The sequence below is a fragment of the Myripristis murdjan genome, chromosome 13, assembly GCF_902150065.1.
Source record: "Myripristis murdjan chromosome 13, fMyrMur1.1, whole genome shotgun sequence".
NCBI lineage: Eukaryota > Metazoa > Chordata > Actinopteri > Holocentriformes > Holocentridae > Myripristis > Myripristis murdjan.
Genome location: NC_043992.1, coordinates 23,792,964 through 23,937,142, shown reverse-complemented (window position 1 = coordinate 23,937,142; position 144,179 = coordinate 23,792,964). Strand labels below are relative to the sequence as shown.

General features: G+C 40.6%; 7 protein-coding genes and 2 non-coding genes across 12 annotated transcripts in view; 5 read left to right on the top strand and 4 right to left on the bottom strand.

The window, feature by feature from the left end:
* Nucleotides 1-28,626, bottom strand: part of cwf19l2 (CWF19 like cell cycle control factor 2) — a 37,154-nt gene extending 8,528 nt beyond the window's left edge. Inside the window, exons 1-12 of the mRNA XM_030067681.1 lie at nucleotides 28,491-28,626; nucleotides 26,031-26,141; nucleotides 25,347-25,475; nucleotides 24,164-24,283; nucleotides 22,461-22,580; nucleotides 21,968-22,061; nucleotides 16,968-17,083; nucleotides 14,466-15,045; nucleotides 13,784-14,027; nucleotides 11,323-11,449; nucleotides 7,613-7,714; nucleotides 580-708 (exon numbers count right to left, since the gene is read on the bottom strand). Coding sequence (XP_029923541.1) covers nucleotides 580-708; nucleotides 7,613-7,714; nucleotides 11,323-11,449; nucleotides 13,784-14,027; nucleotides 14,466-15,045; nucleotides 16,968-17,083; nucleotides 21,968-22,061; nucleotides 22,461-22,580; nucleotides 24,164-24,283; nucleotides 25,347-25,475; nucleotides 26,031-26,141; nucleotides 28,491-28,583 — 1,965 coding nt within the window. The 5' untranslated portion in view covers nucleotides 28,584-28,626. The remainder of the gene's footprint in view (nucleotides 1-579; nucleotides 709-7,612; nucleotides 7,715-11,322; nucleotides 11,450-13,783; nucleotides 14,028-14,465; nucleotides 15,046-16,967; nucleotides 17,084-21,967; nucleotides 22,062-22,460; nucleotides 22,581-24,163; nucleotides 24,284-25,346; nucleotides 25,476-26,030; nucleotides 26,142-28,490) is intronic.
* A 2,129-nt stretch (nucleotides 28,627-30,755) lies between these two features.
* alkbh8 (alkB homolog 8, tRNA methyltransferase) lies at nucleotides 30,756-46,936 on the bottom strand. Its single transcript, XM_030067784.1, has 12 exons — nucleotides 46,796-46,936; nucleotides 46,122-46,255; nucleotides 45,770-45,870; nucleotides 45,247-45,378; nucleotides 44,763-44,858; nucleotides 44,221-44,325; nucleotides 43,356-43,426; nucleotides 39,529-39,635; nucleotides 39,036-39,196; nucleotides 37,839-38,119; nucleotides 33,524-33,673; nucleotides 30,756-33,337 (listed from the first exon to the last, which is right to left on the bottom strand). Exons 1-12 carry the CDS (start codon nucleotides 46,928-46,930, stop codon nucleotides 32,528-32,530), a joined length of 2,283 nt encoding a protein of 760 aa, XP_029923644.1. The 5' UTR covers nucleotides 46,931-46,936; the 3' UTR covers nucleotides 30,756-32,527.
* A 293-nt stretch (nucleotides 46,937-47,229) lies between these two features.
* On the bottom strand, nucleotides 47,230-47,302 carry trnaa-agc (transfer RNA alanine (anticodon AGC)). Its single transcript has one exon. It is a non-coding gene; the product is annotated as a tRNA-Ala (tRNA).
* An 8,743-nt stretch (nucleotides 47,303-56,045) lies between these two features.
* On the top strand, nucleotides 56,046-57,643 carry sln (sarcolipin). The gene is made up of 2 exons (XM_030066681.1): nucleotides 56,046-56,228; nucleotides 56,749-57,643. Exon 2 carries the CDS (start codon nucleotides 56,920-56,922, stop codon nucleotides 57,013-57,015), a length of 96 nt encoding a protein of 31 aa, XP_029922541.1. The 5' UTR covers nucleotides 56,046-56,228; nucleotides 56,749-56,919; the 3' UTR covers nucleotides 57,016-57,643.
* kbtbd3 (kelch repeat and BTB (POZ) domain containing 3) lies at nucleotides 57,592-65,910 on the bottom strand. The gene is made up of 10 exons (XM_030066678.1): nucleotides 65,855-65,910; nucleotides 65,168-65,459; nucleotides 64,732-64,897; nucleotides 63,619-63,801; nucleotides 62,482-62,655; nucleotides 62,031-62,321; nucleotides 61,554-61,796; nucleotides 60,210-60,500; nucleotides 59,738-59,887; nucleotides 57,592-59,197 (listed from the first exon to the last, which is right to left on the bottom strand). Exons 2-10 carry the CDS (start codon nucleotides 65,446-65,448, stop codon nucleotides 59,066-59,068), a joined length of 1,911 nt encoding a protein of 636 aa, XP_029922538.1. The 5' UTR covers nucleotides 65,449-65,459; nucleotides 65,855-65,910; the 3' UTR covers nucleotides 57,592-59,065.
* Nucleotides 65,911-70,132: 4,222 nt separating this feature from the next.
* fam168a (family with sequence similarity 168 member A) lies at nucleotides 70,133-109,509 on the top strand. 2 transcript variants are annotated; one of them, XM_030066679.1, is made up of 8 exons: nucleotides 70,133-70,272; nucleotides 89,774-89,881; nucleotides 91,716-91,807; nucleotides 97,506-97,586; nucleotides 100,786-100,931; nucleotides 102,088-102,274; nucleotides 103,292-103,418; nucleotides 103,678-109,509. In XM_030066679.1, exons 2-7 carry the CDS (start codon nucleotides 89,820-89,822, stop codon nucleotides 103,402-103,404), a joined length of 681 nt encoding a protein of 226 aa, XP_029922539.1. In that variant the 5' UTR covers nucleotides 70,133-70,272; nucleotides 89,774-89,819; the 3' UTR covers nucleotides 103,405-103,418; nucleotides 103,678-109,509. The 2 variants fall into 2 exon arrangements, with proteins under 2 accessions (XP_029922539.1, XP_029922540.1); XM_030066680.1 differs by lacking the exon at nucleotides 89,774-89,881.
* Nucleotides 109,510-123,127: 13,618 nt separating this feature from the next.
* p2ry6 (pyrimidinergic receptor P2Y6) lies at nucleotides 123,128-137,609 on the top strand. 3 transcript variants are annotated; one of them, XM_030067927.1, is made up of 3 exons: nucleotides 123,128-123,200; nucleotides 134,421-134,881; nucleotides 135,692-137,609. In XM_030067927.1, the coding sequence occupies exons 2-3, from the start codon at nucleotides 134,439-134,441 to the stop codon at nucleotides 136,362-136,364; spliced, it is 1,116 nt and encodes a 371-aa protein (XP_029923787.1). In that variant the 5' UTR covers nucleotides 123,128-123,200; nucleotides 134,421-134,438; the 3' UTR covers nucleotides 136,365-137,609. The 3 variants fall into 3 exon arrangements, with proteins under 3 accessions (XP_029923787.1, XP_029923789.1, XP_029923788.1); XM_030067929.1 differs by lacking the exon at nucleotides 123,128-123,200 and adding an exon at nucleotides 123,935-124,002; XM_030067928.1 differs by lacking the exon at nucleotides 123,128-123,200 and adding an exon at nucleotides 125,956-125,970.
* On the top strand, nucleotides 128,667-128,739 carry trnaa-agc (transfer RNA alanine (anticodon AGC)). Its single transcript has one exon. It is a non-coding gene; the product is annotated as a tRNA-Ala (tRNA).
* A 4,744-nt stretch (nucleotides 137,610-142,353) lies between the features above and the next one.
* The window catches only part of arhgef17 (Rho guanine nucleotide exchange factor (GEF) 17), a 94,760-nt gene continuing 92,934 nt past the window's right edge, over nucleotides 142,354-144,179 (top strand). Inside the window, exon 1 of the mRNA XM_030066279.1 lies at nucleotides 142,354-144,179. This exon is cut by the window's right edge and continues 3,556 nt beyond it. Coding sequence (XP_029922139.1) covers nucleotides 142,354-144,179 — 1,826 coding nt within the window.

Below are 144,179 nucleotides of genomic sequence, written 5' to 3'. Positions count from 1 at the left end.
ATAGGAAAATATTCACTGGAAACATATGGTTGCTGTTTGTCAAAAAAGGGGGACAATGATAGCAAGAGAGACAGCAACAGGTCAACAGAGTCCAAAAGAGACAGATAAACAAGACAGATATTGAAATGGACATGAGAGAAAGAGGGAGACAGCATCTTGGAGTCAAAAAAATGAGGAGGGACATATTTTTAAAAATGTAAAATACACTGTGCTGCACCATAAATTCATTGGAACCATAAACAGAGAATGTTCTGGAGAGCTTTGTTTATGTTACACACGTTTATAAGTCAGGTGGAGCCCCTGCTTTCATTTCACACACTGACAAACACCACATATCTAGGAACCAAAAGCATAAAATAAATCTCTCTTTTGCTCCCTCTCTCTTCTCTAAACTATTATAGGAGGGATAGTCGGACAGCAGTAATCTACATTAGAAATGGATGGGAGCTGAGCCTCCAAAAATCCTAGAATGCTGTGGGGATTATAAATAAATAAATAAATAAACACATAAATAACACTAAAAAAAAAAATCTGCTTCCCTCTCTCCTCATCTCTCCCACCCCTCTTCACTTTCTGTACCGCTTTCTTTTTCCGTCGTCCTCCGCGGGGCTCCTGAGGTCCAGAGGGGGCGTTGACTGGCCAGGCACGACCTGATTGGTCTGTTCTGAACAGCAGGACTTCCTGGTCCTCAGCGGAGGGTCTTGAGTCCTGACACCAAAACAAAGACAAAGTGTTTTTCCAGGTTGCACTTGTCTTCAGGAGGTATTTCACAGTATGTTAATAAACACAAACAAATCCTCACTTGACTAATTCCATTCCCAAGGAGCTGAAACAGATTATTTTTAAATCACTGAAATATTGACATTGTTGGCATTTAACTTAGCCTCAAAGCAACGTAAAATGAGTGAGCTCAAAATATGTCTGTAGCACTGACATTTCAGACTCTCTGACCTCTAGACCACCATGCTGCACAAATATCTCTAAAATCTTATAATGAAAATATGAAACATCTCCATAGGTTAACATGAATAAAGAGCAATCAGTAAAAGCTGCCCTGAGGCTTGTCATCATAACACGTTACTTTGCCCCACTTTGCACTTTACAAATCTGGTGTCGAGGTCAGGCCACATGCACTAATACAATTGCAGCTTGACATTTGTGAAGGGCTCATCTCCCAGAGGGACAAAGCAAGTTAGATTATTTAGCCACGTGACAATCAGTAGGTAGCCAGCAGTAGAGACAACATAGAGAGCAGAATCTAGACAGGGCAAAGAGATTAGTGACATGTTTAACTGTTTTCAAGGGGAGCAGTGTTTTGCAGAGAATGTAACTGGCAGGGGGCAATGTAACTGTCTGTTTAAATTATTTGAAAGAACACATTAGCCTATTGTTGATGGCTATTTTTTAAATTCACCATTTTAATTCTAGTTCATTGTCCACCTATTTTTAGTGTTTTTACTCAAATCACTTTAACCTGCTTGCCTTGTTTTCTCTTCACACACACACACACACACACACACACACACACACACACACACACACACACACACACACACACACACACACACACACACACACACACACACACACACACACACACACAAACTACACTTCTCAGTCTCACTGTACATACAACGGCTGTCCGCTCTGACAATTTCTTTGTCAGCAGTGTGTTTCATAAACTCGCCTGTTTAGGATTTTTTCACCCGTGATTCAAGTTTCACAAGAGCAGGTGAGCCACGTGTTGATGTGGCTTATTATTAATGCTGTATCAAAACAATCAAAACCAACACGGTATCAAATGACACTTGCTTTGTTGAACACAGTGGTACTGAGGGTTTTAAAAGTATCAAATTTTGATACCCACCTCTACTAATATCATTTAGACTGTGTGTGTGTGTGTGTGTGTGTGTGTGAGAGAGAGAGAGAGAGAGAGAGAGAGAGAGAGAGAGAGAGAGAGAGAGAGAGAGAGAGAGCGTTTCAGCAAAATAAAGTGAATAAAGTGCTGGTTATATAGAGACGGTGACCATGAAGGGGGGAGGAGGGTGATCTGAAGCTGTGGCGCTAATGGGAAACCCTGAATTAGTTGAATTAAACTTGGTTGGCTGGCAATATACCTGGAAATAGTGCCCAAGTATAACACATTTGTGGGAAAGACTGGGCACACATCCACTGTGACGTTTTAAACTCAACAGAATTCCATTTCCAGGACTGAAAAACAGACAGATTTTCCTAATCGCCAAGATGCAGGTTCAGATGCAAGTGCTCCTCGGGCCATTTTAGGTGAGCATCTATGCAGAAAGCTAGCTGGGATGACAGAAGGATTGATAAAGATGGGATTTTGTCACTGTGGGAATCAAGGACAATTGCGGCAAATCCACCCCTGTACATCCACTTTCAAAACATACTCATCCAGTCTTTGTAGACTTATGCTTATACCTAGTTTACCATATCGCATCAAATAATTTTTAGCATTGCCTATAGCATTAGCAAGCAGTGGATTAAAGATTTGCACATGATCGCCAACCCTCCTGTCTTGATACGGCCCCCTCTGCAGCTGAGAAAGCAAACTGTACCGACTATCAAAGGCTCACCTGACAACTGATCCTGCTGCTCTTGTAATCGCCCCGTCTAGACTACATGGATGTAATGCAATGTTGACCGCGACGAGTTCTGTCTAGTTGATGTCTATCCATGCTAAGTAAAGGTTCATATAGGCTCTATGCCAAGCTGACTTTCATGAGGTTGAATCAAGTTTTAGGGGGGAAAACACCAGCTGAGCTGAAGTGGGACAAAAATTGCGTAACAACGACTTGTTCATTCGTTCATTTTATTTTGCAGCTTTGATGCTGGATTATCAAAGCAGAGGTGGTCCAACAAAAATCTGCTGATCCCAGGTCCCGGTTATTTGACCTTATAAAAAACATACCAGTATGTAAGAATTTAAGAATGTTCCCAGTCATGTTGCAGCAGATGAAGTGAGTCGCAGATCCTCTTAATGCGAGTAAAACAAACAGCTAAACCTTATGAATAATGAGCCACTGAGCATGGCTGAAGAGTACAAATATCTTACTTGCCATACTTGACAGTAAGCCAAACTCTGATTTCAATTTTGACAGTACACTTTGCAAAAGCGATCTGTGAATCTTCTTTCAACGGAAAGGTTGTAGTTTTACGATGGACAATGTTCTCATTATAACTTTTTATTGCTCTTTTATTGAATTTGTTTCACCATTATCTTTGATATGTTGGTTTGTCCATTTGAGTCTGATGAAGAGCAACAAATTGAACAATACTGTAAATTGTAGATGTGTTATAAATTAAGAGGCTCTGACTCAAACATCCTCTGCTGCCTGTACCAAGCAAAAATCCAACAAAAAGGTCCAAGCTATTCAGTCAGATTCTCATCCTCCACTACAAATTGATTTTTTCCCATCTCCTATCTAAACATAACTTTAGGATGCCCATGTGCAGAACTAACAGGTCAAGAAACTCTTCCAATTATTCCAACTGTTGACTACTGATGTTTTCTTCTTCATTTTTAAGTTGCTAACTGTTCCATCTTGATCCTGGTGTATCTGGTGTATTTTTAGATTAACTCGCTGCAAAACAAATTGCCCTTTGGGCAAGATAAAGCTTTATTCTATTAATCCATACATCTTTGTAAATACACAAAACATACAAAACTAGGACTGTGATCCCACTGAGCAAACAAACATCTTATGCACACACACAGACTTAGCAAATATTCACACATAGACACAGCAGCTTTCTCATGGGTGAGTGGGCTTATTGAATACTGTCAATGAAGTTATTCAAGTTCTATAAAAACGCTATGCAACATCTACGATACTGTAAAACTTCTACCAAATGCCTCAAGTAGCACACTATTTCTAACAAATTCCAGGTGAAAAACGATATATTTGCTTATCATATTCACAACTTGGGCAACTGTTCAAAAACCCTTCCATCAGAAAAATGAATCTATCAGAGATAACATGCTTATTCTATAAATCATGCACCCAGTGCGTTCTGCCTTTCTGACGAAAGCATAAACTAACATGATGTGTCATGGGGCATCGTGCAACATTCACATGAAATGCTGGGTAAATGCTGGGTGCTTATTCTTATTCTTACAAGAAAACACACTAGATGTTTTACATAATGGATGTTTTACTATAAATCAACGTAGGAAGGTGTAAGCCAAACGAAACATGCCCTTCGACATTCAGTTGTCATATGGTTAATGCTTTATCTAAAGTGCCTCTGAAGTGATTATAATAGGACTCTCTTTCACTTAATTTCCCATCATGGTTGCACTGCCTGCGACCATGCTGTACAGTTTGTGTGGATAAGGTTTTGAGGGAGATGGGGTATAAAGGCTTTTGAAGATGGAATGAAGGTAGGGGTCGTGTGTTGTTTTTTGTGAACTCCAGGTTTTATGTGAGGTGAGGTTTAACAGGAGGCAGGGTAAACAAACAGGCACAAGTATTTGTTGTTTATCATAATTTATGCTGTGAAAATAATGAATGTTACCTAACTGTATATCTGAAAATGTGTATCCATTCATATATACACTATATGGACGAATGTATTTCCAAAAAGGACTAGAAGTATTTCCTCCTCCTGGGGACGAGGAAACAGCTTGTCAAATATGTTACAGTAAACAAAGATGACTTTAACAACAGTAATTTGGCAGTATTTTGGATTCATTAAAACTGATGTGTGGGTATTCAGAGGCAGAGGGAGGACAGAGGAGACAAATTTTTGTTGGGGCTTTGAATTTCCCTTAGTTTTCTGGTTGTTAAACAGACTACAAGAGGACTTAAGTCCACCCTGAGATGGGAGAAACAGACAGATAAAAACAACATAAAAGTGAGAGAGATGTGTGATAGAAAGAAACAGGAATAAGAGAGATTACCATGAAAAAAGAGAAGAGTGGTATCTTGTCCCTATTGCACCTTCCAGGGTTTGGCTGTACATGCACAGTTAGTTAAACTCTGACCGGTGAAGACCAGCCAAAGGTCTGTTTCCAAACCAAGACAGACTGGAAGCATCTTATGAGTGAGAACACTGTGTATCAACAGCACTACAACGCTAAGAGGGGTGAAGCACCTCTCAGCTGATAAGGACACTACAGCGTGACCTACAAATTATGACTTATTCTGCAAAAATTTCTTATGAGGTTTTTAGCTTTGTCTTTTTTTCCGCAGGAACAGTGTTGCTGGGCATAAATCTGGCCAACGCCATTTTGCACTGGTGACCATGACTTTCTAAAGTTTTCTGCACTCTGCTCATGTCGGAAATGAGCCGCCGTATATGAGCATGTGTGAAGCCATTAAAGGCATTAGCTGTAATACACGAGTGCTGAGGTGTCAGGGCACAGATATAAGTCTAACTGGCTGTACTACCGAGTCACACAGCATGGAAAACACCATCTCTCTCCATGTTGCTCTTTTCTGCAACACCCCCAACCAACACACACACATACACACACATACACACACACTGAATGTCAACACACTACAAGACATTTGTTTCCCATTAGGGTCGGCTGAAATGCTGAACGGGAGTGGTTTGTCGTACAGACAGATGTAAGACCGAAGTGGAAGAAAGCAGACTTCAAGCAAACAAATTCCCTTTAAAAGCAGCGAGACATAACAGCAGCAGGTTATTTAGTTTCATTTGAAGATGAGTGTGTGCCAGAGACTTTTCTTGCCTGCATGGTGAGAGAGATGGATGCTGCAGTAACCTGCTGTGTGCGTCTGTGTAAAGTAAAGGAGAGATATAGCTGTGGATGTTTGGATTAGGATTCAGACTACAGGGAAGAAAAAAGCAGCAGCCAAGAGATAAATCTGACAAAGATTTAGAAAGAAGAGTATGTGTGTGTGTGTGTGTGTGTGTGTGTGTGTGTTGGGTTGGGAGTGTGTAACTACATGTATCAGGTTGGGGAACATTTATTTATGAATCTCTGCATCTATCTATTATTTGTGAGTGTGTGTGATTTGAGAGTGTAGGTATTTAGGAAGGGTCAGTTTCTGTGATAAAATGTATAGTGTGTATCAGTGAGGTATGTGTCGGTCTGTGTGTGTTGGACATAAATCTGTGGTAAAAAGGACACGGTCTCCTGTGGTTATCAATGCAGGGGGGCATAACTCAGGACAGACAGCAAGAATGTAGAGAGGGAGAGAGACAGAAGTGAAGGAGAGAAAAAAAACACTCTTCTGGGACACAAACATCCCCTCCATCCTTCCATCTAATCCATTAACATGTAAATCATTTTACTGGAACTAAGACTTTGTCTTTATTCAATGTTGGTTTGCTTGTCCGTCCATTTCACTCTAAAATTCACGTCTTTTCAGATTTTCACACAACTCACCACAGCATCAGTGCATTTTTAGCACTGCCTGGCCAAAGGAGGACGTGGGAGTGGTGGGTTACGTTAAAACCACGTGACATGTGACCAACAGGCACATTACTCTTATGGAATGACATAATTATTGCTTCCTTGTAATCTACATCAAATAATTGCATAGATGAAATAATGCACACTTTTGAACTCCATCCATCCAAGCCTCCATCCAGCTACCTAAATAGCGATGTGTCCTTTCTTTGTCCTCATTCTGTTAATGGCCAGTTTATTGGGTTAATTTGTAGCAAATTCTTCTTGGCTGCCTAATCAGTCTTAACGCTTTGAGCTATGAACTCTCCAAGGTTGGAAACGGTCGGCTGGTATGGTGGTTCACGCAGACGCCCATTATGTCTATGTTTGCTTTGTCCATAGGATCACTGACTCAATGTTTTGTTTCATTACAATGTTCAGACAAACTGCCACGCGTCATGCCATTTCTGAGATACGAGAAGCATTTCAACAGGCGCCAATTATCATATTGGCTCAAGGTCTGGTTAATATAGCAAACCATGTTTAAGAAGGAAAAAAACAGGGAGTGCTGCACTGGGTTAAGAATAACGGTGTAAGTAAGTAGTCAAGTATGAATACAAAAACAATGACTGTCCAGCTTACTTGTAAAAGAAGCCCATGTTATTGGTTGGCTGTTTAAAGAGAATTTTAACGTTTAACGTCAACAAACACAGTGTTTAAACACTGCTGAATGTCTGTTGTGTGGATTTTCTATCAAGTATGATTCAAAGTTAGCTGTTTGTTTAAAAAAAAATAAAAATAGAAATTAAGAAAAAAAGGGTTGCTGCGGAGGAAATATGACGAAAAAATTTGGAACAATGAATTTAATACAATGGATCCCTCCCCCAGTGAGCATACTCACTTTCTGTAATTATTTACTGTTTTACATGCAGACAATTAAGTTGCTCATTAAAGAAAGGATACAACAATTTTTGTGCACACTGTTAACTGAAAATGTCTCTCTTTAACTACACTGTCCTGTGTTGCAGGGGAAATTTCCCCTATAGGGAGATCAGTAAAGGTACATCTTATCTTAATTATAAAAAAACAAACAAACAAAAAAGAATCAGCTGGGATCTGTAACTGCAGGTCAGGCTTAAAGAAAAATCAGCAATCAAAATAAGCCAAGGAAAATGCAACCAGTGCATCCCTAATAAGTATAACAGATATTCTCATATAGCATCCACCTACCTGGTTTGATTTCGCAGTTTCCCTCTGCCTCTGTCGGGCGTCATGGTTTTTCTTGGCTTCACGAGCTGCCTGTAGCTGGGATTTCAGCTTCTCAACAAGGGCCTGATAATCACACACACAAACACATTCAAAATGCAAAAATATGAATAAATAAATAAATAGATAGACAGATAACACTTAGGCATACTTCTGCAGCTCTTTCAGCAGTCAACAGCACATCAGTATGAAGCCGACCGCACTATTACACAGGTTCTTTTGCATTGCACAAGATCAATGAAGACATTAACAGACAAATTATAAGCTGTATGGTGCATAGTAGAATCGCTGTCCTGCCACTGATCACACAGCAGAGCTACAGTGGTTTATACTTGGATCCGTGCCCGTCCAAATCACTTCAGTACTAGTGGCACCAGAGTCTGGCACCAGTGGCTGTCTCTGTGATGGATTGACTTTTCCTTCTTTTTACGCTACACCAGGAGAGGGGAAAAGGTGCAAGCACTCACTGTGTAGTTACCCCTCTCCTGGTTGTGGGACAAAATGCCGTCATGACAGTGTGGGTAGCTATCCTTCTTAGTTATTACTGTTGCTTTAATTGGGCATGATCAGCTAACCTCTTCCCATTAGGAAAGCTCAGGTTGTGTTGCATTCAGAGACCCTTGGATAGTTTTGTTTTGCTGTATTGTTTTACGGTACTGTCGATTCTCCAGCACCTACTGTGCCCCTAGTCCCCGCAACCATATTTAAAATTCATTTTCTCACCATGCTTCGGCCCAGTGGGGGGCTAAGTTAGGCCCGGCAGCCTGTTGGGCTTATAATATACACTGGGGGAAACCCTGACTGGAAACAGGTGGGATTATCTCATCTTACTGGCAGATTTTGTCACTTATTTCAAGAAAAACAAGATTTTCACACGGGAAATGAGATGAAATAATCAGTCAAAACGACCCGAGCGTCCGCGAGTCAGTTTTCCGGGGTCCTGCATTGCATTTGGGGGCGACCGCCGCCACAGAGCCAAGGGTGAGGCATGGGCGCGCCGCGGGACCCTGGAAAACGGACTCGCAGACGCTCGGGTCATTTTGACCCCTAAAGGCTGCACAAGGGTTAAGATGAACATTTTTTGCAACACAGAATGAAGATTGGATGCAAAAATAAGTAAATCAATAAATCGTTCAATGATTTTTAGTGGCCAATTTTCTTTCCTGTGTCAAAAATTAGATTAGGGCTGCGAAGCGATGAGTGCTGGTCAGTATAGAGCCTGCTTCTGTGTGTGTGTGTGTGTGTGTGTGTGTGTGTGTGTGTGATATCTACCAGACAACTGTCAGCTAAAAGGCTCTGAGACTGGAAACTGTCAAGGAAGAGACTATAAAAGACTGAGAGAAAAGCATCTATCACACATGCACGCACTATATGTGTGCACATATACACACACACACACACACACAAGCTCTTGAGCCCGTCTGCAGTGACAGATGTTGATGTCTTTACTCTATAGATCATAAAATCCAAGTGCACCTCTGTTAAAGGCACTTAAATATCAAACACAGACACACACACACACACACACACACAGATAGAGGATGAGAGAAAATCAGATTTATTGCTTTGTTATATAGTAGATGCTGGATGTCAGGTGTGTGTGTATGTGTGTGTGTGTTGTAACAGATAGCCCTTTAATGCTCTCTATAAAAGATCTCAATAGCACTCTTGGCATTAATACATAAGACAGACAGCTAGCGGGGGAGTGGAGCGGGCAGATCAGTGGACACTATAAAATGAATGAACCCCTTGATGTGTTTTTGATCAAAGCATTAAAAAAAATTTAAGGGTACATGCAAGACCACCAAGATATCCCCATGAAGGTGAGACTGGTGAATAGTTTCAAAGATGGGCTCAATATTTTTCAACCCACACTGTATTAAAATGTTGATACCAGTCATTTATCACGGTACATAGCACGACCTCACCGGTTTAGTGATGAGAAACTCACGGACATGCTGCAGCTTCTCGTTAGCCTTCAACACAGACACAAAAACCATTAAGTGTCCTTTTTAAAAACAGGAAACATACAGCAGACTCAAAAACGTCTTAAAGATGTCTCCCTAAAAATGGCTGCAAAATGTGATTTATATTTATTTGTTTGTTTGACATTTATGAAAACATATTACTTTCTATACATCCACACCATTCTGCTGCAATCTCTGCTAATGTTGCACTCATTTGGTGTGGATGCAAACAAGACAACGTATTATCATATAAATGCTAAATAGAACATGTTAAAAACACCATTTGCAACCATTTTTTTGGTGGACAATAAGACTGAACGATATGTTAGAAAAAAATTATATTGCAATTCATTGAACTGATATTGCAATTGCAGTATGATTCATGAGTTTAATGAGAACGATCATTTCTGCAGTAGAATTTACATTTACATTTACATTGAAATGATCATGGTGTCTGCTCTCAACAAACATGTTTTCTTACAATTGAAAAATACAATTTGTAGGCCAAGGCTTCTCTGTGGCACATAATACTTTATTTGCAGCGATGTTTTGTCACATATTTTACCTTTATCATAAAATTTCAGCTCCTGCTATTTGGATAGTGCACTTGGCCAATATTGCCATTTCGATAATATTTTGATTAATTGTTCAGCCCTAATGGACAACGTCAAAACTTATTTGACTGTGCTGCGAGTTTCCCATTTTCAAAGAGAACATTTATAACGGCTTGCCCTGGTGTGCTGTGGTGAAAGCTGGCAAGAAGCGGCAGCAGAGAGACACATTTCTCCTCACTCATGCTAGCAGTGAAGTTGTGCAACACAGTTAAACAATCAGCATCACAATTTTAATACAGACTGAGTTGAAAAATACGGAGCCTCTCCTGTAAACCAAGAGAATCAGTTTAAGTGATGATTATCTGTAATATCAAAACTTTAAGCTTATCTGGATGTAAAAGCTAACCAGAAAATTCTTGGTTCTGGTTCTTTGGTGCCTACAGGGTTTTTCCCCTCAAATAACTTGTATCACAAGAGAACAACATGAGTATGTCTGTTATTCTTTTACGGGCATTGCAGGCATGTATTTAACAGATCATCACAAATCTTCCCAGTGTGTTGGAGGGTTACTATTACACACAACATGATAGTAAATTGACAGTAAATTCTAAACCTTACTGGACCAAAAACACTTGGCCATCTTTTGGGCTGTGTGAGGTCTGAAAGGTGATATGGATATTATAACAAACCCAGTGAATCGAGACAGGGCACCTCAGTGTTAGCAGTATGTAATTATTTCCTACAATCTACGTTAGGGCTGAAGAATATTGTATTGAAACAAAATCATATTGCAATTATTTTGACAGATATTGCAATTGTGATATAATACACTGTTTTAGTGGGAATTTTTTTTTTTTTTTTTTTACATTATCATTTTCATTTTCTGAAAAAACTATTAAAATAATAAGTGATGTGATTTCTGCTGGGGTCTGTGCCAAACAAACATTTTTTTCTTATGCCTGGAAAGTATGTGTTGTACGTCAGTGCGTCTCTGTAGCACCACTGTACCTAATTTTGCATAATTTTTTTGTTAAACAGTTTTGCTTGATCAAAAAATTGCAGCCACTGTGATTTGGGTATTGCACTCACTGCCATGTTGCGATTTTGGTAAAGTCATGTTTAACTGTCCATGCTGTACTGATGAACAACTCACCGTGTTCCCCATGATCTCTGCCTTCACCAGCTTGGCTCCCAGTTTGTTCATCTCCTCCTCTGTCAGAAGGGGAACCTCTTCTTCCTCCTCCTCCTCCTCCTCATCTTCCTCACTACCACTCTCACTCCTAGGTATGGATGAGGAGACAGATAGGGGAGAAATATGAGGGAAAGCAGGAACCAAGAGACAGAGAGGAAGTGAAGTGTTTCCCGTTGCATGCATGATATCGAACAATAATCGACTTATAATGTTAACAGGAAAACATTCAAAGTGAAATGCATCTTTCCAATTAGTTCACGATGTTTCTCAACCAACAAGTACATTAACACATCAGCCAACAGTGACTTCTTGTTCAGTGTTTTGTCTCTTTTTTTCCCCATGGGGCCACCCTGACTCATCTTCTTAGAAGCGGGATTTAATAACAATGGTTTAATTACTCCACCCCGATAACAGCAGGGAAGAATTTAATGGCAATCTTAAGTGTAAAACTAATACCTTAAATTTAACCATTTGGCCGTTCCATTCTGAGTTCTCACGCTGTTTATCTGTTATGATTCATTTGACTCAAATTCACAGAGTCACTGTGTCCTCAAGAGATCACTGAAAGCTCGCCTGAGAGGGCCTGAACGCATCGTTCTAGGCTATTACACCTCTCAGAGCCTCATTTCCTTTTGCTATGAGACAGCAGACTCATTTCATGCTGCTGGGGTTTTAGATGCTGGTTTACCTAAACAACTTAGCCTAATGAGGCGAATAGCAGAACAACTAAAAAGGCTGTACCGAACATTAGTACTCTGACATCTGGACGGCTGCACTGCTATATGGTGGAGAATGAAGCAAGACAAAGGAAATGCCCAACCAACTGACAGTTTTAATGATATCTATCCTCCAATATCCCTAAAAAACAGGTGGATGGTTATCGGGCAATGAGATTTTGTGTGTTTTTTTATGTTTTACTGATTTAGTTATTTTAGGTCCAGGGACCAGAAATCGGGTGATAATGACAGTGAAGTTGAAGTTGTGTTCAGTTCTGTGTACTGCTATCTGGTCCAATATTTATGAGAGAATTTATGGAAGAGGATTTTTTTTTCTTTCTGTTCAGTACAACGTTATCATGCCACCAACTGAGAGAAAAAAGGTGCACTGTAGTCCCTCTCCATCAATGTGTACAATATTCAGATATACATTTTTAACTATTTATTTAGTTAATTTATTAATTTAATTTATTTTTATTGTTGTATATATTAAAATATATTTAAATTAATGATCATTTAAATAGGTACTATTTTTTGGATAAAATCAGAATATGTCAGTGGAAGCAAAATGGAGGCTTTTGGCCACTTTTCCAGGCTATCACACTTCTGATCATTTTCCTTCTCAGTGAAACAAAATCTCAAATAAACTCAAGCACCCTGTGCTTGCACTGTTAGTGAAAATTTATGCAAAACACTTGTCTCTCATTTTCTAAGAGGCAGCAGTCTCATTTAGGTCTGATGGTACTTACGCTGAGCTTTGAGGTGCCAATATAGATTAAGGACGCAGTGTAATGACAAGAGCAGTGATGGAGAGGTTTAACATGAAGGAAAAGGAGAAAAAGAGAGATACAAAGACGAGAGCAATCACAAGAACGAAGAGGAGGGAGAGGCTTTGAGTGAGCAGTGAAACAAGGTATGCTGAACAGTGTGTGAATGACTGAGTGAGTTAGAAAACTGATCTCTAGTTGAAACAAAAGAAAAAAAAAAAAACACTGTCCACCAACTGATGGATGAGTTTAAAAAATAATTCAGCACTCTGAAAGGACAATGAGACAAGTGAGGCTGAGAGATTTGCCCTGAGGGAGTCATTAAAAATTTTGGATGGGAAACCTCCTGACAAAAGGACAAGGTCATGAGCTTGAGTGTATCTATTTCTAGCGCTAAACATAGCTTTTCAGACAGAAATAGTCCAGAGAACAAATGAGTTAAAGGCTCGGGGTTCAGATGCTGAGGGAGTTTTGTTGGGAACATTAAGACTCTGGCTTTAAGTGCAGATAAGCACTTTGAGAGTTCCTGCTGATTCCCTGAGACAAACCGAGTACATATTTGGAGTTAAGTCCATGTTTTATGGAGCATGGGAGAAAATCTCTGCTCAAGGTTGTAATGTGACTGAATGCCTGAAATGTGAATATCTTAACATGACATAAGATACATGGTGCATCACTGATATGGCTAAATATAGTTATTTTCTCAAATTGGGATCGGGAACAACAAAGGTCAGGATCAGGATATCCCTAGTTGTCACCCTGAGAGTGATGCTGACTTGCAAGTGCATCTAACTTAATGTAATAACTCTCACTGAGTAAAATTACAGGGCATATCATTTTTGAATACTCAGTCAGCGCTGCAGGCACCACCAGTCTACTCTGTCTTAATGTAACAAAGCTTTATTTTCAAGGCAACATAACAAAAGACGAACTCCTGACCTTGTTGATGTCGCTGTTGCTTTGTCTCCATGTGGACCGTCTTGTACAACAGCGTCTCCACTCTTATCCTTGTTTTTCTCCTGCTCAGGGTTTCCCAGAACACTGCATTTCTGAGCTGGAGCACTGCTCTTCCTCCAGGCTGGAACGCTGGTACTCCGAGGATCCGAGTCCTCATCATCAGAGCTGGGCTTCAGGAATCCCTTAGATGGCCGAGCTGAAGTTGGAGCTGTGAGAGACTCTTGGCCTGAACAGGAGAAAATGAATGAGGAATCAATCCAAATGTCTAAAGGAGTTAGGTCAAATTGAAATTCTGTTGTCCACACATTTAAACTGTTTTGTGTCCCAGCCTGAAATGTTAAGACTTTGAGCATCTTGGCAAATTTGAGTTAGAAAAGACAGGATATAGCTTTTAATATTTGGTGCAATATGTTTTATGAATAGAAATCAGTTTTGTCCATTTCATTTATGGTGGCTATTGACTGTTCAAGTAAGTAGAATGGGGATCAACAGTGCTGTTGCTCTTTTTCAAACAAAGAAGCAGCACAAAAACAAAGCAGAGCCCACATGAACTGAATTTGTCACCTAGTGTGGCTACTGCCTGTCATGCAAGCCCACTAAATCTGTTTACTTGTGCAAAATGTGACTCAGCCGTCGACATGGAAGAATCTTGACATCAACCCACCTCCACTACTGTCATCATCTTCTGAAGGCTTGAGGAAGCGGCCTTTCAGCGATCCAAGAGAGAGAGGGGGGTGGCTCCGATTTTGTTCAGATGAGGAGCTTTCTCTGTGGGCACGGCTATCCTCTCGCTGGGACCTGTCTCTGTCCCTTATCCTGTCTCTCTCTCTGTCTCTTTCTTTATTTCTCTCTCTGTCTCCATCTCTGTCTCTGTCCCTGTTTCTCCATCCCTCAGTGTCTCTATCATTGTTTCTGTCTCTGTCACTGCCTCTGTCCCTCTCTCTGTACCTGTCTCCATCTCTGCCTCTTTCCCGCTCTCGTTCTCGATGCCCCCCCTTCTCCCTCTCCTCCTGTCCTGCAACACGGTACCTCTCTCTGTCTCTGGGTGGTGAGTCTCTCTCTCTATCACTTCTCCATCTCTCTCTCGCTTCCCTGTCTCCCTCTCTTCTCCTCCATCCCTCCCTGGCCTCTTCCTCTCTTTTCCTCCATCCAACACCCGGCATACTGTCCCCTTCTCTTCCTCTGCTCGGTCCATATGCAGCTTTCTCAGCATCTGCGAGTCGCTTCTGAAATTCCTCCATGGACTACAAAGGAGAAATAAATGACATATTAGCATTAGGGCTGTGAAAGTTAACAAATTAACACACGTGATTAATTACAGGACATTAATGCGCTGTTAGAAACTTAACGCAAATTAACAGTGTTGAACTTTGACCCACTTCTGACCATTAACGTCAAACGATACCACACTTGACAGAGTAGATGCTGCCAGCACAGAGCTACTGAATACTGATAACAAACCAAATGAATAACAAGAAAACCTGTGGCCCGCTGGAAGTTTCCATGCAAGAAGCTTCCTGATGGAACTCTGGACAGACATAAAATCATGTGGACACATTGCCACACTGAAATGTTGTTCTGTTGGAGCACAGCAAGGTTATTATATCAGCTACATGACAAATATGTTTTTGCTAACTTAGTGCTTCCAAGTGTCATAGTAGTGAGTTACTACGAGCAGCAGTACAAATCTGTAAACACAACAAAACTCAGCGGTGTAGTCACCATATGGATTTTCATGTAACTTTGGCCCGTCAGCGTTGTTGAAAACAATGGGCTGAAAAACATACGTTGGGGAATCCATCATATAAACCTCCTTAAAGAGCAACAGCTGCTTCCAAAATACACTATGCAACAGTGGACGGCTAAGCAAGCAAGCTGTTGTATACATTGTAAATATGTGATTAATCATCATTAATCCATTACTGCCTTGTGATTAACTAAAAAAATGAAGCACTTGACAGGTGCAATTAGCATACATGAATACAAGAGAGGTTTGCTGAGGACAGCTGCATCACAAATCTCCTAGCAACCACATCTGGAGGCCCACTGGGGAGCGGACCATTTGCGAAATATTGAATGCCAGCGAGCCACCACTCCGTACTTAGCCTCTGTCTCCAAGTTGAATTTCCTCCCAATGCTGTGACACCACACAGAGCTCTGCAGCACAGCTTTTGGTGCTACAGTTTTCCTTTTGATGGGGAATCTTGTTTTTCTTAAAACAAGTAAAACAATCTGCCAGTGGAATGAGAAAATTCCACTTATTTCTAAAAGTTTCGTGGACCGAGTGTCATTTTCTTCAGACTAGTGGGCTAAAACAAGGTTTCAAGTTTGTCAGACACAGCTACAGTAACTAAAGGGGACAGGAGTTAACACAAATGTTGCAAGAGGTCAATTAGTTGTGTGCAACCAGGTTTTTGGCTTTGTTAGCTGGTTAAGTAGCCAGCAAGCTAATTTGGCCCTTTCCTCATATACAAATCCAGACAATCTCTGGGATTTACAAACACACACACACATTCAAACAGATACAGACACACAAATGCAAAATGGCTCCAATTTTACAGAAATACACACTAACACAGTAATATACATCCATGAGTACACACACAAGCACACACGATTGATGTGGTGCAGACAGTCTGAGAGCAGATTCAGTTTTATCACAAAAGATGCGTGGATCTGTGTGGAAAGCTGGCTGAGTACTGATAGAGGAAACACACACACACACACAAACTTTGGTTGACAGTGACAGCTTCTCAACTGGAGACACAAATGCTGACAGTGCAGCGAGGGAACAAAGGACACTGGGTACCGTGTGGGTATGGGGGTGTGTGTGTGTGGCTGTGATGACAGACACCAAGGAGAGACGGATGAAGAGTGAAACAAGGTTTCTAGACAGATTCTTCCCACAGTCAGTGAGTGTGTATGTGTTTCATCTACAGATCTCTAAGAATATCTGAGATGTCAACAAGTCAGTGGTGTGTGTGTGTGTGTGTGTGTGTGTGTGTGTGTGTGTGTGTGTGTGTGTGTGTGTGTGTGTAAATTTAGTTAAAATGTCATTTGACATATGCCATATTTGGACCCTTAAAATACACATAATATTACACAATATGTGTATGTGTGTGTCTTCCTGTACGTCTGCACGCTGTATGCCGGTGTGCCATCTCACCCCATATCTCTCTGCCACCACGTCGTTGAGGCTGCGCTGCTCCCTCTCTGCCTGCTCCTTCATCCTCTGGTAGCTCTTCCTCAGCCAGCTCAGACCACCATCCTCTACCACTGAACCTACATGAGGGAGGAGAAGATGGACAGTGAGCGAAAACATACACCTCAATTTTGCATTTTTGTGAGTCTGCCATAATGCCAGCCACAGCAGCAAGTGCATACAGTATTTGTCTGTCAAAAATGACACAAATTCAAGTGATAACTAACTTTGCTAGCTGCACATGACAAGTACCTGGTCCTGGTCAGGACAGAGATGACAACATGAAGAAGAAAGAAAAAGTGGGACAAGAAGAAAATAATTGCGACAAAGAGGGATATTGACAACAGGAGTCAGCGCCGCTGGTCCTGAGAACCTAAAAAATTTGTTTGACTCTTATGCTTCAAGTGTGTGTGTGGTCAAGTACAAGGTACTTGTGGTGGGGTATTTAGGGATGCATGAGACATAAGTGAGTGGAGAGACTGAGAGCAAGATGACTTGTTTTTTTGTTTTGTTTTTTTAGGGAGTTGTTCCTCATCCAATGTGAGGGTCTAAGGACAGAGGATGTTGTATTTTTCTGTAAAGCCCTTTGGCAAATTTGTAATTTGTGATTCTGGGCTATACAAATAAATAAAATTGAATTGAATTAAAATTGAATGTACAGCAGGTGACAGAAAAGACAGCAAGAAACAGAACAGGAAGAGGAAGAAAGGAAATATAGAGGTGAGGAAAAGGGAGGTGAGGAATGGAGCTTTTAATTAAATCAGCGTTTTGTTTTGTTTTTTTTGTTACAGAGAATAGTTTATACAACCTCATTCCATACATACAGACATGCCCAAGACAAAGGCTGTTGGTTGGTGAAGGTCACTGCTACTGAGTATGTGATTGAGCTGACTGAAACCTCAATAATGGCCTGGTACAGTAAAATGAATTTCACAATCATTAAGCAGGCTCGTTACTTTCAATTTCTTAGCAGCAAACTAGAAACCTTTACTTTGTAGTGCCAGGGGAAAAATAATGAGTCTGTATTAGAGCAAAAATACACTGAGGACCATTGAGGGTTTTGTTGGGGTTTCGATTGAGGCCACAACCGACAATTTGTGCAACAACCATAGTAGTAACAAAAAATGGTCCCCATTTCTTTGAGACTCAATGTGGTTGAGTCGACACAGTTTGTAGACAAATGTGGATCGTGATGACTCAGCCATTTTGTGACTGCTGTGAGGTTGCACAAATCACTGCTTGGGGCTTTAAGATATGGCAGAAAATGTAAATTTTAAGTATGATGAGTAGGCTAAGGAGTAGGAGGCAGGCATTTTTCAACAAATCAAGCAATGGGCTTGTCTGCTGCTGAGGTTGTGTCCCAACTTGCACACATTGCTTTGAAGTTGGACAAAAAAATAAATAAAGTCAAGCACAAGTCTGAATCTTATGATATTCTATATAGTTGGCAAATACTCAAGCACACATTTTTATGTTTGCCAGAAGTGCAAGCAGCTATATGGGGTGATGCTGCTCAGAGGCTGTGAGGTTTTCATTAGGTTCTAGTTGAAATGTGCACATCTGACATGCAATGCAGTAGAGTAACCTTTAAAAGCCAGCTGATAGCTCTTTTAGTAAGAGCAGCGTCAATGGAAGACTGCTTTTTCAAATTTCACACTTCTACTCTATTCAAATTGTAACTAGCTCATAGAAGAAGAGCTAGTAGAGGACTCAATTCAAGCTCCCCGGTGTCCTGGAAAGTGGTTTCATTTTACAAAATAGCACAAAATGCAATTCGCTAAGACACTCACAGCGAGCAAAGAAGCTAGTTTTCACTTGTTCTAAGAACTACTTTAGCCCTGTGTTGCCCCCTCTTTTTAACACCACTCTCGCTTGTAATATCTGTACAGTCACACACTCCAGCAGTGACTTTTCTGTTAAAGTGTGTTAGTACTGTTGCACTTGATTACTGAGCTTTTCCTCCAAAATCCCTTCTTAAAAATGTGTCGGTCCATTAACAAAGATGTAAAGCACTGAAAAGTGCAAGATCAAACAATGTTCGAAATGCATGCATACACACAACACACACGCGCACACACACACACACACACACACACACACACACACACAAACAACTCTACTTAAGTTCCCAGACCCCATAATTCTAACCCAAGATGAGGTAAACAACATTCCCACAGTTTGAAGGGCACAAGCAAGTATGTACATGTTGTTGTGTGTGTGTGTGTGTGTGTGTGTGTGTGTGTGTGTGTGTGTGTGTGTGTATTACTCTGATGTGCTTCTGCCAGCTTATTCTGCCTTGCTGTTAAAACGAGGCTTACTACAGAGATGCCATACCAACTCCAGAGGAAAGTGTACTTACTGTGTAGAGATAAGACACACACACACACAAACACACACACACCTGCATTTGCTTGTCAGCTTAACAGAGCTTACTGTCTCTCTCCCGCCATCTCTCTCTCGCTCTCTGTCCATCTCTCTCTCCCTCCCTAAATCCCTGACTCAGAATCTCTCTCACTCTCCTCTTTGTCAATGCTCTATGTTCACTCTACTGCATGCTGAATTATATTTACTATATATTTCTCGCTTCAAAATTCAATTCCCTCTTCCCTGCACTTTTTGTGTGAGTGCACTTGCACATTACATTCATGGATTTATGCACGTATACTCTTAGCCTGCTTTTTAGACGATTCTACCCCTAAAACAAAATTCATTTGTACGCAAAAGTCTTAAGATGATTCATAACTTTAATAGCCTATAATGTGCTTTACTTTCATACCCTGCAACCATTTTTTCTTTAAGTGGATATCTCAGCTTGGAGTTACGTTCTCGAGCCAGTGCCTGCTATTGAAACAGGCAAAGCTGCACAATCCTGCCCCGGCTCCTGACAGACGTGAGTCTCATTTTGAGCAGAACTGTGACTCCGAGAGATAACCGCACAAGTCCTGAGGTGGACTGTTTTCAGAGAGGTTCAGAAACATGACTGTGGGGTCACTTGAGGTCACCGGAGGAGATCTCTAATACCCTGAATCCTCTGGTGGTGCCTCGGAGGTGGAGTGATATCAGAGGAAAGAGGGATTACGCCTGACAATCTATATATTAAAAAAAAATAGTTTTATCAGTGTAAACCAATAAGCCCTGCTGCATGCTTTGGGTAGTGCCTCTCAGCAGGAGAAGGTCAAAAGTTCATAAAGTGATACACACTCACAGATCACTGGCAAACACAAAAACAGAGGGAATGAGACAAAGAGGGAGGAAGAGAGACAGAGAGAGGGAGAAAAAGAGGGAGATGGGGGAGGAATGATGAGGAGTTGATGGGGTTGATGTGGAGTGTTACAAAAACCTCTGTGGATTCAAAAGACAGTGGTAGACGCACTGTTTGTATAATGTGATATTCGTAAATATTAACAAACTGTTACATTTATGCGGTCTAAACTGCAAATGCACAACTTTCCAGAATATTACAGATATACAATGTCCAACCCTCATGCTTCATCTGCAGAATCACAATCAATCACCCATTCCAATCTGTAGATATCAAATTCAGTTCATTAATACGTTTTAAACTGGTTGGTGTTTGTACACTGCCATAAATAATAATAATAAAAAAATTTGTTGCCAGTTGGAGAGACTCTGGTACTGGATGAGGGACGAAGTGGGGGAAAGGGCAGGAAAGAAGTTAGGAGGAAAAGGAGAGATGAGGAGAAAAGGAGGGAGAGTGAGAGATAGAGTGCAGGAGTCTGTAAGAGAATGAGGGAGTGTATCATAACGTGTGGGAACTTGGGAGAGCGGGCTGACCTATCTGACATGAGGATTTTCTTTCCCGGAGGGGAACGGTCAGTTACAAGAGAACAGTTACCTAACAAGTACAGAAACTGAGTCTGATAGTTAGGGCAACATTTTGAAACAACAGAACAAAATTAGAGCAGAGTTCAGTTTAAAGACCCTGTCCGGTTAGAATCAAGTTTTTAATCTTGTTAACATGTCCATGTGGTGTTTTTCATGTGCGACAAGACTTACCAAGACTTATCAAGAGCAAAATAAGCACCCGGTGCCATGGCTCAGTTTTTGTTTTGAAACTACATTTTGAAAAGGACAGTTTCAAAAAGACAAATTCAGATAGGCAAGGTTTATTACGTCAGAAAACTAAAGAAAACCAATCCCACCAACAGTCAGGGCCCCACTGGTCACTTGCGTGTTTTATTTAAAAAAAAAAAAAAAAAAAAAAAAAAACTCAAAAAACTCAAACTCAAAAACTCAAAATGGCTGCTTCACATGACGTCCACATTGCCCAGCCCTAGTTGAAAACTTTTCTTCTGTCAATTTGTATTGTAGCGGTGCAGGAAATTTCAGTATCATCTATCATTACATTAACTATTAGATAAGCACTCAGTGCACTAGGTTAAACAGTAGACTACGCTTAGCCAGTTATCCGTGAGAAGAATAAAAATATCCTTGCAAACATCAAAATGTGCCAAGAAACGCAAGGTACATTGCCAATAGATGATTTTTAAATGTTTACATGTTTTAGAGTGGAATTTTCAATTATGCTTTAAAAATACAGTGGGGGATATCTGCCGAACAATAAGTAAATAAACACTGTTTTGTGACTGATTGATTGATTGATTGATTGATTGATTGATTGATTGAGCATTTTTATTTCGAATATGAAATAACATATGAATGTGTTGTGCAAATGGTTTAAAGTTAGAAATTCATCTCAGCAAACTAAGACCTATGAGGGAATTGGGGTCTTGCACAAGGACACTTCAGCAGGGTAGGTGTTCACTAACTAATGGGTTGTCATTGGTGCCTCCATTATAACTCATCCACACTGTGAGTCTCCTCCACCAAGTCAATGAGAATATCCCCCATCAGTGCACTGAGGCAGTGTGAAGTGTACCTGTCAAGTGAGCATTCAGCCTGATAAGACCAGGAAAGCCTGTCCTGTTGAGCTCTACAATCACCTTTCTTTACTGCAGTACCAGCCTGCTCCTCTGGGGGCAGACCACTCCCTCCATCCTTCCAGTACGGGTTCAGCTCCAGCTTGTGCAGACCAGCCTGCGGGAACCACGGGAACCACACACAAACACACACAAAAAAAACACACACAAACACACATACACACACACACGCACACACAAATCATGATACTGTCTGTGTCTCGGTCCATTTCTTCTCGGTGGGATATCCTCTGTTGCCTTGGTAACCATGCAGTTGGTAAAACGGAAAAATTGACTTCCACAACCTTTTCATAAAGTGTACAGTATGTGTAGACACACATAATCACCCTGTTTTTTCTTTCTCCCTCTCTCTCTCACACACACAGAAACACACATCATTTCATATTAGCACCACAATCACAGAAACATAAATTTAAGGATGTAAGAGATGACAGTGACTCAGATGCTCTGTCATACACACACACACACACACACACACACACACACACACACACACCTGTTCAATGGCCTGTGCCTTGGCTCTCTCCTCCTCTTTCTGCCGCTCCTTCTCAGCCCTCTTCTCTGCTGTGGACGTGGTTCTCATTGTCAAGAAGTCAAAGGTCATCCACTCGTCTCTCTAAAGGATGGAGAGAGCAGAGGGGAGGAGGAGATGGATGATGGATGACAGACAAAGAGAACGATTGTATAGATTGAGGGGAAAAAAGGTCAATGAACACTTGAGATATAATTACCTCTTAGCGCACACACAGGCATATGAAGAGTGTGTACGCAAAGAGAATGGCAGCACCTTTCAAACATTTTAATTAGAGCTCTCCCGAGTCAGAGGAGAGAAACCTGGAGAAATGCTTAGGGATTTGATTCTCTGAATTTATCTATGGTTTCAAGTATCCTAGACAAATGAGAAACACCATACCCATTCCCCATTGCTCTAGGAAAGCTCAGTCATTTGTGGCCCCTTCAATAACTGGGCTATAAATACATACATACATGGTTTTGAGGATTCAAAGACGCCGGATTAGTAAAGGCCAATTTTGTGCATCTGGGCATGACTGGATGATTGAAGTCACAATGAGATGAGAAGTATAATCCTAGACTATATTTCCCAAAAATGGACAAACTTGAAGAGAGAGTACAGTAATAAGTGCAATAATAAATAAGGGCTGACAGGTTTGTTGATTAATACTACTGACTCAACAACTTCACTAGGGGCTTACATTTCTGGGAAACAAAATTCTCCAGCCTGAACTCTATTTTGCAAGAAAAACTTTCTACTTTCTTCTGTTGGAATTTCAGGACACTGCCAACCTCCCGCCCCAACAACTCGCATTTCACTACTCAGTAATGGAGGACCGTGCAACATGGAGCAACTGTTATCATGTTGTTCTCCAACCCAAAAATGCAACTGATAAAGCACGCTTATCATCAAAGTGCTCTGATATGATTTTTGTTCTAATTAGCTAGGTTACTAAAGAAAATGCAGCTTTATTATTTGTGTGAATCACAGGCCACCGTAAACTGTGCCACAGATCCCTTTGGCATGCTGTCAAAAGCTGAAAAATGTCATAGATCACTCACTGTGCATTGAATATCACGCATATCCCAACAGATATTGATCGAGTGTCAAGCAACAGTATTGTTAAATGAATTAAGTCAAGTTGCCAAAAGTGCTCTGCTGTTCTACAGATGTACGTGTAAATTCTCATGTTGCCAGCTGGCTTTGGTGTGTTCTGTGGGTCAGTGCACATCTGAGAAATCTCCCTACAAGGTAAACTTCTCAGTCTTACTATCTCTGGTAGAACACTGTACAATGTTGAAGGAACAAACAGTGTGAGGAAAGGGAGGGGAATAGTTTACTAAAAAATGAAGTTTGAAACGCTATAACAAATGCGTTTGAGTCACCGCACCTGAAATAATAAATACTGAAAATGACAAGCAGAAAAATGTGTATCTGGTATCTCATATAAGTCTATCAAACATCAAAATGGGCATGTACTCCCCTTCAGTTTGACAGGACACATCACTGGTGCAGGTATTCATGTATACAAACTTGATAATAAAGAATAAGTATAAAGACACACTTGTTTTTAATTGTTATTACAATTCACCATTATCACATTCAAATAAGCTTTTGTTGTGGGAATAAGGGTGAAAATAGAGTAAAAGTTATTTTTTAGGATGGAGGGAGACAGAGGGAGATACCTGCACATTCTGGACCGGGCTGGGGTCGCTCTCCGCAGGTTCAGCCTCAGCAGGAATCTGCCAGGCTTTGCCAGACTTTGTCAAAGGCTGGGCCTCAACCCACTCGTCTTCGGATGAGTCCTGAAAGAAAGAAAGAAAGAAAGAAAGAAAGAAAGAAAGAAAGAAAGAAAGGCGGTAAGTCAGATGGAGCAAATAAGAGGAAGAAAAAAAGAAAGAGTGTTTAATATCAAAAAGGAGGGATACAAGAAAAGATAAATGAAAAGGTCCAAAGCTTCAATAAACTGTTTTACACTTCAGGTCAAAATAAATAACTCTCTGCAAACCAGTAATTGTTCATTGAATTTTCATTAAAAATGCTACTCATTTTTTCTCTGTCCAAAAGAAAAAATGTAGGCTGTAGTTACAAATAAAATAATGATGACTTTTTCTGTTATATTCCAAAACTGGCATCCCTGAACACTAAATATTCCAACTGCCTTGAAACCTTGTAAGCATGTGTCCCATATGAAGCTTTTGGCTCACCTGCTAAGGCCTGGCAAACTAAACTTATTTACCTGCAAAGGAAACTTTCTACACACCAAATAATGAATATAATATCTAAATTTTTCTTAGAAATAAGGCATCCTATCCACTTTCATTACTATTTTGTGCAAGAAATCAAGTATTGTGTGCTAATTTAAAACTTTCTCATTCACCGTGCATCAAGTTTGTAATTCATCATGACATGCAGACTTGAGTATTAATTTACAAGAAAGTACACTTGTGAAGTTTAATTTCAAGGTTTGAGGACCAAAGACATAAGGTAAAGGTAAGGCAGGGTAAGATAAGGTAAACACTGGTGTTACGAATATCATTAATGATGATTAATTTATTAATTTCCATTTAGGTCAAACACAGACAGGGTCCTACTATTATTCATACTGGCTGACTGGAAAGGGTCTGCTGCACTTAAATGGAACAAAACCATACCTAATATCATTAGTAACACCAGTGTTTAGCCTGCTTTTTCATGTCAAAATGGCTGCTCAGAAAAAAGTTTATTATCCCAAAGTCATCAGCCCTTGTGGCAGGTGACCCCTACTGTTTTATCCACCAAAGACATGTTTTTGTTTGGGTTTTAAGTTCAGCCCCTGTTTGTGAGGCTTCCTAGGACCTGCAGTGGAAAAGGGGCTGATGTTCCTACCTCGGAGCTGTCACTGGGCCCATCTTTTGCCTCTGATTTCTTCTTCTCCTTCTTGGCCTTCTTCTTCTTCTCCTTCTTACTCTTTTTAGACTTCTTTTCTTTTTTCCTCTTGGTCTTGTCAGAGGTCTCCTGTAGGGGATTGAGAGTTAAACCTGTTCCCTGCCCCGGTCTTGTTGTTTGATGTTAAGCTGAACTAAATTCAAAGAGTCAGACCAGATTTATAACAATGTATCCACTAGTACATATTTCGTTGCAATTTTTTACTCGTGTGCATCTCCAGAACAGCCCAATGGCCCTACTACATTACACTATATTTACATGCACTCAAGAAACCAGAGTACTGTGAGTGACCAGGTTAAGACAGGAAATTACATGGATTACACGTTTATATGTGTTGCTTTACTCAAAATACCCAGTTTACATGCTCTAGGAGAGGAATCTGGCTTTTTCAACAGCGATATAGAACAGACAGTGAAGATTTATTGTAATTGCGTCCAGTAAGCAGGTTTATCCAGCAGAAATTAAACCTGTTTCAATCTGTTTTGTCTTGTTCCTTAATTTGATTATGGAAACCTGGTGTTTTGTTTACATGGCCTTTAAAAAATTACATAACTTTCATAGGTGGAGTATAACCCAAGTAATAAAGTGCAATGACTGTGTGTGTGAAGCAATTCTAGCCCTTACCTGCTCTATCTGCTCCAGCCGCTGGTTCACCTCAGGGAGCATCCACATGTCCTCTCCTCTCTGCCTCTTGAGCTCCTTCCTCCTCTCCTCCCTCTCATACTGCTGCTTGGCCTGGGCATGGCAGAGGAATAAGACAGAGTGAGCAAGGGGACGGGAAAGAAGGAGCTAATTGGACAAGATGAGAAAGCAAGAGAGTTCAAATGCTAATTTTTTAAGTTGCAGGTGCGCATTTTCTCCAAACTGATATAATGCAATTCTTACATAATACAAAATTTGAAAAAAAAAACAAAACAAAACAAAAAACATTACATTACATTACATGCCCCTTTTCCGAGCAGGGACTCCGAGCCCCTGCTCGGAGTCGGTGCTTGCCTAGCACCAGTTTGGAACCAGTTTGGCACCAGTTTGGCCCCTGCTTCGGCGGTGGAAAACCAAAAAACTGGTGCTAAGTCAGGCACCGGCTCCGAACCAGCCCTAGTGGAAAAGGGGTAATTGATACTATAAAAACTAGATAAAGACATCACTCCATTTTAACCAATTTAGTTTTTCAGACATGACTGTTGACGCATTTTGGTATTCTACCTTCAGATCATCAAGATGAACTCAAATAAAGGTAAGGTAAAGCCAAACCATTTCAGCAAGAACCACACCTGTATATGCTCGTGTTTCTCAATCTGTTTATGAATCTGTTTGCTCAATCTGTGACATTCTAATATATTCTCATATGGATGCAAAAGTTAAATTATTCCACAATGAGTGCACGAATGCAGCCAATTTGCTCCTGTGACCGGATAAACACTATTTCTGAAGAGGTTCAGGTTCACAAATAACTAATATTGTGTAGCATAGTATCATACAGTGTAATAGCGTATGACAAATTAAAGGAAAACCCAACATAAAGTGTCTCAGTAAGATGTCGGGCCACCACTAACCCCCAGAACAGCTTCAATGCACTTTGACTTCAAAGTCTCTGAACTCAACTGGAGGGATGAAGCTCCATTCTTCCAAGATATATTCCCTCATTTGGTGTTTTGATGATGGCGGTGGAGAACTCTGTCAAAAACACTGGTCTAAAATCTCCCATAGGTGTTTAAATGGGTTTAGATGCGGTGAGTGCAAACGCCATAGTATGTGATTTAGATCATTTTCATCCTCGTAAAACCATTCAGTGAGGCCTCGTGCCCTGTGGATGAGGAAGAGATCAGTCCCATCAGGAAAGAAATGTTTCATCACAGGATAAAGGTGATTACTCAGAATAACTTTGTATTGATTTGCAGTGAGCCTTCCCTCTAAGAGGAAGAGTGGACCAGAACCAAGCCAGGAAAATGCCCCCCATGTCATAACAGAGCCAGCAGAGCCCCTCACTGTCGGGGTCCAATATTCAGGCCTGTAGCTTTCTCTTGGTTAACGCCACACATGCACTCAGCCACTAGTCCAGAATATGAAGAAGCATCTGACCAAATCACCTTTTCCACATCTCTGCAGATGTGGTCTGTGGTGTCAAATGTGCATTTCTCTTTGTAATGAGTGTTTTATGCACTACACCTCTTTCTATGTACAGTATCTTTTGGAAGAACAGAGCTCCATCCCTCCAGTGGAGTTCAGAGACTTTCAGAGTCTAGGCCGAGGAGCACTGAAGCTGTCCTGGTGGCCCCACACCTTACTGAGACACTTTATGTTGGTTTTTCCTTCCTTTTGTCACCCATCAGTCTATGAGTTCTTGATTCCTTATTCCTTTCCTCTTCAAACTAAGCAGAGTAACCCGGGCTGGGGATGTATGTCAGCTATCACCAAGGTAACAAACACTGGCTCGGTAGAAACTGTGTTCACATCCTTCCCCCTCGGCGCTTCGTATGTCTCTTCTCATCTCCAGCACACACACAACACAGGAAGCATCCTCTCCACAGGTTCAAATGCCCTGCGTGTGTGTGTGTGTGTAGACAGTGTAAACACAGCTGCCCAGCAAAGAGATAACACATAACTAAGGCAGTAATGTGCACATGTGATGACAATAATGGGGCTGACCTAATGTTTTAGGTGGACACTGTGCACACACACTATGGAGGTGACCATTAAATCAAACCGCAGACAAAAGAGAAAACAGATTGCGGCTCTTATCGCCTGCAGCAGTGTTTGCTCTGCACTGTCCTGCACCAACCTAAACATGCACATCATCTGATCAACCTGAAGACACAAGAGGCAAAGTGGCGATTTTAACACACAGTCAGACCGACAAACACAGTTGAACTTGAGACGATTTAGTTACAGCCCGTGTAACTGTGTCGTGATGCAGCACAGTTCGCTAAAACAGCGCAAAACAGGCTGGATAGACAGGCATCCCACTGTTAGCTTCATTAGCTTGTTAGCATGTTTAGGTGACATTTACGCTACAACGGACACCGACACCGAACACCAGAGTTCATGTACTGAGTCTCTGTATACAACATCAATGTCCACCACCTTCTCTAGCGCCTCTTGACGTGCTTGTCGTTTATTTTCTCTTCTTTCATCGATGCTGTTTGCACTTTCAAAGCTGCCTCCGTACGCCGCCATGACGCTGTCGTATGTATGTTGTTGTTAAAGGTCGTAAAGTAAAGCGTTTACGTCAACTGAAGGACTTCTGGGTATTGTAGTATAAAGGCTGAACTACGCATGAGCAGCCTCGTCTGAATACATATGAATACATACATGTATACATATACAAATGACGTTGTAGCATGTAAATCTATCTCTACACTCTTACGAATAGTTAAAGCAGAAAAGCGATTAAAAGCTAAATAATAATAATAAAAAAAGGATTAAACTGAGAGATAATTGTCTTTTGGGGGTTAAATTGAGGAACAGCGCCAATATAAAATTAAGGATGCATAACTAGCTTTTGGTTTTCAAAAGAATGGTTCATAAAGCTATTTTTGAGGGTTTTAAGTGTGATTTTTTAACACATCATTTGTAGGTAGATAGATTGACCTACATAAAATGATAGAAAGATAAAACTAAATAATGGGATGAATGAACTGAACTGGCATTTATTTTTGTGCACTGGTGGTGCACGATACTGAATAAATGCCATAATTTCATTGTTGGGTGGCCACGTAGGATCAAAGCAATATCATGTCTTACAATGTGGAAATGGCATGTGGGTAACCTACTGTCACATTCAAGTGTAGGGAAATGATCCAGATAGTAAACACACACACACACACACACACACACACACACACACACACACACACACACACACCTTAACAAGATCCCAGGGTAATGGTGTGTTGACGGCGGCAGAGAGGAGCCTGGTTACTCGCTGTGGCCCTCTGTGGCAGGAAGCTAATTGGCCAGATCTCCTGGTAAATTACCCCGGTGGTTCCTCAGCACCTCAACCCAGAGGGGCCCACGGACACTGGCAGTCGTCTAGTGGTTTTATCGCCGGTGGTTTATTGATTGTGGTGAAGCAGACCACTGCTGGTGTGTATGCGTCAGAGACAAGGGGAAATCTGTGTGTGCTTGTGTTATTGTTGTGTCTGGCAGCCGATGGCCACTTGACATTTGGAGAGATAATTACAGATTTCAAGATGCGTTTCCCCCAGGCCAAGCCTATTGATCCGTCTGGCTGCTGATGCATTTAAAGTCTCGGCTCACAGCAGTCAAGGGACCTTTTTATTGAAATAGCTTTAATATTTATCAGCGTTCTCCTGGATGGATTAACCAACCAGGCTAAAAATGATCTAATTATAATCAAATTGTGTTTGACTTGAAATATAACCAAAACAAATCCCACCAGACAGTCTTGATGCAGTAAAGTGAACCGAGTGTGTGAATTTCTCCTGTAAATTGAGTTAGGCCTAAAAGTCATTTGACCCAGCAAGGCAGTGGCACAACACAAGAATGAAATATTTTGATTTACAAATCACGCGTAATCCCTATCAGACCATGTGTATCCAAAATGGGTCAACATACTGTGCTGTTTATTCCCTGAAAACTATGAAAGACGACCCAGCATGATTTAGGTGTTGCCTGTAGGTCCTCACAAGATACAAAAACACTCAAGAGGCCATTGATACTGAGTCAGAATAAGAGTACTTAATCACAGGATTTACCCATTACTGAAGTCCTTAACCACGAGCCTTGTGTAACTGCACTTAATGCCGCTTTCACACACTTGTGTTAGGTCTGTATACTGTGAATGGATTCCACCCACACTCAGTGGACTGGGCTGCTAGCCTGGACGATGCTCACTTATATTTAAAATACAGCGGTCACATCACCCTGAAAATGTCGTGCACTGGTCCATCTTTAAAATGTGCTGATAATGTGTTAGTTTGGTATAAAGTAGTGGAAAATTCAATACTGACTGGAAAAAAAAAAACAATCACATAGACCTTTATGATTCTAATCAAATAGTCTGTTTTGTCCAGAGTGCAAAACTTTTGTCTCTCTCTTGGTTTTCAACTTGGAAACACTCCAAGTGACATATGATTATTACTGGATGACACTTAAATAACTTCAAGAGTGCATTCATCGTTTCCTAGACATGATAAATGAGGTGCTCCTTCTTCGCCTCAGACCACCTTCTGTCCGAGGCTGCAGGGACTTGTTACATCTCAGGTTTTCATTTTGCAAATGGGAGTAAAATGTTGTGAAAATGAAGGTGATTCTAAAGGTGAGACTCGTAGTCTATGATTAAATATCCATTACTGTTTGTGTAACATTTTCCAAACAATATCATACTTAAGAGAAGCAAGTGCTTTTAATAGTGCAGTAAGTGTATGAAGTATGCTTTTTGTAATTACTTTATCTGTAGACAGTAGAAAACACCAGGGAGCTGAAAAAATAAATCAAAATAATCACAATAATAATGATAAAGAGAGAAGAAAACACAGGCAGCTGCCCAGCTGGACAAAAATGGGCCACAGGAGATCATTTTTAAAACCATAGTGGTTCTGATTTCAGTGGGATTACATTATCGAAACTCATGCCAAGTATATTCATGAGGGCTTACTAAGATGGAAAATGACTTTGTGCATTTAAATTGTTAATTAGTATCCAGATACATGTCCTTGATCATGCTGCACCAACATGAGGTGCTATCAGTCAGATTACAGAGTACCGTAGTATCCTCCTTGTTAAAAGAAAGAGTGCAGTGTATTTTTGTTAACCATGTTTTTAACAAAAAATACATTAATCCAGCTACTCCCTTTGCTGCAAATTAGCAAATCCCCCACAGGCCGAGAGCCGTGTTACATCGTTGCCCTTTGAGCTGTAAAGGTTGGACAGCCATGCTCTGCAGCCGGCTTAGACAGCGCTCACTGAATTTAGAGCAGACACTGGGAGAATGATAAAGCGAATGGAAGCAGTGAGATACAGATTCATGCAGGTGAATCTTGGAAACACAGAAAAATCCTGGTTTCCACCACTGGGTTGGACGAGGACAGTCAGAGCAAAGCTTATTACCTATGCTTCTCAATTCCTATCTAAACAGTATCTCTGGCTCTCTTCCTGCAGTTTGACGATTAAATCAATTATCAGCTTGCTGGATTTTTGTTTCAAATGAACTAACAATGTTTTCCGTCAGACCTGGATCAAACAGAATTTGGAAATGACATTTGTTTTTACCTGCTGCAGCATCAGACTGGTGGCATAACTGTACAAGGGCAGGTGCGAGGCTGAAAACAAGACAGTGTCAGGAAAGGCTGTGCCAGAAAAATCGACTGCATTCATTCTGAAACATCTCCTGTGATTGCCTAAGCTTTCTGTGGCTCATGCAATGCTACACATCAATCAAGTTAGTTCAAACAAATGCTATGACTTATCTTAAATTTGTATATATCCTGAGCCTGTTTTTCACCCTTGCCCTGCTGAATCCCACTTTGGACTGAGTGACTAATAAGAAGTTAAAAGAGCACAACACCACCTAGGACTTGGGAATATTTTAACATTTATTTTGAAGAGCACTTGTGTTTTTTCAGTTGTCTCTTTTTATTTATATTGATAAAAGATACTTTAAGAAATCAAAATTAGCTTGAATTGTTTGTAGTTAGCCAAATTATCTGCTTTGTTTGCATTTGTTAAATTATCTTTGTAAATCATTTTGACAAAAACAAATCTGTCACCACTGCAACTCCAGAAATGCTGTTTTGTCATCTGTGAAGTTCCTATATCAGACTTAAAGATGATGTGTCAAGGAGGACTGACAAGGTACTTGACTTTTTTAACACATATTGAAAAAAAAAAGAAAAAAAAGAAAAAAAAATCTTGCCGCATTTGAAAATGCATGTTTGATGCTTCCAGTGAGTTTCTGGTTTTAGCCTTCACTGCATTTTTACTGCTCCCTTTAGCAAAAAACTGTTGGTGACACAGACGTTTTTAATATTGCACAGACTGAAATGTAGAACTTCTTACTTTTACTGATGTTCCCTGACTGCAGACAGCCAGAAAAGGAAAACCAGTGACTTTTCCAGCATGACAGACCAGTTTCCTTGATGGTGTCTGTCTTGTCTTTTTCAGTCTTTCTCCAACATGACACACCAGTTGCCCTGGTCGTGGTAGCTGCTCTGCACTTTAACCCCAGACACCTGACCACACAGCTGCTCCAGCTCCCCCTGCTGGAACACGTGGTAGTAGCGGTGGAAAACTGCGGCTGGACTGGACTCAGGCTCTGACTGTGGCCCGGAGCTGAAGTCCTGAACAGTGTCAGGGGCCAGACAGGCTGTTGACCTGGAATCTGATCTGGGAGCAGTATCACTAACATCAAGATTCGAACCAGAAGCTGGCTCAGAGTCCAAACCTGGACTGGATTTAGGTTCAGAGTCCAAGTTGGAAACGGGGTCTGGGTCGGAGGCTGTGGCTCGGTCAGAATCTAACCCTGCAGTGAATTTAGCGCAGGAGTTAGGATTGGAGCTGGAGAAGTTATCTGAAGTCTTTTTGGACCTCCCTTTCCTTTTACTCTTCTTTCCGTCCTCTCCTGCCTCTTTCTCCCCTTTTTTTCCTTTTCCCTCTTTCAGATGCCAGGGCACCAAAAGATCCTGAGCATTGAAGGCTGTGCGATTAATATGCACACTCAACTTCCCATCAGGCACCTGGTTTCCCTCTGATACATGGCCTAAGCAGCTGTGGTTCCCTGCCTCTTTGATGTCTTCTAATGCGCTGTCTGTTGGGATGTGGTGGTTCTCAGCATGCTCTTTGTCATAGTCTTTGAGGTACTTGGACTTCTGCTGGTTGTATTCTTGTTCAAGGGCCCAGACGTAAATGAGAGCTCGACCTCCAGGCTTGAGCAACCGCACCAGCTCCCTCACTGCAGCCAGCCGGCGCACCTACAACACAAACACACACACACACACACACACACACACACACACACACAGACCCTTTTACAATGCAAGCTATTTTCTTGATGAGCAATTACGTGATACATTATGTCTTGATATCAGATAACCTCTGTGAGTAACTGTGTGTGTGTGTGTGTGTGTGTGTGTGTGTGTGTGTGTGTGTGTGTATACCTGTGTGGAAAAGTGGTGTATAACAGCTATAGATATACAAGCGTCGCAGGTGGCTGTTCGTAGAGGGACACTGAGCGCATCTGACACAAACGCCTGGTAACCCCTCTCTGCACAGATCTGGACCAAGGCACTGCTGCGGTCACAGCCCACCTGAGGGACAGAGTTTTATGTGTCAAACTGTTGTGCTGCGCATGGATTGAGATTTAAACTGGCACTGGGCAAGATTTTTTTTTTTTTTTTTTTTTTTACATAAAAACACCTGCTTTATTTGACTTAATGACAAACTCAAGCTGCAACAAAGAATCACATCTCACTGGAAGACAGATGCAGCCATTGCCATCAACAGCCAATCCAATTTCTATTTCTCCTTGTTCCCCTCTACACTGATGTGAATTTTGGTCTATTAAAAATAGTGCTGCCTCGTAAATACAAAATAGACAAGCTTATTATAGCTATTCAGATCATCCAATTTGTCTACAACTTATGTTTGGAAGACTACAGGAATAAACAACTCAAAAACAGAACATCCTTTGCTTTTCAATTAATTAGTTCTAGCCAGCAAGCTATGTTCACTCATTAAAGATATGTAACGAAATCAAAGCAGCAAAAAAGAATTTCATCTTTTTAATTATGTGATTCAGAAATAAATAGCAGTCAAGGGTCCTTTTAGCCAGTCAGTAGAGGGGTATATGCAGTGAAGAGGAGAGGAAAAGAGTAGATAAGAAATGAACGAAGGGGAGAGGAAAGGAGCAGAGAGACAGGAGGGAGGGAGAAAGATAAACGGGGAGGGAGGGAATGTGGTACGGCAGGGGAGAGAGAGTACCGTAAGAAGCATTTAAGGGGTAAAAAGAGGAAGAGAAAAAGAAGATGGAGAGTGGGAGCTGGGAGATAAAAAGGAGCAAAACAGACTTGGGAAATTGGAAATAAAGGTAAACTGGAACAGAGAGAGAGAAAGAAAGAGAGAGAGAGAGAGAGAGAGAGAGAGAGAGAGAGAGAGAGACAGACAGAAATAGATGCTAGTGGTAATAATTTCAATACATTTTGTCTCAGGGAGAAATTTAATTAAGCTTCATGAGTCATACAGTTTTTTCCCCAAAGAGATGGGGTGAAGGCATGCACACACACACACACACACACACACACACACACACACACACACACTCCCTCACATACACACAATGTCTGTCTCAATCTCTTGAACATGTTATATTTGCAAAAACACACAAATGTCAAGCATTTTCATTTCAATTAAAAGTTGTGGGGGTTAACAGTGTTAATCTGAAAAGGCAGAGGGTGAGAAAAGAGGGAGAGAGAGAGAGGGAACACAGGGAACAACAGAGGGGAAAAGATAAAGAGATGGGGTGAGGGAGAGTGACGGAGAAAATATGTGTTTAAGAGGAGAGAGAGAGAGGTCTGGCTAATTCAAGTCAGAAAATCACTGAGTGACTTGCATGCACACAGTATTCTGAAAAACGATTTATCATGGTTTAAAGTCTAAGTCAGGATAAGCTGCTTACATACATCTCCAAATCCAAATTATGAGTATCCTGGTATGCATACATAAACAGAACATTATCACGGTAACTGAGCTAATGTAAACAATGACAGCCAACAGAAACTGGGATAAGAGGAACACATGCCTCGGTATCCGGGATGTTATCAGAACATCCCAGGTGTATTACTTTGGTTTCTCATATCAGCAGCAGGGTTTACTCAGGCTGACAAAGCAATCTGCTTACATAGGTCAATTCAAAAACACACCAGGTAATAACTGATTATGAATACCTGTAAACACACATATTATTACTGCTGTGGAACCAAGGTATTACCACCTCAACTCCAGCCTGACTCACAGCAGTAAGTAAGTAATCAAATGAACAGCAGCCTCTTGTTCAAGGCAAGTGTAATGATGCAAGCCACTGTCTTTGTCTTCTTCCTCACTTCATTAAGACCCCAGACAAATGAGGTGAGGGGAAAAAACAAAGTCTGGTCAAGCGGATCAATACTGATGTATGCACTGTGGCAAACATAAGTCTAGCACATCAAGTGCAGGGCCATGGAGCTCTGGATTAGACAACAGCCACAACTGGACATAGGGGAACTCTGCTGCCTTTAATAGTGCGAGAAAACTGAGGCCTTCAGCTTTTCACATACTTACAGTCAGGTCCATAAATATTTGGACACTGACACATTCTTCAGTATTTTGGCTCTAAGGCATGAACCAATTAAGATGTGTTTTAAGTGCACACTTTCAGCTTGAATCTGAAGGTATTTACATCCAAATCAAGTGAATGGTGTAGGAATTACACACATTTTATATGTGCCCTCCATGTTTTTAAGGGACCAAAAGTAATTGGACAATTAGCTGCTCAGCTGTTCCATGGCCAGGTGTGTGTTGTTCCCTCATAATTTCATTAACAAAGAGCAGATAAAAGGTCTAGAGTTCATTTCAAGCGTGGTATTTGCATTTGGAATCTGGTGAGGTCAACTCTCAAAATGAAGTCCAAAGACCTGTCACTATCAGTGAAACAAGCCATCATTAGGCTGAAAAGTCCATCACAGAGATAGCAAAAACATTAGGTGTGGCCAAATCAACTGTTTGGTACATTTTTAAAAAGAAAGAATGCACTGGTGAGCTCAGCAACACCAAAAGACCTGGACGACCATGGAAAACAAGTGTGGTAGATGACAGAAAAATCCTTTCCCTGGTCAAGAAAAACCCCTTCACAATAGTTGGCCAGATCAAGAACACTCTCCAGGGGGTTGGCGTATCTGTGTCAAAGTCAAGAATTAAGAGAAGACTTCACCAGAGTGCAAACAGAGGGTTCACCACAAGGTGTAAACCATTAGTGAGCCTCAAAAACAGGAAGGCCAGATTAGTGTTTGCCAAAAAAAAAAAAAAAAAAAAAAAAAACATCTAAAACAGCCTGTGCAGTTCTGGAACAACATCCTATGGACAGATGAGACGCAGATCAACCTGTACCAGAATGATGGGAAGAGAAGAGTATGGAGAAGGGAAGGAACTGCTCAAGATCCAAAGCATACCACCTCATCAGTGAAGCATGCTGGTGGTAGTGTAATGGCGTGGGCATGTATGGCTGCCAATGGAACTGGTTCTCTTATATTTATTGATGATGTGACTGCTGACAACAGCAGCAGGATGAATTCTGAAGTGTTCCAGACAATATTATCTGCTCATATTCAGCCAAATGCTTCAGAAGTCATTGGATGGCGCTTCATGGTGCAAATGGACAATGACCCGAAGCATACTGCGAAAGCAACCAAAGAGTTTTTTAAGGCAAAAAAGTGGAATGTTCTGCAATGACCTAGTCAATCACCTGGCCTGAATCCAATTGAGCATGCATTTCACTTGCTGAAGGCAAAACTTAAGGGAGAATGCCCCAAGAACAAGCAGGGACTGAAGACTGCTGCAGTAGAGGCCTGACAGAGCATCACCAAGGACAAAACCCAGAGTCTGGTGATGTCTATGGGTTCGAGACTACAGGCTGTTATTGACTGCAAAGGATTTGCGACCAAATATTCAAAGCAACAATTTGATTTATGATTATGTTAGTTTGTCCAATAACTTTTGGTACCTTAAAAAGGTGGAGGGCACATATAAAATGTGTTGTAATTCCTACACTGTTCACCTGATTTGGACATAAATACCCTCAAATTAAAGCTGAAAGTCTGCATTTAAAGCACATCTTGATTGTTTCATTCCTAATCCATTGTGGTGGCGTGTGATATGACAGTTTAATCTTTTTCTGGCACTGAACTCTGTCATTCGAAGCAAGAACATCAGCTAAATGCCTGTACATCAATCAACGGTCAGCTAAATTAACACTCTTCATAAAAACTAGCACTAAATAATACACAATTCAAATATTCTGCTCAAACATTTATTCCTATAATAACCCTAAGGCACCCCTAAAAACATATGTACCTTGGCTGACAAAAGCAGGTTTGGTAACCATGTCAGAGTCAGGAAAAGTTATCAGGGTCATGATCAGGGTTACAACCGTGACTGAAACTCATCCTCCTTCAGTCTCCCTGATATTTACAGCGGATCGGTCTGATCTGTTATTTGAGCCCCTGCATTCAGACTGTTGTGTCAGACTTGGAGCTTGGAGGAAGATCCTGGGTCTCTGTTTTCTCAGGTGCTACTCATTTGTGGAATCTGCACAAGAACTAACCTTTAACTGTGATATTGGTAAAATAATGTCAGTGTGTCCCTGAACAAGACACTGATTCTCTACAGACTCCAAGAGTGCTGCTGTAGCTGATTTACATTCTAATAAATCGTGACACTCACTGCGATCACTTTCGGGTTGATGCCCAGGTATTTTCCGTTCCCACAGCCAACATCGGCCAGCACACTTCCTGGTGGCAGCGAGGACAGGAAGTGGCATACGCGGGGCCAGGGGGAGTGGCGGGTGCTGCTGAAATGGGAAGCGATGGCGTCATACACCCGGTGCACGTACTCTTCCTCCAGGCGGGCTGCATCGGCATGGCAACGGGGCAGTGAAGGCGGGGATGGAGGAGAGGGCAAAGGGGCTGAGGGAGCTCCCTGGCTGTCGCAGGCCGAGGGGAAGGCTGATGAGGAGGATGAAAGGTGGAAACACATCACACATGTACATGAAAATATTCCCACACCAACACTTACATGCAGACCACGCATGGCCATTTCAGTGCATTTCAGTATTTTAGGCATTTTCTGAGCTCAAGAAGCAAAGCAAATCTGTTTAACAGTTGCTGTCAACATATTTTTTACTTCAGCTGATTTAAAAATGTTATTGTGATCAAATGTACAAATCTTCAATCAAAGATTATCTGTCTGGAAATGTAAACTGGAAATGATGCTTTTATTCTGAATACCAAACCAGCTACGTGGCTGCAGATATGTTGTGACAGGATAGGTCAGGTATGGTAGCCAGATAAATGGTGTTAAAAAACAAAACAACAACAACAACAACAACAAAAAAAAAAGTAATCTTGACCAAAACATGTTACTCTCTTCCATGTTCTATTAAAAGATGAAATGCAGCAGGAAACAATGTTAGCCAGAATGTAATTACTTCTTACACTGTGACCATCATTCTTATTTGCATAATACAAAAAATTTTTGTATTTTGTACAACTTTTGCTTATCGCATCATGGGCTTGGTGTGTGTCACCAGCCTTCCCATCAAACCATGCACATGTAATTGCTCGTTTCACACAGAAAATGAATGGAGGAAAACTGTTTACCTCCTGATATGTTTGGCACGAGACCAACTTACAGGATTATAAATTCACACAGTGAGCCTGTGTAATTCTTTGAGTGGAGCACGACAGAAACAGCGCCAGAGTCAGATTTTTAATTCCCAGTGGAACAACCAATATTAAAAATGTACTTAGTCATGATACTGTGATGGATAAATGTGGCCAACAAAGCTGCATGTATTGTGCGTAGCCTTTTCTCTCCCACATCCGATCTTGTATTTCTGGTGAATATGTGCAAGAATCTCACCACAGCAACAAGGCGCATGTCTGATCTTCCGGAAGGTGAGAGAAGTGCGGGTGCCCCTCTTGTTCAAGGTGAGGCTGCTATTGTAACTGAGGTCAGAAGTTATGACAGCCGGGGATTGTGGGTCGCACGCTGGCACCATGTCAAACTTCCTAGGAGTGATCCTGGAAAGACACAAGCATTTGTGTTGCAGTAGCTGTCAATTATTAAATACAAGCTGACAGCAATTAAACTGTCAAGTGGGTACACTTCATGTGGGCACCAGAAGATTAAGCTCTGAATGGAACATGGCTATACTCTGGGTAAGAAAAGCCCAGTGACTGCACAACATATAATGCCCTGAGAAAGGTGAGCACATCCTGTATTCCTGCACTTGACTAAATACTGGAGGGAAAGAAAGAAAATTCCTTTAGACTGGAACCACTTATCAGATTTGTAGAAGTTGGGATAGATGCCGAAAGGGAAAAACCACATCCAAACCAACAATCCCACCCACCCATGGCTCCAGAGGTATCTGCTCTCGCCCTTCATCACCAGGAGGCTCCGTTCTGGCAACACCACAGGAACCACACGCCCATCAGGGTGACGAAACTCCATCACGGCCTGCAACACCCACGCACAAGCATACACATTCACAATATGTATGTCATGGTCCTTTGTTTCAGGCCGCAGCAGCACAACCAGACGGCACTGAAAACAGGCACAGACCTTATCATTCTGCAGCTGTTGCAGCCACAAATCTACTATGACTGCATCTATTATGATTATTAGGTGTTTTTAATGTTCATTAGACAGCTGTGAAACACACATTGTTACCGTTTGGGCAGAAGTCTGAATATGATGAATTAGCTGTTGAGCAATCTTACCATGCACTTCAGCTATTTCATCAGTGAATCATAAATAATTTAACAACCATCTCAACCTCATTACAGAGCGTTATAGGTCCATTTTGAGATGAATGGTGGGAATAATGATGAGCTGCTAAATATAAATACTGCTGTAAATATTGCTTTTCTTTTTGCCTTCTCAAATGTTTTTGAACTATGCAGAGATTTCATAGATGTCTTACACTATTCACTCATGTGAATACTGTTATTTTGCCCTCCCCCCTTACCATGGATTATATGGGAGTATTGTGATGTTGTCATGTCATACTTCTGTCAGCATTTCTGTAAAACAGAAAGCAAGCCTCGGTGCCAAAACTTAATTGGGGTCATGGTAATTCGTCTTCTACCGAGCACATGAGGCTTATTTGTTTGAGCAACATATCTGAAATATGTCTGATATCAACAACTTGGCAGCATGGTTAACTTTTTTTTGTCATTTCTGCTTTATTTGATAGTGACAGTAAAGAGAGACAGGAAAGGCAGGGGAGAGAGAGGGGGATGACATGCAGCAAGAGGCTCAGGCCAGAATTGAACTTGGCCACTGTGGTACGGACTTAGCCTTGATACGTGGTTCATGCTCTACCAGGTGAACCTTTGAAAAAATATTTAACGTCTTCTGGGCAAGTTTTGACGACAAGGGCCTATGGTGTTTGATCAGTCGAGTTAGTTAAACTGTCTTCTGTGTCATTATGAAAGAGATGTAATTTCTTGTCATAATAACAATGCACGGTATGCATATAACATTTTAGCTTACTGAATTTATATTACGTGACAGACTTATACCCACAGTGTGAATAGATTACATTAACTTCGTACATGAGGTCCTGCTCAAAATGTTTGAGTTGCATCACCCAGAGACAAAACTTCATGTGCTTGCAGTCCCACCAACAGCCAGCAGAGGCGTATGCGTTGCAGTATTCGTATTTGATCCTAATGCTTCCTTACAGTGCATATCAACATGAGCCCTGTTGGGAAATTACATCTACAGAACTTCAAACTGTATCTCTCCCACTCCTGACAGCAGGAAAATTGGATTTTGTGAACTGGAACGGACTGTGCGTGCATGTGCGTGCGTGTGCCCGCGTGTGTGTGCGCGCCTGTGTGTGTGTGTGTGTGTGTGTGTGTGTGTGTGCGCGCGTGTGCATGCATGTGAGGGAGTGAGTGAGTGAGAGAACATGATGGCATGGGTGGCGAGAGTGAAAGATGAGTGTGAGTGTGAGAGAAGAGAGAGATGTACATACAATACCAGTGAGTTATTAAATCTTTCCTTCAAATTACAAAGCAAAATCACTCACACGCACACGCACACACACACGCGCGCACACACACACACACACACACACACACACAATCCAAAGGCGAGATTGTATTGTTCCCATCTGAGGAGTATTAGCCAATCAATGAAACCGGTAGAATGTGACCAAATCGATGGTGACGCTTGCAGCTAGGATTTGCTACAAGACTCGGTAATTCATCCTTCTCTCTCCCTCTTTCTCTCTTTCTGTCTCTCTCTCTCACACACACCTTTAGGCAGACACACAGTCATACCTTCCTCAATCTTGTAAAGTGAACACACAGGACAGCACAAACCCCTTTTTGTTCATAATTACACACAGCTCCCTTATTACGTGTTCTGTCATCTGGAAAGCTGAATGATATGTATCACACACTTGGCCAACACCCAAAATTTTATCTGTCATATTTAGCTGTAAAAATATTGTAATACTGAATATTACCAGGCCCAAACCCAGCATCCCAAGACCCCAAAACCAAACAACACTTAGAAGAAGCATGAGTATTCTAAATTATTCTTAAAACTTAAATATTTTATGAATCTGAATTGCACATTAGCCCTTCGAAACACAGTATTAGGCTTTTATTTGGCCAGGTTTTATTCAACCCTCTGAATAATACTCCTTTACTTGTAGGAATACTTTGTTGGAATGTGTAGAGATTGGTCTAAAAAAATGTAAACAGATAAATGGAAAAAAACAATTGAAATACCCCACCGCCCACTGCCAAAAAAGTTTTAAAAATATAAGTAATATTATAAGTAATATTAGGTATAAAAAAACAAAGAAAAGTAATAAAGGGGTGATTGGATGACCAATCAAAACTGCAATGTGTGTAATCAAATGTGTGTGAACATGTGTTGCAGTGCAAAGATTTAAACAAACTTATTAAAATCAAATAGAACTTACTCGGTATTAGGGCTGAGTGTCATGGACAAACATCAGATATCACAATATTTTTAAATACTTTCATATTGACGTTGTATCTATATTGTAAAGATGACTATCGGTGCTTCCACAAACTATTTACACAACAAGGTTTTTGATTAACAATCATTAGTAATGAGGATATGATGACCAAGCAGGATGAGATAGATAACAGAACAACTAGCTGGTCAAGTTGTTAATATTGTTGTAATACTGCATTTTTTGATACAATCAGATAACGGCCCAAGCCTATCACACACTAAAGCAATCTGACTGGCTGCAGCTTAGCCGGGCTACACAATCCAAGCTGCTCTGCCAAGCTACAGACGAAAAACTTATGGCAAAGAATGCACATGCCACAGATGCTGCATGCTGTCTGTCAGTCAGTGTGTTTGACTGATGCCATGACAGAAGACAGGCTGCTGCAAATGGGGCCTCTGTGGTTCAGACAAGCAGGGACAGATGGGTGTTCATCTATATCGGTCCCACGTCACCCTGCGGTGCCTAAACCCCTGGCCCAATGCCATGTCGCATCATCTGAGTTAGTCCCAATCCAGCGGTCACCAGGCACATCTATAACATTCAAGGGCACAGTAATACCCGCCGTCCCCAGGGGAGTATCATTTGAAAAATGAGCTGCCTATGGTTTACACACAGACACAGACACACACACACACACACACACACACACATTCCGCTCACTCTCTGTCGCTCTTTCCTCCTATCTGGTCCTTAGTTACAGTGTTTCTCACACCCAGAGACAATATCTTTAAATGTGTTATTAAATACATACTGTATGAAATGGCCACACTGAGTAACAGAGTGACTGTGTGTGTGTGTGTGTGTGTGTGTGTGTGTGTGAGAGAGAGAGAGAAAGTGAGAAGCGAGAGAGACAGAGAATGGACTGAGATGTAACAAACAAGGTGACAAAATGTTCTCAGTAAAATCACAAGGAAGCAAAATCCAAATTTATTGTGACACTGACACACACACACACACACACACACAACCCTGTCAGCTGTGCCCTGAGATGGATGAATCACACTGGTCAGTGAAGGGAGGCTGATTTGACTGATCTAACGGTGACACAAGCGAGCACAAAAACATGTGCCTCTAAAACACTGTACTCTAGTTCATTCCCACATTTTAAAGGCTCATAATGAACATCTCCAAAAGCCAAAGTCCCTGCCTGGCTGCTTAACAGACCGACTCCTTACCTTGGCCCCCAGGCTGAGGGAGAGGATGGTGTCCTCGAAGGCAGAGTGAGTGTCCACATGGGGAGGAATACCTGTACACAACAAAACACACATTTAAGATGAAACTCGTTAGGCTGCAGTCACAATGCACTGTGTTTCTCTAAAATGTGTTCAGTACAGTAAGTTCATCTTTCTTTTTGAGGTGCAGCAGGCTGTCTCATTTAGGATATGAAAAACCACATTTGAGAGCTCAGAAGGAAAATGAGCTTATGTCTATAAACAAACAAAATAAAAACACAAAATACATGACCATTTCCCTTTAGGAGAGAAAATGGGTCAGGATGTTACTGCTAGTCTAAGTGGATCCTACGCAAATCCTAACAAGACAAAATTAATAGCAGCAGCAATATTGTTAAATAAGCCTGGATCACAGATATAAGAACAAATTTGTCATATTGGTGCCAAACTGTAATGAAAAACCGCTCCATGTGATCTATAATCAAAGGACTCTCACAGATGAATTTGCATCTCTTAGTCAAGGCATGTTGAGAGGGTAACACTCTGCTGCCACCTTGTGGTGAAATTTAGTAATCTTATTTTAGCTTTAATGTAAGGGAGAAATCTTTAAGAAAAGTGCATTATAAACACATTTGATCTGCATGTTTCATTGTCAATTTAGTAATCACCCCTGAATCTTTTTGTACAAAGCAACAATGAGTTTACTTTCAGTTATACAATCATAAATAATCTCTGCCAGGTAAATATAATCAGGTAGGTCAGCAGTTTTGGTCATTGATCCACACTTTGACTGTAATAGCTTTGACACAAATGGGACTCCCACAGTGCTCCCATTCATAAATACCATATAAATAAATGAATAACACACCCTGTCCTGACTGGTACTGGTTGACAGTCAGCTGGTCTGGCATGATGTCGATGTGTCCGTTCCTCACACACCGCTCCAGTATGTGCATACACTCTTTAGGAAGGCCTGAATGAAGTGTCACACAAACACAAGCACACAAAGACACACAATTAGACGGTGTCTGTAAAATAAAAATGCTGCTTCTATTTCCAACCATTTTTCCTATTCACTCAGTTCCAGTGATGTACCACTAACCCACAATTAGAAAGACAAAGATAGATAATGACGGTGTATTATTCATAATGAGACTGTGCCGTGCTTTCAATGAATTATGGCTGAAAATAGAAATAATGAGAAATGGTCTTGTATTTCCTTCCTTCCTTTCCTTGTGCTTGGTCTTGTATGCAGCCCAACAAACACGACTGCAGAGTGAGCTGCTTTTATTTTCAACCAAATATTTATTAGCAGGTACTAATACAGTGGCAGACAAAGAAAGCAACGGCCTGCAATACTTTCTTTTTCCATGTATAACATCTGAATAAGAAATGAAGAAAACAACTCGCCTGCAGATAATGGCTTGTCTTTGTCTACATTGTTGTTGTCGTAGCGAAATTCATAGCCGTAATGTTTCACTCTCCTGTGCTTCAGAGCTTTCTGAGCTGAGAGACATGAGAGGACAAAGGTGACAAACAAACTAAATGACAGCTGCCTGAATTTACCTGTTAATTACTGAGTCTTCTAACAGTGGCACACATCAAAACAATCCGGATAGGCACCTGATTATGAACGAAACATGACTCATCATGTTGTCCTTTTGTTACAGTTTAATAGGAGTGTTTGGATGCACAATTTGGATTTTACATTGCTATAATTTTCTATAATCATTTTAATTTGGAAATTATAGTTTCATGCCTCATTGAAAAAAAAAAAAAAACATCACTGTTGGGAAAACACACAAAATCCAAAACTGATATGTCAAATCTTCAACTGATGTTGTAGTCAGGGTTAAGATAAGAGTTTGCCTAAATGGATAATGTAACCTCTCACCGGTGACATCATCATTAGTGGACGACCAGTCAACAGCAGCTAGCAGCAGAGCTTCTTCTTCTGCAGACACAAAGTCCTCCACCAAAACTAAACCCTCTGGCAAAGAGACACACACCTCCGCCTGACAGGCTACTGCACACACACACAGAAAATAAAGCACATTAGCTCCTGCAGAAGGATGAACACACACACACACACACACACACACATATTATAAAATTTAATTTGGAAGTGGGCCTCTTAGAAACTGATGGTGAAATCAATGTTTAAATACCCTCATTGTCAAGCGTGAGCTTATTCTCACACACACACACACACACACACACACACACACACACACACACACACACACGTCATTGAGTAGTGGCTGGAGAGACATAAAGACATGTACATATCACACAAACAAGCATGCACATAGGCATATACACACACACACTCAATGTGAGGCAAGCAAACTGAATGATTAAAGTGTGTGTGTGTGTGTGTGTGTGTGTGAGTGTGTACCATTGTTTAAGACAGGTACCTGAGTTGACAAAGCTGAGGTACAGCGTGACACTGTTCTCTCCACACTCCATGTGTTGACCGTTAAGGTGGACGTGGGCTTTCTGAGCGCTCTCCTCTGATCTGGAGGCAAAACAACAGTTTCAGCTCATGCTGAACTTTAAGTTCATGTAACAGCAACAAAAATCAGACCGAGATGTACGTTTCACACCAGAATTTCAAAGCAGGTTCACTCTGTTTTTAAAGCGACATAACAAAAACGGCTCCAAAACCAATTTAAAAGTGTTGAACGAGTCTGAGAGATTGAAGATAAACCTCGCAAGCAGATAAATGACCTGGATTAAAGGACAGGACAGTCTATCCACCAGTCATACCTGTATGTGACGAAGGCGTAGGGTTTGTGAGGAGGCATGACCAGGGTCTCCACCTCTCCCATCTCTTTCAGCGCTGCAGACAGCTGCTCTCGACTCACCCCGTTCCCCAGCCCGCCATTCGCCACAACCAAACTCTGCAGGGGACATGAGACACACAGGGCCGGTTCACTTAGTCAAGATGATTGTAATGGCATTTTTGTTACATTAGAGCCAACGGAGAGACAAAAACAACTGGGAGCAAGAGGAGACACCAATGGCAACACCAGTATATGGCTAACTACAGTATGTTTAAAGAGATGATACATTGATTACGACTGTAACAACACAGTGGGATTACATTAAGTTAAAATGAATGGCACCTGGGCTATGTGGTAATTAGTTCCGTCTCTGATTAATATTTTGCATGCATTAGTTGTGACCATAGAGATGTAATCCTAATTCTGTGGTTTTAACATTATGACAGCTATGTTTACACTATAGTGAACCAAACAGCCACACATTTCTTCTTTCAAAAGTCATTATAGGTTGGTAAAGACATGCTGTGAGTTTTATAGCCTCTATTAAAGAAGAAAGTTATGCTCCACTTAGTTGTCTGTTGTTGGCTGTTGTCGCTAGCTGTTAGCTAGCTGACTGTCAGGGGGACTCCCTGTCTATAAAAGCCGGTTTTCCTTCACCTTGGTGGGCTGCGACACTGTGCCGATGCCCTCATGCCTCAGTAAAGTGTGGCTCGCTTTTATTTGTTTTCGTAGAAGTTTCTTCTCCTCTTTGCTCCGTCTGGCTGCCTTCACGTTGCCCACACTTGAATCCATGGTACGTCAGTGTATGTCGTCCGGTGTGGAACAAGAATCAAATATCGATGGTTCCTGAAGAGCGGTCGGGATTTGCAAAAATTCTATTTTGCGCTTACTTTTGTTTGCTCCGGGTGTATTTAAGACACAGGCTTAATTTTCTGTTGCAGGTGCTTGACATTATGTTGTGAAATTATGCGTCCTGTTTCTGACTATGTTTTGCACTTTTCGTCGCCGTTTGATAGCAATGCATTAGTTTGTCCGCCTGTCACTTCATCTATCGCTCAACAACATGGTTTTATTCTGCAAAAACGGTGTTTTGGAGAATGCGGGCATCGATCCCGCTACCTCTCGCATGCTAAGCGAGCGCTCTACCATTTGAGCTAATTCCCCTCTCCGCTCATTGGAGGATCTGACCTCGTTGTTTTCGTGTAGAGATCAAATTCACTGTTAAAATTAATATAGTCAGCATGGCCACATATTGCTACAATTTAAATCTGGATGAGAAATGCACATACTTCTCACTCTTTGTCACTCTTGCGTACTTGCATACTGTGAAAGGTACATGTAATGAAAGCGTGCTCATATAATAGGCATATTTTGTCAGTATTTCCCCTCTGTTCTTCACTATTTCTCATGAGCTGCTGTAGCATGCGAGTTCCCCCGGTGGAGATCAATACAGTTTATTTTATATGATGCATCTCTAATCCGGTTAATAATCCACATAAACCGAGACAGCCTCTGATAGACGTCAACATGAGCACTACAGAGCGCACATTTTCAGTCTGTCAGAGTGCTATCCCGCCATCTGTTGGACAAATCATGTTACAGTATGATTCCCGTCCAGGGGATAAACTATCTGCCTTGGCTGCTAAATTAAAAATACCTATTAGTAGTTCAACTTGCTGAAAACTTCATTTTCTATCATTTAATGTCATTTAATACCAGTGGAGTGATGTGTCTTATTTTGCCTTATTTCGAAATGCTGACACTCTACTCTCTGGCACAATTATTTAACAAAAAAAAAAAAAAAAAAAAAAAAAAGGTGAAACTGCATGGGAAAACTGAGATGATCTCATACATTTTTCCATTAAAAGAATTCAAAGTGTCATTCGATGCCAGGTACAATTCAAAATGTTTAATTTGCTGTTTGTCCTCATTTATTCAAGGATCATTGGTTGGATCTATGGTTCACAAAGCCATCCCTCATTAATGACCCAGCTGGTCCAGCAGTTGGTTTGAGACTTTGCTTTGATGGCTTTGTTCTTGTAATGAAATGTAAACAACAAATATTATTGTTAATCTAAATCATGTTGGTAAGCTATATTACCTCATCCTAATCAGTTACATCACAATTTGACAATCTGACATCACATTTGATGTCGTTAAATTCATGCTGATATTCAAGATTGATTTAAGATTGATTAAAAGGAGGAGTGAATTACTAAATGAAAAATTCCAGTCAGATACAATACTAATCGTCAGATTCAATCCAAACCATTTACTGAAATCCTATCAGATAAGATTTAAAAGCTATGATTCAGCCCTCCCTGGATAACCATGATGTGGGTGGCTGGGAGTCTTCACAGCTTTGTGGTGTAGTCTTGAAATCAAACCCTGCATACTGTCAGCGTTTCATGACACATGGTTTGGCCCACTTGGTGTATTGTATATGGACCCATTATGTTCCTATGGGGACTTATGGTGTTGACCTAATAATCTTTTACAGTATTTCAATCTCCTGTGGGTGATATCCCTATATCGTTCCCACTGTATAATATTCCTATAGGGAGTATCCTGAAATTAATAATAGTATTTCCCCTATTACCTTGGTAAAAAAGGATCTGTGCTTTTGTTGTGTGTTCTCTGTCTCTCTGCTGGTGTGAATCACTCATCTCTCACCTGCCATCCATGCCTTACTGAAGACACAACAGTGTTTCACCGTGTGGCTCCATTATAGAGGCACTACGCCAAGATGGCAAATCCATGCAGCATGCCTCCCTAATCTCCCAACAAAAGACAGACAGAAATGCTCCATGGAGAATTCAGCAGGCCTAGTGACCTCAATACTGAGGGATGGAATTTAAGGATGCTTGAGAGACTATTAACCCTGCCGTTTTCATCCTTTCATTCATTCATCACTGGACCCCATCCAAATTCTGGCAACTGAGGATAATTTTGCACTAACCCGGGATGAAAAACACCATCGCCGTAGGTTAGTGCGTTGGAAAGAATGTCAGTCACAGATGATAGCTGCTCTTCAGCAAATGCATAGTATAATGACATGCCCTCATTTTGTGAAATTATTGGTCAGACTGGGTGCATTGTGTGAGCCCTGGTGCAAGCATAAGAACATAAATCTCTCATCTGGCTCCCTGAAAGACTTAGAGAGCCGATTCTCAGGCGAAACAGCTGTGGACAAGCTGCATCTGTCCTGTGGTGACACACGGAGAGAAGATGCAAGTGGTAGTTTGCACTGTCAAGGGAGCCTCAGTGGGTTATAGAGGTTCAGAGAGTGCTGCTGAAACATACCCTCACCCTCCCCCGTCTGGGTGCTCCTCCTCTGTCCATGCATGTTCAAAGCTTTAGGAGCCTTAATGTAGCTGCTGTATTCTGCCCACTATTCTGTTTTCACTGTGGCGCGCTGTGTTGCCACAGCACTATGTGAGCCTCTCACAGCAGCCAATTAATTCAGATCCTGCGCCTGGATGCCTCTACTACTAGACTAATGACTTTACAACCCTCTGGGTGTGACTCAGTGCACCAGTGTGCATGTGCGTGTGTGTGTGTGAGTGTGTGTTGTATAATAAAGTCCTCACCTGTCCTCAGCCATCTCAGTAATTATTGTGCCAAGCTGGGCTGGCCAGTGGGAACCCTTCGTTTTAGCAGCATGCTTAGTTTGGTCTACAAAACAACAGCTGGTGGGAGAGGAGAGCACACGGCTGGCCTCTCCTCCATAACAACACACTGTTCCATCTTGTTTTTCCAAACTGTTTAAAAGCCTTGTCACTCCTCTGTGAGCAGTGGATGCTCTAGACACCAATCTGTTTTGATTTTGGGAAGTCATAAAGACGATAACCTCTGACAGGGTCAGGGTTATTAACATTAATGACCCCTCCTTCTTCCATCGTTAGCATTCACAACAAAATATTTACTCATGCAGTGTATTTTCTGCTTTTTTCTGATAACCTACAGTCAACTGAAATTTTCAAACAACAAGCATGTTATGTCTTCACGTGAAACCACTGGGCCTGGAGACATCAAAGTTGACAAGTATCACTATCTAGCTACCATGAACACAGTAACCAAATTTCATGGCAATGCCAGAAATAGTTTTTGAGACATTGGTGTGAAAGATAAAAAATTTGGCCCACTGGTGATGCTAGAGGAACAGTGATAGGGTCACCAGATCTGTCATATTTCGTTCTTTAGGTAACATGAATGTTGTCACAAAATATCTTGACAATCAACCAAATAGGTTTTGAGATATTCCACTGTAGTCCCATGTTGGCGGCACTAGACAGAGGGTCATGTGGTCACCAAAACTGCCAAGTTTCATCTTCCAAGTAACATTAATGTTATCAAATGCCAAAAAAAGTTTTAAGATATTAGTGTGCAAGATTTAAAAAAAAAAAAAAAAAAATCACATGTTGGCGGTGTTAGAGGAAATGTCATGGGGTCACCAAAATTGTCACGTTTCATCCTCCAAGCAACATAAATATCGTGACACAGGTTCATGGTGATCCACCATATAGATTTGAAGATCTTCCTGTCTGGACCACACTGGTGCCATAAAGTCCCCTGCTTCCCAGTGGGGCAAAAAGTGAAACTGAACACTCGCATGGACCAAAAGATACCACTATATGGTAAGAATCCCAACCATCACTTTAAAGACTATTGGCCCTGCAAATCACTGCTGTTCAGATTAAGTTAGATCTGTTGAGTGCAATATCTTTCAACCAGTCCTTCAGACCGAGAAAAGACATGCCTGGCTTCTGCTGTGTCACATGCTACAGTAATTAAGCTAAGAAAATCAGCCTGATCATGCTGTCCAACCGGGATATTTTAAGAAGTGACCCCTCCCTGAGGGAAGTTTTCTGTGATACCCCTGTCTTCTGTTGGAGACACACTCCCGCAATTAGAGACAGAGTGGAGCATAGCTAGAAAAGGACCTGACTGGCTCAAGAGACCCACTAGTACTTCAATGTATGCAAACCTATGTACTGCCCCTAACTTAATAAGAGGAAATAATTTATGACCAGGGAGATGCAGTTCATAACAAGCAACATTTTACCAAGTGCAATACTACACTTTTAGTATCTCACATGCCCTTTCACCTGCTTTTATTTTGGGTACACCAAGGCACAATTGAAGGATAGGGTTGCAAGCATGACATTAGATACCAAAACCAAGATTACCCCCAGGCACATTATTACAAGGGTAGTTACAACAGCATCAGCCTTTGAAAAGTTGAAGGAAGCAAAGCATTGAACAATCTATTGGATTTCATGACTGCTTTGGCAAATTTTTATAGTGAGACAGTTTAGAGTGGTGTGAAATGAAAGTCCCTGAACCATAGTTTCGGCCCCATACAAAGTGCTGTAGCAAAACGGCAAGTGCTAGAGAAAAAAATATAACCACTGGGCAGGGATGGTTTTTGGTGGTGCTGAGTCGATTTGAAGAGGTCTCAAGTTGATAGGGACCCAAAAAATAGTTTTGCCCCAATACCAAGTGCCATTACTAAAGAACCTTCGTAGCCACAGATACACAACCAAGTCATGTGTTACTAATTCTTACAGCACTAATGGTTGCTATAATGACAGCAAATCATGCAAGAATTCTGTATCATTTCACAGCAGTGCTAGAGCCTATTCTTTAGTTCCTGCTATATTGAGAGCAACAGTAACAGCAACAGCAGAAGTGGTGATAAATGACTTGGAGGTCTGCATACCTCCCAAACAAGCTGAGTGCATGCACAGTAAGATGTTTTTTTGTTTGTTTGTTTGTTTTGTTTTGTTTTGTTCTGTGATATGTCGTTATTTGGGCTAAGGCACTCTATGTTCTCCCTGTTTTGTGTCAGGCTGCTTGAAGTCATCCCTTCATTTTTGGGCTTTTGATTTTACTCTAGGCAGTTATTGTTTTCTTTAAATGCACCTTGCAAAACTTTTAGATTACAACATTCAACACATTCAGTTTCTCCATTCTTTACTGTGATCTTTAAATATGTTCAGTGGTAGTTAACCATTCAAGAACTCATAAAGCAAGGTGTGAACACTAATGAACATCAATGTCCTACCCAAGGGAAATCTCACTTTCACATTCAGAACAGGGGATTTGGAAGATTTGTCGGTGCTCAAAGGCTGATTCAGCCTACACAGAGGATTCTATCAGCTAAACTTTGAAAAAAACAGTGCAATAGTGAGAACTACAGTGGAACCACTCATGTGCCCTGAGGCATGCCATGACTCTCTGAAATGTAGGGCCAGTAGCCAGGGGCCAAAGTCTTGCTTCTGGCTGCTTTTGTATTCTAATTAACTAGAGACAGAGGAATGGAGACCGAGGGATCAAGAGAGAGTACTGCTCAGAAACCAGATCCTGCTTTTTAAAATAGTGGTTCTGATCTGCCCTACTCTCTAGAGACTCAGTGTAAGAAGATATCTGCCTGTTCTTGGAGAAGGATAAGAGCAGAGCAAAGCTGAGGTGATGAAACAACCAGGTGAGTGCAAAAATGTCACCCAATAATACACAGACTTTTTTTCTTGGAGAGCGAGACAGAGAGCAGTGGGAGAAAGAGAGGTGAGGAGAGATCACAAATTGAATGAACTGAATTTTATATAGATCTTTCTGACATCCGCTGATGTTTGGCAGAGCAGCGCTGAACTGAGGTCTTTGCAGACACACAAAATGTCTCTCTCATTCTTTCTCTCGGGTTTTCTGTCTCTGCTGCTATCTTTAGCCAAGTGTATTTGCTTTGAGGAGTGTTGGTTTCTTTGTCAAACTGCATGTCCCAAATGTTTTTTCTTGAAATCTACTTTTGCAGTGATTTAATGCATATAAAAAGGACATTTAACACAGGTCTGCAACTGGGTCACCTTTGGGCTATGTTGATAATAAAACATTTATTGCTCTCGATATATAAACAAATATGTATTTAGCCAATGGTTTGTCTCACATTACATGAATGTCAACTAGAAGAGATGTATGCCAGTATGTTAGAGAGTTATGGTCAGAATGACAGAAACTGAGATTGTATTCATAGAGCAGTGCATGGGCAGCAAAGTCAGTGAAAGTCCTTAGCAACCTTCTTAGAGGTTTCTGGCAATCACATCATTTCAACCAGCCAAAATGTTGTCAGGACTTTTTCCTATCAAAGTTGCCACTGCAGAGTATCATGTTGTGTTAAGTGATCTCTCTTGTGTGTTGCCTCTCTGCCAGGCTGACAGTCAGCTGAAGTGAATTCCTGCTCTTCCCCACGTCCCTGGTGTGATAAATTAAACATTGGCAATGATAAGGACTAAATTGTTTAAGTGCCAAAGTCATTCTAAACTAAGCACCTAATATGTAACCCCCAAAAAACATTCATTTAAACAGGAGTTGCCTTTCCTGAATAACAGTTTTCTGTATCAACTCTAATGTTTAACCTCGTTTTTCACATTATTTTTCACTGGGTGTCTGAAGGAAATTCAATTTCCTTCAGACACCCATGTCTGAAATATGAGCCGAGAGCTGAAAAAGAAAATATTGATTAGTACTATAGTTTAGAGAATACACTTTGATATAGCTTATTATCTGCATTTGTGATTTTTTTCTCTGAAAATTGACCGTTTTTGATTGCTTAGCTTGAAGATGATAGGATGTATTCCCTGTTAAGATAGAAAGACTGGGTTTTGATCATTTTTTCTCCATTTAAGTCCCCTCTCATGTAAATAAGATTTATTGGCGAACAGGTGAATTCCATACATATTGTTTGTTGGACTTCTTTGCTTGGCTTAATTCTGCAGTTTATTTCTTTGTTGAGGTTGTAACATTTACTACAGCGGTCTTTTCTAAGTGTATGTTAGCATTAAAAATTAGCTGTTAAGTTGCGGTAATGCAGTTGCTATAATTGATAATTCAAATGGATTTTTCAATGTTATACTTTAACATGACAATACACTCACAGCTAGGTAGCATGAAACCATTGCTGAACTAGTTTTCACTTGTTGGATGTTGTAAACAATAGTCTCACTGTTCACAGTGCTACAGAATGTGTGGTATGGTGTCTCATGCCAAGTTGACACCCCTTTGTCTCTCCACTGATTTGAAGGGTAACCCTGCCAGCTCTTTTCTAAAACTTACACACACACACACACACACACACACACACACACACACACTCAAACCCACACAGCTGTCAGAGTTGGCACTGGTCCATTACACACAGACATGGCTGCTCACCTAGCCACACTACATTCAAAGTCCCTCCACTGGTATCCATAGCAATGGGAAACCCAGGTCAAATATGTTTATATTAGCTATTGCATGAACCCTGGCAGGGCAGAAAAAAATGTCAGCTGTTTTGATCCATGAAATCCTCTGGGAATGACCTTGGACTTGTGGGATGAAAGGTTCAAGGAAACCTCACAGATATGCATATCGTCCTGCTGTGAACCCATGCATGTGTGTGTGTGGGTGTGTGTGTCAAGAGGGTTTAACACCAGCTCAGAGATAACAGCGTCCTAAGCAGCTGTCAAGTGTGAGATGAGCTGAGAAGTTAGCTGCCATGAACTGTCAAAATTTGTTTCTTAGCACCAACATAACACAGAAATGTAAAATTTCACCACAAATGGTGGAGGGTGTTTATCACCATCAAACAGTTTATGCCTGTATAAATATGCAAAAATATATTCTGGGTTGGCATAGCCAAGGAGAAATTAATGAATGAAATGACTATGCAAAATAATGTCAGTTGTTGTTATGTTGACATGGTGCATTGCCTTTATTCAGTCACTGAGCATCAGTCAAGGTTGTGATATATAGGCTACAACATTTCAAAACTAATGCACAAGGGCAACGTTGACCGACTGTGGCTTTTCCAATGCTGGTCGTTGCCCAGAGCAAAATCAGGAAAATCCATTGCCTTTGAATGGCACTGGTGTATCCTGCCTGGCTGTACATGCCACACTCCACTGAAGCTGACAGAATCTGCTGTTGCTTGGCTGCTTGTGTCTCTGATAATCCATTAGTCAAGACAAAGTGTTGCCAGGATGCCTGCAGCTACGTGCTGCACTGCTCGATGGCATTCCCATCGCACTGTATTCCACTGTAACCTAAATATTCCATTTGCCACATGGCAGTCACATTAAGTGGTGCTTACTGTGTCCTGTTCTGTGTACTGTAAAGGACTGGATATTATGGTGTCTTCCTAAGATTGTTTTATTGATCCACAAAATAAAGTAAGAGGTAAGTTAGGATATGGAGGAGAGGAGGTGCAAGTACACAGTTTGCTCCTCATGCCATTAAGCAAAAACTGTACCCCCGCAGAAGCAGCCAACAAGGGCTATAAAGTCTTCACCCTGTTGAAGACCAACATATTGGCCAATACAGTAAAGGCTTTTTTAATTGCCCATTTTCCATCCTGTTACATTCAAAAATGTTGCATTTGAGTGCCTGGGTCGCCCAAATTACCCACTTGTTTTGTTTTTGCCGTGTTTCCAAGAGAACCAATCACAACTCATTGCTATCCTCACCAGAAGAGCATCCGGTTAATTTGTTATGTTTTACTAGTCTACCCTACCTGTTACATAATGGCAGAAGTTAGGCTGATATTTCTCCCTTGTCCTCATGCTTAGCCCCATCCCGATAGGTGATACTGTTACAGTGTCCTATATCCATCCGAGTGTTGTGTTTGGAGAGAATGTAATCCACCTATCTCCAAATGTTTTATAAATAACCCCAAGTTTCTCCTGTGTGTGTGTCATTATGGATTAGTAGCACTCTACTGGACGATATTGTAGAAAAGAACACACTTGATTGGTTGTTTACTGGGTGTGTGACCTCATTCTGTCTCTATGTGAACCATGGGCGGTCCACTGAGCTTGGCTACTTTAGGAGTGGGCCCTGCCCCAAAAGACTGTAGAAAGTTGGAGAACGGCAGTGACATCAGCTACTAATAGATATTATAGAGAAGACCTGCCACAACAACAGATCACTTTCCCTTGTCAAGACAAGTTACCAGAAGTCAAGACCATCCTCGTCACATTCTCCACTCTCCTCTTCATTCCTCTCCACTGTGTCTCTGCTTCCAGCTCACAGTACATTCACAGCCAAAAGAAACCAGGTAACAGCTCACTGACCATGCATGCTTTTGCATTATGATCTAACGCTGGATTATTTGCATGTATCAGATGTTGCTGTAGGTTGGAAAAATACAAACCTCCAAAATGTCAACTGTTCAGAAATTGTGAAAAATAGCTTTTGTTTTGAATGGGTTTAATGGGACGTATGGTCATGGGATTTACCACAAATTGTGCATGCACGCATGTATGTATGTATGCATGCATGTTGCCATGTTTGTCAATGGGGGATAGTTTGTTTCCACTCTCTGTTGACTGATCCTACCTGGGAACAAATGTGGGAACCTACTGAGAAGCTGCCGATCCCTCGCACCCATCATAACAGACACACACAGCCACACGTACACATTTCTTTCAAAATTAAATTGTCTCTTCAGTCCTACTTATTTTTCTGCCATTACAGCGTTCTCTTAAATTTTTATGGCTTGATTGGGACTCATTGGGTCATTAACGTTGCAGGATGTGGTGTTTGTCCTCCCCCTGGACCCCTCTTTTCCTTCTTAGGTCTTGGGCCTGCATCCAAAGAGGAGCCACACCTCTCTACAAATATCCAGCAAACCTCCTCCTTCACTCCTCACCCCTCCTCTTCCAGGCAGAGGGACCTTCTGCTCCCTGGCACACTATCTTTGTGAACCCCTCCTCTCCACGTCTTCTGCCTCCTCCTGAGCCGCCAAGATGGACCGCTCAACACAGGAGTTGTTCCTCAACTTCATGGTCGTCTTAATCACTGTGATGCTGATGTGGCTGCTGGTGAAATCCTACCTGGACTAAGCTGTGGAGCAATAACAGAGAAGATGAAGGAGGGAGAAGGAGGTTGAAGTGAGCGGAGGGAAGCTGGCATGGTTACTGTAGGAGAGTTAAACAGCGCTTTGCAGCTTGCCATTTGTCTGGGGGCAGTAGTCATTAAAATTTGAAAATTGATATAGCACTGGTCCAAAGTTACTGGTGCAATAGTGTGTGGTCAGAAACATGGGATTTACTCCAATTGTTACAGCCAATGGCGAGATCACTGATTATTGGCTTTCAGATCAGCATATTCTTAAATATTTCATGAAAAATCAGTCAGAATTTCTGACAAAAGCCAAAGGAGAAATCAGGGCAGAAATGGAAGGTGAATAAATATAAGATAACAGCATCTGGGGACTTGAATTTTTCACTGTGCAACCAGGAAACACTGTAAGGCTATTCCACAAAAGTAGTGGCATAGCCCTCTTCATCATGTCATTCAACATTTAATGTTTTAAACCATGCTGTCTTAGTCTATAAAGGTGAAGTTATCACATTGTTCAGCCTGCACTAAAATGATGAATGCACCTGTTTATCGACAGAAGAGAATGTCAACATGGATCACTGAGCATTGTGATTGTTTACTTGTTGCCATAAAACAGTCTTTCACTTGTTTCAAGTCTGTTTTGTAACAGGAAACTATTTTGCATTCAACATTGTTCATGGAAACAGGATGTTTTTCTTTGACATACACTGCATATTCATACACAAGCTACTGAGCCCATTTCTCTGATCATGATAGAAGAGTAAACATCATGATTATGCCTATTTGCATTCCTAGACAGAGATGGAAATGAGTTAGTAATTTACAACAGGAGATCCATCTATTTTTAACATACAGGATTGTTGAGTATATTGGGAGGAGATGCAGTGCATGCATGGGTACACAACAGTATGAAATAGAATGAAGGCAGGTTGTTTGAAGTGAAAATCCCCAGAAAATGTTATTGCCATGATATACTAGTTTAGCTCACATTTATGTACATGAGCAGGTCCTTGTGACCTAGGAGGAAAACAGAGGTAGTCCAAATTGTGATGTTATAAAGTGACACATTATGAAACTGCTCCGCTGACATTATAAGAGGCCAATACTGTTGACTACACATAGAATAATGTTTGATATTTTAGCTGTACCATGAAATACAACACATCTAGATGTGAAGCCAATCAGGCTTTCCAACAGTCATTATCTCATGAGCCAGATTTCTTTCACTGTGACTCCAGAAACCCTGTGAGTTATACTGTGTTGACTCCTGACAGAGAAAAATACCAATTTGATTCATGGTGAACTCTGGCTGCAGCACCACAAAATGTGGACAAGATTAAAGGGTGGATTCCTTCCTGAAGCCTCTGTAAATGGCACAGTGTCACTTGATCACATCACATATGAAAGTCTGGAGTCTGACTGTGGCAGAGTTGTTAAATGTACAAACTTCGTGAAATGGTTCAAGATCAAGAATGCTGTTTTAGGGTTTACATATACATCTGACAAAATAAATATCATTCAGTTACTAAAATAACATTTCTGAAATGGTCAAGTCCTCTGTTCAATAGGGTTCCTCCATGGGAGGCGCCATATTTTTTGACGCGGCAAAGACCCTATAATAGTAGCTGCTTCAAACATGCCAACTTAAGGATCAAGTCTTTAAATTAAAAAAATACATACAACTTTTGGCTCGAGTGTTTGCATATATCTGTGAGCTGCGAGGGGAGATGTACTGCTGTATGGAAATGTCTGTGTTTGTGTTCAAACCTGGAAGTTGAACACACCAGGTGAACTCATTCCTCAGTAATGTTCTCTTTATCATTCTCGGTGTTGAGTTTGCTCAATGGATAATGCACCTGTCCGTCATGCACTGGGGTCTGAATGTCACAGGGGGCGGGACTCTTGGGTTCAAGACTGAGAGAGAGACTCATCCCGAGAAGGAAGTGTAATTCTTGCTAACATGAATGACACATGTAACACATGTGTACTTCCACTTGCATGCCTGTATATGTGTGTGTCTGTGTTTGTTGTGTGTGTGTTCGTTGTGCATCATGCTGTCTCCCCATCCTCCCCCCACGGGTCTCTGTATCTGTTGAAGCTGATGAGCTGACAGTGGAACTCGGTGAGCGCTCGGGGCATGGGTGCCACTTCCTCCCACTGACTCCTCCCACTGTGGTACACCTGCACAGGTGACAAGAAACACATCAACATTAGAAACAGTACATAACAAATTAATTACACTGATGACACAAACTTCAGATATTACATAAAAATAAGGTTAGTATGGGTTGTACTTACAATACATAAAACACACAGTATAGTATATACAATACAACATATACATATACACATATATAGACTAGTGCAAATAGGTTTTCCATAATTAAATAAAAATCTTTATATGCTTTTGTCTTGCCGCTGCCACTACAGCAGATCTTACTGAAAAGATGAAAAACTACAAATGCAACCTGCATGTTCATCACCCCCAGATGAAAAACTCGATTGATCTTGGTGACCCCATGAGCTTTCCTGTAGCGCCACCATCAGGCCAAAATTTAACTGTGTGACTGTGATAAGGCCAGCACTTTCTTCTTTCTTAATACGCTTAGGGTTAGAGCATCAAATAGCCTTCACTAACTGTTCTTCAAACCATGACTTGGATCGCCACTTTTTAGTTAAGCAACTTCTCTATGGATATTCAAAGTTCTTTTCTTCTCTTACCTGAACTTCGTCAGTGATCTCGTCTGGGGAATAGTCTCCACCCAAAATATAGATTCTGTCTCTTATGCCCACCGTCCCAGCGTTGAACCCTGCACACTCAAATGACCCTTCACCCTTCCACACACACGTCTCTGGACAAAAACTGTAGACCTGGGTGGGAAACAAAGGCAAGGAAGAGTATGGCACAGCACTCTATATTCACCCCTTAAAACAAAATCATTGTAAACTATGTAACCATCTAATCCAGTTTTTAAGTGGTTTTAAGTTGCAATATTGCATAATGTATGACTTTATTAAATGTATCCTCTCTGTCTCTCTCTGCTTTGATTGCACCATCATGTTGCTGCATGTCTCTCTGCATCCATCCTGTACTCACAATGATGTACAATATCCAAGTCATAAATAACAGAATTGCTTGAGTGACTGATCATCTGATCAATTCATTTCTTCAGACATTCATTGGTAAACTTACCTTATATGTTGACAGGTCACAGAGATGTAGTGTATCATTAATAGACACTGCCTTGACCAGCGTGGCATGGAAGAACTGGCCAAACTCTGCCACCAGACGGCTCCACTGGTCCGTCTTGGCGTCATAGCAGAAGAAGCAGTCCAGAGAGGGGTTGAAGGAGTCTGTGATCTCCACCTCTGAGCCCAGAGTGTAGATGACACTGCCACAGGCGCTGGCCTCAGGGTAGAAGATAGCAGTGGGCAGCTGGCTGACCGAGCACCAGCTCTGAGACAAGGGGTCAAAATACTGCACCTACAGGGTGAAAGCACATTAGAATAGAATAGAATAGAATAGAATAGAATAGAATAGAATAGAATAGAATAGAGCACGCAGTCAGAGCAAGTCCTGCCTGGTTCTGGGAGTACATTATGTAGTCATTTCTCCCACAGAAAATCACAATCATCAAAATATAAACAGTTGTAGGGCTTGTACACATCCAACCAGCTGCAAGATGAATTATGACATAAATAAATAAATAAATGAATAAATAAATAAGTAGATAGATAGATAGATAGATAGATAGATAGATAGATAGATAGATAGATAGATAGATAGATAGATAGATAGATAGATAGAAAAAAGACAAAAGCAAAGGTACAAGACTGTGTACTTCACAACTTTTACGGCAAATAAATTTACATTTACATTTTTGCACCTGGCATCTGAAGTTATATCTTTTGTGACTGCTGTTGTTTTATTTTGCTGTAAATAGATACAGTATCGTATAGTTCTAGTTATCATTACAGTTCCTAACACTGATTTATTTTTCTGTGTTTGCTTGCAAGTTTATCAGTGCCCACCATGGAACAAACCATGAAACTCTGGCACCATTCATGTGGTAATGGTAACAGCAATATCTCTGATTGGTGGAAGTCTTTTTACATTATGGGCAGCATGGTACTTACACAGGAATTCATGAATAAAACACACGCTCTTAACAATGACATTTAAATAAATGGATTTGAGGCTTCTGCGGAATCACATACCATAGTTTGACATTGGATGGTTAATACATGATAGTTCAAAATAAAATCCCTAAGGAGGATTTGTTAGCATCAGATTTTTACTCCTGGAACCCGACTATCACTCTGTTGAACACAACAGAAAGATGATGGGCTGTAGGGAACCTCTGTTGAACACTGAGAGATGCAATGGCAACACAAACAAGTATAATCACACACAATAAACACAGTTTAGAGTTAATCTAATGTACACTATTTACAAACTAGGAATACTAAAACATTTCACCCATGATGTGGTCTAAGTCTTAGATGCAGAGGATAGGCAAAGCCAGATAAGTGTTACCTCCAGCAGAGTGGGAGCTCCTCCTCTGGATCCCCTGGTCCTGCCTCCAATCACATACACCCTGTCCAGGCAGGTGACTGCGGTGTGCATGGTGCGGGGTTTCAACATGGCAGGGGCAGGGGTACAGGTTCCCGTCACAGGACAGAAGCACCACACTTCATCCGTGGCATCATGGAAAGGCTCAGCCACGTGGAGACGTACTGCCCGGCAACAATTCCCACGGCAGCCACCCATCACAAACATCTTAGATCCAGTAGACAGGAGAAACACTTAAGAGTCTGTTCCTTCCTGAACTTTTTCTTACAAAACATAAGTAATTCTCAACCCTTTTTGTTGCCTAATTATCCAGAAGATGAGTGGATAAAGAAAGAATAAACAGCCAAATACCAAAATGCACTGTATTTGTCATGGCCCAAGTGATGAATGGTTACTGTTCTCACACTTTCTTTCTATCTGTCTCTCGCTCCCCAAACTTACCTTTTCACCATAGCTGGTGAGATAGGAGCCAGGTGGATCTGGCATCACGGCTGTGCCCTCTCCTTGGCCCAGTCCCAGCTCTTTCCACTGGTCTGTTTCCAGACAGTAGCAGAAAGTGTGGCGGATCTCGCCGTTCTCCTCCGTCTTGTGGATGTAAATGTAGCTCTGTGTGGTGGCCGGCCTGGCGTCCGTGAGCAGGCCACTGTACTGATGCTGTCTGCTCTTGGCCTCTGACAGCAGGCCGACACATGGCTCATCATCACAGAGGAGGTCATTGGTATCCTGCAAAGTCTGAGGGAGAGGAGAGAGGATAACATAGAGGGAGGGAAAGACAAACAATCACAAGAGATAACAGAAACTGAAAAGTTGACAACAAACTGTATCCCTTTCCTGCAGCTGTGTGACATGTCTTTGCATACATGAATGCACAGGTGTGTTTGTGTGTGTGTACCTTCAGTACAGGTGCAGGTAGATGGTGCAGTCTGGTTAGAGATAATAGTCCTGGTAACAACCTCCGTCTCCCTGGAAGATCATGCTGGATCCACCTCAGTAGTGACGTCACCACCGTCTCTTCATCAGGCACACTCAGAGAGTCTGACCTCAGGCAAGCCTCCAACACATCCACCTATATGAAGCCATTCACATGACTGGTAAATGTTACATTAGCTTTCTTTAGGAGTTCAGTTTGGCTTTTTGAGGTGAGTGCGGCAAAAACTTTACAAGCTTACTCTGATCCAAAGCACCATTTTTGCACAGAGCAGAGATCTTTACAAAGAAAGGTTTAACCATGTCCTACAGGGACATTTTTTCCTTGTCTCTAGAGCTGAGAGGGGCTGCATGCACAGTGCCTTAACTCCACCAGGGCTCCCACCTCATTAAATTCATGAACAATGTAACAACAAAGGTGTTTTTTTAAGTCTTAAAGAATTAAAGGGTGAGTCAGAACTAAATCACATATGGCAGAAAACGTCTGCTGACCTGTTCTCTAGGGCTTGAAACTTTCAGGGATGCTAAACCTCCAGCCACACCCAGTAAGCCAGGTATTTTTAATCAGGTCTCACTGGCAAAGTACCTGCCATGACATCACTCATTGGGTGTGGCCAGAAGTACAATGAAAATCGAAAATTTCAGCTCTTAAAGCAATGCAGCAATGCCACATTACATTTTCTGCTGGCGTTGACTCACTCTCTAAATATGGACATATTTTGGGGTAAGACATGACACTCATCACAAGTAGACATCATCACAGAGACACAATGTTTTACTTGTCATACTGACAAGTCAAGAAATTTTGAAAACATTTTTAACTGCGGCTATATTGATACAAATGTCAGTTCAAGGACATACATTCATTTTCAAATGATTTTAAGGGTGTATTTTACTTTCGCAAGTTTTCAAGGAACCCTGCTGCATACCACAAAAAAGGGATATCATTTGATTTCTCTGGTGGACCAATTGTTAATTCTGCAAAGACATTGTATAGCTCGGACAAATTCAAACTAAGAGATAAAACCACTAGCTTTTCTGAATGACACATGCCACACTCAGATAAAATATACATTTTTGTCATCCCATCCTCAAACAGCACCTGCATGTCCAGGAAGTCCTGGGTTAAGGAGAGCTCATGGAAGTTCTGAACCACAAACTCATTGGCTTTGCGGAGGAGAGAGGAGGAGCCATAGGCCTCAGCGAGGGCCAGCAGGGACAGACAGTTACAGAGGTCCAGGGTTCCTATCAGGAAGTCACTACATGCCTTGGACAGAACCGGCACCTGAGCACAGGAAAACAACAGACATCACACATCTGCATGAAAACAGCATGTTTCACAATAAAACATTCAGGTTTATCACATGTAAAAAATAAATTAAAAAATACACTATTTAAAGAAATTTTAATTGTACAGAAGAAAAAATTTTAAATAATAAAAATCAATAACATAAATTATTGCGTGTGTGTGTGTGTGTGTGTGCGTGCATGCGTGTGTGCGTGCGTGCGTGCGTGCGTGCGTGCGTGTGTGTGTGAGTGTGAATCTACCCAACTTTGCAGAGTCTTTTTTTTTTTTTTTTAATCAAGTTCATCAAGTCATTAAGTGGATTAATTTGGAAAATGCAAGTAGCTCTTCAAAACTTTTTTCAATGTCTGTTTTTGAAAAAAAAAATGAAAAGTTATCGCTTTGCCACAACCATACAGCTTTCTCAATAACAATAAGTAATGTCTGTATTAGCAAATACTAATTAAAAGACATGATACTGCAGACATGACATTTAAAGTTTAATCTCTTCAACTCTGCTACCCACACAGGTCCGTGCTGCATGACTGAGCTTTGTTCAAACCCACAAAACTGTATTTTAAATTCTGGCACAGATCCAAAGGTTTCCAAAGATACCAAATACGTCCAAATATATACAGTAGAACTGATGCACAAAACAGACATTTTCAACTTAGTGTAATGTTCAATCATAAAACAATGATATTTGGGTTTAGATACACACATTAAGCCTCAATGAAGTGTTCCACCCAGCAGATACAGAACATGTATGTGTCAATATTGTTCAGTCTGGGGACTTTTTTTATTATTATTATTTTAAAGCTACATGCGATAAAATTTAGGGAAAACAGAGCTCAGTGGGTTAAGATGAATGAAGAAGAAATAGATGCAGGACGTCGTGACTTTCATTGGTTTTAGGGCTTGTGTTTCTACCTGCAGGAAGGATGCGAGCTGAAACAGCATGTCTACGTTGCCATCGGTAATGACGGCCTCGCCGGAGTAGGCAAAGTCCAGGAAGGATCTCACAGCCACCAGAGACTGGTTGCCAAGGGTTACTGAACCGTCATCACGCTCTCGCATATCCACCTCAAACATGGCCCTAAACAAGGAATCGACAGATAGATAGATAGATAGATAGATAGATAGATAGATAGATAGATAGATAGATAGATAGATAGATAGATAGATAGATAAATAGATAGATAGATGTGCTATGTTCAAACACAAACACTGCACAGATTTGGCACACACACTGATGTTTTGAGCCGTATTGCTTTTAATGCAGTTTGAGGCATGATGCGGTAAAATGCAAAATGCCTGTCTTTCTCTCATTATTCCTCCTTCCACACACACAGGCACACATGCAGACCTGAAGAAATCACTGCATGCCGCAAGGACACAGCGATGGCAGGGAAAACTGTTCTCCTGGACCTTGATGGTGAAGTCGAACAGCAAGCCTCGCTCCCGAAATGATCGGAGCACGCCCAGGAGCTGGATCCCGTGGGCCTCGGTCACCCGCAGCATGGTCCTGCGTTCTGGGACCCCGTTGCATTGTGGCACGCTGCCAGGTTGTCTGATGGGAAGACTGCTGCTGCTGCTGTCATTGTGGGTGTTGGTGGGCATCAGAGACAGCTCTAGACGTTCATCCATCTTACCAAAGTCTAATCGGAAGAAGATCCAAAAACTCAAAGCTTATATTCATAATAAATGACATATTGCATTTTCCAAGCATTTACAGTCAGTCTGAGGGAGGCAGACATTATCAGCAGGTTATTAGCACTTATTAGCAGATTCAGCATATCTACAAATGACATTAGCTCAGTCTTCCATGCCATGCAAGCTCTATAAATGTGTAAATGTGCAGGCTATTGTTAGAAAGGCAACTGAGAACAGCAGAGGAAATACCATCGTTTGTCTCCATCATAAAGCCTCCAGAGATTTACTTTCAAGGCAGTATGTTACCAAATAACTAAGACAATATGTTCACTGTCTAAATAGAGACATAGGTAATATAGGAGAACTAAAGGGTAGGTGGAGCAGAAAAAACACTACTTACATTGTCAGCACCTTGGACAGCTCTGACTGTCTCATGCCGCTCTGACTTCCGGAAGCGTGAAATCTCGCGAGGATATGACTCACAAAGCTCGTGGTGTCTTGTGTGGATGTTTGTTGATAATTATCGTTTTGCAGAAATCATTCTGTTTTATGTATTATAATAAGTAATTTTAACCATCATATGCAAAAATCCTCTCCGGATGCAAATGCACCTCGGATCAGTGGCTCGGCTATATGGCGGCGCAATGCCAGCTGGGAATTGTAGTGCTCTGGCAACCTGGGGCGACAAAGATTACAAAGGACGCAAGAGTTTTTACTCATTCTTACCTGGATCTACGCTTCCATTCAGTTACACAGTGCAGGATGATTCTATGGCTACATTCACACTGCAGCTCAAAGTGACCAAATTCAGATTTTTTCACATTAATATTTGTGTATTTTGACCTGTATCACATCAGTGTGAACAGATCTGTACCATCATCCGAGATTTACAACAAACATGCTGCTGAACACCAAAAAAAAGTCTCAACGAAATCGCACAACAGTCCATCATCACAATTAATGACAGGGTGGTGCAGGCATTAATGTATGTTTAATTACGGTAACAGAGGTGTGGTGGCAGTCCATCATCTGTTCAGGCTGAGGTCAAGAGGGCAGAAGAGGTCTTGGACTGATGCATCTTCCCATATGTCTATTAAAGTTGCAGCCTTCAGTCTCCAACGCTGTTTTGTTTTTTTCTTTTCTTTTTTAATTGTAGATCACCTGTTACCGTAGGCTGTAAATGATCTTGGCACTTACTGTAATCTTCGGCTGATGTACATGACTGGCCACTGGAAGGAACAATTTTATTAAAATCTCTTCCAGCAGATGTCGCTGTTTTGCTTATAGGCATACAAACCGCAGTGGTCATAATTACTTTTTTTCAACCATCTGCTTTTTAAAATTACCTGTTATTCGCCATATTTAGTGAAATAAATTCAATAATCAAATATCAACAAATAACAACTTTGAAGAGGTTTTAATGGGATCAAAAGAAACTTATTGTGAGAAGAAAAACACAAAGAATGGAAAAACTCTAAGCTCTCCTTCTTCTTCTGCTTCCTCCTCCTCCTCTTCTTATCATTATTATTAATATTGCTGTTGTTATTATTATTCTAGTACCGATAACTGAAATTATGGCTGTATGGTATCCTAACTTAAGGATTACAGCTCTAAAACCACTGCAGGCTCGGAGGCAGCCGGGCAGCAGCTCTAACCTTTCCTCCTCTCGCCCAGACGACTGATGCGGGTCGTGGAGTACCTTCGGAGTAAACACTGGATGGCGCTACTTTCTCATGGAGCCAGTGAAGTCAGCCATGAAGTCAGTGCCTCTGAATTACTGAAGCTGAACTTGAAACTGTTAAACAGCAGCTATTACTGACCTAATAAATCAACCACGCCTAAATTATGTAACTAGAATTGAGTGATTTCAAAGAGTGATAACTACTACTAGTGCTGCTGCTACTGATAATAATGATAATAATAAGGATAAGAATAAGAATAATATAGAAAACTAGACTGAAATAGGGCATGTTTCATTAACACAAAATTATGGATCTACACATCAATAAGCACAAAGGAAGAGCATATCTAAAAAGTATACATACATATGGCGTATACAGGTACACCTTTTGACATATGCTCCATTTCTTATTTCTATATTTATTGCTGTAATATTTTGTAGGATTCATGCACATATTTAGACACCATTGCTGTAATGCACTTTTTTTTTTTTTTTTTTTTTTACAACTAATACACAAGAAGGATTAATGCACATATTTTTATATAATGCACATACTTTTTTCTTTTTTGAAGGCACATATTTTTATATTTCTGTTTCTATTTCTTATTTTTTAAAAAATGAGAATCTGGGAATCTTGAGAATATGAGCAGCTGCAACTGACCCAGTTTTCCCTGGGGATCAATAAAGTATTTCTAATTCTGAATCTGAAACAGTAAACTGGGATATGGGAAATAGACTGTCTTCAGCAGAACAACCAACCTGGGTTGGTTTGTTAATTTACACATATAAGAAGTTTTACAAAAGATACAAAACAAAATTAACAGGGAAATGCAAGGGAGAATTGCCTAAAAACTCTCAAGGGGCTTGAAATGCAGCATTCTCCAGGCACCATATCACTGGAAGTACACTATATGCACAAAAGTATTGGGCCACCTACACATGACACCTACAAGAGCTTTCTGACATGCCATTCTAAATCCATAGGCATTAATATGGAGTTGGTACCCCTTTGCAGCTAGAACAGCTTCCACTCTTCTGGGAAGGCTTTCTACCAGATTTTGGAGTGTGTCTGTGGGAATTTTTGCCCATTCATCCAGAAGAGCATTTGTGAGGTCAGACAATGATGTTGGACAAGAGGGTCTGGCTCACAATCTCCGTTCTAGTTCATCCCAAAGGTGCTGGATGAGGTTGAGGTCAGGGCTCTGTGCCAGACAGTCAAGTTCTTCCACTCCAAACTCAGCCAACCATGCCTTTATGGAGCTTGCTTTGTGCACTGGGGCTCAGTCATGCTGGAACAGAAAAGGGCCTTCCCCAAACTGTTACCACAAAGTTGAAAGCAAAGAATTGTCCAAAATGTCTTGGTGAGCTGAGGCATTAAGATTTCCCTTCACTGGATCTAAGGGGCCGAGGCCGACCAAAGAAAAACAAGCCCATAGCATTATCCCTCCTCCACCAAACTTTACAGTCGGCACAGTGCAGTCAGGCAGGGAACGTTCTCCTGGCATTCACCAAACCCAGACTCGTCCATCAGACCGCCAGACAGAGAAGCGTGATTGGTCGCTCCACAGAACGCGTTTCCACTGCTCCAAAGTTCAGTGGCGGCATGCTTTACACTGCTCCATCCATTGCTTGGCTTGTGCTTGGTGATGTAAGGCTTGCATGCGGCTGCTTGACCATGGAAACCCATGCCATGAAGCTCCCGGCACTCAGTTTTTTGTGCTGATGTTAATGCCAGAGGAGGTTTGGAGCTCTGCAGTTACTGAGTCAGCAGAGCGTTGGCCACTTGTACGCACTATGTGCCTCGGCACTCGATAACCCCACTCCTTCTTTTTTTGTATATGGTCTGCCACTTGGTGGCTGAGTTGCTGTGGTTCCTAAACCCTTCCACTTTGCAATAATACCACTTACAGGTGATGGTGGAATATCTAGGAGGGGAGAAACCTCACCGGCTGACTTGCTGCAGAAGTGGCATCCTATTACATTACTATTACAGCACCACACTCAAATACAGTGAGCTCTTCAGAACGAGCCATTCTTTCACAAATGTTTGTAAAGGTAGATTGCATGGCTAGCTGCTTGATTTTATACAGCTGTGGCAATGGGACTGAATGAAACGCCTGAATTCAATGATTAAGTGGTGTGTCCCAATACTTTTGTCCATATACTGTAAGTATACATAATTTGTATGTGTCATTTCAATAATTTAAAAAAGCACTTTGACAACAGTGCATCCCATAAATACCCATCTGTTACATAAGTGCAATGAGTTAAGTCACAATCATAATACTCACAAATACACACATACATACATCAATAACACACACCCATTAGACATGTAGGTGTACCCACGATATCATTAACAAAGAACATACACTCATGTAATATGGCTTATTGTTTCCATGAGACAAGAAAGATAAAAGAAAGTCAGCAGACACAATTTGAAAAAAGGCAGAAAAAGGGGGGGGAAAGTAGGCAGTATTCATAAAAGGCCTTGGAAAATATTGCTTTGACCCAGCAATGCTGGGCCAGAGTGAACAGGCAGCCCATATGGAAAATATTGATTGGTTGGGAGAAGTGATTTCAGGGCTCTTTTAAACAAACCTCAGACATGTAAAGGCAGAGAATTCCACATTCTGGACCCTCGGTTATATACGCTAATCTGAGACTGCGAAATACGGGAATGGGGGGGTCTAAGGAGACAAGAGCTACGTGATCATGAGCCACCTGCGCTTACACCTGGAAATACACTTTCAAAGGCAACTAGAAATTATATAAGTTCGCTCCATACACTCCTTAAAACTGTTTAATTATATTATCATTAGTAGTAGTAGTAGTCGTAGTAGTAGTAGTAGTATCTTATTATTGTGTCTGAACAGCGGACCCCCGCCTCTCTCCTAGCATCCCTGCATCCCTCCTCCCTCCCGCCCGGCCCCCTCCCTCCTGGCAGTGCATCCCCATCCCCCACACGGTGTCCGTCTCTCCGGGTGAAGTCTGTCTTCCCAGCGCCACTGGCCCGACAGACGCTGTAGCAGAGCGAGTCCGCAACGTTTCCAGAGCCAGCGGAGAGCACGGGACGCGACTAGAGGACGCAGCGGCGTTACACACACGGGATCTTTTTCTTCGACCGAGTAGCTTTGGTAAGTCTCGTCCGCTGCCGTGAAGGGCAGGAATGTCCATGTATCGACCTGCTACTTGGTCGTTTTTTCTGTCTTTTCCCCCTGTCTGTATCCTTTCAATTGTCCTCCGTGCTGGCTACAACGGGTAGCTAGCTAGCTCGCTAAGCTAGCCGGGCTAGTTAAAACAGCGGGATCAAACTGATGCTTTCCGCCGTTCGTTGCCCCGGTAAGATATGTGCTCTGTTGCCAGGTAGTAAAACTAGCTGCTATTATCCCGGTGTCGCCTGCTCCGACCCACCGCCGTGCTTTTTCATTGTCGGTTGCTAATCGTAACCAGCTAGCTCGCTAATTAGCCATTTGAGCAGCGTGTGCCGAGGGATGCAGGGATGCTACAGCGGGTTAGCGGGTTGTATCTCTCTGGCTAGCAGGCGAAGCTAAGCTAACGTTACTATTATGTGTCCTATCCAGACTGTTAGCTACATGGGGATATTTGATATAGTCGAATAGTCTTGCTAATGTCAGCTGATCTGGAGATAATTGGTGAGATGGCATCTCAGAGTTGTTGTTGTCAAGAAATCCGTGGATTTTCAAAATGGTGTCGGAAGCTTGTGTTTGAGTGTGACCATTTTTGTCCAACCATGGCTGTTTTGGCGTTGCTCGCTATCTCTGGAATGCAGCGCACTGCCAGTGCATGCCATTCTCTGATGGATATAACTACTAACTGTGATGAAGTAGTAATTAAAATGGTCGGTAAACTATAGCCTCCGGGATTTCTTTATCACAAGGCAAACAGCCAACAATATAAACAAAACGCTTGCAGTTGCAGAAAAGAAAAAACTAGATGCTTTCCCTCAAATGACCCTGCCATTGTATAGTTTACTTCAGTAATCTATAATGGTTAATGTATATTACATCGTAATATATTACATAAATATTATCATAAAAATTTTCATTTTTTATTAGGTGGCTCGACTCTACTCTACAAATACAGTGGTGGTAGATAATTTAATCTGAACTACCTCCATGCTTATAACATTCCCCTAGTTTCATAATAAATAGCCTGTCTTGTTAATCTTGACTTTCAGTGTCAGCTGCTTGAGGGCCTTAGCTTCTACCAGGATTAATTACAATTGTCAAATAATATACATACTGGGATTTGTCTTGGTCTGATTACTGCAAAGATCCAACAGTTTCACAGAGTGTTGTACTACTTACTGAATGGAAACTCTCATAGTGCAAAAGAGAGGGGATTATACAAAATACCAAAGGCATAAAACCAGCCTCATCAGTGAAGTAAATCCCCTTTATAACATCTCTTTCAATGGATTACTTGCTTAAATCATTGGTTATTAAACCCATTTCATTCAGGAAGTCTTAGTAAAGGTATTTCTGAGATTCTACATTGCCCTTGCAGGTGCAGCATAAGTAAATTGTACTATTAACACATAGCTGTGCCAAGACTGGAGCGAGAAGAGTGAACCATATAGTAGAAATGCAGGGATGTTCTTCTTCCCTTATGTTGGTTAGGTAGACATTCATTTAAATTTAGAGGGACATACATTTAGCAGTTCTACTGAAGTAGGAAAGTTTTTAAAAGAAAATACTATTTTTGCTAACATTTTGGTGTATTCATCACTTAATTAAATATCATACATGACAGCTGCTCTTGAGCAAAATGTTAAACTTATGTCTGGGTTCAGTGTGCTGCCAGAGGGACACCTTATTTCCATTTAAAACAGCAGCTGGATGTTGTCAGACTATTTTTTGTGCCGTAATCTACGCCAGGTCTGAATATACGAAATTCATATTCACTGATATTACCAAAAGAAAACGTGTTTTGCAAAGCTGTGCTTAATCGTAAGAACTTCAGTGACCCCATGAAGGATCTGGCAGAAAGGCCTCACCAAACCACAGATATATTTGTAATATAAGGAAACCGAATTATTAAGAAATCCAGTCTTCATACAATGTAGTAGTAGTAACAGTATAATGCCAGCATTGTGTTTTCACATAAAATAAAAATTACATTTGATAATTTTTAGAATCATATTGAACGTATATAAAAATATGATGTGATATTTTGCGATTGCAGTGTATCCCAAGTAAACCCCTTTAATTAAAAACCTTAGTTTGGTGCTGGAGGAAAGGGGACCGTGTGGGTCTCAGTGTGGGTTTAGCACAATCTGATGTGGTTGAATAGTGGGCTGCACAATGCAGCCATAAAACTGTCAGACTAGAAAGCTGGAGTCACTTAATGTTACGAGAGCCAATGGTTCTATTACAGACTGCTGTCTTTCCAGCACTTCATTCCCTTGTGGTTTGAACCACTTAATGAGTTACTCGTCACAGATCAATCAACCGAACGCTTATAGATTGCGGCCTCCAGATTCACTGTCCTCTTTTCCCCCTCGCCCAGCCAACAATCACTCCATTTGCCCAACCTTTTCTGAATAGACACGAGCAGATGTGAATGTTTGGTTCCTTTGACTGTCTGGACCATCAGTGATGTCAAACAAAGAGGTTCCTGTCTTCAAAAGGAAATCTCAGTACGGAGGTTGTGCGAAGCTTACGGGGGTTGTGCGACCGCCGCAGAGCCTTGCCGCGCGCCTTGCCGCGCGCCTCCTAAAAATTGTAACTACGCGGACCCTACGCAGCCCCACAAGAGCTGTGATTGGTCCACCGAAGTACATCATTTCCGGCATTTCGTTGCAACCGGCATCACATCCTGTTGTTGTGCTGGCCGGCAACGCCGTTTTTAAATCAACTGTTGTGTCTCGACCCGTCGGTGTGTTTGAAAACTTTGGAGAGTGCTGGATCTCGCGGAAGAACGCCTGGCCGAGGAGGTGCGCAAGAACCCACACCTATACGACTCGTCCTCTCGCCATTACAAAGACGTACAGAAGAGCAGCGACCATACGTCACAGGGTCTACGTTGGTGGGAGGAGAATTGCTCAGTGTGTTTCGCAGAGGTATGTTGGACACACACACGCTGCGTAGGAAATGCGTGCTTCGCACAACCCCCGTACGCTCTTCTAACGCTGAAGCATAATTCAGCCTTTAGATGTTACCAAGGTAACACCTCTTCTTCCTCGGATTCACCAAAACCATGAAAGATTATACAATTTACAGATATAACCTTAAGCCATGAACAGTTTTGAGTCCCTATGAAATCTGTTAGAAAAAATCAAGATTCTTTTTTTTATTTTTTTCCCAAATTCTGTGTTTTCTGTTTTAAGTTTCTGAATTATTTGTTTAATGATTCAAGCATATTTTGTCATCAGAAGATGTCTAATCATGATGTGGATGGATAAAATTTCAACAGCTCAGTAAGAAAATATTCAGTCTTTACTGGATATAAATGAATTTGTAACACAGCATTGCACTATTTTTTTATTCAAAGAGAGTGCTTCAGTAGTTATAAAACTGCCAGTGTGGCTGCACTGCTGAGAGTTTGTTGAGGCGATGAGCTCTTTTGCTGCTGTGCTGCTCTGTGAGTGTGTGTGTGTGTGTGTGTGTGTGTGGAAGAGGGGCTGGGCCCCGCCCTCGGAGAAACACACAGAAAGACAGCAGTCAGAGGACAGAAGCTGCAGCAGCGTGCATGAAAATGACACCAAAACACATTAGAGACTCTCAGCATAGTGTTTTTTCTGTTCATTTGGGTTAGGTGTTGTGGAAAAAACTTTAGTAGGGAAACCCTGATTTTTTTAAAAAAATATAAATTGTACCCACATTTTGGTTAATTCTGCAATTTTCTGCGTTTTACAGTCGATTCTGTTTTCATGATCAAATTCTATGATTCTATCCATGTTAGTTAGTTATTTGAGGTCTATACAACTACTTGTTTGTAGTACAATCAGTTTGCAGTATCAGGGCACTATACTGGTTTGTGCTCAGTGTGGATGGGATAAGTCATCAGCTCTCTGTCATGTTAGACAGACCCTATAATATGTACCTGAACAGCTTCCTGACTAGTATTGTCTGCACAAATCACTGTTTGGTGATTGATCTTTGATCTAAATGTGTGTGTGTGTGTGTGTGTGTGTGTGTGTGTGTGTGTGTGTGTGTGTGTGTGTGTGTGTGCACGCACACTCCTGTACGCATGTAGACAGTGGCAGGTGAGAGATGTCACAGGGTATAGAAGACCAGGATAAAAGGTAGGAGGCTGAATTGATCCCTAGAGGCAAAGCCTTAACACATTCAGCTGTCAGTCGTAGTACGTGTGTGTGTGTGTGTGTGTGTGTGTGTGTACATGAACACTGATGTGTTGTTGCGCCACAGGCGGTTGTTTCAGCCATCATATATTTTCTGTGATTGTAAATGGGGCTCTTTTATCAACAGTCATAGAGTGTTATGTGCTGTATGTACTATATTATTCTATAATGCTGGACTTCAGGACGTAGAGGCCTGATGGTTTTCATTCTGGTCATCTAATCAGTAAGCGCGGGACACCTGGGACACTTTGTGAATACAGTTCATTAGCTGGTGGATAGGAAGCCAGCAGTACTCTTGAGTCCACAGGACCAGGAGTGCCACTCCTGTAGGTTATATTGCTCCCTACAATTTAATGCACATTGATTTGTGTCATGTTTGTGAAGTCTCACCTCCTTCACCGCAGGCGATAATGCCTGTCTGCTGTAAATATTGTCCCAAAATATTGATTGTGCATCATGGCAAGTCAGCTGTCAGTCTTCTTCTGTCAATTTTTTTTGTTGAACTCCAGGGAACAAGTTATTGCAGAAAATAAACTTGTTGACATTGGTAGCCAGGATTGGGCTTTCCTTTTTTTTGTGGTTGCCTGTAGTACAAACAGGTTATCGTAACATGATAACTAGGCAACAAAAGCAGAGGCTTAAGAAATAACGACTTAGAATGGATTACCAGGTATTCTGTGAATTTATGGGTCTCTCCATAGGAAGAAAAAATCAATTCACCATGATCTGATTTAATTATGAATAGTTGATTGTTAATTTTAAACTCACAATTTACTGTGCTGTTTTTTTGTTTTTTTTTTTTTCAAATCAATATTAAACAAATCATTGTATAGATTTTATTTAAATTAAATTTGCAAAGCACACAAGCACTTGTTTTTCTCCAAACTAATATAATTTGTGCCTAGCCCAGCAGCTCATTATTTTCGCTCTCCTGTCCTCTTTGGGTGGACCTGACATTTGAAAGTAATCAATGATATTTGAGGCACCCTGTTTCAAGCAGTCAATAATTTGGAGAGCCTCAGTGCTTTGTGCTCTCTAGAGTCAAAAATAAATGCCACTACAACAGCCTGGGAGTGCACAAGTAGCTCCTTTTTATTTCTTATATGAATAGCAAGCACAGTGTTCAGCATATGCTGATACAAAGTACTGATCTGATAGAGACTGTTAGCATCCCACTTGTCAGGAGGCAGTTGGCATGGGTTCGTTCATCTTAAAACTGTGAACATGCAGTAGCTTGGAAAGGTTAAATTATATTTAAGTGACCATCATAAGTGGAAGAATTTACACACGTTATGGCAAGGTGGAGTTTTGGCATACCACTTTTTAACAATATTTTTTTGTGCTTTCAGTATTTATTTTTGTTCTAGAGAGAGATGGATAGAGAAAATTGGGAGAGGGGGAGAGGACGTGCCGCAAAGCTTCTGGGCTGAATTTGAACGCAGGGTGTCGTGTTTACATGGTAGACACCTTTGCTGTCAGAACACCCAGCATCCCATATAGGCTGTAGGATGCAGTGTTTGTACATCCCTGCAGCAGGATACGTACCATGTTGTCCTCTGAAGTTACACCAACTGAGTTATTTGAGCATTTGAGCATGAGGAAAGGCTGAAACACAGATTTTTACAGTCCAGTAGCACATGATGACTGTAATGAATCTGCAGAGGTTTGCTGATCAATACCACTGACTCAACGATTACCTCACCAACTGCTGGTATTTTTGGCTTTCAGAGTGTTACTTTCTGGCCTGTACCTTGTTTTGTAAGAAAAACTACCTGCGCACTGGAAGTTCAAGTGCTGTTTGGCACAATCTTATTCCTCTCGCCACAGGAGTTTGTGTGTGTGTATGTGTATATATATATATATATATATATATATATATATATATATATATATATATATATATATATATATATATATATATAGCGATACACTATTCTCACGATACGATACACGATATTCAGCTCACGATACGATATATATCACGATATTCGGCCTACGATACGATTCGATACACTTACATCATTTTCTGAAAGATTTTAAAGGGACAGAGTGATTTTGGTGACATCTTGTGAGTGTTCCATTGACTTGGATTGAATTAATTGAACTGAAAACTGAAAGCATCAATCAGTTACACAATATATGGCACTGACTGGACAGAGTCTGCAGTTTGCCAATGCTGGACAAAATGAATCAAAGATGTGATGAGAAAATTAGTTTGGCTTGACTCCAATAATTTAACAATATGTTAAACTATTATTATTATTATTATTTTAAAAATGTAAATTACTTATCAATCAGACCTAACAATTCAGCTACCAATGAATGAGCAGTGGTATGCATGTGATAACATAGATTGAAAAATAAGCCGAAGTGATACCTCTTCTCTGAATAGACAAGCTAAGCCAGTGTGCCGCTGTTAGCCAGGGAAACTAGACCGGAGTGGCAACTCTTCGCTTTGTTACACAATCTATGTCAGTGCGCTGCTGTAGCGCCTCTCTCTTGAATCTCTTAGCTCTAACTGCTTAAACAGGGAGAGAAAGACGTCGGCGTCTGTGTAAAGAGAGTATCTAGACAGGTAACTTGCTAGAAATGCTCTACATCGACACTAGCTGCTGGCTGACCTAATCGCTCTCCTGCAACGCGAACGGGGGAAATGGGCGGTGAGCAGAGCGCCAGACGGAACACGGGAGATTTGAATGGGGCTTAATGCGTCGATACTTGCAGCTGAAAAATCGATACTTTCTGGGGAAACAAAATATCCATATAAATTGCAGACATATATATATATCTATATATGTATATATATATATATATATATATATATATGTATACATATATACATACACACATACATGTGAGAGAAATTTTTAGAAAGTTATTGTTCATTTCTTCACCTTGCATAGCCACTGAAACAAGCTGGAAAAATTTTTATTTTATTTTGAGGGCAAGACTACAGTTGATGTCAGGGAGAACGGGAGGTCCATCATAGCAGCATGACTCCATTTTTTTCTACAGTATGAGAAGAGATGTATAGCAACCTGAAGTACTGTATGGTAAGACTCATTGTTTGCTTTTGTTTGACAGGAAAAGTAGGTGTTTTCACTTTTCTGAGCTTGTGTTGTGCTGAACTGTGACATCAAAGATGCATTTGGTGCACAAGATAAAGATGGGCTATTGGGTAGGTTAATGTCAAGACCACGTGAACGTCTAATGTTAGTTGCATCGTAACCTTGGTTTCATTACCTAGTGTACATCTTGTTGCTGCTAAATGTATTGTAATCAGTGATGGGCAGTGTCACATTCTGTAGCACTAAATGCAGCGATCAAGTCGGCACGTTAACTAACATTAACTGGGTTAGCCAGCCATTTCACAAGGCAACTGCAGCGCTCTTAATAAATGACTTGACAGAGCGTCCAGGGACTAATTAGCCAAACCTTTCTGGAAAATGAAATCCTAACATGAGATTAAGCCATGATCTCAGCTTTCCTGCAGCTCTGAATTTTTGTCTGTGTGGCTGTTGTTGGTCTGGTTCAGGTGCTGTGGCTCTCCTAATAGCTTGAGTCTGTCATTAGACACTGGCAGGTAATGTATGTTCATTCGCTCAGCTTCCTTATCAGCAGAGCTTCTGGTCTCCTGCCCTGAGCAGTATACCCAGCTCAGTGTGTCAGCTAGTAGTAAATGCCTCCAAGACAGGATCAGAGTTTAACTTCACATCCTTGTAGTCTCATCAGTGTGTGTTGTACTCTTTTTCAGGCACTTGGCTATGGATTGGACACAGTATTGTCAAGGTGCTTTTGGTCTGATTTAACATGTAGAGATCATCTATATATCTATATATTAACCCATCCATTCCAAAGGGAATGGCTAATTAACTGGCCTTAATGGTACAACAGGCTGTCTGTTTTCTTCTTCTTTTTTTTTTCAAATAGTTGTCTTTTTTTATTATTTTATTTTATTTTATTATTATTATTATTATTTTGGTCATGTTGACATATTCAACACCCACATTTTTGATTCCTTTGTGTTTTTATGTAGGGTTGTTTTACCCCATTAAGATTGTTAGATTTAGTTTTCAGGCAGATGCAGATTTACTTAAAAGTAACTAGAAATGAGCATGTAAAATGAATATTTTTGATAAGGTTTTCTTGTGGGGAAGCATGCTCTGCACATCCTTAGCAGTGGCATCCACACAAGGTTCCCAAGTTTTTTTGTACCCCTTACCTGTCTGCATCCCTGAAACCTCCATTTCCCTTTTTTCCAACCTTTTGTTGTGCATATTGTAATGATATGAAGACATATTTCCAAACAAAACCTGTGAAATGCATACCGTTCCATATTACATTCATGTATTACAACATTTTGATTTGAATCACTGTCATAAGTCATAAGTGATTACATTTGAATACATATGATAAAATAACACTTAACCTTTGCTTTAACACATCATAATGTAACTCGATGCAGCCTCTCAGTAATGAGGAGCTGACACTTGACCCAGTTCCAACTCGGAGCCGGTTATGACCCTCATCCTTGTTCTGCCTGGCTTGTAGGCCGACTCGGGTAAGATGCAGCTCCCTCATGTTGGTGGTCGGTTTGTGTGTCACCTGCAACAGTGCCTCCTTTTGCGCTCGTTCAATAGTGCAACATGTTTGGCTCACTTCACTGGGGAAATGGTCCGTACTGTGGGACCATTTCAGAATCATTATATTTCTCAGGGTGTCACACTTCAGTCAACCAAGGAGACAGCCAGTGAACAGTAAGAGAAGAGCCACTCAGCTGTATTAAGCTCCTGTAGTGGAAAACACTGGTTGTAGTTGCTGTAGGTCCCAAAGTGTAGACAATTTCTACCGTGTTCTAGACAAGCCTGTCTCCTCTCGCTCTTTGCTTGTGTTTTATCTGCCTTTCTCCATCTTGCTACAGTGGACTTAAAATGTTCCATCTCGGGGACAATGAGATGGATCATGGCTCCAAGAAGCAAGCTTACTTGGCTCTGTTGTAAAGATTTGACTTTTTTGTGTCATTTGCAAATCACAGTAAGCTGTGACATGAACTTGTCAGTGCTGTAATTCGTTTGTCACCGTCACAGCTCAATAAAATACATAGATTATTTGATGCTTCTTTTGAGGATACTGGACATGTCTCTGATTAACACCGCAGGCGTGTTTCTGTTTAGGAGCCCTCTCATTTCCTATGCAAGGTACTACCCTAAGTGTAGGTAATACCACTGATTTTCTCACACCCTCTACTGTAGACAAGTTTGCTTACCTCACACATTATCATTAGTAAATGTTTTTTAACACAAAGCTATATCATAGGTTTCTCATCTTTCAACAGAGTTCACAGATAGTGTCGAGTAAACTCGCCTTTGTCATTACAACCAAGTCCAATGCTGGTACTCTTGCCAGTTGGAGTGGAGTTGTGTGTGTGTGTGTGTGTGTGTGTGTGTGTGTGTGTGTGTGTGTGTGTACATCAGAACTTGATGACGATCAAGTGATTCAGCAAATAAAACACCTCAAGTGAGTGTAAAGTTTTCAACCTTTTTTAATGTGATAGAAAATACTGCACTAAAAATACATTGGTGGCAACACAGCTTGTTACTCCACCAATTTTAAGTCTGTATCATCACCTCATAATCTTTCCATCAAGCACATGAATGTAATTGTTTTTTTAAAAAATCCTAGTTATGAGGATCCCATTCGTGGATAATAATGTTCTTTACCATAGTATAAGTAGGTCTTCCTGAATTTGGGTTAGTGGCCAACAACCATAATGGGGGAAAATCTCCATAAAGTCACAAAGTTTATTTATCTTAGAGTATTGGCTCTTAATGGATGGAAAACCATTTCCATTTACTGTGGCCCTGCAGAATATTGTCACATAATCCAGGGATGGAGACCCATGAGGTGTGTGACTGATGAGATGATTTTGGCAAGGAGAATAGAAGAAGAAAAAGCCTGCACAGAGAGGAGGGGAGATGCTGTCCCTCAGTGTATAGTGCTGTCCTAGATCTAAAATAGCCCAGGAGCAGTGTGGAGCTAGTTGATAGAGCGGCAGGCAGGGGGGATTTCTGATTCCATCAAGCTGCCCTTGGATATGCCTTGTACCTGCTTGCTTTTGGATTGTATTTGTGATAGCACAGACTATTATTAGTTTTGAGGTCTGTGTTTTTATAGATATTGATGTGTTCTTGGTAGAATTTTTGCTATGTTTATGAAGTTTTAGTTTAGTATACTTATGGATACTGAAGAAGTAATACAATAGTTTATCAATGCTGAAATAATAACCTGTTACACATAACAGAAAGTAGTTTGCCCAAGCTATCTACTAAGACTTACGGTCCCACCGTATGAACTGTAGCTGTACCAAAAAAAACCCCCAAAAAATCAATAAAGCTAAGTATCAAAGTATTGTTGAATTATTATTACATTATTACGTACGATGTTATGATGTCCAGGCCTTATGTTTTAGTGCCCTGTGTTAAGTACATGCATTGTGCAAACTCTGTTTAAATAAGATAGAATGAGAATTTTGATCAAAATAGCTTTGAGTCAGTTTGTCACACAATTTATCATGTGTTGTAAAAAAGTCTACCCAGGTGTTATGCAGTAGGTTTCAGTTTAAACAGTTTAAAAGAATACTTAACCCATCATGTCTAATTTCTGTATCAAGTACTCACCATGTGCTGCCTTCAGCCCCTGATGGAGAGAGCTTTACTTGCAAGCCTTCATGGTAAACCTGTACTCCAAAAATGCCAACCATCTCTAATCCAGTGGAAAAAATTTTAATGCAATTTCATGATTTTACAACAGCAAAACACCATCAAAGATTTGATTTAGAAAACTCACACCCATCATACAGTACAATCCAAGTCTCCGATATCCATTCCTGTGCTCAGTACTTGCCCAAAAACATGTATTTTCCCTCATATACTGACTTCAAAGACTACTTTCACAAAATACACCAATGCATGGCATAAGTGGCTCATCCACTGAAATGCATGCATGTTTCAAATTTCGGACCCAGTTATTTTCATTGGCTCAGAGATGGCTGTTTTATTAGAATACAAATTCACCATTAAGGCTTGCAAATAAAACACTCTTCTTAAGGGGCTGAAGACAGCACATGGTGAGTAGTTGATACAAAAATTATGCATTATGGTTGAATAATCCCTTTAAGCTCTGTGTATTTTAACCCAGTTCTGAAGAGTTTTGCAATGTAGTGTGATACAAATCATATCATGACCTTTGTATCATGATTTAGTTGCAGAATAAGGCAAGAATAAAGATAGATGCCGCAATAAGTGAGTGAGAAGCAATTAATCAGTATGAGTAGAGTATGCATTGGTTGCATGCATTATTACTTCTCTTTGCACTTGATTTACAGAAAGTAATGGGCTTGGTGCACCACACTAGTTACAGTCAACATTTTATTGGTTGATGTCTGTTTTTGGGGTCTGTATTTTTAGCCTGTTTGAGTGAAATGCTCCCTGTCTTGAGGATTTAAAATAAACCTATTCATTTCTATTCAGTCCTGTGGTGAAGTGTGATAACGCCTACTGGTTTTGATGTGTTGCCTAAAGAGCAGATGCCTGGTGAGGTATTATGTGGGAGGAGAGAATTGGGGTGGGGGTTGTATTGTACTTGTTTTCCAGGAATGGTAGCTTGAGCGTGTGTGTGTGTGTGTGTGTGTGTGTGTGTGTGTGTGGTTTATTCTTTTACTGTCCTCTCCTCCTCCTCCTCCCTCATTATTACCTCCTCTGGTCCCCCTAGGCTGCAGGAATCTCCCTTTATGGAGTGGAACCAACATTATTAGTGTTGTGTTAAAACACACACACACACACGCTACACACAATTTATTTACAGTCACATCAGCCACAAGAAATATTCCATCTTCCATGAAACTTAGAAGATGGAATCTGGAACAATGCAGGATCAGACCTCCATATTCATCATGTGCTCAGGTCACAGTCACAGTGTAAATGTGCATGGCTGTACCCGACTTAGGTCTGATTCAGCCATTCGATACGACAAATTAACTGTTTGCCATTTGCTTTTCTGTTGTTATTATTTTAAATTCATATCTTTATGGCAGTAAGAAAATATATTGGCATATGTTTCAGTAGTCAGAGAAATCACAATCCAATGCAACAGAGTCATGCAAACATGCTTGGGCAATTAAAAAAGCAAATTAAAAATAAAAACAAAAATTACTAAGACAGTTGTATAACATTTTAATGGCCGGATAGTTTGAATTACCATATGTCTTTGTTGGAATATCGTGACAGAGAACAGGTACATCTGGTTAAATTGAGCTCTTGTAACTACCTCATTTTTTAATCATTATAAAATGTAAACAATTAAATTATGAAGCAGATTGAACAGCTTAGCTCAAAAGTCATGGTCCTTTGTTTTCCCTAGAATGTTTTTCTTTAATAGCATCATTATCTGTGAACCATTTTCTTCAGCAGCGATGCAGTTTGAATGTCTATACTATAGAATACTATAGAAATACTATATGTGTGATATTGCAGTGCACATTTTTAAAAGGGAGAGGAAAATGCTTGATTCAGACTTGTCAGATGACCTCGGGGTCAGTGATGGCTGATTCGAATCATTGACTTTCAAACAGACCTAATGAGGCAGTTTCCACCTGGCATCAACATCCACCCTACGTGTTCCAATCCAGGCTGACTCCTCTAATTACATGTGTAAACAGCAGCAATGCATCTTCAATGCGTCTTGAGATTCGATCGCTCAGGCCACATTCGGGGGTGGCCTGGGACATTTTAAGTGTAAACAGACATATGTCCCAGGACAGATTGAAGGACCGCCTACTCACCTGTCCTCTACCCGGACTGTCTCTTTTCCAACAAAGAAAATATCTTACCTGACTCGGATTTGATGTATTTGATGGATCAAATACAAACTGAAGTGCAGGTCAGCTATAAAGCAGCTGTATATTGAATTGAAAACACAAACTGTCTGCCTGCAGTGTGGTGACTACAGCCAGGAGGGGTTCAGTACCCCTTAGTAAGACATGAGCTCCCCTAAAAACATGATGCAAGAAATTTTTGGAGTCTCTAAAATATGTATTGACAAAATGCATGGTTTTTCTTCCATATGAAATTTGGAGGTGGCTGCCTTCTTAAATTGTGTGCCCAAGCGCAATTAAACACATTTTTCCTCACCCTCTTTCTAGCATTCTTTTGATTAATGCCTGCAGCCTGTTAAGTGCCATTTTATTTTATTTTATTTATATATACATTTTTTTTCTGTGGAATGAGGACTAGGAAAGAATGTCATTGTATGGTGTTACTGTCTGTTTTACTGTGCATTTGACAATCTCTCCCTCCCTCAATCTCTCCAAATGGAAATGATACGTGTTTATTTGCATATAGAGCATGAAAGTGAGATCCGATCACAAGTGGGCAGTTGAGACGCATGTGGAGACGCATTCTAATGCCAAGTGTGAACGGACGGACTGAGAGCTGTCCTCTTGTGATCAGATCACCAAAGGCGCATTTTAATGCCAGGTGGGAACGACGTCTGTGTATTTGTTTTATTGATATGTACTAGGGAACACAGTTAGGCTAAAACTGATTTTAGTATTTCCACACCTCATCTGTACACAAGTGAAAAATAAAGGCTGCGCGTCTCGAGGGTTACAAGTGTCCATTTCCAATTTATAGTCTTGCATGAAAGTATTTGGACTCTGTCCTAGTTCTGAGCCACCTACAGAAATTACTAAACTAGTATAGTGTGGGCAGTGTAGACAAAATTTTAAGTGACATTAGTTTTAGAATAATTTTTAGATAGTGACGCTATATATCATGGTTTAGTCATTCTTGTAATTCAGCTTGAAAAATGATTTGTGAATCAAAGAACCTCTTGAAAATGACTCTGGCTGGGTATGAACATAAAGTGTAGAGTATGAACAGTCCAAGTAATTCAGCATTCTCTAAATAAATGTTATTCTATCATCATTTATTCTGTCATCATCTATTTGTTCTCATATTACTTGAAACAATGGTGTGTATGTCAGCCTAACACAGACAGGTGTATCACAGCTGTGTACCAAATTTCCACCATCACTGCCAAAGTTCTCCGTAAACCACTAGACCCATAACTGCATTAAGGATGTTGCACTGCAACTAACCCAGCACTTTTTGAAGTTAGCGTGTTTTTTTTAGTTTGTTTGTTTTAATCACAAAGAGATGTGTGAAAGGACAGATTCAATCACTTTTTGTAAAATGGGTCTGACAGACAGACGCACAGAATTAGACTGAATTCTAGCCTTGGTGGTTTTCTTCAAACGGTCTGTCTGCTGGGGCGCACTGGTGGCTCACCAGTTAAGAGCGTGCCGGGCTTAGTCCCGATCGCAGCAACCGGGGTTCCAATCATGTCATCCCCTCTCTCTCCCCCTGCCTTTCCTGTCTATCTCCACTGTGACTGTCAAATAAAGCAGAAATGCAGAAAAAATAATCTTAAAAAAAAAAACTGTCTGTCTGCTGAAGCTTAAATGAGCATTCATCCAAAGTTGTCAGCATGATACTATTGGTGGGTAATTATGCATATTACAAGCTTTATTAAGTAAGCAGAATACTGCTGACTAAGGGGGCTGGAACATTTTGTTCAAATGTTTGAGGAACCAAATAGGAAGCAAAACAAAATCATCACATGAACTTCAATTTTAGCTTAATGAGTACTTGTTCAAGTTATAGCAACTTCAGTCAAGCACAGCAGCGTTTTTGGCTCCTGTCTCTGAGCATTCAGGGTTGTGTGCTTGTGACATTTTCAGGCAACCAACAATTTGGTGTCTGTTTTTGTTATTTTTGTTTTTCTCAAGTGTGCCTCAAGCACAAGACAAGCTTCTGAAACATGGATGTTCAGATGTTTGGATTTGTCTCTGTTCCTTTCACTTTACTTACAAGTACATCCTCTCTCTTTCTCTCTCCCTCTCTCGCTCTCTTCCCCTCCCGTCTCTTCACAAATCCACACACACACTGGTTTATAGTGAATGCCCTCTGGAGAGTGGCCTTTACAATCATGGCTAGTGGTCTGTTGAATAGAAGGGCTTATGGTTAGAAAGGGTTTTTTTTTTAGAAAAAGAGGCCCAAAGCACCTCATCATCACCTCCCCCTGAAAACAAAGGAAGTTGTGGTTAGACACTCCTACTCATCACACATACTCCCACCGACCTTTGTTTCACAGGCATGCCTTCATTAGACACACACAGTGGTGTTTCCCTTCTTGTATTTGCCCATTCATACCTCATCTACTTTGCCTACACACACACACACACACACACACACACACACAGTCTCTCAGATTAACGTACACCCATCTTCATCTTTCCTATTCAGGCACAGCTGTGGTAGGCTGGGTGATGTTAGCAAGATAGGACCTCAGGGTTAGGTTAGCCACCTGTCCATGTTATAATGAATGGGCATTGTTCCCTATCACTGACTAATGGGAAAGGAAAGGTGGAGGAAGCTGATGAGAGGGAAGAGCAGGGCAAGCGGATGAAGGAGGTAGGAATGGGAGGGAAAAATCATCTACACATCCAGATTTACACTAATTTGGGTGGAAAGACACATAATTTTAGCTACGTTTGGGCCTAGCATTCACATTGGTCTGGGATATCTGATTCCCTATGGCAGAGATTTCTGGATTGGCAGCCAACAGCATATTAGTTTGAATACTCTGTGTTTGTGAAGTAGTGTGGACTGGCAGATACAGTCACAAAGACCAAACATGGAGAAGCATTTTTCTGCATATTTGTGATTTCGTCCTTCTTGTGTGGTTCCCATTGCCATGGCGTCCTCCAACAATGGATAATGCTCTCATCTCCTTACCAGACACATGCCCTGGGCTAGACCATCTGATGTGTACAGACGCTGCAGGTAACCAACCTTTGCTAAATTGCAAAGTTTAGCATCCCTGTCAGCCCTCACAGTGGGGAATCTGACTTTTGCATCAGAATTGTTGACGGTTAACCGCGTTTCCATGAGACATAGGTAGACTTCAGTCACCGTAGGTCCTCTGTGTATTTGATCAGTCATGGGATATGCGTTTCTGGGGAGTTAGTATCTTGATATGGTGCTGAGACACTTGTGAGTACACAGATCAAACCAGAGGAAAAATATGCATTTTCATGTTTTCACCTCTCTTAATGTGGACATGGCCTGATAAGACAAAGGAAGAGAGAGAGGTCATGAGATAGATTAATGAAGGCATGTGTTGTGAGAAGAGTGTGTGGAGCAATAGGTTCGACAGCTCCTCAGACAGTGTTGATGAGGGCTGAGGGCAGAGTTTTTGAAACAGAAGAACTAATAAGTCACCACTCTCCTGGTTGGGTCTCAGTGGTGTTTACTATGGATGTCCTGGTTAACTTTTTTTTTTTTTTTTTTTTTTTTTTTGGGCCTTGATCCAAATCATTAAATATTTAGAATTTGTCATTAAAGAGTCTCGATCCCATCTATACATAATACAGCTACTCACTATGAATGAGCTGAGGTGTGTAAAACCATCCAACTATAGGCACACTAAGCAATTTCTCTGCTTTAAGAAAAATAGCCTGTGTCATAGTGCTCTGTTAATGGTCATTGTTGAACACCATTATAACCATAAGATATTTGAAATAGGTTATTTAATATTTTGAACTCTGATTCACAAAATGTATATCTGACAGATATCGCATACATATTGTGAATCTGCTGGTTTCAATGCTTCATAGAAGCTGCATCACACGTACACTGAGTGAAATACTCATTGTTTTGTGATTGAACCATCACATCAAATAGTAGCCTAAATGTCTTGGTGTTTTGTGCATCATTTTACACACATTTCCCTGTAATTCGGCAGGACATATTTGTTATCTCTGGAAATCTTGGGATCTTCACTAGAATTTAAAATAAAATTTTGCACGTTTGAATAAAACTCAGCCTTATAGCAATGACAAAATCACCCACAGGAGTTAAAGGTTAAAATGTGAACTTTTGCTGTGTGAGGCACCGTTCTTACCACTTCTAGAAATGCTTGCTTTGCAACATTGCACAGAATTGTCAGGCTGTTTTCAGTTAAAACGGAAAATAATTCCACACAGTATTTCAGCACTGTGCATCTCTCCTCAGGGACATCCCTAGTGTTTACTCATTTGTGTGTCACACACGTAATGCACATTTAAAAATGGAATCAGTGTGGAAACAAGTGACAGGTGCACTGTTTCCCACACTTGTAAATTCTGCAGTGGTAGCCCAGCACTGATTTATGATTGTTCCCATCTCTAAAACTGTATAGTTAATACAGTTTCAACATCTGACTTGTTGCCAGACAAAACAAGGAAAATTCAGATAGTCCACAGGTGGAAGAACATTTAGTTTTCATATAACCTGCACTATTAGGCCATAGTTTCCATTCATCAGAGAACTGTTGATTTGCACACTTTTAGTCTCAATGTAACAAACACAAAGTCTATCTCATACATTCTTTTTTTTTTTTTTTTTTTTATGAAACCATACAGATTTATGGATATGCTGTTTGGTGTTCATGTTGACTTGTAAGATATATTCATAAAGACCAGAATCCTTGTAGTAATTTCCTTTGAATTGTGCCTATGAATTTTCTTTTTTTATATACAAAATTAAAAAGACAAGCACTAAAGTATGTATAATTGTTTCTATATATGTCCTATGTTTATTACCACAGGAAGTGATTATTAATGTGTTGATGTGCCATGGTAAGACTTTGGCCATGTCCCTCAGTTATCACAATTTTACTCGAGGGAAAAGTAAAAGTCTGCAAATTGCATACATTTTTAGCAAAGTTGCCACAAAATCAGGAGATTATGGAATCAATGATCACATTCCTAGAGGGACTGGCTAAGCCATACTTGGCTATCCACAAATGCCACAGATGCTCAGAGCTGAACACTAGCACAAATATGTGGGTGCATTTGTTTTTTAGGGCCAGGGTGGGCGTTTTGACATCAGTGCTCCTGGATTTGGCATAGAAATCCTTCCTTGCTTAATTAGAAGTGTCATTTGGTACAATTCATCTCACCTCAGAACATGCCCATGATGATGGCAAATCCTAGCATTGTTGGTGGTGTCACTGTCAGCTGGCAGTGATCTCTAAGCCCAGGATGGAGCAGTTCAGAATTCACTTGGAAATGTTTCTGATACGCCTGTTCAGTTCAGAGAATTTGAACATTCGTATTTCTACAGGAAGCAGAAATAGACAAATGACGTAGTTTACCATGAGAGGAGAATGGTTGGGTGAGCTTGCCACAGCGTGTTGCTTGCAGACTTATAGATGACACTCGTGAGCCACACTCACAAGCAAGGTGCAGACAGAAAAACTGGCCAGATGACTGCCATCACGTTCCATGTCCCATCTCCTTTAAGAGCCCAAATGGAGTAAAGGTCCACATTAAATGTTTTTGAACTCAAATTTTAACCATGAGGAGAGGTTTGTTACAGGGCCGTGCATCACAACACACACACACACACACGCACACACACACACACACACACACACACACACACAAGCACGCCTTTTCTTTGTTTCTTTCTTCCTTTATTTTAGATTTTCATTCCTTAGCTGTCCCGCTCTGTGTTTTTGCAATGCTTTTGTGGTTGTGGCTCATCTTTGTATTGGATCATGCTTACACATGGCTTGGTGCAGGACTTGGCTTATTTTACTGTATTTTGTTCTCTCTTTATTTGTGTCTTTTGCACCTTCTTTTACTCTGATGTGTTGTTCTCCCAGTCACTGGGTGTTTTGTGCTTCTGTGCTGCTTGTATTTGATGTTCTTACAGTACATCACATATTCACTCTCATACAGTCATGTTCGCTCTCTCTTTCTCTTACACACACACACACACACACACACACACATACACACCATGTATGTACCAAGAAATTAATAACAGGCTCTAGCTTTTGCACTTCTCTGTGCACTAGTCAATACAGAACACAGCTTGACTCATGCTCACACTTAAATCACGGAAGGTATAATTAGGAAATTCTGTGTACAACAATTAACAGCAAGCACTCTGCGCCATTTTTACACTATCATCTGTACATAAATTAGCTATTTGCACTGTTGGGCACTATTACTTAATGCATTAACTGATGGTTCGAACACAGCTCTTTTGGCACTCACTCACTCAGATACACTGTCTCTGTCACTGTCCCCCCTGCTGCTGTCACTAACCATTTGCTGTTGCAGTGGTGCTTTGCTTTGCTGTGTTTTTTTTTTCCTCTCCTGTGTTCGTTGTAATCATGACCTCTCGCTGTTTTAATTTCAGATTTGCATATCCACTTCCACTTCTTCCTCATTTGCATACAGCGAGAATGGCGAGCGGGCATCCCACAGACAAATTCAGTTTCATGTATCAGCCAGACACGCACAAGAGGTACGGGGCATGCACGCACACACACACAAACACACACACACACACAGTCACATGTATTTATGCGCAGACACACTTTCACTAACCAGGTAAGTTAAAATAATAGAGGAGTAAATGAGACATCGTCATCTACACGGTGAAATTAACAGAGAAAGATGCTTTATGGGAGATAGTATAAATGGCTCTGTTCAGGTGCCTGTTAAGGTACCTTCATGTCAACTATTCCCAGAAACCTTGTGGCCCTTTTCGATTGTCAAGGGTGAACTTGGAACTTTCCTTAACCTGGGACTTGCCAGAACTCATGAAATTCAGCGGCTGCCTTTTGTTTCCTTTTCCACTGCATGGAGAACCAAACATGAGGGATAGTAGGTGCTTCAGGCCTTTTTTTTTTTTTTTTGTAGTTTTACTTTGTCTCCCTAGTATTTGACTGTGCACTGGATGCCCTGCTCTCCCAAATGTAATTAGCGTTTTATTTTTTTCTTTTATTCATTTCTGTCCGCTGATCTATAATATTATATTATAGATCTATAATGATTTTTTTTAAAATTACAGATCACTGCTTATAAGAGCCAAGTCAAGATCCCACTGAATACTGTAAAAAGTAAATTAAAAACTGAGTCAGTTACATCAATACAGTTGTGAAGCATCAGGCTATGTAACTAACCTATTTTAACCCCCAGTTGTTGACAGATTATATTAGCCTCTGATACTTTTGGCAGTGTATTTCCCTTGTTCTGCCTCCCAGAGTAAGACAGCCCCCTCCAGCACCTCTACATCAGTATAGCTGCCATGAGGAGACTTTTTTCCCACCACATCATGCTCACTGCCTTGAGACAGTGGTAGTTCTCCGATGTTACTTTTATGTTGTTTGTTAAACTGTGTACATGAGGCATTCAGGGTAGATAATTTATTCTCCCCAAATACTGATGAGGACATGCACCCGTTAGTACAACTTGCAGTTTGGTCTTTGCTGGCTGCTTTATGTTGTAGTCCTCTGGTTACCATTTGGACCAATCAAGATAACATCCCTGCTAGCGCCTCCTTAAAAGTTCCTGGAACCTGATGAACTGTGTTCCAGTCAACTCAAACAATTCAACCTGTAACCGCGTCATTGCCAATGCAAACGCTTTCAGAACCTGTGAAATAGCCTGCACAACATGGCGTGTCTTGCTAAGTTCATGCAGTCGAAAAGGGCCATACTATCACCTCCCAAGCAGCGACTAAATCGGGTTCCAGGATCTTAACCTATAACTGTGTCGTTGGCAATAGAAATGCCTTCAGAACTCATGTAATAGCCTACACGGTGTGTTGCGCTTCTTGCAGTCGAAAAATAGTAATTCGTTTTTTCAATAGCCACTTTTTCCACCACAGCCCTGTTAAGTCCGTATTGGAAACCAGGCAAGTCAGTAAGCCTTGGTTGGCCCTTTTTGGCCCTTTTGAAGTTACGCTTACCTGTAGATCCTGGCTAGCCACACAGGAAAGCTGGCCATTGTTTTCAATGGATCCATTTGTCATCTTGCTTCAGCCCTTGTATCTTTCATTGCAAGACTCATTTTTAAAATATCTGCTTAAGGGAAAGCCAGCTGAAGGTGAGAATTTATGTGTCTTGATTTTGTTGCATGCTAGCTAAATCCTTTGTCTGAATGTCGCCTTAAGAATATGAATGTGGGATTAAAGTGTGTGTGTGTGTGTGTGTGTGTGTGTGTGCTTGATAATCCTGACAATTTCCAGTTTACATGGGTTATGCTGACATCTTTCTTTCCCCTCCATTTTTCTCTCTCATATCTTCCCCTCCCCCATCTATCACACATCTCTCTTCCCATCATCTCTTACTCAGTAAGAACAGGTTATCTTCGGGTATGAATCCAGTCTACAGCCCCGTTCAGCCCGGGACCCCATATGGAAACCCTAAGAACATGGCCTTCACAGGTAAGACAAACACACATTCACCATCTGCGATATTGTGATGAACTCCTTCTAATGACAGATCGTTGCTGTGGTTGGGCAAATTACACACTTGGAAATAGACATTAACTTGACATAAATGTGTGTGACACACATTCATTGGGTAAGTGAAGACATTAAAAAATGTTAAAAGGCACTGAAAAAATAGTAAATCTTGCCACAGTTGCAAGCCACACGTTCCCAACAGCATCACATTGCAGAACACCCCTGAAAAAATTTAGACATTTAGTTGATGTTCTTACCCAGAACAAGATGCAGTAGGTACAATAGAGTTTAAATAAATGGGTCACAAAAATAACAAGCAGCCAGTAGAAATGTGCAAGAGTCAAAGCTACAGCGCAATAACGCTACACAAAATAAATATGATCATCAGAATTATGTACAATATAGAAATGTCACATAAATTAAAGCTAGAGAGAACAGTGGGAGAATGTTTCTTTACACAAGAAAAGCATTTTCAGTAGAGGATGAATATACAGCAGACAGGATGGCATTTAGGGGGAGAGCAAGGTAGGGGAGAGGCATTTCACAAGATCAAGAGATGAGTCAGATAAGGGATGTCTGTCCTGACTGCAGTGGGAATATCATTCCACTAGTGAGGAAGCAGGAGAGAAGAAAGTCTGACCTTGTGGTACAATACCTAAGTCGCCACAGGGAAGGGAAAGTTAAACCGCCGGTAGCAGCAAAGCAAGGGACAAGGACTGTAATGTAAGGCTGGGCCCTCGCCTGGAGGAACAACATTTTGCATCAGGCACAGGACTTTAAATTTGATACAAGCAGCCATAAGCTTTGAGGGGAGGAGGTGCAGGAGGGAGTGACATGGGAGATTTTGCAAAGACTCAGGCTCAGGACAAGGCAGGCTGGAGAATTCTGGATGAGGGGCTACTTTGGCAGTCCTGCCAGGGGGTGGATCACAGGAGCTTGCACAAAGAGTGAGCACCTGGTGAGTCACGGTTTGATATTGTGGATAATGTAGAATGCAGACTTGCAGGATTAGATAGTTGTGGACCATTGTAGGCATCACACAATAACTGGTTTAACCCGGCTGACTCTGACTGCGTGGGACAACAAGGTGCTATCATTGCTTATTCTGTACAGGCTCGATTCATTTTGCAATATTTGCTCACATTCTGAGCTCACATTATTGTTCCCCACCCGATGAAAGCCGAGGGGGTGGGGTGAGGACTATGAATCAGTGTACGTCTGACTGTTCATCACACAGTGACATAACTTCCAAACGGATGCTCGGATTTCTACCAGATTTTGTGGGAATATCGGCCATGGGCCAAGGATGAAATAACTAACGTACCCCTTAGTCAAAAGAAGTGATAGAAAAACCTTGAACTTGAAACTTGAACTTAGTCATATGGTTGAGGTGAGTTTAGTTAAGATAAAGTTGTTTCATCCATTGTGGAAACCAGTGTTTCTGTTAATATCATGTACAGAATAAGGGCCTGGGGCAAGAGCCCAGCCTTAAATTGAGACTTGGGGCCAGACCACCAAGGATATTTACCGTGTTATGAGAAGTTATTGTGGGAGTCAAGAAAATCTCTGTTTGTTAAAGCGGATCCAAAGCAATGTAAAACAGTTATGTAAACAATTCTAGTCCATCAACCAGGATATGATGGTTGACAGTGTTAAATGTATCAACAGTTAGGAGCAAATGTCCACGTTTCATGAGTCACATGCTGGCAGATCTCAGTTTAAAGCACTTAATTTAAAGCCTTAGTTTCAAGTGAGTTTAAAGCCTTATTATCATCTTTGTCTTTAGTCAGTCTCTTCTTCATTGAATTGGGCTTATTAAATTTGTCTTGTAGGAGGCTGCTTTGGTTTGTTGCCACCATTGGTTTCCATTTTGTCAATCTGCACACACTTACTCCTGATGATCTCCATTTTTCATCCTCACTTCCTCCTACATGTTGAATTGCATTTGCCATACAATTTCATCAGTGCTCATCAAGTTCAGTTCACAGATGTACCTCTTAATCCAGACTCTCAGGGCCTCCTTTTCTGTCTTTGTTTTTACGGTTTCAGCATCTGTGCTACCCCTCATCAAACATACTTTGATGACTGACTTAAATCTTTCCCTCATAAAAGCCTGTATTTCATTTGTATTCACTGGCCCATTTTGATTAAAATCTCTGATACCTTTTTAATGTAACTAGATCAAAGTTGAAAACAGTGCTCCTGAAATATGCAGTTTGGCATCTTGCTCCTTTCCATTTTTAATGCTTAAGCTCCTGGCCTCTGTCTGCTCCTGGACCATCACTAAGTTCTGTGGCATCAGTTGTTCAGGAGTGTTGCTCCTGGTCTCTCAGAGACAACAGTTCTGCCTTTCCCAGGTTCCCAATGTTGTGTACTATCCTTCAACTCCTTAAGGACAAAGGTGGACTACTTTGTGGTCTCCAGGGTGTCAGACACCCCATGATCCTTGGATTTTTGGCAGGAGCATTGGCAGCAACATTGATTTTTGTGTGAACATTATATATCTTTATACAACCCAGTCAGAGATTATATATCTTTATACAACCTACTTTTTCCTACAGTAAGATTTTCTAGGTGACAACCTGGATCATTTCCTGGGCCACCTTGATCAAAATACATGTAAATAATAGTATGCAATTTTTGAGATTGAGATCTTTATTTTGAACATAAAAACAGCAGTAAAATCAAACAAAACAAAATAATAATCAATACTAAATAAAGGTAAATAAGAAAACAAAGGTCCAAAAACATGAAGTAAAATAAAAAAATAAATGAAATAAAAATAAAATTCATCTATCATTATTAACATGCTCAAAAAGGAGTAGGAAGAAGTAAAAACATATTTAATCCTACCCCCTAATATCTATTTCATATAATGTCCTTTTCATTATATTCAGTCAGAAAATAATTTGTTCATCTGTAATTTTTCATTGTGCAGTTAGATACTCCCGTGTTTTGTTAATTGTTACAGCTGCACAGCTGGCTGTTGCTAATCCAGAGCAACATTGCATCTTCCTCTGGAGGATAGAATTGTTTCCATTGAAACACAGCATGGATTTTACAGGGACTTTTTACAGGTCATTATTTTATGCTAGAGATGTCTGATCAGGCAGGTGACCCAGTGTCAAAGACAAAAGTTGTTGATGCAGCTTAGTGGTTGCTTACTGGCCAGTGTTGACAGGTTCACAGTATTCCCACCAAATTGAGCTAGCTTTAAAATGCAGTCCTGTGAAAATGCCAAAGATGTAGAGCTGTTTTTTTTTTTTTTTTTTATAGTAAGATTTACTGGCCAAAATATTGAAAATATTGACCTGCGTTATTCCAGTGTTTACAAGCCTTCCTGATGTTGATGCACATTTACAGCATTAAAAAACATTAAAAACGTAATATATACTTATTGTCTTATGCTAATCCTTGTTTTCTTAATATCTTTTAAGAAGTCCTAATTTTTATCACTCATAATTTACTGTCAGTATAAAACATAATATCTTTAGAATTTATAGTAATATTTTTAATGACCGAAATAACCATTTGAGTTACTGCATATATTTGGATTGATATAGACCACAAAACCATGCACACATATCCACTGAAATGATGATGGGAGGTCCTACCTTGGTATGATTTTGAGCCAAGATAAGTCTTAGATGAATATACCTGCACTATTGATTTTAGAGTATCTGGCTGGCTCTGCAGCTATTGATTGGTGGGCTTTACAGTGACACCAAGCTTTTCCTTTCTTGCATACTGCTCATTGTCAGATGTTTTCTGTTTGGACTGATTGGTCACATCCTGCTGACCTAAATTTGCAGGTTATTATGAGCGTTTTCTTTAATACTTAAAAAGGCAGACTGCAGTCTGCCAGAATAAAACAAAAACATTGTTGGTCATGCTGGTTTGTGTTCCATCTGTGGGTAGCAATGCCTTCAGGGGCAATCAGACTACCTTGGGAGGACAGGAATATTTCTTTTACATGCGTATTTTTACACTTTGAGTGTAAAGAACTCAGAATTCCATATTTGTTTTTAGGAAAACGCTTTTTTTCTGTATAATTGTCCTTACTTTTTTTTTTTTTTTAAACCTTCCCAGAAAGAGACCTCCCAGTAAAACTTGAGTATGCAGCGTAAAAAAAGACCTGAGCACACAGGTCTATATTATGATGTGCCAAATTTCCTTTTTTATTGACTCAAATGTTACATAAACATTGACACACTAAATATGAAATTGCCATTGCTGAGCAAAAATTTAAATAAGATGACTATATGTAATATTATGCAGAATAGTTTTTTTTTTTTTTTAATTTGTCCTGTTGGGAACAGAAAGATTGAAGCTGAGGGACAACAGAGATAAAACAAAGTGGGCAGTGTCCCTGTCACAGCTGTCACACCTGTCTGACCTGAACCAAAGATTTGTGGACTGACTCTGGTCCTAAATTTGGGGCATGCTGTCACATTGTTAGTCTGTTGTAGATAATAACTGAATGGAACCAAAATAACCTTAAAATCTGTATAAAAAAAATAAAAAAATAGTAATAATTGATGATAATAATAATAAGAAGAAGAAGAAGAAGAAGAAGAATAGGAATTAATATTATGGTTATTATTACTATTATATTGCATATGAAAAATTCATCAGTTTGAAGTTGCTTATGAACTGCTAAACTGAATTGAGTCTGTGTAAGGCTCTACGGCACTGTGCTTAACTGCATTGTGTATTTTATAATATCGTCCATTTAAAGGGATTGTTAGGCCAGATTAAGTGGATGCAGGAATGTATTCACAACAATTTGTTATCTTTGTCAATGTGTAAATGACTGATTGTTTTTCAGATTCAATCCAATAAAGTTACTGAATTGAACTGAACCTTTTTTTCTTGTTTCACATATATTAGGCAAAACCAGTCGTTTTAATTTTCTCACCTTTCATCTCTGCAAGTATCAATTCTAAACACCTTCAAAATCAAAGTAGGACTGTTGAGGAGTGTTTTACCGTGTATACAGAAACCAAGGACTTACAGGACCCATTAAATGAATTAATAGCTCAGCCCACAGCAGCAGACGGCAGCCAAAGCTAGATATAGAAAGGCCTCAAGACTGCAACAATCTGTGAGATTGACTGCTTTTCTCCTTTTTCTCATCTCTCTTCCCCGCTCTATCTGTTTGTCTGAAACTCACCCTTTTATCAGAAACGCTTTGTCTCAGATCAAATCTGCTTTGTTTGCTTATGTGTGATTGATGTACTAGTGTGTGTTTGTGTGTGTACATGTGCACTCACTTGCACTTACCCGTGTACATTACTAATGTTTCTGAATAGTCTCCCGTACCATACTGGCAGGTGTGTTTCGTCTGCCAGATTGGTGTGTTTGCATGCACACTTGTGTGTGTGTGTGTGTGTGTGTGTGTGTGTGTGTGTGTGTGTGTGTGTGTGTGTGATGCATTCATCCGGTTGTGTTATTGGTGCAGACATTTTTTTAATGAGTACCATCTGTGCACATCCTGCTCAGAACTAAGTAGTGCCCTACCTGTGTATGTGCGTCTCTTTGGATTTATGCTGTGTATCTTTGTGGTCCTTGAATACCTCTCTATGTGTGATTTTTTTTTTTTTCTTTTTTTGTTTATTTGTTTGTGTGTTAAGCTACAGTTCCTAATAATTCCCCTCTCCTTTACAATGTCCTCTAGGCTATCCAGGAGGGTATCCTACCACGGCTCCCACCTATACACCCAACCTGTATCAAACAGGCAGTCCTGGGTATCCACCAGGTAAGCTCTAACACACACACACACACACACACACACACAAACAGGTAATTGATTAATTTGTGCATATTCAACAACGGAGTGTCTGGGGAGGCAAAATGTTACCATTTGTACCCAATTTTAAGATATGTTTTAGAATTCTTCCTACCAAATTAGGTATCTTTCTCTGTCATCTCGTCACAAACAGCAGGAAAAAACACAGCTAGGCTGGCAGAGAGACACTTAATGCACAGTTTAATGTAAACTATATCAGAGTACTCTGATTTATGCAAATGATTCCGCAGGCTGAGTAGTCTAACTGAACAAGTTAATCCTGTTATTTAAGTGGTAACCTACAAGCATTTATTGGTTTTATTCTGCCTGATCCTTGTTCCAGGTATTTTGTAGGGATTTGAGAGCATAATACACAGTAGGCAATAAGTGTGACACCAGTTTCTGCAGAATAATTTTTCATAGTTATGGTAATCTGATGAGCAATCACTGGTTTTTCCAATCCACACTTGGGAAATCACCTATGTTTTATGCTGGATCCCCTTGTATGACTGTTACTCAGTGTTTAGGTTAAGGTCAGGATAACACTAAGGTTGATGCATTGGATTTGTGTATTGATTATGCATCCTTAACTAAAACAAATATTGTTTTCCCATGTTCTTACTTGAAGTCTGAATTAGTGATGCACCGAAATGAAAATTTGTGACAGAAACCGAAAAAATTAAACACTTTTCACCGAAAACGGCTGTTCGGTTGTTCAGTTTTTCCATTTATTTTGCCTTTTTTTTTACTATTGCATAAAATTAAAAAAAAAAAAAACGCTGATCAAAGCAAAATTGTTTAATGTGCGCAGCGCGATGACCGGCAAATGGCCGCGTTGCGCAATCACTAATCAACCAAATTGTCTGTGTCGCTGTCCATTGTGCTGCTGCAATCGCGTATAAACAAAAGTTGATTTATGATTAAATGTTATTATGGCAGTCTGTGTGCGCCGCGCACCTGTCAGATCCAGCAGATCTGACCGGGTGTTTCATAAACATCACTTAACCTGTGTCTAATCAAAAGAAACAAAAATGTATTTTAGTTATAAAGAAGACATGATGAATGTATTTGAACTATATTGATTTATAATGACGTCGGACCATGCCTGTTGTCTTATCTCAACATGATGACGTGCATACCGGGGGCAGTCGCGCTTGGGCGCATTTGGGCTTTAAGTAATGTGAGTGCAGGCTAGCCGGGGACTGGGGAGAGGGGCATTTTTGCTTTAGTACGATATGGAGCAAATGGTCCTCTCTAGATACTTCAGCAGAACACGCTTCGCAAATGGCCTTTCTTCTGTCATTCTCCGACACTCTGAAATACTGCCACACCGCCGACATCTTGATTGTTGTCACTGTCACTCACTGATTGCAACATCAAAATATTTTCAGCCTTGCTTTTCACCTGTTCCACCGAAAACCGAAAGTGTGTTTTTTGGTATTTTCGGCCCAAAATTTTCGGTTACCGAAATTTCGGTGCACCCCTAGTCTGAATCATTTGTGATAATATTTCACCTGGAAATCAAACTTGGTAAGAAAATTGAATTTGTCATACCACAGGCATTAATCTCATCCAGTGTTTCCCCTACCATTGCCTTGGGGGTGCGGCCCGCCAGTGCAATCTTGTTCAGAGCTCTATACATAATTTGCAGCAATGTGAATGCAGTATAGATTAAGTGTGATCTTGGCCTGAGGGGTACTAATGGTGAAGGAATGGGAACACAGCCAGGTAGCAGCTGCTGCCAGCCTTATACTCTGTTGGGGTTCGGTGTCTCGTCCCCGAAGCAGATGGGGATACTAGTGTTCTCTGTGCTCCTCAAATTTGCTGTTTATGTATACTTGCTGGTTTACTGAGGCGGGTATTTAACTATTTCAGCACAGGAAACCAGATCGACTAAATATAGTCTTCCTCAGGCTCATTTGTCTTTTGTCATGGACACTGTCATTTGGGGACAATCCAGAAACAGTCCCATGGCCTAGTTTGGATCCCGACACATAATTTAGCATTTGTTGGTTGAGTAGATTCCATCAAAGGAGTAGATTCCCAAAGGAATATGTGAAGCAGATGACTGGAGCTAATATTTATGCCAGTGATAGTGGTCTTTTATTATTACCTCATGTATGTTTTTCAGTGAATTTCTGTGGATATGCAGTGATTTTAAAATAAAATTTGAATCTCAGACAAGAATCGGCCATTCATCCATATATGTTTTCATTAGAGTATCGTCTTGGTCAATATCGTTAAGACCACAGGATAGAGAAACCATTTTGTGTCTGTAGGCCTTTGTGTTATTGTCAAACACCATTGTGCTCTAATGCCCTGCATGCATGTTAGTGCAAGGAATGTGTGTGAGTATGCACACTCTCTCTCTTTCTCTCCCTCTCTCTCACTCTGTCGCTTGCTCTCACTCGCTCTCTCTCTCTCAGACACACATAGCAGCTCCAGCATCTCTTTGTTCCCTTGTCCTTGTGTGAGAGAAGTGCTTTCATAAGCTCCCCAGCAGCACTAGCTAGCATGTTTGACCTTCAGGCTCCTCCAAGTGGTGGTTTGGGTGTACTGCATGTAGGGACATTTCCTCATTAGTCTGAAACAGAGGCCACCACTATACCATAGCCTGTACTTTTTTTCATCCAGGGGTGTAGCAGCAGTTTAACTGTGAAAATGTTACCCGCATGATTCAGTAGTATTAGTCGTCGTCGTGATAGTAGTCGTAAGTCTATCAGCCTAAGCAGTAGTTCTTTTTATATGGTCACTCAGAAAAATGAATGCGCTCCATGTACCTTGACTACACAGCAGCTTCTCCTCTCAGTACAGCACTATTCAGAGATGTTGTTATCCTGGTTTGTATATGTAAGATGAGGCATTCAAGACACAAAAACTATCGGCTGTATTGTTTTGAGCCTTTATAAAGTCCAGTGGAAACACTGCTCCATTCTGCCATCTGGTGGGTTTTATAGGATATGCAACAAACCTGGGATGAAATTGTACAGTTCCAACAACATCTATTGAGGAGAAAATCCCACGTTGGTAAAGGACTCTCCTTTCAGGGTTTACTGTAAAAAGCAGTCTTAACAACATGTAGCATGTTTTATCCTGAGAAAAATAAAAATAACATAGTCTAATGTCAGGTTTCCTTTCTGTCTCCGAACTTTATCTCTCTCTACTTTAGGATATACTCCAGCAGGCACCCCATACAAAGTGCCCCCCACTCAGACAAATGGAGCGCCCCCTCCCTATACCCCAACCCCCACCCCATACCCAACAGCTATGTACCCCATCCGCAGTGCCTACCCTCAGCAGAACCTATACGCACAGGTAAGGCTACTTGAAACATCTTTCTTGTATTTTTCATGCAATGTTGAAGGGTTTTTTTGTTTGTTTGTTTTTGTTTTACTTTTTTTTTTTTTTTTTTTTTTTGATTGATTGATTGATTGATTGATTGATTGATTGAATTTGTAGTGTCAATTTAAATTAGTTTTCTCATTTAAATTGACAGTAAATTTTAAACACTTTTTTTTTCTTTTAAACACTAATGTTTCAAATTGCTCTGCTAGAGGATGCTCTGCAGAACCTCCCAGAATTTATTACCCAGTTTTCCCTTGGCAATCAATAAAGTATTTCTGATTCTGATTTTGATATTGTGTCTTAAGGCTTTTATCAGCTTTTTGACCTGTGATGTTTTTGCATCCATGTAGTTAATACACAAATATCAGCAACTTTTTGCCAAAAGGAGCATTAGTCAAGAGATCATGCAAGTGACGCAAGTCACTCACATTACCATAGATTTGTAGCTGAAAGAAGATGTATTTTGTTTTTGAATCAGTTCAGTATCTGGTATGTCCTCTGTATGAGGATAACTCAGTGAAGTACAGGAACAGGAGAAATTTGCTCTGTTTGCTGAATCCATTGATCTGTTGTCATAGTACTGCTGGGAATGGTGAGCTGCCAGGTGATGTAGTGAGAACACCTGCAAATGTAAAAGCCTGTCACTAGCCCTTAATGTCCGCAGCGATCCATCTGACCTGTTGAAGTTCCCTTGAGCAAGAATAATAGCATGCTATGCATTTAAAGAAATAATTAAAAATAAACACTTCAGATTATTTGATTTATGATGAATCGGTTTGTTAAATTAGCAACAATAATATGAATCAATAAAAGATTAAACTGCTAGAATGTAAACAGTTTTTTTTTTTTTTTTTAACTTAAATCCTTGAATACAGATGATATGTATTTGCAGATAGCTCATAATTACAGGAATTGTCTGTGAATATGCATGTATGGAAGCAACAGTGTCAAGTCTTCCCTGTAATTTAACCAAGACTGAAGTGTTATGTTTTCAGTGTTGATATGAGTATCGCCAGTTAATCAAATCAGTCTCTCCAGTTCCACCTTCATCTTTAACCTTCTCCAGATGAATACCATTAAATCAATCACACACACACCAACCTGTCCCATTGTGTTCTCCTAACAGGGAGCATACTACACTCAGCCAGTGTATGCGGCTCAGCCCCATGTGATTCACCACACCACTGTGGTGCAGCCCAACAGCATCCCCTCCACAGCCCTGTACCCCGCACCCGTCCCTGTTCCTGCTCCCCGCAACAACGGCATGGCTGCCATGGGGATGGTAGCTGGGACAACCATGGCTATGAGTGCAGGCAAGACCACAACCACTGATTATGAATACTTTAGTCATCTCAGTTTTCAGTGTCAGACATGTTGGCTCAAGACACCAGCCTCAAGACTGTTGCCAAGTAATTTGTTATTTCTGTGTCAGTATTTGAGACATCAGCTGACATAGAAACCTCTTTATTGGAGTGTTTTCTTGACTGTCAAACGTTTTTTGGTGAGACTTGTGATAATTTGAACAATTTCCTTATTAATTCACTTGGAAACAACATGCCTTTGGATTTTTAAGGCATTATGCTTTAGTATTCCTTCTCTAGAGATGTTTTTGTCCCGGCCCTCATATACAGCATACAAGAAAGAAGCTGCATAAATTCACAGACGCATAATATAATATCCACATGTTAATGTATTATGCAAGTCCGCATCTTCATCATCCTTGTTCAGTAATTGGGTTGCTCTAGCTGACCCACCATTTCCTACTAATGTATACAATCGCATTTGTGGTGCACCATAGCTTCATCCATGACTAAACATTCGTATATTAACCTCAGTAGTTAAATTTGTAAATGCCTCAGTCTTGTTTATGTTCAGTTTAATTTGAAGGAACAGCATGTTAGTTTGAACTTGAATTGAATTTTTTGAAAAAGTGAAAGCTGTACTTTGACTTTTGTCTTAATCGATATGGAATGTTTGGATAGAAAGCATTCAAGATTCTTAAACAAAAAGACCTTAATTTGCGTTGATCTAGCAGAATACTATAAAGTGACACATTTTTTTCTTTTTCTTTTTATAAATAATGTTCAAGTCATTCTTTTGTCTGTTTTTTCCCCACATTTCAATAGAAAGAGGATAGTCTTACATTGTTGCACGTGTTATATTGTATTCAGTAGTTAGTAGTAGTAGTAGTAGTAAAAGAGCTGAACTGAAGTATTTACTGGAATCTTGATTTAAAACTTGGGTTGAATCATTCCAAATACAAAAAAATGCATTGTATGTTAAGCAAAAGATTGACACCCCTGGCTAATGGTACTGCTGCCTTCCTACAGGGACCCTGCTGACAGCACCCCAGCACGCTCCCATTGGAGCGCACCCAGTTACTGTGCCAACCTACAGGCCCCAAGGGACACCTGGGTACAGCTACGTCCCACCCCACTGGTAGAGCCCGCCCATCATGTGAGTCCACAAGTTCAAGTTTATTTAGAGCCCTTAATTACTCTTTAAGTCTCAGAGAGCTTTACAGGGCTTCCCAGAGTGCTTGTTTCTCCTTCAGACGTTCTTCACACTCCTATTTTTTTCTTGCTCCTCTCTTCCATCTGTTCTGTGCTCAATACTTGAAAACTAGGAAACTGTCCTTTGCTGCCTCACATTTCCTTTTTTCTTAGTATTTAAGAGGACTGACTCAGTCTGTACCTTTCTTCCTCTCCCCCACCAGATCTGGAGTCCACCATCGTATGCAACTGCTCAAATCTTACATGGGCTCCCAGTGGTTACCATGGGAACCCGGCACCTGTCTGCAAGAACAAAACTAAAGTGCAACAGCCACTTTACTATTATTGTTATTGTTATTTTGCGACATTCTCTAATGTTTTTACAAAAGCTGCTTTTATTTTTTTTTTCCTCTTTTTATTTGCCAACCAGTCATTACCTTATTTTTTTATGATTATTTTATGATGATTTTTTTTCTTTCTCATTTCCTTTGCTGTGTCTGTCATTGGAACTCCAGAAGGACTCTTGACCAATCACACGTGTCGGTTGCTCCTGTTTCCGTGTTGTGCTGGTGTGTGTGTGGTCCTGCCTGCTGCTCAGTTGGCTGGAATCTATTGGGCACTTCATCATCATCATTATCATCATTGTTGTTGTCACCTTCATCAGTCACTACAACAGCCATTATCATACTCAACATTGACTTATGCTGCCAAATTTTCTAACGACTAGATATCAGCACAGGGTTTTAACTTAATTAGGATTTTTTTTTTTTCTTTTTCAGGTCTTTTAATTTTAAGATTGTTCCTCCTACTACACTCAACCAAATGACCTTGGCTTTTTTTGCCCTTTAGATTTTCCTACCTTTTATTTTGTTCCTCTTCATCCTGTTTCAGTCTGTCCATTTTTATCCGTTCGGTTTCGGCTCATCTTCCACATTTATTTAATCTCGGTTGTCTTCCAGCTTGTGGCTGTCTGTCTGGCAGTAGTCAGCCGGTCATACCTGTCACTCTGTCTCTGTGTGTGCTGCGTCTCTATGGCCCGAGCACTTATCTACCGTTAACCTGTCCTGCTTTGTGTCCTACTTTGTCCACACTAGCATAGTACCTAGTATGCACTAAGCACACATCAAGTACTTCATGCTACATACTATGCAGGCTAGTATGTTGTGACACTGTCATATTCTTAATCTAGCTAGAGAGCTTTCTGAGGTCGTTCTGGTCATGTCGGCTTCTATGTGGGTAGTGTAGGCCAATAAATTATAAGACATAAAACTATTTATAATCGTGTGTCAGCAGTATGGGTGGTCATGCATATTTTCTCACACATACACACAACCATGCATACACATACACACACACATGCACAGGGGCTCCTGTGTCAATTGAAACACACAGATCACTTAATGGCACTTATTAATAGATATAATGTTACTGAACAACACACACAACCAAACACACGCACACTTTTTCATTAAATGGATTGTTGAGGTGTGCACGGCAGACGCACCCAGCAGAGGAATTTAAAGGGATTCTGTTGGCACTAGGAGAGAGAGTAGGACAGGACAGGGCGAGAGCAGACAGCGCTCGGTGCTAAGAGGAACAACAAGGAGGGAGGAGGAGACGTCGTCGTTGAGGCCAGGTGGAACTGAGGGCACAAGACGAGAGTGTGTGACATCTCACCTGCAAGAGACTGCACAAACATGCTGCTGTTTGCACTGAGCGTCTTGTACCCGCACTTCTTGCCCAACATGACCATATCGTCTCCTCATTCCTCCTCCCATGCGAGGACTAATAACCAAACGCTTGACCGTGACAAACTCAGCCTCAGACAAGATTCGTCTCTCTTCCCACGGTGTGTTGGCTCTGCCTCTTCTCTTTCTGAACCGGCAAGACCAAGGCAGTAGCATTCAGATGCTTCTGCACCGCAGTTTTGAGAAACAAACCATGTCAAACCAGGAGGCTGTAATCCATCTGCACCTGGTCGATGGTTTGTTTTTCTCAGCGTGGATAAAAGACATGACATCCTTTGAGACTGAATTTAAGTGCAAAATCAGATCAAAGAGAGTCAGATTGGTTATATGTGCTAAATTGTGAGAGCTGTCGATTTGCACATTATATCCATTGAAATGACAGTACACTGGCTTTGTCCAAACCTATTCAGTCGGTTTGCATGCACACTAGTTTCTTTGTTAAGTAGGATACTTAATCAGTTTTCAGTTGCTGCATGTAAACATCATACCCCGTTTGCAAAATCCAGAAGAAGCTCTTAACCCACTTTTAATGGACACCTGGAGCTGTAGGGCTACTACTCAAGACATGTATACAACTTAATTCTTTCTAGAACACTTATCCCAAATGGGGACATGCGGCATTATCTGGAACTGTGTGCACGCAAAGACCCTCTGTGTCTTGTCTTGCTTATTAGTCCTCAACTTAAAAAAATGGGGTGGGAGGTGGGGGGTCGAACATGTAGGTGAGGCCTGTGGCATTTTTCAGGATTTAAAAAAAAAAAAGAAGAAAAAAAAAAACTCAAATTGCAACTTCATGATCTGTAGAGAATACAGATTGGTGTAACAAAAGCATTTACAGCGCGGGTATGTAGATGAAGAGGTTAGACATTGCAATAAAATAATAAGAGGGAATGCCTCCAACTGTTACCGTACAGTCATTATTTTATCTGCGTTTTGAATTGATTTTGAAAAATGCTTATTGTTGTAATCTCTAAATATGGATTATGGGCTCTATATGCGGCCTCCATTCAATAATTATCACAGTTATTGCTAAGAAGAGTAGAACATATCAAAAATTTGGTTATTGAATAACTTTGTGATGAAATATTGCACAAAATAAGACAAAAAAAACTTGATGACTATAATTTAATGCTAAGTAACAGGTACCTAGGCTTTGTAGTGCAAGAGGGAGAAAGAAGCAATTTATATTGTAATTTAATTAAAAAAATAAAACAATAAGGTTGAGTGTTTGATGAGGTATTCTTAGTCCAGATGTTTGTACACTCGTAGGTTAATTCTCAACGGAGTATTGCATAATGCCGCTGTCGGATGAAAACCTTGTATCGTCGAGCCTTATTTTCACATGGACCCTCATATTTTAGAAACCTGGGTATTGAATGGGTGTTAGTGGTCTGAGGGTTATGAAATTTACTGAACATATACAGGACCTTGTACATTTTAATTCAAGCCAGTAAAATTACAAAAAAAAAGGAAAAATTGGATTTTCTTGCGACAGCAGTGATGCTACTTTTAATAAGGATTTATTTAATCAACCACTACTTCTGTCAGTATTTCTCAAATTATTTCTTTCAATTTTTTTTCTTTGCTGTTTTTTTTTTTTTTTTTTTTTTTAATTTTTTTTTTTTAAAAAGATTTCTTTCTTTTTCCCTCAGTGGTCAATTGAGCATAATGGTTATGCATAATATTCAGGTGTAGTTCACTATAGCATTGGATCTCTAAGTTAAAAAAAAAAAATGCAGTATATTTATAAAGCGAGTGGTACAGTAATGTGTTTCTAGCTAAGCATGGTTGCATCAGTGTGGCAGCTACTGTTTGTGCTTTTAATATTTTTTACCTCCACTTCTGCATCTCTGTCCTCTACATATCTGTCACAGAGGGGGTGGGGTAAAGTTACAAGCAAGGTCTAAAAAATAAATAAATAATAAAGGTATGATTTGTGGAAGGAAACAACCGCTATCCTAAATAACCAGAAGCAAAGCAGCTCAGTTCATCACAAACTCTTGTCCCAGTGCTGCTCCCATCATTTCCAAACTTCCACATAGTTTAAAAAAACCTTATTGTGTGATGATTATTGCCTATATTTCTAGATCTTGGGCTGAGGAAGTAAATGTTGAGTCACAGAAAAGAAATGGATAGAATAGGCAATCATTTTTAAATCAGAATTGTCGATTTGGTCATTTTAACATTCAGTTGACCGAAGGAGATTAATGTGTCTCTTTTCTATCCGTTCGCTTTCTGTGGGTGAATAGATATCGAAATTCTTGACTTCTTGCAACCCCCACCAGCCTCAATGCCCTGTGCCATATTTTCACTAAATGTTGTTCAGTAAATATTAGTTTTAATTTCCTAAGTAACTAACTGGTGAATTCTGAGTCCTTGTTACGTCTAGCTTCCTGTGAATCTGTGTTTTTTCTATTGCTGTCCTGTTTCTCACATGCTGTTAATACATATTACCTGTCTCACTTTAGCTGTTTTTCTTACTGTATCCCCTTTGTGTCTCCTCTTTCACTTGGTGCCACAGCTCCCTTCACATGCCATTTTGCATCCCTTCTACCAAGCATTTAGTTTGATTACGCTCGGGGATGCAAAATGATGTTAAATCATAGAAGTTACTCCATTATACACCCACCCCACCCCTTTTTATTTTACCTTCCTTTCATGTCTTTTGGGCATCATGTCTGTAAGTTAAAGGTCAGTTTGACCTTTGCAACCCTCTCCACCCCATCAGAATAGCTATTGAAGCAATAACGATCATCAGATTGGTGTTATTGGTATTGATCTATTTTTTCGCCACACTTCAAGTTCCACTGAGCCCGTTTGAACACTAGGAGTCACCAGTAACAAAGTCTTGAATTGGTGTGCCAAACTTTTGGCCTCTCAAGGCCAAGGCCTAAAATGTACTATGGTTATTGGGCCATGGGCCAGAATCTACTTAAATATTGATCATTTTTTAGTGCCCCAAGGAAATGATAGCTCCCTGAGTTTATAAGTTATTTTAGAATCACTCCTCAGACAATATGGTAGATCACATTGTGAACTCTTGGGATCTTCAGTTGCTCAAAAATTATTACAAATTTTTGAGCTGCCCTGTTTGAAGATGACATTTTTGTCAGGATATTGACAGCAATGCCATCTAAACCATAAACATGTGAGAACACATTTTACCCGATATCTGGCATAGATAGAAATTTCATGCCATGTTACAAATTTCCCTGTGAGAGGAGGTCAATTCAAAATCAGGCATTTAAAAGAGATTTTTTTTTTTTTTTTTTTTTTTTTCCCTCTTGTTGTTTCCTCTATGGGCTGCGGACCAATGTGTACGAAAATGTTTTTCTACTCATGTGGGGACCTTCCAGAGGCCGGCCCGCACTTCATGTTGGATTCCAAACAGTGGATCAAGCAAACCGGTCCCACAGAGTAGTTTGCTTTTCAGTCTAACACAGGGTGGTGAAACTACTTCCACTCTTCACTCCATTCCTTGAATCTCTCTTTTTTTTTCCAATTTGCACTTAAGTGAAAGATACAGACAATTGAACACTGATATGTTTGAGAAAAATGCAAAGTTGTCTTAATCATGGTCTTTAATCATTTCTTTCCTTCACTCTTTATCCATCATTCCATCTTTGCCAACATTTCCAGATGTTGAAAGGTGGCGACTTAATAAGGATTTTTGAGTTCTCAGTTTTTTGTTTTACTTTTTAAAACTTTTTTTTTTTTTATCATCATTGTGTCTCTTCACTTTTGAGTGTGGAGATGCAACCAGATACATTGACACCTCTTCACTCCCTCCCTCTCCATCCTCCCTCTCCCCTCTGTCTTCTTTTTTGCCTTGCAGTCGTTAAGTCTTAGCAGTTTTTTTTTTCATGAATATAAATTAAAACACTACTATCGAGTTGAATAGTAGGCTCTTAAATGTCTTTGATGTTCTGCTGCAGCTTTTTAATTTCAACTTGTCAGAGATTTCTCTCTTCTTAGTCTAATTTGACACTAAATGTGATGCAAAAAGTGGAAATTCCTTGTCTTCCAAAAAAAAAAAAGAAAAAAAAAAGAAAAAAGTACTTGTATCCCCCAGATCAAGTATTAGGAACAACCCCATCTTTGGAAGTTTTAGTTTGGTACCCAGTTTGCACATGCTATGGTATATCTGTTACCGTATGGTTGTGTTTCAAACTGAAGCCCAACATCTTTTCAACATTGAGAGAAGTGAATTGTATGTTAGCTATTTGGTCCAGAGTGAAGGACCCGCGTCAGGCTTGTGATATGAAGTGTAAATCTGTTTTTAATTTTTTTTTTTATGTTTTTTTTTTTCTTTTGTTGTTGAGGGTTTTTTTTTTTTTTTTTTTTTTGAAGATCAGTTAGTGATCTTAGTACTATAACTAAGCCAAGTTTGTAATTGTATAATATTTACTGTAAAATGTAGAACATTGAATAACTATTAAAATTTTCCTATAAAAGGAAGCTTGTCTCGTGTTCACCTCATTCACACTGTCACGACTCTCAGCAGCAGCACCGACCATTACTTTTGCTCTTAAGGGAAATATGGGATGGAAATATGATAACCTTGTCACCTGCCTGATCAAACTGAACAAATCTACAGGTGCCCAAAGGAAATGGAAAAGATGGACAGTGTGACAGTGGCTCTAATGTGAGTTTGATGCATTTTCACTTTTCTGCTTTGGACCTGAAAGCTGTGACCATCACTCCTTTCTCTAGAGAAATGTTAGTCGATGTAGCTGATGAGTGTACAAATGAAAGTGTGTGGCTCATAGGTCGAAATGTCATGCTGTGTTTTCACCGGCTTTGCCACACACAGAATGTAAGTGTTTTTAAAAAGAATTTTTATATATATGTACACAGTTTAGTACAGTGCATTTCTCATGGATTAAATTAAAGGCAGAATGAGAAGGATTTTCCCACAAACAATGTACAGACTAAAATAATCCCTCTGTCATCACCTCCGAGCCACTAGAAGTGTGTGTTGGTGTGTGAATCTGCGGAGACCCTGCCCTCTTTCTGTATTTTCTTATTTTGCTGATCTTGGGACTTTTCTGGGTGTCAGCCTTTGGGCAGTGGGTGTGTAGCTCCAAGCCAATCACAGAGCTCATTGATAGCACGGAATCCAATAGGAAGCTACAAAAATTGCGGACATGGACCATGGGGAAAAAAGGAAATCTAGCGAGGCGAAATGCTAAACGGGCAAAACTCATCCCTCGACAAGACTGAATCTGAGGTTGGCTCTCACCTGCAGGTGAGCAATGAAGGAGAGGATGAGGATGAAGAGCAATGGAGCAATGTAGTGTTAGCCTGTTTTCTGTTGAACAGATAGTAGGACAGCGATGGAATATTGAACGTTGAGACAGTCCATCGCCATCCTAGGAAACAACTCGCTGCCGGTGGTTAGCTTAGCCAAGGAGGAGGGTCCAACATTGAATGTTGTGTTTACAAAGCAAAACCATTGAAGTGTACTCATTCTGCCTTTAACAAGGGACTTCTTAATGTAAGTAACCCCAATTAGAAAGTTGACTGCCACTCCTACCGGCAGGATTTACATGTTGATGTAAATGAGGGACACACAGCCAGGAGGTGGGGGGCCCAAGGCAAACCCAGGGTGGGACTGCCTTTAGTCCCCATTTTCTGTCTGAGCTGTTAAATCCATAAACACAGTTAACAGAACAGTGTGACCTGTGACTGATAGCCACAAATTCAAGCATGTACTTTGGTTTCCTGATAGTATCAGCTTGGTGGTCCTGCTCACTGTGCTCAAGCTGTGTTCCCAAGTTCTCTTGCACTCTAAATGTGACAAAAGAAGTACTTTGAGTGACTGGAAGTCCTAAGTTAGATTTAAAAAAAAAAAAAAAAAAAAAAAAAAAAAATCTAGTTTGTATACGACCCTGCATACAACCAGGTTTTGTTTTTGTTTTTGTTTTTTTTCTGAATGCTTAAACACTGAAATCATAAACACTTGCACTCATGGTTTCATAGACAGTGTGCCAAACTGAACTCATGCTCTCTTTTACACTCAGTTTGCAATTTTATGACCCTTTTGGAAAAACTGTAAATACTGGTCTCTACATCACCACACTATTTTGTCAGTTGCCTTTCCACATCGACAAATGTGAAAAAACTTTTACATAAATAATAAGTTCACTTAAAAAAAAAGAGCTTGAGCCACAGGTGAACACCTGGTTTGGACAACAATGGCCAATCTTGGACAGAGAGGAAGAGGGGTGAGGAGGAGGACGAGGAGGAGGAGGAGGAGGATGAGCAGGTGAAGAAAAAAGATGAAGTAAGATGGCCAGACTCAAAAATAAGGTGCAATTTTGCCCAATTTTTTTTTTTTTTTTTTTTTGTCTTTTTTTTCTAGCACAAGTGTTTTTTTGTTTTTGTTTTTTTCAGCTGTGATTTTTGTTGGGTTTTTTTGTAAAAACAAAACTTTCCTCCCTTATTTGTACTGCTAGTGTGTTATGTTAAGAATACACATTCATACATTACACATTTGGATGTGTGTGTGTGTGTGTGTATGTGTGTTCGCTACGTGCATGACAAAACTTTATTGCAACCTGCTGCCCTGCATTCAGAAAAAGAAAATGCCACAAGTATCTTCATTTCTACCATCAGTGCGTGGTTTGTGCTTTGTATGCTTATTCAAATGATGGTGTGTGTGTGTGCTGTTTACCGACACTAAAACACACGTTTTTAAAATAGCTTGAAGAGTTTGAAGAGTTTTGCGAGAATCATTTTCTTTTCCAAGAGATGTAAAATGTTTTGCTGGTGTGCTGCAAGGTTTTGTTGTTAGTGTATAGAGTTTTGCAAAAATAGTCTATAGTTTCAAAGATAGTGCCTAAGCAATCAGAAGAAAACTGTAATGCATCCTGATTGGCTGAGAGTAATGCAGTGTCCGGTTGTCTGTCAGACAAAACACACACTAACCACAATCTGTGTCCCTCCATTCTTGCTGGGAGCAACAGTGGATATTTGTTCCCTAAATGCAGAAATATTGATCTGCAGGAAGGGTACAGTGCTAACAATTATAAGGAAAGATGGGCTCCTGCAAACTTTGTACCATGACACCATCAAATAAGGAAAAAAAGGAAAAAAGAAAGAAAATAAAGCATGCTTTTGTGTTAGGAATCAATATCAAATTCTTCCTGGCTGAGTCCAAGTCATTGCACTGGGTCTTTAAATTAATAAATGACTGCTGTCGTTTCACTACAATAGAAACTTCCGTCGCGGTTGTGAAAGAAGGAAAGGACACAAACACACACTCTTTCACTTCTCCTTGGAACAGCAGCCAGACATCCTACCGGGTTAAGCAACACCACCCACCACTGTCACACACATGCAGACTGCAGACGCCCGCATCACACACAGTCTACACACATTTCTCCTATGCGCACTCTACCCCAAAAACACACACACAAAAGCCTCATGTCTTTGTCCTTGTGCAACAATAATGGTGTATCTCAGCAGCAAGTGAGGTGCATATTTGTAGATACTCAGGTTTGTCTTGATGGTGTCCAGGAACCTGTGCCAGTTTGTAATTAAATATGATAAGCCTTTGTGGCAGAGATATTTCAAGAAGATTTTTCAGTTTGCTAGACTTCTCTAAATATGAATTATTTTTGATGTTTCATACGTCAAATATGGGATACTAGTTCTCAGGGATGTCACACAATTAAGCCAAATGATGATGGTCATTTGTCAAGATTTTGGAGTCATTCCACCAACCAATAAATCCCTGCTGATCATGTGTCCGTTTTAACAGGAAACTCAATTTTCTTTTTTTTTCCTTGTACTGAACTATGAAATCGAATTGGCGTTCCAAGGAGTTCTGAGGCTTGATTTTTTTGTGCCCGTGACCTTGAGTTACTTCTGCTCCCTGTAATCTTAGTATCAGAAAATCTGCTGACATGCTCACTTCCTCTACCTTGAAATCACGCTCTTTTCTTTTGTTTTTGCTTCGGGGGAGCCACAGTATTGCACAAAACCTAGTCTTAAAGGCCTGTTCACATCTGGAGGGCAAACTCTGAAGATAAATGAAAATGAAGCATATGAAAGAAGGCGGCGGGAGAACTCATTAGCTCACCACAGTGGTGCTTTGTTTGCTGACAGACCCATCACAAATATTTTAAGTGTCACTGCTTGAGAAGCAATGCATTGTTATAGTTTATAATCACTTTAATTTTGAATTCAAATGTTTTGTCACTTTTGCCTTTATGAGACAAATCACAGTGGAGAGAGAGAGAGGGAAAGGTCGCTTGGGTTACATGGTCTGTGTCTTAGACCACTGAGCAACAAGGTGATCTATTTATAGCGTTCATATAGATCACATACACTCAGTGTCCACCTGTACAATCTAATGCAGTTTGATGCAACAGCTCCGCCATAAATCTACCTTTTATGAAAGTTTATAATGTTCAGGTTTTTTTTGACATTGTGTTTATCATTGTGTTTGTTCATTATGTTTATTACTGAGTTTGTAGTTTGCAGAGGTCTTGTACTGGCCTACATTATATTGAGAGGTGTTTCTCATTTTTTGTCCTACCCATTTATATACATGAGGGGGACAGAATATTAGAAACACCTCTCAATAAAATGCAGCCCAGTACAACAGCACCACCAACTATGAGCTCAATGCCAAACATAGAACTGAATGAACACCTCTGTCAAAAAAAGAAAACCTGAGCATTGCAGGCAGCAAAGAAGTAAACTTTATGGCAGAATATTTGGATTGGATTAGATTGTGCAGGTGGACCTAATAAATTGGCCTCTGACTGTATATTACAGTTACATCCCACAGAGTCGCACAGTCATCACAAACTATTTTTTCTACTTTTCTTCCACTGTACAGTAGTCACCCCTGTGTTATTGAGCACACAAAGGCTATGAGGCAAGAAATGAACCCCACTGCACTGCAAACACGCATGATCACACTCAGGCCATTACATCATCTGGTTCACAGAGGTCAGGGTTTAATGATCCAGCCGCCCAGTGACCTGGACAGTGTCTTAAGGTCATTGCACTACTGTCATCAATCCCAGGTTCATTTGGCTCCAATTTTCCCACATTTTGCACTGCAACAAACCATTTTGCAAATCATGCGGGGGTACTAAAGATTTCACAAAACGATTTTATCAAAATCCAGTGATTTTCAAATCCGAGTTTTTGGTTGAAACATCCACTTCATAATGGTCTATCTCTGTGGCAAACAAAGTCATCACCATTCATAAACCACAGAACTGATCATTTGCTGAGTGAAGAAAAAATTTCCCTGGTGACTATCTAACTGTCTATCTATCTATCTACATTGCATTCAGAAATTATTCAGACCCCCTTCATTTTTTTCACTTTTGTTATGTTGCAGTCTGATGCTACAATCATTTAAATTCATTGTTTCTCTCATTAATCTACACTAAGTACCCTATAATGACAAAGTGAAAACAGAATTTTGGAAATTTTTGCAAATTTATTAAAAAGGAAAAACTGAAGCACACTGACATAAGTAGTCAGACCCTTTGCAACAACACTTGAAATTTAGCTCAGGTGCCTCCTGTTTCTCTTGATGGTTGCTGAGATATTTCTACACCTTGATTAGAGTCCACCTGTGGTAAATTAAACTGATTGCACATGATTTGGAAAGGCACACGCCTCTCTATAGAAGGCCTTACAGCTGACAATACATATCAGAGCAAAAACCAAGCCCTGAGGTCAAAGGAACGGCCTGCAGACAGGATTGTTACAAGGCACAGATATGGGGAAGGCTACAAAAAAAAAATCTGCTGCCCTGAAGGTTCCCAAGAGCACAGTGGCCTCCATAATTCTCAAATGGAAGAAGTTTGGCACAACCAGGACTCTTCCAAGAGCTAGTCGCCCTGCCAAACTGAGCAATTGTGGGAGAAGGGCGTTAGTAAGAAAGGTTACCAAGAACCCAATGGTCATTCTGACTGAGATCCAGAGATCCTGTGTGGAGATGGGACAGAGCTCCAGAAGGACCACCATCTCTGCAGCCCTCCACCGATCTGGGCTTTATGGCAGAGTGGCTACACAGAAGCCTCTCTTCAGTGCAAAACACATGAAAGCCCGCTTGGAGTTTGTAAAAAAGCGCCTGAATGACTCCCAGACTGTGAGAAACAAGATTCTCTGGTCTGATGAAACCAAGATTGAACTGTTTGGCCTCAATTACAAATGTTGTCTGGAGGAAACCAGGCATCGCTCATCACCTGCCCAGTACCATCCCAACAGTGAAGCATGGTGGTGGCAGCATCAGGCTGTGGGGGTATTTTTCAGCAGCAGGGACTAGGAGACTGGTCAGGGTTGAGGGAAAGCTGAATGGAGCAAAGTACAGAGATATCCTCAATGAAAACCTGTTCCACAGCACCCAGGACCTCAGACTGGGCCGCAGGTTCACCTTCCAACATGACAATGAGCCTAAGCACCCAGCCAAGACAACACAGGGGTGGCTTAGGGACACCTGTGAATGTCCTACAGTGGCTGAGCCAGAGCCCCAACTTGAACCTTATCCAACATCTCTGGAGAGACCTGAAAATGGCTGTGCACCGATGGTCCCCATCCAACCAGACCGAGCCTGAGAGGATCTGCAAAGAAGAATGGCAGAAAATCCCCTAATTCAGGTGTGCAAAGCTTGTTGCCTCATACCCAAAAAAGTATTGAGGCTGTAATTGCTAACGGTCTGAATATTTATGACAATGTGATATTTCAGTTTTGCCTTTTTAAGAAATTTACAAAAATTTCTTAAATTCTGTTTTCACTTTGTCATTATGGGGTACTGAGTGTAGATTAATGAGAGAAAAAATGAATTTAAATTGTACCATCAGGCTGCAACAAAACAAAATTGAAAAAAGTGAAGGTGGTCTGAATACTTTCTGAATGCACTGTATCTATCTATATTTCCTCTTTCACTTTCACTCACCCTTCTTGTTCTTTCTTCTCTTTCTTTCTCAGTCACATTCAAACTAACTTTTGTTTTGTTCTCTGAGGCCTCACTATTGTCAGTGATGGTTAGTTCAAAGACACTGTGGAGCCACAAAGACAAGCAGTATTTCAGATCAGGGGTGTCACCTCACACTCTGAGAGGTAGAAAGCTTTAAGTTGTGAACAACCGTCTCTCTTCAGAGCAAATGAGCCAAACATTTGTGAGTGAGTGTACCATGAGCAAGCGAGAGGTAATGAGTGTTGATGGTGATGACTACAGTGGTCCTACAGGTTCATTATTGACTTGCTAATGACATTATTGTCATATTGCTTCCTCCCCTGATATCTGAAAGGATCCACATGGCCCCGCAGTATGAAATCGAACCTTCCCCCAGTGGATTCAACGGTGGCTACTTCAAAAAGGGATGATATGTGCTTCTGATTTGTCTTTATCTCACTTGTGCATTTGCTGATTTGTCTCAGCATGTGTTGTTAATCCTGTATGTAAACATTTCATCTGATATTTGGAGGCCATTTCACATGTTGCCCTTTTTCATCTGTGTCTGAGGTTTGTTTCAGTTGTTTCAGCTTAAAAGTTTATCATCTTTATTTTTTTCTTTTATTCTATCTTGCTGTGGACAAGGTCAAGCTTTAAGTTAATCCATATTGCACTCATATAAAGTAGAAATATCCACTGACATATCAAAAGCATAATCCGATTAAGACTCAAATCACAGTATAGATACAATTGCAATTTTAACATGCATGTGAAAATATTTTATAAGCATTACGATCAATCCTTTTTATTTGGTTATACTGAATGTGCCACATGCAGCCCAGTACACAGTTAAACTTCTCGAACATTGTTTTTCACCATTTCTAATAATACACACTGAGGTAATAAGATGTCTGCGGATTCAAGAATCGAGAAAATAATAAATTTGGATGTTTAATGTTCCTGTATAAATAAAGCATAGACAATACCAGCAAAGTCTGTATCATTTTTCGATCTCTGGCATTCTCATTCTCACTTGTGTGTTTTCCTCAGGAATTTCCATCTGATATCGCACCTCTGTGATCAGTGGCACTTAAAAGCATGGCAGTACAGAATAGATTACTTAAGTTATGAATATGCATGTTTGGTTAAGGGGTGGTGACCCCACATAAACTGTACTAGAGTTGTCTGGCCAGAAACATTCACACTATGTCAGTCATGCATTCAGCTGATAAGGACAAAACACACACTGCCGTTAGCAAGATGCCCAGTAAAACATAATGTTCTGCTGCTACTCTAACTCAGGGAAACTGGTTCCCCTATCCCTCTCACACATATATAGACACAGAGTATACATACACACTTTGTTTTGACATAAAAATGTGGTATTGATTGGGACAGGTGTTCTGGAAATAACACATTGCTTCAAAAACATTCAAAGGCTCAGGTACATAAACCCAGAGGGCATGAGGGGATCTTTTAGGGTTGTGTTACTGTGTGAAATCACACACACTCTCAAGCAATTCGCATAGAATACACAGAATACTTTGTAGCGTCAGGTACACGAACTGCACAGTGAACTAAGCGATGGCTGGTCAGTGATTCTTGTGGGAAAACAGACGCACAGGGGCATTTAGCCATTTGACAGACAGTGCACAATAACTTTCCAACACATGTACAGTGTGTACATGTCACAGGGTATCAGTGACATTTTTACAGTACAGCCATAGAATAGAGCAGCTGTGAGCAACACCGCCACAGTGCAGTTTTATCATAACAATATGAAACAACCAAACCACAGAGATGCCTTATACTTCTTAAATCAAGTCCCATTTTGCTTGTGTCACATAAGTTATGCAAATTGCACTTATTTTTATGACCAAATTTTTTTATTGCTTTCCTTGGAAGAGAAGGCCATTCAAGGTCAAGAGTACAATCTCACAACACAGCACATGACACAAGGCAACAAAACTAAAAAAAACAAAACAATAACAACAAAACAAAATAACAGGAAACATAAATCACTTAAAGCTCATGACTCGTTTCAAAATCAGGGTTCATCCAACCCCTCGTAATATTTTAAACATCATATTAAAACCCTGTCTGCTATTATTTCCCATCCACTCTATCAAACTCTGTTTCAAGAGGCACAATCCGTCCAAAAACAGCTGTCCACTCAAATCAGCAGTGTACCATGCACTGACACAAGGGCGAATATTCAGCATTACAATATGTCATAGCCACTGCCAAAAAGGATCAACAATAGATTTCCAATAAAGAGGTTATCCACATATATTCACTTTAGATGTCGCAATCATTTGGGATAGCCACAGGGATCAATCTCATAATGAAATTGAAACCAAGCTCCACACACGTCACAGATTTTTCCACAAAACAAGCTGTACATGTACATCATTTCATGGGAAAAGAGGATAAATATCTACATACACTCACAGTATATCATAGAAGTGCAATTTTGTATTATTTAAGGGCTTTAACCGATTCAGCTGCCCATTTGCAGGAGATATTGAGGGTTCTTAAACAAGCACACAACTAGAAACTGCCATTAATCTAAATTGAGAGTGTGTGATGATCCCAAGTGTATGTTTTTTGCAGCTATAAAACTGGAGAGGAAAACTTTTACTTGCGAACTGTCAAATTGAGAGAGGCATCATCATTCAACAGAATAACATTGTTAATCAAGACATATTAATCCAAAGTACATCTGATAAGATAAATGCAGTCTGTGTCCAAAGTGATCCAACGGCGGGACATTCTCAAAATATGAATATGCTTGACAAAACTGGAGATTGTTAATGACATTTTATTCCATGCTCATTCAATTAGAGGCATTAAAATTAAAGGCATTTTTCAAATTCTGGGATGTAAAATTTTCATCGAGTGGCCTAAATGCTGAAAAACACACTTCACATTCCAGACCTTTTATGGCGCTATAATAAGGTTTTTCAGATTTGAAGGAACTCTCCTTTCCAAATATACTCTCCAAATATTTATAGACTCCACTTGGAGTTTGTCCCAAAATTCAGATGGCGGTGGAAGTGGGAGGACAGGGAAAAAAAGCTTCCTGTAGTTTGAATATTCATTTTTACTATTAAAATGTTCCCTGCTAGTGATACTTTGAAATATAGCCTGCAAATGGTAATGTGAAACTGACCCACTTATTCTTTATTATGGCCTGATACAATCTTTTGTAGCTCTAGATTATTGTTGTATTTCATGATGAATACATATCTATTAACAAATATCTAATATCTAGATGCCTTACAATGGAGTGTCTGTGCATTCTCAGTTTCCCACAACATTAAAAGACCAATGTGGCTACACAAACTGAATGATGAACCTCAAAAACATCAGAAAAACATATTTTATTTTCACTTATTTATTCTAAAACATTACATACAAAGGTAGCCCTTGTAAAAATCTTTTGCAACTCCACCTCTTTCAGGAGTTGTTTGTGAAGGTGCAGAGCGGCTGAATCACTGAGGCTGTCACACTCCTCCATAATCATTACGAAATCTGCAGATTGAGCTTTGAGCAGCTTGTTTCTAAAGGGAAATAAACTTTACTTCCCTTCCTGCAAGTGTGTCATTTTCAAGATGACAAATGGCCTCATTCAGAAAAATAGGTTTATTGGCTGCTGGTCAACTCTGTCAAAATGATTTAGCAGAGTATTTAGTAATCGATTTAAATTACTGACTCTGCTTTCTTTCTGTACAGCATCTGTATTTTTATCAATCTGTCTGTCTCTCTCTCTGTCTCTGGTTTCCTGTCCCCACTTATCAGTTCCTGTCTTTCTCTTTTCTGCCCTCACTGTCTCTGAATTTGTTTGACTTTAATGCAATTTCATTTGAAACTGAGCTACCTACACACTGCAGTTGGTAGTGTTTATACTCTTAAGTGTATAAAAAACTAATGCTATATGCATGTGTCAAGAGTGCAAACCTTATTGATTAATATTTCTGTATCAGATGTACCTATGGAGTATTCTCATGTCATACCGGTTCACTTGCGAAGAACTGATAAGTTGTCTTAATTTTTCATTGCAATTGATTCTGTGCCTCTGACCGTCTCACAATGCGGCTCAGTCTATTACGGTATTTAATTTCTGAGACGGCATATTTACTGATTCCATACATGCAAAGAACTGATCATGTGTACCGACGTGCTTTTCTCTATCGACCAGCCATCACTCAGCACGCCTCTCAGGATTTGTTAAAACGTGAATCCAACCAACTGACTTGTCAAACTCCTGTGACACACCCACACAAGCATGCAGACACACATATACCGTATGTGATAACCTGATGAATCATTGAAAAATAAGAACTGTTTCTTCCACGTTAACAGCAACCACACACACGCACTGAAACAAGTCAATACAACATTTGTAGTGACGCTACCCAGTGGCAGGCCTTCATTTGTTCTCTGGCTAACTGACAAGACTGGCAGACGATGAATCTAGTCCTCATGGAGGCTTTTAGGAGGTTTCAAACCAACGTTCAGTGCACGCAGATTGATTTTCCAGTCCTTGAGTTTGATGAATGGATGACTCTTTGACGGCTGAAAACTACATCCAGTGTATGGATGCCTTACAAATCAATGATTAACACACAGAAGTGGAGTGAAATATAACGGGGAGTGACACAAGAAATGAACTCAATCAGTTTTGTGTGTTTCCATTTTAAAAAAATCTGACATTGACACGTCTGTTAATAATAAATGAATAAACTATGAAGGACAGAGATAGTTTGCCTTCAATAACACAAAGTCCTCCAGCACGAGGAGCAGCCCACATGTGGCATTGATTCACTGGTTCCCGCATTGAAATGAACCACAAAAACAGTGAATAACACACTCTTTTTTTTTTTTCTCACAGTTTTGAATCATGGGAAAACACTCCCACTCAGGGGTCTCATAAACTCTGGGTCACAACCTAAAATAAAGTCTGATTCTGTTGTCAGTTTACACTTCAGGGTGTTTACCCTCAGATATTTTCCACACGCAGGTCTACTGTCCCTCTGAAGCAAAATGAAGACCAAGATCAGCTCTTCTTACATTTACTATTATCATTTATGTTCTTCATGAAAAAAAATTACACTGATTTTCACCCTTTTCACCCTGCAAACTGGTTCTGTTAATCCTGACTGCATGATCAAGATGAATAAAATAGCTCTTTAGTGCCAGATCCCAGCTGTAAAGGTAAAAATTTCAAACTTTTGAGAGGCCACAACTGCCAAATCAAGTCAAATATTAATTAAGCTTGGCGGGATAACTTAACACTTGCATCACTGGGAGACTTCATGATTCACTTGTTTCTTGAGATCCCAGTTCCCTTTTATATATACCCATCTCATCCAGCTCAGCCCCTCTCAAGGTGTTATGGGGAGCAATTTGAGCTTCATGGTGTGAAAATGAGCCAATATCAATATCATAGGGCTAAACGGACACAGGTTGTTAAATTATATTAGAGTTAATTATGCTCGGTTAAATATCACAGACTGAAATTAGCCTGCTGTCAAACATTAGACTAAAGTTTCAATTTAGACTTGGAAGAAAAAAGTCTGCTCAAGCCACATTTCTCCAGGTGCAGATAACTCTGATGGAAACCGGATACTGAGCAGGCTGCAGCAGTATTGACATATCAATTATGAGGGCTATAAAAGGCCTGTAAAATCCCAACAAACCGTATAGTGACACACTGAAACCAGTTCCATCACATACACTGACAGAGTTCCCAGCTTTTTAGATATCAAGGATTTCACCTCATTGCATTAGTACATGGTATTCATTTTGTTAAATAATTTTACACTTGTATAGATTTATATATAAATTTTACACATATACGCACATATAGATAAATAGATAGATAGATAGATAGAAATTTTATTTATTTATTAATTGATTAATTATTCTTTGCGTACTTATATACTTATATATACATATACTTATTTTCAATGAGTCTGAACGAAGTCTGACAGTCTCTGCCACCCATAATTACTAATTATACCTATAATCAATAATTATACATTATGAGTACACATCTATTTTATATATACATATTCTATCGATATGTTGCAGATATACTTCATTATAGCGTACATATCGTCCATGCAAAGGCTCAAAGGTGAAAGGTCCATAGATATTCTATAGAAATATTTTAGTAGATTTCATTTTTATTACTCTGTAGTGTATGCATAGAATTTTTCCTTTTTTTTTTTTTTTTGCTTAGATTTTTTTTTGTATTGATCCACTCAATTTATTGGTACTTGTGTTTAATAAAATTATTAAATATTTAAATATACTATACATTTCTCAAGGTGCTGAGAGGTGTGTTTTGTGTAGTTTATTATTGTCTCTGTGCAGTTTCTGGACAGGCTGCTGCTGGAACACAAGAATTTCCCAATTTGGGATCAATCAAGTACATCTTGCTATCGATCTATTATGATCTATCTATCTGCGTACAAGTCCGCATTAGGCTCACAGACCCTAATTTAGTATTTGGTATCTATGTGTCAGACTGTTTACAGCGGGACAGATGATCAGGACGGTCTGTGGCCTCTCACCTTGTGCTGTTTATTGAATGAAATGTCGGGACCACACAGAGACTCGCTTTGGGGAAAACAACACGGATTCACATCACAGAGAGGAAAAACACTAAACCCTGCCCGGGGGTTTCTACTGTCCTCGGATATCTCTTCTCCCTGCGCGTGCACGACAGACGGGCACACTCGTGCTGTCTGTGCCCGGCAGCGCCCGCACAGACTGGGAGCCTGCAGCGCGTGCGGCACCGCCACTTGACCGTGCAGCTGCTCCGCGAGCGGACAGACGACGACCTCGCGCCTCTCTCTGCACCCAGGTACTCACGAGAGAGCGGCTTCCAGTCTGCCAGGCGACACATTTTATATCTTTACTTGTTTATTTTAATATTTATCAGGTGTTACTTGTTACAAACTGAGCCGCTGTTTGTTGTTGCACAGGACTGACACCGGCCATGGTGGCATCGCCAACTTGTTGATGGTGTCAGACTCCTGATTTTGTGCAGCCAGCTAAGGTAAGTTTTTTTTTTTTATTTATTTATTTATTTAAATACATTTTCCCAGTGTTGCTGTCGTTTTAGAGGTGTTGAAATGGTTTCTTTATCCACACAGACTTACAGTTTGAGAAGTGGCACTTGACAGGAATGTGAAGTATGAGTCTCGGTCATAACGAGGAAACACGTTGATATTCCTTGATCTCGGTGCTCAGTGGCGACCTTAGCGCAAGCTAGCCTAATTAATGTTATATTTTTAAGCACGTGAGACCTTCTTGTAGATTTGCTGTTAAGTGTGCATTATGCCACCCTCCTGAAATTACTCATAGAATTACGACAGTTTGTTTTCAGTGAGGAGCAATACTATTTAACTTTACCGCCTTTTTAATTCATTCACCTGGCTTGACTCTGAGAAAAAAAAAATGAAAGCCACTTCACTGAACCTGCTCAGAGCCTAACCCAGGATGGCAAAACTCTCTCTGTGATGGAGGAGGACTGTTGTTGTTTACAGACTTTACTTGCTTCTGGGAATACACAGAAACATTTCCGGTTAATTCTAGTAAAATTATTTGATAAGAGCTTTTCTGTTGAGATAACATCGCAGCCTTCCTCCTCCTTCCTCTCCTCCTCAGTGTTTAAATCAAATAGATTTACCCCCAAATGGAAGTGGCACTCTTTCCCTGTCGTGCAGAGTTTACATGTGGGAAATGAATGAGTCATAGTCACTTCCACAGCAACAATGGTCAAGGTGCCCTTGGGCAAGGCACCAAACGTCCGGTTTTCTCCAGTGAAGCTGACTGTGGTTAAACTGGCAAGATTCCAGGTCTGAATATTTCTGATTTTATTTATATGATGTTTGTTGTGGCTTTAGTTAAAAGTCAATGTGAAAATAAATCTTGAAAGCTTTTAGACATTACGTGTAGGCATATCCGTTAAAATTATCCTGGGAATTGCCACTTTTCCCACAAAGTTGGTAGACTGTGTTTTTGTCAGTGGGGCAGCTTGAGAGCTTCTTGAGATCACAATGTAATGTTTTGACTCTGGTTTTTTGGCAGAGGCTTGTTGTGTGCATAAATTTTGATTAGGCTGTCCGATTATCCACATTAACTTTGCATCAGGAACATCAATCTGGTATTAGAGTTAATTCCATTATATTTTATAGGATAAGAGTAAGGACTATAAAGAGCATCTGGCCATTCTCTTTATGGTAAGATCCTACTGATTGTTTTCCATTTTAAAGTGCATTACCTTGATTTAATGTCTATTTTTTTCAGTAATGCAATTCCATTATAGCTATAGGTACAAAACCACCAGCGGCACACAGCCAGCCGTCTCACCACTCTGTATCTAATGTAAGGGGTGGCTGCAGTCAGAGAGCACTCAGCACAGTGTTATCGTGAAGCTGGGACATGCACCTCATTGATAATACTCATATCACAGCTTTTATTTTAGATTTAATGATTTATTATTTTGTTTCCATTTCCCTTCGGACAATAAAATGTCAATATAGTCACCATTAAATAGAGGTCAATTGAAATCCAACAAAACAATTCAAAGACAAGCCAGCCACCTAAGAATATGTTTTGCAAATCAAATGTTAGGCATTTGCATCATGCCAAGTGCAACAGCTGAGTCAGTTTAAAGTTATTCATCATGAGTCCCGAGGTCAGGCAAATAATGAGAGCAAGGGAGGAGATGATTGTGACAGAGAAAACATTCCCATTTCACCTTTAATGTGTCAAAAAAGCAGGCAGTGATGTGGAAAAAAGAAAGCTACCAGGATTTTTTTTGTCTCTGACTTTCAAACCCAAGCCTTCCGATAAGCTCACAGAATTACTTTACATGCCAAGTACAAAAAAATCTAAAGTAATTTGTTTAATAAAATACTAATAACTCATGTAACAACATACTGAGAGCAGAGTGTGCATAGTAGTATTTGCATATATACATGTATTTTCCTATAGTTTGAATGCAACTATGCTGTTAATGGCCCCAGTTTAAAAATGGAGATATGAGGTTTTCACACTAACTATATACATGTCACACTGTTTTCCCCATAGTTTTTATAGCAGCAGAGGGACTGAGCCCATTCCAGTAGCAACAAGTTTTAATATCACAGTCATAATAATAGGGGAATAACTGGGATGGACTGTGACATGTAAAGCACTGGCACAGTCACCCTGGGACTTTGGTATGATTTCAGTGTTTTCAGGGAAGATTCCTCTCTGTCACACATTAGTTAGGCTTCTGTGTGTGTTTTTTCTGCCTGCATGGGACCAAAGCACTAAAACACTGGCAATGACACAGACAGACAGGGTCAGAGAGTTGATGGAGTGTGAGAGAGAGGGAAATGCACACTGAAAAAGTTTACTAACCTAAGTTCATTGCACATGAGAAAAGTTCAGTGGCAGCCATACTGAGTGTACCAGCCAAATGACCACTCAAGAATGGTCCCTTAATGCGAATGCTCTAAGATAAGTGCTTCATCTCTAGTCTGAGCGCAGAAAAAAAATTCAACTGCAATACTGTAAAAGGTCTTGGTGGGAAACCATGGAGACCAAAGCTAATGTAAAGAACTACTGTATAGCCCCTAAAACCACTGTATAAATGCCATGTAGGACTATGTATTTGCACTCGGTTGTCAGTAAAGACATTCTACCCTGCCTTTCTGCTTTCACCACAGCTAAAATAACTTCTCCTATGAGCTGCAAACCCATGACAACAGCCACCACAGAGCACAGGCTAACTGCTACTTATCACTCCATTAAGCTCTCAATGTGCCTGACGAAAGGTGTGTACCAAGATGTTACAGTAGCTCATGCTTTGGTCAACATGTTTTTGTATCAACATGACCAGCAACCAGTAATAAGGAGTATTAAAGTGCCAGAACAACATTGGCAAAAGAGTGGGAAACAGAAAATATTTGTGTTTCTGGGACATTCATGTACCATTCATGCACCACAAAAAAAGAAGGAAGTCCAGTAACAGTCTAATAGCAGCGAAGCACAGAAATAGAGGAGGATATTTTTGAAAGTCAAAATTGTGTGTGTACGTGCACAGCCATTCTTGTAGGTATGATCATGCATTTTTGTGCGTGTGTGTGCTCGCGTGCATTTTTATGTCTGCAACACTAGCTTGATCTAATCAGATATCATACTTCTGCATTTCACCATTGCCGAAACAACTGTGAGAAAAACTGTACGGTGTGAATTTATCACCATTAGACGGCTTTTCTCTGCTATCACCAGAGCTTCATTCACCTCCCTGTGAGTGTCAAACCCCTGACAACAGCAACCTCAGGCCAGCCTCAACTGCAGCCCGCCCATTAGTCTGTATGTCTTTTGAAATCTGTGTGCCAAAACGTCACAGCTACTTGCACCAACATGTTTTTGTCTTCAAGTCGAAGCAAATTACTGCCAACAGAATGTTTTGTACACTGCATGTTTACTACCCTGTGTTTTTTCACTGTTGTGATTTCTGTTTGCTGTATTCTGCTGTTTTTAATATGCATGATGTTTCTATATATTTTTGTTTGCATAAGTTACTCAGCACTTGGTTTGCACGTGTTGTGAGTAACTGGCTGTATTATTTTAATGATCATGGCAGCAAAATTTGATCTCTGGCGCCTTGCTATCATACTTGCCTTCTTGCATGTTAGCCATGTTGACTCAATCTCAAATTGCTTTCCCTGTTGAAGGCATTCCTACCTTTCTAAATGTCTGTCACCATCTTAACATTTTGGTTGTTTGTCTTAATTTTGTAATATTTCCACAGCACATCAATCATTAGGTATGTTCTTCTCCTCTCTATCTAACCATTTAGCACCATGTATTTATTTGGTCTGTATTTGGTTTTATGGCTAATACAAGCATTGTGTGGTACACCAGGTGGATCAAGAAACCAGGCATGGTTATGTTAAAGTGAAGACTTTAACATAACATTTCAGGAGACAAGTCAGAAGACAAAAATAAAGGCAGATTAGTGTGGCAGAGTGCTCCCTTAGTATGTAACATTACAGGATTACGATTAATGTCTTTGCTCTCCCAGGAGTTTTGAGAAAGTGAGATCCTACTTAAGGGTTGATGTTGACTACTGTTGACTCTATCGAGCGGTTGTTGCACTCTGTTTTTGTCTGTAGGGATGTTGTTGATGATGTTGTTTGTGGAGCAATGGGCTTTTCCTTAACCCATCATGTGTCAATTAATGGCACAGCCAATTGTTTTGCAGTGCCTCATCTTTTACAGCCATGCCACCTGACACCTTTAGAACTAGCCATTTTAGATAAGATGATGAGTCAAAGGGTTTTTTTTCTAATTAAGAAAAATTGCCATGACTACATGTACGTTTGCAATTGTGTGTGTATCTGTCTTTGTTGGACAAATGAAACCATGTTTCGGTTTTATCTCAGTAAAGTTGGTGTGTGTGTGTGTGTGTGTGTGTGTGTGTGTGTGTGTGTATGTATGTGTGTATGTGTGTGTATGTGTGTGTGTGTGTGTGTGTGTGTGTGTGTGTGTGTGTGTGTGTTTCCATGTAATTGGCAGGCAGCTGAAATGAAACTGAAATTGCCCGTGCTTATACATGCATTTGTGTGAGTGAGTGTGTGAGTGAAAGGCAAGACAGTGAAAAGGAGTGAGCATGACTCACGGTCAGAGTGTTCAGACACTGTCTAAGTGACCAGATATTGGAAACTAATTGGACTTTTATTGCTCCCTCCCCTCTCACCATCTCTCTTCTCTTTTAGTTTACATCTCCCACAGGACAATATGTGTGTGTGTGTGTGTGTGTGTGTGTGTGTGTGTGTGTGTGTGTATGTGTGTGTGCGTGCAGCATGAAGGAAAAAAGAGTAAGACTCCTTCCCTCCATGCTAGTCACCCTGCTGTTTTAGATTTCATTTCCCATGCGGCAGCTCTGAAGCCAGCCAGGCTGATTCAGATTGGCTGCCACTTCCAATGAAACTAGATTGCTGTTTATCAGAGTGTGTCTACGTGCTAGTCGTATTGGGGTGTCCCAGAAAGACAGAATGCTTGTCTTTTGCATTGTTTATGGAAAGTGATACTTGTGTGTTTCTCAGGAAATAGAGGAATTGTTGTTTTTATTTTTATTATTTCAAACTTTTTTTGCACAGTATTTCTATGTGTACCTCTGCCTGCTTGCTTTCAGTCTTTGATGCACAGAGAGCAATAGGCTGCGCTAACTGCTAAATGTGTTGACATGTTCTGTGGGACTGGTCTCGAGTTGCAGTCACATTGCTGCAATCGTGGCTTATAAATAATCTTGCGACACCTTCACTTCTACCTTTTGGTAGGGCAGAGTGCAAACAGTAATGTGTCAGTGCAAGAGAGATAAATAGAGTGGAGAGTGAGTGGCTGGTAATATTACCCCAGTGTGCAAGCCAGAGCAGCCAAAGGAGAAGTGGGAGGGAGTGTGGGCAGGGCCTCTTGGTAAACAGCTTGTCATGTTGATGGCCTTTAAAGAAACCAGAGCACAGGGGAATTAGCTCAAATGGTAGAGCGCTCGCTTAGCATGCGAGAGGTAGCGGGATCGATGCCCGCATTCTCCAGGAAAGCTTTTGAGCAAATTATGTAGTTGCACACAAAACTAATGAGGATAAGGCTGCTGGCAACAATTCTCACCTAATATAGACAAAATTAAGAGTGGAAAGTGCACAGAGCAACAGTGTTGCCTGTATGAATGCCATATTTATAAGGGCTATGCAAGCATGTGTATCTAAAAACCTCTAACCTTTGCTCTTCCGAAAGTGGTGTATTTGATCATATATAACATGAACATGCCTATTTTTCGGACAGTGAATAATAATTACATGGTTGAAAGATTACTGGGATCAATCTCTGCATTGTCCAAGAAAGGCTTTGCATTGATGGTATGTTGTTATGGAAAGGCAAAACTGATCCCATAGAGCTGTAAAATCAACTTAAACAGGAAAAGTGTCATCACCACATTTACTGATAGACACTTGTCAGCTATGTTCACATTTAACAAAGCATGGATTTGGTTTTGGCATCATGACACAGTCCAACAGAACAATGAAAGGATTTATGAGCAGTTAATCCCAAAAACCTTTGTATTTCCTGCTGGAGAAAGGCGATCGATGTGGATGTCTTCACTTACATGTACAGCGTGTATTTTCTGTGGTGTAAAAGACAAGCCTGAAGCTATGTTAGTAAAACGTAAATGAAAAGTGTTGTAAGATAATTGGCAGATTTTCTCTTGTCTTTGTTTTTGTGGTTCATCGTCTGATTACAGTATTTTATGAGTAATAACATTTCTTCATCCAGTTACGCCATGCATAGTTTTATTTTATTTATGTGGGTAATTTTTAAACATACTCATAAAAAACACCTGGAGCTATAATTTTTATATTAAAAGATAAAACTGTAAAAAAAAAATCTGGCAGCAATGCTATATTGAAGCCATATATACAGAATATCAACTGAATTAGTGAAGATCTAAAAATTCAGTGCCTGTGTTCTCCAGAATGGCTTTGAGGTGAGGTTGTGCTGACATGGACACGGTATCTTGTCAACAGTCTCCAAACCACATGGCGAGAAAGCTGATGTCACAGAGCAAATAATCAAGTCCTTAGCTGTCATAATGGCGTAGCCAAACATAACACCATAAAGGTCACCGAGCAATATTTTAATTAGTATTTGCCCTCAGATTCACAGTGGTGTAAACTTGAGGTTTGAAATGTCATCACAACATGTACATCTTTAATTTATGATGTTTTTAAAATCTAGTCTGGCTTGTGTAAGTATAACTTTAATTAAACCAATAGTATTTCAGTGTAATTGACAGGTTTTCTCTTGCCTCTGTAATTACAGTACTATATGAATGACAGTATTTCTAAATCCTCTTGGGTGCCGCAGCGCTGTGTAGGATGTCAAGCTGACTGCTGCTGTTCCCAGTTTCTACACGGTAGTAAAGTTGAGCATACATACCGGGTTTCTATCTCAGATACATCTGACAGCTGGAAGGTGAATTAGCTACTATGCCTGACTGCTTGCTTAGCATGCGAGAGGTAATGGGATCAATCCAATGTTCTACAGGAGCTGCTGAACCTGTAGTCAGAAAATCAACTACATAAGCGTAAAGTACTGAAAATAGCACGCTTGGTGAGTTCAGAACTGTTGTCAGCGTTTTCTTATGCACACTGACATCATTGAGCCTGGAAATGTTTTGGCATTGCAATGACATAGCCACTTAGGACACTTAAAAAAAAAAAGCAATTGCAAAATTCTCAATAAGACAATCTGTAGTCCTTTTCAAGTAAAGTCAACCCTTATAGTATTCAGACAGGTAGCTTTCTCTTGCCAGTGTCCTTGTGTTTCATAGTCCTCTGATTACATTACTGAATATATGACACGTTTTATGCTCAGGTTTTGGCACATGCGGAGCTGTACAGGCCATATTGATCAATCAGTACAGTATAATCACGTAGTGTCCATTCTGACAGCATGTTGACCTGCCAAACCCATGTTGACCTGCCAAACCCATGTTGACCGCCTTTGCTTCAGGCTACAGCAAGGGTTGTACTTTTTGAGAGGGCTCAGAGTGTATGGGCTTGACCAGAAACATATGTATCTGTTCTACCAGCCTGGTCAGGTATGGGATACAGGCATGGTGTGGTAACCTCTCAGTACAGTTCAGATGTAGGCTTGCCTGTCTTGTTCAGATCGCCATGAAGGTCATAGGCTTAGAAAGAACACCAGAGCCCTTTAATCTATATACAAGCAGTCTGCGCTCAGAGGACCATGGAGAATACCTGCTGATGTATCCCAAGTCCTCTCTGAGTATGAGCTTTCACCCTCTGGCAGACTATACAGTGAGTACCCAAGTGGCGATTCAGTCATTTTAAAAACTCATTGATGTTTTCTTCCATTAAAATCTTAAAACAGTAAGGACATAATACGAGACATAGAGGCTTTAGTTCTCAAAGGGACTTGGTTAGAATGGACAGGTAGTTGTGTAGTGTGTTGTTAAGCAGTTTTAAAGCAGAACAATATGTTGTTTTTACTAACAGCACTTGAATATATGTATGAATACTAGTATGTAGTTTTTTGTATCACTATGTATCACTGTATGTCTGCATACTCTGTATGTAATATACATAATGATATTTGATAAGTGCAGTGACACTGAGTCCACAAAAAAACTCTCTAAAGGGAAGATACAGTACATCGTATTGTCATATAGTCATTTCTGCTTTTCCTAATAGCACTGTAGTTGAGGATGTACTTTGGGCCTCTTTCTCTGAAGCATGCAGGGAAGAAGGAATCAGCTAAAACTGGATATTGCTTGCGTAGCATGTGAGAGGTAGTTAGATTGATGACTGTATTTGAGTAGAAAGACCTGTAGAGGATAACTTTAACTATTGAAAAAATAGATGAATGTTGAGTATCTGATAATGGCTGACATTTCCATTTCTTTTCCATACTTTTCATACTGACTTAATAATCCTTTGCATATATCTGAATGTACTACTTTAATAAAAATCACAAAGAAAGAGTATTAAATCTATCTCTGCACTTAGTTTATTAGGAACAGTGTGCAGCTCATATATTCAGAAGGCTTGATGCTGTAATATATTACCACCACTCCCAGGACAATGTGCTGTCTCAGTGCACAGGAATCTCAGGCAAGTAATTGGGTCAGTAAAAATAGGTGAAGTGGTTTGCAACAGGCAAATTGGCATCTTGTCTCCTAATGGTTGTTCTTTTATGCTGACAAGGTTAATTTTGTTACAGTATTAAACCTACACAGTAGTCCAGACAGTGCTGAAAACAGCACACTATCCATGTTTAACTTAAGAATTTCAACTGTTGTCAACACTTGGAAACTGTGAACTGATATCACAGAGCATGAAACTACCATCTTAATGACACAGTAACTTTACGCTGACTTTATGCTTTGTTTTGCTTTTGTTTTCTCAAAACAAAAGCAAAGTTAAATACCCTTTAAATTGTCCTAAAATTGATCTGAGGTAACAAAAGGGAAATGGTGACAGGGAAAGAACTCATGGGAAAGGATAAATGGTGAATGTGTGTATTTTTTAAGTGTGAATGTGAATATCTAATAACTGAAAGCAAATGCTGAACATAAAACAGATAGATAGATAGATAGATGTACTTTATTGATCCCAAACTGGGAAATTCTTAGAGGCTATGAAGAAACACTTCATCCAGAGGCCACTGTGAAGTACTGACAAACACACCCAGTGATTGCTGTTTACTCTCTAGGGTGGTAGGAAATTAGAAATGTGACTAAAACACACACACACACACACACACACACACACACACACACACACACACATACACCCTGTCAAGAATTGGCATGCATGCACATGATACCGACTTTAGTTAGCAGTCTTTGGCGAGTAATACACATTCAATCATGAGTTTGAGTCTAACAAAAGTTTCTCTTATTTTCTCATTTTCTTTTGATCATAATTGTACAATGTCTGTTAAAGTGGGAACAAATTCCTCAGTCACCAGTGAGGCGATATGCTCACAGAAATGTATAACAGTGCTGCCATTAAAAGTGGAAATACAGTGATACAAAGGTATTAGTCAGGTTTTGTCTGACGTTAATATTTTAAAATATGAATGCATTTCACTTCTACATTTTCATGAGTCAACAATAGATAAAGCTGTTCCCCAAACCTCTTCCACATCTCTGTGCCTTCTTATTGGCATCGTGCAGCAATGCCGCAATCTCCAATCCCCCTGGCTTCCACTGAAATTATGCGTCACTATTTTCGACACACTTCAGTTGCACATGCACACAATTGAATGCACACACACACACACACACACACACACACACACACACACAGTTTGTAGCTGAGGGGATGTCAGTTGTGAAATCCATGAGTCAGAGTCTGAGACTGCCGTGGGGGAAGTGGCTCAAGCCAATCATTTATTCACCCACGTGATGCAATGAAAGAAATGGATATGATTGATGGTGGTGGTGGAGGCAGTAATGAAAAGAGTGGATTAATCTCTGAGTGTAACAGTCTTCACCAGACAGTATGAGCTGTGAGTGGGAGGCTAGACAGACTGCGGTGGTTTTCATAGCCTTCTACTGTCCACCGGGCAATAAGAACACCAAGGCTAAATTAACCCCTTTGCTACTCGTATCATTACCACAATTTGTTTTGTTTTTTTAGTGACATCCTATGAACCAGCATCTGTCTTCTAACACCCTGAAAACCATAAAGACTTGCCTAGCAACCCCCTAGTAACGCCTTAACAACCACTGGAAGTAGTGTACAGTGTAGCAGCCACTTGTAAACACCAAGAAACAACCTCGTAATAACCATTGGTATTTATTTAGCAGCTATGCAATAACATCCACCACATATCACCTAGCAATCACCTAGTTACACCCATGCTACCACGGCGACTATAACTGCTACTGTTACTGATGCTTATAACCCTGCTTCTTATCAAGTAACTTGATGGTTTTCAAATCAGTGTCCGTGGACCTTCAGGGGTCCTTGAGGGGCTTCCAAGGTTCCTAAGCAAAATGAGGAATTGCTTAATTTCATTATAATTTAGCTCACTGCAGATTGTAACAGTAACATTTAACACAAATCAAAACATCTTTTAATATCGGTGTCCCTTGGCAAAAGTCACTCCACAGCTTAACCAAAGTCTGAGCATAAAAGAGTTTGAAAACCCTTGCATAGGCTCACAGTTAGACAAGCCAGTTTCTTTAAATTGCCGTATTGGCTGCAAAATCAGGAGAAGTCCTACTCCAGAATGGGGTTTGCTTTATTGTGTTAATTAGTGTTAGTTATTTGAGCCAAACTCGCTTGAGCCACTGCAAGTCCAAACTGGACAAGGCCTGAGCTGATACATATGATTATTTGCCTGTCTCTGCACCATTATAATGTTTGAGAGCTTGATGATGTCAGCTGGGGGAGTACTGATCTCTGCTGCCCTCTGGTGGAGAACAGCTCTCATTCTCTTTCACAGACACACTACAAATGTGAAACACAATCTCACATCAGGGGAGGACCGCTGAGCATTAATTTGAGACTTTAATTTACTTCACATCTAGTGGTGCATAATTGCATTCATCTGTGCATAATCACATTATTACTCTTGCTGTTGATTCCAGTCCAGTACTCCCTGAATTCAGATTAAAACATTTACATTAATATCCAAGTAATAACCGCCTTATGTCCATCTGCCTCTCTGCTTCTCTCTCTCTCAGAATGTGATAGGAGCCACCATGCCACTGCTATCTGTCAAATCCTTCCCTACGGAGACATTCCTGTTGGGATCTTTCCCCTCCTCGGACTTCTACTCGTCAGACTTCCACCCCACTGAGCCCTACACAGTGGAAAGCTTCACCGCCAGTGTCAGCAATCTCACCAGCCTCGGCAGGTCAGTCGGCCCGCGTTGCACCTACAAGGAGGACTTCAAACGCATCTTACTCCCCGCCGTCTACAGTTTTGTCTTCCTGCTCGGCCTTCCTCTCAATGCCGCTGTCATACTGAAGATATGGAAGGCACGGCCAAACCTGTCCCGCAACAACATCTACATGCTCAACTTGGCCACAGCTGACTTCCTGTATGTCATGTCGCTTCCACTGCTCATCTACAACTATGCCAGCCATGACTACTGGCCATTTGGAGAGCTTGCCTGTAAATTGGTCAGGTTTCAGTTCTACAGGTGAGGTGTTTGACTGCTGGTTGATTATGAATGTACACATCTCTGTATGTTTTCTTTAGGGATATCAGACAGTTCATTTTCATCATCACGAATAATCTCAGAATTTCAGCTAATCTCAGTTGATCACATTTTTTATTGCATGTTTTAAATCAATCCAAAACCGTTTTTAATTAGATTTTTTACAAAGTAAATTAGCACACAACAAAATTGTGTTTTATAATTGTTGTGATTATTTCTGTCAAATCAAATGAAGTGCATTGAAGATTTGCTTTTTGATTTTTTTTCCCCTCTTACAAGTAAATTGATCTGTTCACTTATCTTCGACAAAGGGGCTGTCACAGTATTTTCAGTTTTACTTCGATAATACTTAAGTTCCTCTTTACTTGAGCCTGATATTCCTGTGTATTTTGATTTGTCAACTGAACTATCTAGGAATATTTTAAAGTGAAAGAATCATTCAGTGTCACCTTGGTATCCTTTTCCTTGCTCCTCACTGCTGCGGTCTGAATTACACAGTCTGAATATTATCTACGCAACACTCATGCTGCAGAGAGCACTGGCTCTTGATTACCTAACTACGAGTGCAATGAAAGCAGAAAATTAAAAATAAACGCAATTAATGCAATTAAAAAAAGAAAAGTCATGCCCCTAAAATTAATCACATGATTAACACATTCATGTTGAGAACCCTAATTGCTTTATTCTTTTGCTGTCCAAGGTACCTTCTTGAGATGTAACAGGATGCAGTGCAAAAGAATGCAGTACAGTACGCTTTGACATGTGTTTTCTCTCCTCTGTTTTGTCTCCCAGTAATCTGCACGGCAGCATTCTGTTCCTCACCTGCATCAGCATACAGCGCTATGTGGGCATCTGCCACCCGCTAGCCACCTGGCACAAGCAGGGTGGGCGCAGGCTGGCATGGTGTATCTGCGGAGGGGTCTGGTTGGTGGTCGTCGCCCTCTGTGCACCCACCTTCCACTTTGCTTCGACGGGAATCCAGCGCAACCGCACAGTGTGTTATGATTTAAGTCGGCCAGAACATTCCTTAGACTACTATCCTTACGGCATGGCCCTGACCTGCCTCGGCTTCCTGTTGCCTTTTATGGGCGTGGTGGTGTGTTACTGCCGCATGGCCTGCTTCCTGTGCCGCCCCGTGTCCTACCAGGGTGTCTCTGTGGCGACTGGGGAGAAACGTGATAAGGCAGTGCGGATGATCATCATAGTGGTGGCAGTTTTCTGTATCAGCTTCCTGCCATTTCACCTCACCAAGACCATGTACCTGCTGGTGCGCACGCTGCCTAAAGCACCCTGCGAGATGCGGAACTTGTTTTCTGTCATTTATAAAAGCACCAGGCCGTTTGCCAGCATGAACAGCGTTCTGGACCCAATCCTGTTCTATTTCACCCAGCCACGCTACCGCAAGAGCACCAGGAGGTTCATGCTCAAAGTCACCACCCTCAAGGACAAGGGCACCAGTGTGTGACGAGCTGGTAGGCCGTGTACCACGGCGGTAGTTCTCACACTCTGTTTGCAGGACCTGTGGTGGTTCTTGGGATGTTTTTGAGTGGTTCTTTTATGCGTTAGGTAATTTTTAGGAACAGTTTGCCTCATGCTGCTCCTAAAGCACTTCTGTGTCTCTCCTTGTGACAAAGGACCACACCCTCTACAAAAGGTCCAAAAAGGTGAGAAGTGCTGGCATAAAAGGAGACTGCTGCAGTCTGGAGGCCCTGCCGGCTGCTACCTGATGGTTGCAACTGTAGGCTCCTCAAATTGGAGCCAACACTTGGAGACATAGGAGGAGAGATTGATATGTGTTCTCTCTTAGGCTGTTGCTTCCATAACCTTAAAATCACACCAAACCAATAAGCCTTTGGATGTCCTATCCAGAGATTTCAAACATTCTGGTGACATTAATTTCTCATGGAAATTCCTGATTCATGTATGCTGTCCTTACAACATTGCTCTAACCTATATAATATATATAAAACCAGGTGTATCTTCCACTCCAGTCACTCTCCACATGGAGCTGCACATGCCAGAATCATTACATGCGATCATGTGTGTGATCTTGAGGTGTGTGTATATATAGACAAAGAGAGAGTTAGAGTGAGAGAGAGAGAGAGAGAGAGAGAGAGAGAGAGAGAGGTAAAGAACATGCTTATGAAAGAAAGTGCATAAAATTTAAGCATAAAATGTACCATGGCTCCAAGCCATGTAAAAATGTTGAAAACTGTCACGTATTTATGACTGCATGTGAAAACTGCATGAAGTATTAACTCGTGAATTTGTTATTTGTTAACAACTAATGAGTTTGCATTTCTGAAGGAAATTAGCAGGTGCTGAGAAAAAAATAGAACAAATGCAAAAATGGCAGTGGAAATAGTGAAAAAAAGAAAAATTGAAAAATAAAAATATGTATATATTTATTTCCATGTGAGGATTTTTGCTAAAAATTTGTCCCCAAATAATCCTGTTTTTTCAACCTTATCCAGCCTACCCCAAGATAAATTTGACCACTGGATGGTGTGTGTATCCCACTACTGTAATCCTACCACTCTAAAATTTCTGGCACACCTTTCCTTAAAAAAAGAAAGAAAGAAAGAAAGAAAGAAAGAAAACCTGCTTAAAAGTGTGATAAGCAAGTGTACTTCTTGTGAATAACGTTTTATATTACACAATTAAATATGCATCAAAACCAACAGGCTTACTGATTGGACTAAAACAGGGCATTGGTTTCCCCTGCATCTTCTGCAGGAAAATGTGAAGTGACCAGTAGAAATCCATTTAGAAATCTGTAGCAGCAGAGAGAATGCCACACTTCTTATCTGATCTGTGTCCCACATTTAAGATGCTCAACAAGGAAGGAAAAATGTAATTAAGGGGTTTTTTTTTTTTGTCAGGCTCCAAAATTAGGCTCAGCTCTGCGGTTTTCTGCTTCCTGTGTGTGTGTACCCTTCCCAAGAAAGGGGAGGGGAGAGTTTGTGTGCCAAGCATCACCTCTGCTGATGTAAAGCAGTGATTGATAATTATGTTTATCAGAAGAAGCACTGTGCTCTTTAAGAGGTGCTCGTAGTGTCCATATGCACTGTTTTACTTTGTGATAACTGATAATCCTCCATGTGATGTAGATTCTGTTCAGATTATAGTACAGTATGTGTTGCAGTGAAAACTTGATTGAACTAATCATTTACAGATACTTAAGTTGGAAAAACAGTAAATATTAAAGTACTGAATACTTTCAAAGTTTAGTCAGTATCAGTGACAAAAATTATGAGATTCTTTTCATAAGAATAAGGCAACAAATTTCATTTATCTTGAAATAAGGATGGGTAATGGTTGTATATTGTGACATTAACACAGTTTAAATTAAACCATACAGTGGAGGAAACTGCCTGTTTAACTTCCTGCTATTTATTTTGGAGTCAAACCAAGTAACTGAGTCACTGAGTCCCAGCGGTAAAATCGATGTAAATCACTGCTTGATTAGACGACTAATTGCAAGCAGGTAATTAGTACATGGTGCTCTTAATGAAATGAACACATGTTTAGACTGTAACCAGCCTTTTTCTGTGTGGATGTAGTGATGAGCAGTTTTTTGTTTCACTACTAAACTAATTGTTTAACTGCATTTTGCAACAGCTTAGTGGTTATTCAACTGAATTAAGATTGGAAAATGTTTTTGGTAGTTCATCGTGTCTTTTTCATTTTGTTACTTGCATGGATCAAAGAAGGGAATTTCACTTTTAATGTTATTTTCATTTTTTTTTTTTTTTTAACCTTGATTCAGTGTCCTTCGACACTGTGCCTGCCACTCCCTTTTTCTTCATCCTGACTGCTGTGAAGACCTAGACAGCACACTCAGACTGCCACACTCACTCAGTGTTCAACCTGTAGTAAGCTTGTTGCATTTTTCTTTTTTTCTCTCCTCTTCTTTAATTACAAAAGAACTTTGAACTACTTTTTCTAACCTTTTACTTAAGAAAACATTTCTCTTGAGGGCAGCCTCGCAGCACTTCATCCTTCATCTCACACTGTGAATTACCTGGTAGATTGTAACACTGTGCTCTTAAAGTAGCTTCCTCAACACTGCAGGAGATGTGAACTGTGCCTTATCTTGTCACTACTTTATTCCTCTTTGGGCTGGCAGATAGAGCAAGTTTTTGATCTGATTTGCGTTGCAAGTACCATTGTGGCATGTGCTTGAAACATTCATGCATTAGAATAAGTCAACATAAACGAACCAACATTGGTGCTGCATTGGTCCACTAATAAAAATGTGAAATGTAAATTTTAATTTAATTTAAACTTTTTCTGTCTTAGGCTATCCCTCACAAATAGAAGATCAGGGTGAAAATCCTGCATCACTTCCTGTCTTGATTATCAAATGCATCCAAGATACTTACATTAACGCCTTGTTCTTACAAATATTGCAGTGTCTTTTTTATTTGACGGTATTCTCCCAGCCTTGAGGTCAGGACACTACATTGGCTTCCCTGATATGAAAATTCCTAGTCAAACTAAAATTTAAGGTAACTAGGCAGCAGCCTTTAGACTGCACTGAAACCACTAAAATTATGTAATCTTACCTGGCCAGATACCACATCAACACATTGGAAGGTTATTGAGGGAAGAAATATACTTCTGGTAAAATGTGAACAAACACTTTTCATGTATTTTAAACAATCTTTCTGACCCCATTGTGGGGTGACATGCCAAAAAGGCTGTAGGAGCCCCTCTCTGTGTCTCTGTGTATTTGGGTGTATGATATATGTCGTGCTCCTGACTCCAGCAGAATGTGATTGCACAGTCTTAGGCTTGTTTTGGTCAAATATGTGTGATGTCTTGTTCCCAACTGTGTCAGGAATGTGTCATACATGTGTTTGTCTGTGTGTGTGTGTGTGTGTGTGTGTGTGTGTGTGTGTGTGTGTGTGTGTGTGTGTGTGTGTGTGTGTGTGTGTGTGTGTGTGTGTGTGTGCAGGACAGTCCACACTCATTCAAGTGTTTCTGTACGTTGCCAACATATTTCTTTCAGTCAGTGTTATTCTTTAGATGAATTCTTATTTTTGTAACACTCTGTACCATAAAATTTAGTCCAGAATAGATTTATATTTTTGTTATGTATACAGAATTATATTGATAAAAAATTAGACTTTATGTTCTCATATATATTTTTAATTATGTTTTTTTTTTTTTCTCCCATGCCAATCAGTAAACAAATTAACCAAGCCATCCGGCATTGTCTGTGAAACTGTTTCAGATGTTTTCTCTGTAAAATGTAAATGTACCAGTGTCATTAAAGAATCATGATCATGCAGCATATCTTGTACGTCTTTACTTCACATTTTATATGTATGCGTGTATAGATAGATAGATAGATACTTTTTTGTCTACATCTTCTGTGTTACATATTAGCAGATACTAGTACTTTCACTTGTCCCATCCTTTCAAGTTGTCAGACTAGTGAGCCGATGTATCTCTCAGCATCCTCTCACCGTCGCTTCACAAGCAGAGATTTCTCTGAATGTTGGAGAGTTAAAGTTGCTGAGGCTGGAGTCTGCCAACATCACAACCTTCAGGGTCATAGTAAGTCTACTTGACCTCATTCTGAAGTATCGTAAGAAAACAACAGAAGCCCAGTTGATGCTCACTCCACGCCACAAACAAAAGATTAAAGTTGGACAGTGATGTTTTGACATCATAACATTTATTATTTTGTCACCTTGGTTCTTTCAGGGAGGGGTCTTGCTGAGCTTGATCTTTTTCAGTTGCTCACTTTCCCTGCCCACAATTTCCTCGTCCATGAACTGGAAGCTGCAGTCTTCCTGACACAAGCCCACTTCTCTAGGGTTTAAGATAGCACCTCTCCAAGTGACAATGTGTCTCATTTAAAGAAAAAATCAAAACTACACATAGCACCAGTAGACTTAAAGTTACAACAAAAAGCATGGTTTTTGAGGCTTTAAGATTAAGCTCCCAATGGCCGCCTGATGTTTGGAAGTGAAAACTGGCAAAAAAGGTCTTTAACAGCCAACAGCTTGGGGATATTTTGGACTATACGCTATAGTATTCTGGCTAGTTTGATTTCATTGTTCATAACTATTAAAGTTGAATAGAATTTGCCTGATCCATACTCCACGACAAAGCCTGAATCCTGACTTAGTAATCTCAGGGGAGACTGCTGAAATTCAAAGCCGAAACCCAAACAGTCTACATGCACTGTGACAGCTCAGCCTTTGGAGGGCGCTGCAGACAGCGCCTCTCAGTACACGGGAAAGTTTGCCTCAAACACTCTCTGTCAGACATTCAGACACTGTCAGGAAAAAGGCTCAGATTAGAAGGAGGCAAACTTCTCTGTTGTGCGCTGCGCTGCTGCATCTCCAAGAGAAAGTGACAGACTTTCTCCTGCAGGAGCAAGGAGCCAGCTAACCAGACAGCCTCATGGGAAGAGCCACCCAGGGGTTATTGTGCCCGCATGAGTGTGTTTTTGTACTGCATTTTAATTTATAGACACCATTATAACACTTTGAAAGTACTACAGAATATGCAGTTATCATTCTTGTTTTACTGTAAGTAAAGTCAAGATGTAACAATCCCTTGTATTCTCTGCAAGGCCTTTGTAGAGCTTGACTTAAATATCATTTGTGAGTTTACAGGGACATTATTGTACTCACTGGTATTATATATAGGCTTTATATCTAATTATATATCCAGTGTATCACTGTAGTATATCTTTAATATTGCTACAGTGATATTGTTGTGCTGTAAAATTTGAATAGTTTCCACCTAAAACTTGTATCTGTTGTCGTAAGGGACGGGGCTATAATTATATCTGGTTTGTCCACAGTATCTGCCTTCTCACATCAAAAAAAAAAAAAAAAAAAGCTTTTCCTCTCAATCCCCGAGGGGGCTATGACAGCCCCTATACCCCTAGTCCCGCCCACCTCCTCTGCCTATCTCAAGCATTAACATGCAAAAAAAACAACATAAGTCACGGAAAACGAAATCATGCCAAAATAAGGAATTCAGAAACTGCTTGGGAATTAACAGGGAATGATGCGTCGGGCCCAGGCAGGCGTGCTGACCCGGCGATGAGCGGCCGTGTAGAAATATGAGGGGAACAACAATGGAAGATATTTCTGAACAGGTTGGATCTGGGAAAGTTTTGGCCAAAAACTTGTAGCGCCTTCCCTCCCTGCACGGCTGCGGTTCGGGAATCGACAACATGTAAGTTTTGATTGCAGAGGAGAGCACACCTGGCTACTCTTTACACACTCTAATCTCTTGCCAAACCTCGTTCAGTGCCGCAATAAACTGTGCCAGCCATTGAGATTTAAAGAGAGTATTGTTTTGGGTGGGTTTTGTGGTGTTAGGCTGCAGGGGGAATGGACCGCAATTCAGAAAAGTTAATTTACTCTGTAGTATTAATAAAATAAGAGGGGTTTTGAAACTCATAACAAAGACAGACATGAGCAATGGCAGAAAGACGGAAAGAGAAGAATGCGGCTGTGTATCGCAGCGTCTCTTTCAAAAAGTTGGAGTCCTGGAGCGCCAACAGGAGTGAAGACCAGCAACACAAATCAGAGGACCTGGAGGCTGCTGGCGTCGCCCTTCCCCCGCAGTCTACAAGGGCAGAACAGCCCTTGGCGACGCGTAATGTCAGTGTGTCAAGGAAAGTTTCCAAAATCTCTGCCACCACCGCCGGCCTCCTAACCGCAGATCCAAGGAGAGGCTCCCCCACTCCTCTCTCCTCTATTTCTCCATCCATCCGCCAGCTCACTGAGAAGTTCAGCAGCAGCGGCTCCGCCAGGGCGCACGGAGCCTCCCCGGGAAACGGCACGGAGGCAGCCCAGAGGAGCACCACTCTGCCCCGGGCAAAAAGCACCAGGAGGGACGGCTCGCTCACTCGTCAATCGTTTCACGAAGACAGCGCGAGTGGATATTACCAGATTACTGAGACAGCAAAGTGTCCCACAGAGACTAGAGTTCAGCGGCAAAAGTTTCACTCTGGCACCGACTCTGTCTCGGAGTCGGACTCAGAGAAGAAAAGTGAAAAATGGATTTGTTCACGGTTGTCAGCCGACGGCAGCAGTAACTCTGGTAAGAGAGATTATTCACAGATCAATGCATGCCCTGATCCCAGAAAGACTTTGACCACAAATGAGGAGGACGATGTTTCTACTAGTGGAGGGGCTCCACCAGCCTGCAAATCTCACAGAAGTTATTTCTCCACACACTATGGTGACTTTATTCCCCTTCACTCTGACAACTGGCCCAGTGTCACCAAAATCAGACAGCTTTTTAGTGAGAGACAAAGCAAAGATCCGCAGCAGCACAAGACAACCTGTGACACTTATGAGAATTTAAAAACAGCCTCCAGAGGCCATCTAGACCAGCTTAGCCCCAAGGAGACTGGCTCTCTGTCGGACAGAAGTGACAAGCTGTCACCGAGCAGCTCTGCTAATGAAGCCAGCAGCCTGTCCTTGTCTGAGAGGCGGCAGCACAGAGTTGGAACCCAAAGTCGAGCAAGCAGCAGCACTGCAGAGGAAAGAGAAAGCAGGTTTCAACACGGCATGGACTTGTATTCCAAAGCTGACCACCAGCAATACTCAAATGATGAAGGAGCAGACATAGAGACACCAAGTAATAATAATAATAATAATAATATTGTGTCTAGCAGCGCTAATTTTCAAAGCAACAGCAGTGGCAGTAGCAGTTACAGTGCTAGTAGTCGCTATCACAAAATTAACCCATCTTCATACAGAGCTCAGAGTCCCAGGACTGGAGGAGAGGCTACCCGTGAGACCCTCAGGACCACCGGGTTGACATCTGACCCCGACCCTGACCTTCAGCCCCCTCCTCCTGCCCCTTGGAGTTGTTCGGTGGGCCTAGCCAGCTCCTTCTGCTCCTCTCTTCAGCAGCCAACAGAGAGGGAGAGAAGGGATAGACAGGGGGTCGGGCAGCCCAGGGATAGTTTACATTCCTCACATAGCTCCTCCAGAGCGCCAGCCCCCTCCTCCTCCCCCTCCTCTGCTCCAGCTCCAGATAAAGGCATCGCCTCCTCCTCTACTGTAGCTCCCTCCCCTGAGCCAAGAGCCTCGGTCAGAGTTGCTTCTCCTCTCAGTGGCCGCTGGAGGTTTAGCTCCGGAGACGAAGAGGAGGAGCACATCAGGAGAAGGAGAGGAGGTGGAGGAGGAGGTGCGGGTTGGAGTGCTCTCTCTGCCCCTGCCCCCTCCACCTCCTTCAGAGGAGAGAGGGGTCTCCCAGAACGAGGAGGAGGCTATTTCTCTCGCAACAAGAA

Bases quoted from the DNA above. Each gene is read 5' to 3' on its own strand.
- alkbh8 (XM_030067784.1), bottom strand. From the start codon at position 46,930: ATGGATTCAAGTGTGGGCAACGTGAAGGCAGCCAGACGGAGCAAAGAG. The intron at 45,379-45,769 runs GTACCTGTCTTA...GTGTGTGTGCAG, and splicing joins CCTCAGCTTTGTCAACTCAG to TAGCCTGTCAGGCGGAGGTG. The intron at 33,338-33,523 runs GTATACACACAC...TTTGTGTTGTAG, and splicing joins TACACCACTTTTCCACACAG to GTGCGCCGGCTGGCTGCAGT.
- sln (XM_030066681.1), top strand. From the start codon at position 56,920: ATGGACCGCTCAACACAGGAGTTGTTCCTCAACTTCATGGTCGTCTTA.
- kbtbd3 (XM_030066678.1), bottom strand. From the start codon at position 65,448: ATGGATGAACGTCTAGAGCTGTCTCTGATGCCCACCAACACCCACAAT. The intron at 64,898-65,167 runs GTCTGCATGTGT...TTCCTTGTTTAG, and splicing joins GCATGCAGTGATTTCTTCAG to GGCCATGTTTGAGGTGGATA. The intron at 62,656-63,618 runs GTGCTGTTTGAG...GGCTTCATATAG, and splicing joins AGGACTTCCTGGACATGCAG to GTGGATGTGTTGGAGGCTTG.
- fam168a (XM_030066679.1), top strand. From the start codon at position 89,820: ATGGCGAGCGGGCATCCCACAGACAAATTCAGTTTCATGTATCAGCCA. The intron at 89,882-91,715 runs GTACGGGGCATG...TCTCTTACTCAG, and splicing joins CAGCCAGACACGCACAAGAG to TAAGAACAGGTTATCTTCGG. The intron at 91,808-97,505 runs GTAAGACAAACA...AATGTCCTCTAG, and splicing joins TAAGAACATGGCCTTCACAG to GCTATCCAGGAGGGTATCCT.
- p2ry6 (XM_030067927.1), top strand. From the start codon at position 134,439: ATGCCACTGCTATCTGTCAAATCCTTCCCTACGGAGACATTCCTGTTG. The intron at 134,882-135,691 runs GTGAGGTGTTTG...TTTGTCTCCCAG, and splicing joins GTCAGGTTTCAGTTCTACAG to TAATCTGCACGGCAGCATTC.